This window comes from Oxyura jamaicensis, chromosome 28 (assembly GCF_011077185.1).
Source record: "Oxyura jamaicensis isolate SHBP4307 breed ruddy duck chromosome 28, BPBGC_Ojam_1.0, whole genome shotgun sequence".
Lineage (NCBI taxonomy): Eukaryota > Metazoa > Chordata > Aves > Anseriformes > Anatidae > Oxyura > Oxyura jamaicensis.
Window position 1 is genome coordinate 3559816 of NC_048920.1, and position 139753 is coordinate 3699568.

The 139753-nt window shown below is 44.1% G+C and overlaps 9 protein-coding genes across 15 annotated transcripts in view; 4 read left to right on the forward strand and 5 right to left on the reverse strand.

Moving 5' to 3' along the window:
* LOC118179179 (ceramide synthase 4-like) overlaps positions 1–12841 on the forward strand; it is a 14124-nt gene extending 1283 nt beyond the window's left edge. For all 3 annotated transcript variants that reach the window (XM_035348330.1, XM_035348329.1, XM_035348331.1), the window contains 10 exons: positions 1281–1453; positions 4206–4323; positions 5291–5409; positions 5901–5958; positions 6443–6493; positions 7222–7314; positions 8767–8895; positions 9184–9290; positions 11728–11872; positions 12511–12841. In XM_035348330.1, the coding sequence (XP_035204221.1) occupies positions 1287–1453; positions 4206–4323; positions 5291–5409; positions 5901–5958; positions 6443–6493; positions 7222–7314; positions 8767–8895; positions 9184–9290; positions 11728–11872; positions 12511–12588 (1065 nt within the window). In that variant the 5' untranslated portion in view covers positions 1281–1286 and the 3' untranslated portion in view covers positions 12589–12841. The remainder of the gene's footprint in view (positions 1–1280; positions 1454–4205; positions 4324–5290; positions 5410–5900; positions 5959–6442; positions 6494–7221; positions 7315–8766; positions 8896–9183; positions 9291–11727; positions 11873–12510) is intronic.
* Positions 12842–14475: 1634 nt separating this feature from the next.
* Positions 14476–18527, reverse strand: LOC118179174 (kelch-like protein 24). The gene is made up of 3 exons (XM_035348324.1): positions 17543–18527; positions 16412–16823; positions 14476–15050 (listed from the first exon to the last, which is right to left on the reverse strand). Exons 1-3 carry the CDS (start codon positions 18462–18464, stop codon positions 14738–14740), a joined length of 1647 nt encoding a protein of 548 aa, XP_035204215.1. The 5' UTR covers positions 18465–18527; the 3' UTR covers positions 14476–14737.
* A 1677-nt stretch (positions 18528–20204) lies between these two features.
* Positions 20205–24250, reverse strand: LSM7 (LSM7 homolog, U6 small nuclear RNA and mRNA degradation associated). 2 transcript variants are annotated; one of them, XM_035348336.1, is made up of 5 exons: positions 24090–24196; positions 24012–24057; positions 23796–23886; positions 22303–22374; positions 20205–21257 (listed from the first exon to the last, which is right to left on the reverse strand). In XM_035348336.1, the coding sequence occupies exons 1-5, from the start codon at positions 24179–24181 to the stop codon at positions 21115–21117; spliced, it is 444 nt and encodes a 147-aa protein (XP_035204227.1). In that variant the 5' UTR covers positions 24182–24196; the 3' UTR covers positions 20205–21114. The 2 variants fall into 2 exon arrangements, with proteins under 2 accessions (XP_035204227.1, XP_035204228.1); XM_035348337.1 differs by lacking the exon at positions 24012–24057 and having other exon boundaries at positions 24125–24250.
* Positions 24251–24313: 63 nt separating this feature from the next.
* On the forward strand, positions 24314–50968 carry SPPL2B (signal peptide peptidase like 2B). 2 transcript variants are annotated; one of them, XM_035348315.1, is made up of 15 exons: positions 24314–24405; positions 30923–31042; positions 32118–32300; positions 33519–33608; positions 34314–34453; positions 35055–35197; positions 36002–36098; positions 36253–36369; positions 39064–39145; positions 39961–40035; positions 40167–40229; positions 41516–41615; positions 43362–43439; positions 45277–45437; positions 47069–50968. In XM_035348315.1, exons 1-15 carry the CDS (start codon positions 24349–24351, stop codon positions 47354–47356), a joined length of 1794 nt encoding a protein of 597 aa, XP_035204206.1. In that variant the 5' UTR covers positions 24314–24348; the 3' UTR covers positions 47357–50968. The 2 variants fall into 2 exon arrangements, with proteins under 2 accessions (XP_035204206.1, XP_035204207.1); XM_035348316.1 differs by having other exon boundaries at positions 45277–45505; positions 47069–47208.
* Positions 50969–58087: 7119 nt separating this feature from the next.
* On the forward strand, positions 58088–82819 carry TMPRSS9 (transmembrane serine protease 9). Of its 3 annotated transcripts, none has more exons than XM_035348302.1 (20): positions 58088–58172; positions 67484–67616; positions 68689–68816; positions 69315–69382; positions 69789–69967; positions 71056–71097; positions 71459–71572; positions 72547–72718; positions 72947–73221; positions 73398–73534; positions 74732–75047; positions 75831–76002; positions 77506–77777; positions 78339–78475; positions 78912–79272; positions 79372–79488; positions 80098–80269; positions 80584–80849; positions 81387–81523; positions 82017–82819. In XM_035348302.1, exons 2-20 carry the CDS (start codon positions 67499–67501, stop codon positions 82176–82178), a joined length of 3345 nt encoding a protein of 1114 aa, XP_035204193.1. In that variant the 5' UTR covers positions 58088–58172; positions 67484–67498; the 3' UTR covers positions 82179–82819. The 3 variants fall into 3 exon arrangements, with proteins under 3 accessions (XP_035204193.1, XP_035204194.1, XP_035204195.1); XM_035348303.1 differs by having other exon boundaries at positions 69792–69967; XM_035348304.1 differs by lacking the exons at positions 81387–81523; positions 82017–82819 and having other exon boundaries at positions 80408–80721.
* A 985-nt stretch (positions 82820–83804) lies between these two features.
* On the reverse strand, positions 83805–85279 carry TIMM13 (translocase of inner mitochondrial membrane 13). The gene is made up of 3 exons (XM_035348340.1): positions 85072–85279; positions 84900–84968; positions 83805–84801 (listed from the first exon to the last, which is right to left on the reverse strand). Exons 1-3 carry the CDS (start codon positions 85207–85209, stop codon positions 84703–84705), a joined length of 306 nt encoding a protein of 101 aa, XP_035204231.1. The 5' UTR covers positions 85210–85279; the 3' UTR covers positions 83805–84702.
* A 6527-nt stretch (positions 85280–91806) lies between these two features.
* LMNB2 (lamin B2) lies at positions 91807–114494 on the reverse strand. The gene is made up of 12 exons (XM_035348314.1): positions 114095–114494; positions 105141–105277; positions 100472–100628; positions 99758–99883; positions 98287–98457; positions 97096–97221; positions 96680–96900; positions 95759–96047; positions 95160–95267; positions 94948–95067; positions 93435–93536; positions 91807–92245 (listed from the first exon to the last, which is right to left on the reverse strand). The coding sequence occupies exons 1-12, from the start codon at positions 114293–114295 to the stop codon at positions 92204–92206; spliced, it is 1800 nt and encodes a 599-aa protein (XP_035204205.1). The 5' UTR covers positions 114296–114494; the 3' UTR covers positions 91807–92203.
* A 15236-nt stretch (positions 114495–129730) lies between these two features.
* RPL36 (ribosomal protein L36) lies at positions 129731–132143 on the forward strand. The gene is made up of 4 exons (XM_035348339.1): positions 129731–129808; positions 129892–129986; positions 131391–131525; positions 132013–132143. The coding sequence occupies exons 2-4, from the start codon at positions 129894–129896 to the stop codon at positions 132100–132102; spliced, it is 318 nt and encodes a 105-aa protein (XP_035204230.1). The 5' UTR covers positions 129731–129808; positions 129892–129893; the 3' UTR covers positions 132103–132143.
* A 2454-nt stretch (positions 132144–134597) lies between these two features.
* The window catches only part of LONP1 (lon peptidase 1, mitochondrial), an 18637-nt gene continuing 13481 nt past the window's right edge, over positions 134598–139753 (reverse strand). The window contains exons 13-18 of the mRNA XM_035348313.1: positions 139138–139254; positions 138693–138833; positions 138445–138610; positions 137100–137308; positions 135656–135820; positions 134598–134982 (exon numbers count right to left, since the gene is read on the reverse strand). Of these exons, the coding sequence (XP_035204204.1) occupies positions 134818–134982; positions 135656–135820; positions 137100–137308; positions 138445–138610; positions 138693–138833; positions 139138–139254 (963 nt within the window). The 3' untranslated portion in view covers positions 134598–134817. The remainder of the gene's footprint in view (positions 134983–135655; positions 135821–137099; positions 137309–138444; positions 138611–138692; positions 138834–139137; positions 139255–139753) is intronic.

Consider the following 139753-nt stretch of genomic DNA (forward strand, 5'->3'; position numbering starts at 1 on the left):
CACTTTGAACAGCATTGCTTTTCTCATTTGCACGTGAACAACAGACACAGTGCCTGCAGGTAAGGGCGTCCCTAAGAAATAGCAAGGCATTGTTCAAAAAGCCAAAGTCATGTCTAAACACGGGAAGTGGAAAGGTCCTGTAACTTTGGCAGCTTAATCTCAACATGCAGTAAAGCAGGCCAAGAAATATATTGAGAAACAACTTAAAAGGCAATGGCAATCTTCTCTGAAAAACGCTGAAAAGACTGTAGGAATCATAAGGTTATCAAGGCTGAGACAAGATCAGGCTAGTGAAAAATAAATAAATAAATAATTAAATAAAAAGTGCTGCCTGCGACTTCCCTGCTTAGAAGTAGAGGGGAGCCAACACCAGTTGTCTTCTTGCTGAGGATGTGTCTCTAGAGGATTTGCTCAAGTGTCAAGAGGAAACTTACACAAGAAAATCTTAAACCAGATGTTGTGGAGTGCCATTTTTTTGTTTGTTTGTTTGTTTCAAATCATCTTGTTATCCAAAATTCAGGGAGGTCCCAAGTGGGAATGTGAGGAGTTTCTGACATCTGTAGCTTGACACCTGTACCGGTCAGATTGGTATAAAATATCATGAGTAATTGAATTATAGGAAACATGTATGAATATAACATTGTGGGAAAAAATCCTCATGGTTCGTGTATGAGAAAATCATGTCTTCACTGGAGTTATCCCAAAGTGTCAGTGAACACAGGCACAGGAGAAAACCTGTTGATAGCGCTTGGCTTTGCAAAGGCATTTGGAAAGATCCCTCACCAGTGATTTAATGAAATCCACCCCTGGTTACTGTGAGAAACCAACAGATTTTTTGCAATTACAAATTGTTAGAGAAGCCCCATAAATAGGGAGCTGATTAAAGGTGAGGGCTTTGCAGCCTGGGAAGGAAAAGGTTGGTATGAAGAGGGGGTGAGATAGATGCCCCTGCTGTTATTGTCACTACGAAGTGACTTGAGTTGTCTATGCAATGAAGTGTAATTGAAGATAGCCACCTCCTTGACACCCACTGAATTACTTTCTTGTACTAGGACATCTTACTCCACCTCTAAGCTCATGGGCAGGTCAGAACAAGTGATGCTATTTCAACTGGTTTAAAGTCATACTCATGGATTGGAGTGAAAGGTGTGGAGTATGAGTGACGAGCTGTGGGGCTGGGTGTCCTGGAGCGCTGGAGTCCTGGCTTAGGAGTGAGTTTTACGTCCCAGCTGTATCTGCTTGCTGAGTCCCGGAGCCTCTGCTGTTTTCCCACCATCTAGACCAGGATGGGACTGTTGGAGGAGTTCTGGCACCACAAGTACTGGCTGCCACCTGGAGCTACCTGGGAAGACATGAAGGAGTCTGCTGACATTCACTACCCAAAGCCCCAGGACCTCTTGCTCTGCATCCCTGGTGCCCTGATCCTGATCATTGTCCGATACATCTTTGAAAGGTGAGTGCAGCAAATCCAGCCTCTTCTATGCTGGTTGTCATTGGTGTCTTAAAGGGTTGCTCTGGACTTATCCTTACCCACATCCTAACCACTACAGAGTGCACAGGGGATTCTCCCCAGGAATACTTAATCTCTCTGCTTTTCTGATTTTTGTGGTTTATAGCGTTTGTATGTCAGCAATTTGCTCTGCCATCTCTCATTCCTGTACCCATAACATAACCTGTACTACCGCGTGTGAAATACAAGTCACTCAGCTGCACCTCAGCTGTGTGGGGAAAGTCCCTTTGGAGAGACAGATTTGGGCTCTTGAGAGACCAGTTGGGAGCATGCAGCACAGGGTAAGGAATTTGCTGGGTACATCAGGGCTGGGAGACCCCAGAAGAGCCAGAGTTCAGCCTGGTCTTAGAGGATACTCCCAAAGATGCTGTGTGAGTCCCCACTCTCTGGCAAAACAGGCTGTAGGAAGAGCCAGGGAAACACAAAGCAGTCAGACCCCAAGGAAAGCTCTGTCCTGGGTATTATCAAAACATCTCTCCACTACCTTCAGGCCTGCAATGGCTTTGCAAATCCCATGTATTCGTGGGTCTCAATAAGCTTCAAGTCTGGCCAATGGCCAGCACTGGGCTCCCAGACAGGGTATCCCAGGTTGACTCCATATGGGGAGTGTCTTAAGAGATATAAGTAAAGACAATGAGAGCATAGCAACCCCCTCCCTCCCCCACCTTGGTGTCAAGTCAATAATTACTGTAATTAATTATTGCTTACTATTATTAATTATAGTATTATAGAATCATAGTATCGTAGAATCATAGTATCATAGAATAATTTAGGTTGGAAAAGATCCTGAAGATCATCAAGTCCAACCATCCATCTAACTGCCAAGTCCACCACTAAACCTTGCCCCTAAGTGCCACATCCCCATATGTCTTAAATATGTCCAGCAATGGCAACTCCACCACCTCCATGGGCAGCCAGTTCCAATGCCTAACCACACTTTCTGTAAAGAAATTCTTCCTGATATTCAATCTAAACCTTCCCTGGTGCAACTTTAGACCATTTCCTCATGTCCTTTCACTTGTCACTTGAGAAGAGACTGGCACGCACCTCACAGCAACCTCCTTTCAGGGAGTTGTAGAAAGCCATGAGGTCTCCCCTCAGCCTCCTCTGCTCCAGACTAAGCAACCCCAATTCCCTCAGCTGCTCCTCATATGTCTTGTTTTCTAGTCAGCTTCATTGCTCTTCTCTGAATGCATTTCAGCGACTCAACATCTTGCTGTGAGGGGCCCAAAACCAAACACAGCACTTAAGGTGTGGGATCAGTGCCAAGTACAGGGGGACAATCACTTCCCAAGTCCTGCTGGCCACACTATTTCTGATGCAGGCCATGATGCCCTTGGCCACCTGGGCACACTGCTGGCTCGTGTTGAGCTGGCATCCTTGTCTGCCTGTGGTGGTTTTACCGTGCTAGGCAGTTGAACACCACAACCGCTCTCTCACTCCCCCTCCTCAGATGAGGAGGGGAAGAAGTAAAGGAAAGAACAACTCACGGGTTGAGATAAGGATGATTTAATTAAAGAGGGGGAAAAACAAATATATATATATATATAATTAAGGAAATATTATTATTAATTAAACAATTCAACTAAAGGGAAAAAAAAGGGAAAGGGGAAAAGGGAGGGGGAAAGGGAATAACTAAACAAAACAAGTAAAGGCTGTGTGGAAGTGCAGAGGAAAGAAATTACTCTCTACTTCCCACAAATGAGCGATGCTTGACCACGTCCTTGAAGCAGGGCCTCAACGCACGTAGCCGGTGTTCAGGAGGGGGACAGACGTTTTCACAACAAGAGCCCACCCCTCCCATCTTCTTCCTTTTTCCACCTTTTATTGCTGAGTGTGACATCATATGGTATGGAATATCCCTTTGGTTGGTTTAGGTCAGCTGCCCTGCTGATGTTTCTTTCTCACTTTTTGCCCACCCCCTAGGAGGGTCAGAGAGAGTCCTGATGCCGTGCCAGCACTTCTCAGCAGCAGACACAACACTGGTGTGATATACCACTGCTGTTCTAGCTCCAAGTGCAGAGCACAGCACTGTATGGGCTGCTGCAGGGAAAGTTAACATCCCAGCCAGACCCAGTACACTGCCAAGCACCTTTCCAGCCACTCTTCCCTCAGCCTATATGACTGTGTGGGGTTCTTAAGACCCAAGTGCAACATCCAACATTTAGTCTTGTTGAATGCCATACAATTGGATGTGGCCCATCAATCTAGACTATCCAGACGCCTCTGCAGAGCTTTCCTACCCTCTGGATCAACACTCCCACTCAAGTTGGTTTCATCTGCAAACTTACTGAGGGTGCACTCAATCCCCGCATCAAGATCGTTGATAAAAATATTAAACAAAACTGGCATCAATACAGATTATATTTGTTAATGTTGTCTCCACTGCACATCCAGCATTCCTTAGCATTGCCTTGGTGCCATTGTGTCTCTCTCAAAGAAGAGCATTGACCCAAGAGAGGCACTAGGCTTTGTACATGCCCCTGAAGGGGTGCTGGATCCCTGGGGTTGGGTATGTATGCACCCAGTGGGGCTTTGGACTTCTCTGGCAGAGTGTGTGCAGCCAGAGCAGTGCTGGACCCCTGGGGTCCATGCACAGGATACGGAGCTGGCACAATCTTGCTGTGGGCTGGCCCTAGCTCACAGTGAGGGTGCCCACGTCCTCTCCTGTCTGAACTTTCTTTTCCTCTTCTAGAACCATAGCTCTACCCCTGGGCAGGAGGCTGGGTGTGAGCAACAAGCCGAGGCGCAAAGCTCAGCCCAATGCCACACTGGAAGACTTCTACAATCTGATTGGCAGGACCCCAAAGGAGGTGAGTGTCGCTTGTGTCCCAAGAGCCCAGCTAATCAATACCTTCTCCCCCTACAGATACTCCAACCCAAGCACACCAGCCTCATAGGCATCACAGTTACTGCTAACCACCATGCTAGGGAAGAAGCAGATACTTCTGCACCTTCCAACATGTTGAACAGCTACAATCTCAGCATCACTTGACTGACAGTCTACCAGATAGAGCAGATAGTGTGAGAGGTGCTGGCTTTCCTAACGAGCCATTTACCCACTTTGAGTAGCACCTATAGATAGGACTCCTTTTTAGCAGAACTGCAAGTCCTTCAGATCATTATTCACATTGATGCATGTTCCAGGATTTTTAAAATAATTATTGACTTAAATAGGAATGAAGCTTTGTCAACTTAATTCAAAAATGCTCACAAGCTCATCTCTACATTAATTTTATTCACTGTTTATAAATCATAAGACTAGGTAGTTTTATTTGGACTTTATGTATAAAATAGAGCATGATGGAAATGGTGCTTTTGAGACTGAATACACAGTTGATCAAACAACTCAATGTTTTATCTGACATTATTGAGTGATGCCTTATCACAAACCAAAACTTTTTTTTATCTTCATTTGCCATCTGTAACTGATAATCATGTTAAACCTACATTAAAGATGGGGAGAAAAAAAAAAAAAAAAAAGTATTTAGACTCTTACAGCAGATGTTGAATCCCATTGTGTATAGCTAGCAAAATTTAACCAGGGAGAGACTGTGGTAAATTCTGAACCTGTATTTACATGTTGCTGGATTGGAGTTTTAAAATGTCCAAAATGATTTGGGAGCTCACAACTGCAAATACAGCTGATCTAATTTTTTTCCAAAGCAATGTGGTCTTCAGGGAAACACAAGCCCACAGGACAGAGGTGGCCTCTTCCACCCACATGGGGACAGAAGGCATCAGGAAGTCTAAGTCCTGCTTTCCTGACCTGTTTTCTAGGAGGATTTGATCTCGCTGGCCAAGCAAAATGACCTGCCAGTCAAAAAAGTGGAGACCTGGTTCCGGCACCGGCGGGCCCAGGACCGTCCCAGACTGATGAAGAAGTTCTGTGAGGCAAGGTAGGTGAGCCAGCAGAAGCTTTTGATCATGGAAACCTCCAACAAGGACTGCATGCCATAATGCTGGCAGAGGAAGCTTTAAAACATCCAAATTCCTTCTGACATCAGGAATTTGGGCACAGCATGGACCACAGCAGAGCCTGGGTGGGCTTTAGATACCTCAATGCCTTAACAGCATGTTTGTGCATGTGCAAACAGAGCTGAAGTACTGCAAATCTTTGTCCAAACAAGAGTAGTCTCTCACATGGGCTCTGCAGATGCTGGGAGAGCATCTAGGAAGACATGATATCACATTTATTTGTCTGCACCTCATCCTTCTCCAGCTGTTTCTGGCCTTGCAGCCATTGTGCCTAAATGGACGTGTCAGTTTAGCCACTTCCATGCAGCTGGGTGCTGGATGCAGTGGCCTGGGCACAGTCTAGTGAGCTATCACAATTCTGGAGTAAGTTTTAATTCCCTGTGTTTTGTTTTGTTTTGTTTTTCTATTTTAGCTGGAGATTTATATTCTATTTCACATCATTCTTCTCTGGGCTGGCTCTTCTATATGATGTAAGTATGTCAGCTGGGAGACACTGTGACGTGACACCTTCCAAGAGTTTCTCATTCATGGAAAATAAGTCTGATGGTCCTCGGCCATTTCAAGGAACCCACTGACCATTCGTGGCCATGACTACAGGTTGGACCATAGTTTCAGAGCCAAATAAGGATAAATTTCAGGGATGGGGTACAGAAACATACCCAGTCTGAATCCAGCAGAACAGCCCCCTTATCCAGGCATGGGCCTGGCTAGGTGTCAGTGATGTGACCATGGTTTTCTTCATTGTGTACCACTGTGTACCAACACCCTCCATGGAACATCCTGTACATTCACTAACAACAAATGCATTTTGCCTACCACTTTCACAAAGTTCAAAGGCAGATTGGCTCTACCACAGGCTCACTGACATCATGTGTTTACTTAATAAAGTACTCTTTCATGTTGCCATTATATGTTAAGGCTATGGGTTCTTACTGCTGCCTTCTCTTTACACAGAAGCCTTGGTTTTGGGACCACACCGTGTGCTGGGTGAGCTTTCCACAGCAGGTGAGCTGCACATATGTGGTATAATTCAGATTGGAAGGGGGCTCAGGAGGTTTCTTGTCAGAAAAGTCACAGTCAGCTGTGAGCCCAGACGAGGTTACACAGGTCTTTTCCAGTCCCTGAAAACCTTCAAGGATGGAAACTGCAGAACCTCTCTGGGAAACCTATTCCACTGTGTGACTAGTAATGAAAAAGTTTCTCCTAATATTCACCTCCTGGCTCCAAGTATGCCCACTGTCTCTCATCCTCCCACCATGCACCATGTGAACAGCCTGACTGTCTCCTTGGCCAGCTCCTCATAGGTGGTCCATATGAAGGAGCAGCAGGAGATTCTCTCTGCCCTGAACAGAACCCCCCTTCTCAAAGGGTTTCTCTGTAATACAAGCCTGGCTGGAAGCTGCTCCATGTGTGTGGCCCTGAAAGCGACCTGGCAGTCAGGACATCCCTTGAACTCTTGAACAGGAAGGGAAATGAGAGGAGATGAGAGGAGTCCAACCCACCGTAGAGGGGAGATGTTGACTCCTCTCAATCCCTCTGGGGCTTGTCCTGAGCAGGCTGCCAGCACATCAGCAAATGGTTCAGTCACAAAGGACAGGAAAATTTAGGCATGACCAAGCCCTGCTGACCCAGATGCAGTTTTCATTAATGCATTTTGCCTGGGAAGAGCTTAGCCCTCTCTCACTCCCCATGGCTAAGCAAGGGTGTCACGCTGCCTTTCGTTTGTGTTGCAGCCTCTCCTGCCTGCGCTGGGCTGGTTCTACCTGTTGGAGCTCTCTTTTTACTGCTCACTGGTTGCCACCCTGCCTTTCGATGTGAAGAGGAAGGTGAGTGACAGCGGCACAGCAGCAACCCACTGGCTTGGTCAGCCTCCACCATGAGGCTCCCCCCTCCCGCTGTCAGCACCCCAGGGACTCACGGAGCTCTCCCAAGCCTGTGAATAGGCCAAGGCAGGCAAGACCCCAGGCCACGTACACCCTCTGCAGCTCTTTGTATCCCACCTTTGCATCTCATGCTGGCTCTGCTCTGATAGGGGCTTGTGAGGCTAGAGGAGTGCTGCTGGATGATAGTCCCTGTGCCTGGCCAAAGGGCACCGAGAGACAGTCACTAGGTGGACATGGTAGCATGGCCCTTCCCTGCCTTGCTCCCAAGTGTGGCCTGAACCAGACTACTCTGTCCTGAAGGACAGACCAGGGGCTCTTGTGATGAGGGTCCTGTTGATGCTCACCTTCTAGGCCCCATGGACCCAACACCCACCTGTGCCCTCATCTGTATGCCTTGTTCGGTAGTATAGACTGTGCAGAGCTGTGGCTCAACCTCAGCTTCATCTGATTGATTATTGTTTAATTTGGCGATCATGTCTCACCTCAGTGACTTACTGCTCTGCCCCAGAAATTGATTTTACCCAGCTCTCGCAAAGCATATCCCAGGTCCCAGAAGACCTGGAGACCTATTAAAATTGCCAGCCATACAGTAGTGTTTGCAAATAGGTCAGTTATTGGAAATCTGCTATGCTTCCTAGACGTAGCAGGAAGCCACCATCTGGCAGTGATCCTCCCTGGACCAGAGCCAGATCTTGGCTTCCCAAGACCGTCAGAGAGCACTGTTCATATTTTTGTACCCTAAGGCATTGTCTTTGCACATATAGGCTTGACTATGCAGGCATGAACCACCCTGCAAGGTCCTCTCTTTATATGATGTGTGTGAGAAGGCATATTCCCCATCTGCAAAATCTGCAGCCCACCTCTATCGGTTCCTCTTCATGGGCAGCACTGGGAGGTTGAAGTGCTGCCTCCAGTATGGCTAATGGGTAGGTCCTGCCACAGGATAAGGGCAGTCTACTGTCATCACAAAAACCTCTTCAGTCGTAGAATCATAGAATCACAAAATCATTTAGGTTGGAAAAGACTTCTAAGATCATCTAGTCCAATCTTTAACCTAGCAGATAACCCAGGAGGAATAGACCACAACACAAGGGAGGAGTCCAGGAGGAAAATACAGGATGTTAAGAGAGGAGCTTTGTAAGGAAAATTTGATCCATGGAAAATACAGAAAACCTGTCTTCTAGCACACTTGCACCTATGTGTACCTCACTGGTATTTATCTGCATTTCTGGATATGAAGTTGCTCATTTGCCTTGGCTTTATGCATAACATCAGAGAACCGTAGCACAGTGGGGAGCACTGCTGTTTGCCATGTCCTAGCGAGGCAGCAGCATCTTTGAACAGGTGCTGCCAGGTCAAGGCCAATGACTGAGACAACCTCTCTTCTTGTGCCAGGACTTCAAGGAACAGATCATCCACCACATCGCCACCATCACCCTGATCTTTGTCTCCTACTGTGCCAACCTTATACGGTTTGGGATGATAGTCATGCTGGTCCATGATGCCTCTGATTATATTTTAGAGGTGAGTTACCCTCACATAGAAATGCTCATCTATTCTCTTGTCTGGGAGTAACTGTGCTGACCCTTGCAGATGCAGTCACCTACACAGGTGGGCCGCATGTATACCCTAGTGCCAGTGCATTTAGGAAGTATCAGATTTACTGCTCTTGGGGAAAAGTAAATGAGTACACAGGGCTCAGACAATCTCCAACAAGTCCAGGACATGGGAAATCCCTGAAGCCTCTCAGGAGAGTGGTGATAGAAGAAGAACACAGCCCCATGGTATAAATGGCAATATGTCTCTCTACAGCTGGCCAAGATGCTCCATTACATGAAATGGAAGCGGGTCTGTGAAGCAGTCTTTGTTGTTTTTGCTGTGGTGTTCATCAGTTCCCGGCTTGTCATTTTCCCGATAATGTGAGTTACATTTTAATGTTCTCTAACCATGTGTGTCATGGACTATTTGTACTTCTGGAGAAATGACCCTCCATGGTGAGGGGAGGAAAGGCAGGGAACAGGACACTACAGGTAAGCTCAAAGATGAATCTGGATAGAACTGAGGAACCCCAGAAAAATCCAGGGTTTTTTACCTATAAATTAATCTGGAGTCACAGTCTCTGCCTCTCCATTTCCAGGCTCTCACTGTCTCCTAGGCAGGAACTGTCTCTCATCTGGAGCTGTCTCTCTTGCTGGGATAAGATGTTTACATGCAGCTACAGCAACTGACAATTCATGAGCTATCATAGCATTGGGAATTTTTTATGACTACCTTTCTCCATCCTTGTAAGGTCACTCCCACCACAGTCTGAGGGTAATTCTTCATCTCCTCTAATCCTGCTCAAGACCTGGTGTGACTCTTCCAGCAAGTAGGAAGTGGCCTCCTTCTGTTGCAAACACTGGTTCGTACAAAAGAAGGAAGGTACAAATTATGCTGGTTAGAATTTCCCAAGAATTTCTTTACAGACTAAGAAAGTCCTGCTTAAAGCATTATTAAGATAAAACTAATAAAGGAAAAAAAAAAAAAAAAAAAAAAAAAAAAAAAAAAGTAGGAATTTAAGGTGACCCTGCATCTATTTGAAATAAAGCAGGGAAGTGATGAGTTCAACCTAAGGATCCAGGAGGTTGAACACCTGACATGCTGGGAGCGTAAGAGCAGCAGTATCTCCAGAAGTCAGAGACACCAGTCTTGGAGAATGGTGTGTGCCTATACACATCTGACCACACTCCCAGCCTTTAACTATGCTGACATTGTTCCCCCTTCTTTACCACTTCCAATTTGCCTAAAAAAGCTGATCTCACTTACCTTCCCAAAATTCATTCCACAATACATGCATTATATATAGTCTAAGGTTTTGGTTTTCTTCAAAAACCAAACACTTTTCTTATGCCTAGAAGGAGTGGGACATGTTACACATGCATAAGGACAAGTCTGCATTGCTGTCCTCTGTTCCTGCCCTGGCTCCATACCAGCACCGACTATGCTGAGTTTTGAATGTTGGTCCTGCTTCCCTTTAAGTCTGGATGCCTGTGAAGCTGACTTTGCATAACAAAACCCCGACTCTCTGGCAGTGAAACAGCTCCCTCAAAGGGAAAAGCAATAAAAGTTTGAGGCAACTTTCCTGAGAAAGAAGCTCGAATAACACTGATTTCAGTTGTCTACAAAAAGTCAAACAAGTCCCAGTAGCGTGCTGTATTGTAATGGAAGAACAAAGCAGATGGATGTTCTGGGTCGGACCAAGGGTCCATCAAGGTCAGACCCTGTTTCCAACAGCAGCAAGAAGCAGATGTTTGCGGAGGAACATAAAGGCAGAGCAAACACAGATGTTATATCCACCAAATGTTTCCCAGCTTAAAACATCTTAGATTTCATGTCGTAGATACTTGCAGTGGAGTGCACATGCCAGTGTTTGTTATTTCTCTCCTGCACCAAATTCTGTTCTGTTCTGTCTGATTTCCATTTCCAAACCAGGTATTTATAAACACTGATAAGATCCCTTCTCAGTCTTCTTTTCTCAAGGCTGAACAGACCCAGGTCTCTCAGCCTTTCCTCATAGGGAAGATGCTCCAGGCCCCGTATCATCTTTGTGGCCCTCTGCTGGACTCTTTCCAGGAGATCAATGTCTTTTTTTGTGCCGGGGAGCCCAGAACTGGACACAGTGCTCCAAATATTTTCCTCCCAGTCTCTCTGACTACTACATTCACAGAAAAGCTTTTAAAGCCAGTATTACAATGACAGTAAGGTGCCCTTGGCCTTGCCCCATGATGGAGGCACTGCTTTGACCTCCCAGTGCTGCCCATGAAGAGGGACCAGGCGAAATGGGCTGGAGATTCTGCAGGTGAGGAGCATGACTTCTTGCAGAGAGAGCTTCATGTGAACAGAGGGCCTTGCAGGGTAGTTCGTGTCTGCATGGTCAAGCCTGTATGTGTAAAAGTAATGCCTTGGGGTACAAAAATATGAACCCTGAATGCTCTGTGGAGGTCCTGGGAAGCCAAGTTCTGTCTCTGGCCCAGGGAAGATCGCTGCCAGATGGTGGCTTCCTGCTGCTTCTGGGAAGCATTGCAGATATGCTTTGCAAACAGAGCTATTTGCAAACACTATTGTATGGTTGGCAATTTTAATAGGTCTTCTCCAGGTCTTCTGGGACCTGGGATATGTTTTGTGAAAGATGGGTGGAGTCCATTTCTGGAACAGAGCAAGAAGTCATTGAAGTGAAGCATGATTACGCAGGCCTAGCACAGACTGGTTCTTCCCAGGGAACCCATGAGCCAAGTATTTGCCCAGAAAGTCTCTTGACCCTTGTAATTGTGAAGACATGCAGACTAATTTTTCTCTCCCTCTCTCTCTTTCCCACAGCACATACTATTACTTTTTGACAAAATTTCAGATGTTCCTCCTAAGCTGTCTGATAAATGCTTTCCTGATGATCCTGCAGTTGTTGCACATTTTTTGGTCCTATCTAATCCTCCAGATGGTCTTTGGTGTCGTCCTCCATGGTGCGGTATGAAAAATCTTTTTCTCCTCTGTGCCACCTTTACTCATGAGCAACCCTGAGCTCCAGAGTGATTCCTGCATGCCTGTAGGGAAGGGGTGGGAGAAATGTGGCTACCCAAAAAAACAGCTCAAGAGCTTCTGAAGGCACATGGTGAGAGTTGTATGGATACCTTTGTTTATGGGATGGCTTTAAAATTCAGTTTTCAGTGCACAAGAAGTAGCCATGACTATCTCCTTCCCAAATAACCAACTGCCCTCACCACAAGGCAGCAGTAGACTGAACAAATATATATTAACTTTCAGAGCTTCAACAATAAAAAAATAGACAGGCATATATGCAGAATAACTGTATCGAGAATAAACACTTATTTTCAGAAGGTCACATTACAAGAATATTATAAGGATCACAGAAAAAAAAAAAAAAAAAAAAAAAAGTTCAAAACTCAGGAAAACATATAACAAACTCCTGGTAGCTTAAGTCAATCTCCCAAATGCAGGGACAATTACCACACTGGTTGCAAGGATATGATCTCAGCTATTGTTTTTATTTTACCTCTCAGGTTAACATACCTTCTGAATGAAATACCTTCAATGTAGCAAGACATAGGTTTTGCAGCTCATTTAAATCATCTTTCTCTCCTGCAGAAAAGGAAAGACGCAAGAAGTGACACTGAGGAAAGCGACAGGAGTGAAGCAGAAGATCTGGCAAAGAGCAAAGAGTAACGTGGGTCTCATTGCAAAATACCAAGAGCCAGACAGACTCTTAAAAGTAGGAAGGCTGAACAGGACCACGAGGGGGAGGCCAGACAGGCTCACACAACCCTTCGCAGCCGTATATCTGAGGCATCATCCAACATCTAGATGAAAGAAAATTTCATCGTATAGTTTCCAGGCAATAAGTAACTTTAGAAGATGTTTTCTTCACCTCTCCAGTTGGAAACATCACTTTATTACTACTCTATCCAGGAAAAAAATGGTCTATCAGCCAGTCTCAGTAAAAACAGGGTAAGAGGGGTTAAACAATCTGCTGAAGTTATAACAGTTAACTGTGGTTACCTCAAAACCTTCCCAAAGGTTTACAAAGTAATAAATTACAAGTGCTGAACATTTATCTGAACCACAATTTCAGAATATACTGGCAGTCAGTGCTAGCCACCTCGTGAAAAAAAGTTGCGTGTAAAATACACTTGCTTTAACTGCCAAATAAGCTTCCAGCTGTATTGTCTAAAATTGTCAGGTTTTGGGGCAAGGATATACCATTTCCACACATAGAGCCTGGCCAAGCGAGACAAGCTGTGTTTGCTGTATGAATTATACAAAATAGCTCATGCATCTAAAAGGTTTTGCTAACTGAATGTGTACTTAGAGAAAATGGTCCTAAAATTGAAAGCCACTGAAATTCTTCTGAAGGCACACTTTTCTATTAGTCTAAATGGAAACTTTCCATAGGGATGTAGTGATGTTGTTGAAGTTTCATTTTTAAAATCTGAAAATAAATGTTACAATGCTAACATATTAACGGGATATTTTAAGGGTTTTCTCTGTTTTGGATGACTATTCACTTTGCAATCTATTGTATCTGACGTCATGTTCAGAATTTACAGTATAACATTGGATTTAAAGTATATGTAAAAATGAATTATTACACCTAAACAAGCCCATTTTACCTTGATTTTGCATTATCCAGATTTTTTTATTATCATTTTTTGGAATATCAGTAATATCAGCTCTTGTGTCGATCAGCAGATCTTTGAAACCTGCTGGAGATCTGATATCACTGATAATTCAAATGCTCAAAAACTACAGGGGGCCAATAAATCATCATATACACTTGTCTACAAACAACATATAGAAACCTACAAATGCTGTCTTTAAAGCTGTTTTCTACACAGGCTTTGAATATGCTTCCAAGGGGTCTGATCTATTTTGCGCAAACATTAGGGAAAATTAAACAATTTTAAAGAACTGCAAAGAGGTGGGGAATGAAGGATGGTGTCCCTGGAACACTGTTGTTAAGAACCATGGTCCACCTCCCAGATCTGACCCATCAAAGAAAAATATAAATAACTCAGGACAGATGTGTGAGAGAAAGGCAAAAGGAACTGAAGCCAACATGCCCCTGTCCTGCTGTTTCCTACAGCAGTCCTAAATCCTTAGTCCTGCCCATCAAACCCTCTTCTTCATAAGCAATCTTTAATTAAGGGTATATGCAGGTCATGCTCCTTGCACCCTCCTTTTGGTGCTTTAGGACAGAGATGGTGTTTTTATTTTTTGTCTGTAGAACAAAGGGGACTAAGGAGACTGAAGCAGGACTTTAAGTGCCCCAGTTCACCAGTGGCCAACCTCCTGTGGTGTTCTCTATGCTGGACTAAAGGTAATCTTCACCATACTAATATAACATGGGAAGCTTATTTCAGGCTAAAATGACACTGACACTTAATAAGGCTTGACTTCAGTGATGTTTTTGTTTTTCTTTTAAATCCATCCTGCAGTACTAAGAGCCCATACAGTCTGCTGAAGATTCCTTTGACACACATTTATTACTTTACTCCTACAGGTGTTTTTTTGTTTGTGTTGTATCTGATGTTTTTTTGTATCTGATGTTGTAACATCAACACTGAGGCGTTTGTGTACTCTTAGCAACACTGACCACTGTTTCCAGTAATGACCTGCAAACTACATGTAGTCACAAAAGTTTCACCGGCCCTTGCTTCAAGATATTTGCCAAGTAGAAATCAGAAAAGCTGGGAATTAAACAGATCTATTTTTAAAATTCTTAAAAAATTCACAAATCAAATTTGATACTGTGCAGTTCCCATCATCTGTAAAGCACATGACTTTTTCTTTATGGTTATGTTGGATCTGGTATCACTCATGCCCATGTATCAAACCTTCGCACAGAGACACAGCCACGAATAGGAAGGGGGCAAGGCAGTTTGTTTTCTATGACCTGGCACATATCAACATAGGGATCAAAGAGGACTACAATGGGGAGGGCACTGTTCCCCTTTCTCTGTCCAAGGAGATAAATTTGTCCATTAACAGTGCTGCATCCCATGAAGAACTTCTTGGTCAAGCATTCCTCATCCACATGAGTCCATTCATCTGTTTCCACATCAAATCGAAAAGCTCCCCCTCCTATGGTGTATAGAGCACCATTCAGTGATGTGATGCAGAGGTCATACCTGAGAGGGAATCACAGAATAATTGAAGTTGGAAAAGACCTCCAAGATCATCTGGTCCAACCATCCCCCTACCACCAATGTCACCCACTAAACCATGTCCCTACGCACCCAGTCCAACCTTTCCTTGACACACCCCCAGGGATGGTGACTTGACCACTTCCCTGAGCAACCCGTTCCAATGCCTGACCGCTCTTTCTAAGAAGAAATGTCTCCTAATTGTTTAAATTGTTGAAGAGTAGTGCTCTTTGTTCAGTTCTTTGTTTAATTGTTGAAGAGTAGGGGCATGATGCTTCCATTTTTCCATTCACCAGGGATATTACCCGAATGCCAGGACTTTTCAACTCAGATGGAGAAAGGCTTGGCGACTCCATCAGCCAGTTCCCTCAGGACCCTGAGATTCATGGCATCAGGTCCCATAGACTTGTACCTGCTTAGATTCATCAGGTGGTGTTGAACCTGCTCTTCACTTACAGTGGGTGGGACTTTGATCCCCCAGCCTCCATCTACGGGTGGAGGAGACAAAACCACTCCTGATTGCTTTGTTTCAAGCTGCTAGGACAGAAATAGTTCCATATCCTGCCAATAAATGCCCCCACCAGACTGATAGACAGTGGACAACTCCAGCCGTCTTCCACTAAAATGGAATTACACACACATGCGAAAAAAAGAATGGAAATGGGTGTTGTGGGAAAATCCATCTCCTGTCCCATGTGCTGACGCAGGGGAAGGAGGGACGACAGGGACGGTTTGCTTCCTTGAGATGTAACGGAGAGCTCAGCTCTTACACACTTGTGGCTGCATCAGCCCTTTTCCGTGGATCCCCCAGAGCTCAGGGATGGGAACCGGTCATCTCCTGGCAGCCAAAGCAGTGAAGGATGCCACTGGCTTCAGGAAGCTCTGGCTCAAGCTTTATATATTTCAGATGTGGGTGGCTTTAAGCTGTTTTCCACAGTCTGTGGATTGTTTCTCTTGCTCAAATAATTTAGCTTTAACCTGAGGCTGTGGGCTCAGTCCTTGCTGTGAAAACCCAGTGTGTAGCTTTGCATGCAGCTCCTGCAGGTATAGGGGAATACAGCATGAATCTCTCTGACTCCTTCAAAGTCTAGCAGAGCTGCTTTATGTTTGTAGAAATCGACATAAATAAATCTGACAGGCTTTAGTCTACATTTCTCCAGTATATTCTCTGCACTGGATTTACCATCTTATAACCCTCCAATGACTCCTTTCCAGGTTCTTTGCATCTCTCTTGTACTAGACTCCCAAAACTGGCTGCTGTTCCAGGTGGTCTCATTGGTGCAGAGGGGAACAATAATGCCCGTCTCGCTCGAGCATCTCTCCTCATCAGGTCCCAGATTTCTTACCTTGGAAGCGGGGAAAATGAGATGACATCCCAGCTGTCCGTCTCCGTGTTCAGCCTTTGCACTCCACCGTAGACATGTCCATTTTCATCCAGGCCACAGACCACATAGATCCTGGTCCCCACACTGACCGCATCTCCTCTCTCCACGGGTTGAACCATAGGGCTCATGCTTTCCCACTGTGGGTCCACCAAAGCCATACGCTCCACTGTTGCGATTATCCCTTCATCTGTGCTCCCTCCAAGTACGTACAGGTAGAGCCCCGCTCCTACCGCACAATGGCTGTTGCGAGACTTCTTCATGGCAGGCCCTTCCAGCCAGCTATTACTCAAACAATTGTAGATTAGCACCCAATCCACACTGTACCACACAAACTCATCCCGGAAATATCCTCCTGTCACAAAAAGGAAGTTCCCTGGAAAGACAGCAGAGAAAAGTATCAGTTACACACAACGGCTGAAAATCGGTCCTGAGGGTTCGTTTCCTCTTTTTTTTTTTTTTCCTCTGAGCTGTACCAATAGGCTGCAGGATGAGCAAAGACAGCTCTTTGTATTAGTGAGCAATATTTGATTCCTCATCTGCCCAGATACGCTGGGCCTACAGGATGAAGCAACTCTTTCCAAGTTGGCTCCCACTCTTGAACACATCATGAAAGCACTGGCAGAACAGAACTTCTGGGGATCTCACATCCAGCCTTCCACTTAAAACAGGACTATCACCAACACTAAGTAAGGGAAATCATGTTTTTTGAGCTGTCTTGAAAGTCTCCAAGGATGAAGACATTACAACATTCACAGGTAAATTTTTCTTTATAAATCAGCAGTCAACACCTGTCAAAACCAAGGCCAAAAAACTGCCCACTGCTGAAAGTCATTAGACTCACTCCAGATAAAGCTAATGTGGGGAGTCCAATACCTTATTTTGGTTTTGCTATAAGAAAAAAGCATTTAGCCTTGCCTAACGTTCCTCCAGGGTTATGGAAAACAAGGCCATTATTTGAACATGTGAGATTTTCAGCAATGCTGTTTTACTGCAGCTGAATTTGCTGCATTTGAGTCTCTAAACCTCAGCTTTTCTTTGTGTTTGCTCAGTCCCACTTGTTGGCATCACTTGAGGTACAGGTCTGCAAATTACCTACTGCTGCCACTGCATACTGTGTGAGGTTTCTGCGCTGCAATGGAGAACAAGCCTGCCAGGTCCCTGTTTTAGGTTGAAACAGAAATAATTCTTGCTGTTCGTTGTCATGTTTTCCTCCCAGGACATATAAGGTGTCATAGCTCCGACCAGCATTAGGACACAGCTTCGTATTTTGCCAGCTGGGTGGAGGACAGCTGTCTAACTTCCTTATTAGTCTGGAGAAGGTATCTGACTGTCCATGGCGCTTGCTGCGTTTCACCAAGACATCGAGGAAGGACAAACTCAGAAAAGTGACCCTGACTTGGCCCACCAAATCCAAAAAGTCTTCCTCCCTCGTTGCTGGGTCCTCCATTATCCACCTCATAATACTGTCAAAAACCACATCTTCTCGAGGAACAAATAGCTCATCACTTTTTAGGAAGTGCATCAACATTTCTTTGGGCAGTGCCTTAAATTCTTCCTGACACATCACATCCCCCCAGTGGGTGAGAGCCACATTCATAGCAGATGCATGCAGCTCTACAAAGGCAAATTGCTGTGAGTAGGTCATCAGGCCCAGGCAGTTGGAAACATGCAGCTCTCTCTCCAGAAATTTCTCACACAACAGTTTCACCCTGTCAAACTGAAAAAAATCAGCTGTTTCCAGTAAGCTGATCACATTTTCTTGACCTATAAGTACTTGGGCTGTGCGAGTAAACTCAAGAAGTGCCTGAAAAGGCGCTGCATCGATCCCTCTGATCACTATATGGTGTTCAGTGCTCTCTCTTGCACCCCCAAAAAACATTGCTTCAAAGTAACGGCTGTGTAGTGAAAGTGCCCTTCGGCTGACCTGAAAGAGTCTCTCTCCGACCTCAAGAACTGTGTCTGTAATCATTTCTGCCTGAGGTCCCAGCTCTTCCGCTTCTTGCGTGGACTCCATGTCTGTTGACTGCTGACCAGTTAAATTTAACTCCGTCCTTACTCAGTCTTTACTCATGTGAGGTCTCTGGAAACATTATCCGCCTAGCTCTAGGATAAATACAAGATAAGCCAACCTCGGCCTAAAAATAGAATGTTTTCCACCCTCCTGCTTTGCTTTTTAGCCTCTCCCGCTGCTTTCAGAGTGGCAATAGCAGGAAAGCCGTTTAACAACAAAGTTGTAGATTTAATTGCCACCCACCTTAGCTAGGCAATAAGGAAGTCAATTGGGGGAGCTGTTCTCCAAGCAAAAAGCCTAGACTAGGAAGATAAGAGGTAAAAACCACCAAAACCTTCCCAAGCACTGACTACATCTAATGAAGATATAGATTAACATTGAACCTGCTGGGGAAAAGAAAAAAAAATTACAATACTTTTTCTTTCTGAAAAAGAAAATATTACAAAAGCTTAAGACTTTCCAAGAAAAACAACTTTCCCAAAGGCAGATCCTTCACCAATTTAACTGTGATATCAAATGCCAGATTGCTTGCAGTATTTGTTAAATATTTAGCTGTAAGTTTCAATACGACGTGGGGGGAAGGAATGAGCCCCCATGCAAATACCAAAGGCAGCCACATACCTAGCCAGCCTCAAACTCAATGCACTAAATCAACAGTCAGCATGAGCAACGGATCGCTCACTGATTTCACACTGTGGATTTCCCAAAGCATTTAGACCAAGCTGTTAAGTGGAGGGATTTGCACGGTGACTTTGAACTAGGGTTACTTACCCTAGTGGTTTTCAACAAACAGAAGAGTGTTCCATGGATCTAGTACACCTATTTCTCTCTGCAGGTGAGCAGAGGGAGGTACCGATCTCTCCCCCCTGGTAACCAACGATAGAACAAGGGAAGGGCACAAAGCTGCACCAGGGGAGATTCAGACTGGATCTAAGAAAAATCTTTACTGCAAGGGTGGTCAAACACTGAAATAGGCTTCCTTAGAGAAGCTGGTGATGTCCCATGCCTGTCAGTGTTCAAGAGGCACTTGGACAATGCCCTCAATGTGCTTTAACTTTTGGTTAGCCCTGAATAGGTCAGGCAGTTGGACTAGATGATCTCTGAAGGTCCCTTCCAACAGGACAATTCTAAGTTTTTCAGCATTACAAAAACATGTCGGAAGGAGCATGACTCTACAGACAGCTATGGAAAACACTTGAAGAATTAACCCCTAGGAGCTGAAAATCCAGAAGCACTCATTTACACAGGGTCATATGTCACACAAGACAAATGGTCCCTACTGTCATAGCTCCCTGGACAAGTCTGATACACTGAACTTGAGTCAACTTCCTTCAGGTTCCCAGTCATTTTAGAGTTGACCCAGGAAAAGCCATGAACTTTTGGCAACATGGCAGTTGCCAAAATGAACAGCCAAGACAGCCTGTCCTTGACATGCTTTCTCAGAGATGTCCAGGAACAAGACTGCTGCTGCCACCAAAACCCTTCACTCAGCTCCAACCTCCTTGTAAAGGGTCCTCAGGAAACAGAAGGTAGCAGAAGCATGTTGCCTCCAGGCTACAGTGCAGATGTCCTCTACAAGGGAGTCTAAAACGCCGAACAAATGCAAAAGTATTCAGATAAGGGACCTGATGCTATCAGTCATTTTTCATCGCTTTCCTGCCTTAGTATGGAGCATCCTTCAGGTTTAAAAATGCGGAGAAGCTGCAGTGGCAGATGTAGACCATTTTTTCAAACAGACAGACATTTAGAAACAAGTTAATTTGTTTTTATTCACTCACAAGTCCTCAAATCTTGCTATTTGAAGTATAAAAGAAATAAAGTGTTTACTTACAAATCAAATTATTATAGCCATCCCTCGTGGTTCTGCTTGTTATATAAAAAAAATCAGCAGTATTTCCAGACACTGCCTACAACTGAACATGCTTCCTCTAAAATTCCAACTATCAAACAGACACTTCCATAAGGTTCACATCAATCAGCTGAGACACGATAATCATGTGACAAGTTAGTCCAATCTTCCTGAAAAAGTGTGGGAGCCTTCCAATTACACAGATCACAGCCCAAAAGATCTGCAACAAGTGCTGGAAAAGATCTTCTTCGCCATGTATAGGTGATAAGGTACCATATGATGAAAGCACTTCTCCTGCATGCACTGGAACAAGCAGGAAAGAGACCAAATTCTAAAGAAGAAAGCCTAAAACACAAGATGCTTCCCAGCTGAGTCCTGAAAACTAAGAGGAATAAAAACATGTTCTAATCTATTTAGATTCATTTAGTTTAAAAAACAGTTGTAATGTATTTAAAAATGCACAACATATAAACAATATTTGGGGCATTCTTTACTGATTTTAATGTGGTTGTTTCAAAATTCACAATGTCAAGAGGATTTCTAACAATTCCTAGATATCAGATTCTCTCCTGTCAGCTCTAAACAATGTAGAGCTTCACATTTATTTGAAAAAAAAATAATCAGAACTTTCTTCTTGCACACCACACCCTATCCTGCACTTCTTATGGAAAACCACGAAAATAAAAGCTGTTTTTCACGTAAACACATGTTCAAACTCCTCCCACAAATCAGGGAGCTTCACACACACTGATAGTTTCCTCCATGATTTGTACCCCTGAAGTCTTCAGAGATAGCACAATGCCATTAGCCATCTTGCTGCTGAATGAAAGGGTTTGGAATTGCTTCCATGCCATCCTGCGGACAAATCAGAACCACAGAAGTCCCTCTGCAGACCACAAGTCCCAGCTGACGCGTGTCTTCTGTTAATTTGTATTGATCATCTGGGTCTGAAAAAGAGATCCATAGTTACATGGCAACATAAGGAAGACAAACCAAATTCCATCAACTTCAGGAAGCACACAAGACTAAAGAAATAATGTAGTAACGTCTGACATTTTCAGCACATTATTGTTTTATTAGTTTTCAAAGCAGCAAATTTATCTTTTAACAAATTCAAAGGCCCTTTAATTCACCTAACCAAAAGCACAGATACAAATGATAAAAAAAAAGAAGATCCTGATTGCATTTCAGATGACCTTATAGACAAACACTGAGGGGAGACCTCATGGTGGCCTACAGCTTCCTCATGACAGGGACTGGAGGGGCGCCAGGACCTGAGGAACAGCATAAAGCTGCCTCAGGGGCAGGGGTCAGGTTGGGTATTAGGAAAAGGTTCTTCACTGAGAGGTTGGTCAGGCACTAGAACAGGATCCCTGGAGAAGTGGTCACAGTTTTAAGCCTGCTGGAGTTCAAGAAGGTTTGGACAACGCTCCTAGATATATGGTTTGATTTTTAGGCTGTCCTGTCTAGAGCCAGGAGGTGGATTTGGTGAACCCTGTGGGTCCCTTCCAACTCAGGATATTCTATAACTCCATGAAAAAAATCACAGCTCTATTAGCTCTAAGAAGCTATCGAAGGCTTTAATTCCATGGGAATGCAGAGAGTACATTTACAATACAGTTTATAAGACTGTAAAATACTAATTCTTGCTGAAAAAAATGCTTTTCATGCTTTGTGCAAGACTGGCAACCCTCCAGGTCAAAGGCAATTGCCTATCTGAAGAGGAACTCTTCTTCATTCCAGCTTTAGAGGACAGGAGTACCAAATGAGGTATACAGGAGCTCAAGCAAAGACTAACAAGAATGCTCTGCAACAGAGAATGTGCTTAACCTGTGTTATTTCATCCATTCATGCTTCATTCCTGTCAACAAGTCTCTGTTCATGTGATGTCAACCTGCAATTTCTGGTTATTCACCCACAGAGCTGTAAGTTTTCTGTTAAGCAAATCATTGTCGGGGGGAAGGTGCTTTACAGAGACAGCGTATGACTTACCTCTCATGTATTCAATGGTACCATCAAGCACAAGGTTCAGTAGAGGGTCAAATCCTTTCAAGACACCACTTGCTATTAAAAACCACGCACAAAAGAATGATTAGAGACCAGAATCAGGAATACAGAAACACAGGATTGTGCATAGGACACACAGTTCTCCAGTTACATTCTCTCCTTCAAGCAAGGCAATCAGAAAAGTGATAGAGATATTAAACAGCACACTTAATTAAAATGCAAATGTATGAGAACCCAGCCAGGGTCATGTTCCAGTTTTTTCAACCAATTCCAGTAGTATTAATGCCTTAAAAAACATCTTGAGTTTTCAGCCAATTTCACGAGTGTTTTAAGAATATCTCAGCATAACAAATCAATACAAAGTCGCTACACAAAATAAAGACCCCTTACAGAAGGGTAATGTCAAAAATGAGGCTAAACTTTATATTTTTATTCAGACAATCCATTTTCTAGGGGTCCTTCTGGAATGTAATCTTTCAGCATAAGCACTAGCTTTATAGGAATGCAGTGCAGACAATGGCTCTATTCTAAAACAGAACACAGCTCTTCCAGGCTGGGCACTAAAGAAATTGCAGGACTACACAGAGAGATCTCTCATGTTGAAAAATACTTGGTTACCAACACTACTATCATTGCTACCAACCCAAACCAAGGAACAGACTCCTATATCCGAGATGTTATATAAAGATCATAAAGGTAATGGTATGATTTTTCTGAGAAGAAAATCTAAACCAAGATTCAACAGGATTATAAATTGTTCAAAAACTACCAAAAAATCACCCCCTTCTTAACAGTACTTCCAAAACTCTGTAAGCATCAGGGCCCACTACACTTTTAAATGAGATTTTTAAAAGCAAACAGAGCTCGCTTCGCAAAGCTCATGTCCAGCACCTCCCACACAGCACTTAGTTAGCTTTCAGACAAACAGGGGGCCTGCAGGTGGCACTATCAGCTGCTCGAGGATGGATAGCTGTAAATACGACAGAGGAGCAAGTAATGAAGGAAGCATAACTGCTTTGGAAGTGATGGAGAGACATGGAAATACATTGAAACAGTCTAAGAACTTTAGGCTCGTTTTAGCAAGCTAAGAGATGAGAGGGAAGACAGGTGTATGAATCATAACACCTAAGAACGTTTCTTTACTGCTTTAAGAGCACGCTTGAAGTGTGAAGAATCAGGAAGAAGAAACAAGACAACTAACAGAAGATGAAAAAAGGTGCACAGATGAAATAGAGATAAAACCGCAGCCATGGGATTAACAGGAAGGTTAACGGAGACAAGCTTTGCACCAATAAACAGCGAACTATAATGAATGAAGGCACCCGTTATGCATCGCCTTTTCTTGAAGGAAAGCAGCAAAGAAGACGACGACCCCAGGAGAAAGAGAAGCGCATGCAGGCCGTGAGGAGACGCCAAGGCGCACGGAGGAGCTCACGCTGGGGGCACCCGCGTCTGGACCCAGCCCGGTGCCGGCTCACCTTCTCTCCCACCTTGAAACTTCACCCGGATCGTTTTGTCGATGTACTTGGAGAGATCCAAGATGCTCTCCTTCTTCTTCTTCTCCTTATCCTAAGGGAAAGGAGCGAAGGCGAAGCTGGATTAAAGAGGAGCCTCCCCCAGCCCGCCCACCCTCCCGGCTCCTTAGTTAGACGCTTTTTACACGACCCTCTTTAAAGCACCGCTACGGAAATCACCCCGAGGCAGCTACGGACGAACGCGGAGCGAGGGGACCGGCTGCCCAGCGCGGCCTCAGAGCCCTCCGCCGGGAGCGCGGCGCCCCCCGGGGGCGGCGAAGCCCCCTCCTCACCGCCATCTTGCCCGCGCCGCCACCGCCGCCGCCGCCACCCCCGCCGACGTTCGCCATTTCATTTGCCGCCGCCAGAAGTGACGTCGCCTCCCGGGTAAACACCCATTGGCTTTCCCGTCGCGCGGGGCGGGACTTCCGGTCAGGGTTGCTAGGTAACCGGTGCGGAAGGGGCCCGGCCTGGCCCGGGCGGAAACAAAAGCGGGCGGCGGCGCGGCGGGGCCGGGATGGCGGCGCGGCGGGCCCGGCTCCAGGCCCGGCTTCTCCTTCTCTTTCTGCCTCAGGTGAGCGATCGGTGCCGGCCCTGAGAGCGCCTTGTGCTCTCCCTGTTGCTGGGGGTGCCCTGCTGGTGGGATAGGGGCAGCTGCTGGATAACGGGAAGGGGCCGCGGCCGCAGCCCCCCTCGCCTCCCCGTCTGTGGTGTGTGTTCTTCGTGACCGATCAGCATTTGTGCGTTATTACGTTGTGCCGCGGTTGTCAGCGTGTTCTTTATCGTTCTTAAAGCGTGGTAGCTTTGGTCAGCTGGAGCCTTCTGTAGGCAGCCCCTTGGGAACAGCACGCGGGGCTGCAGGTGGGTTTGGGGCTGGGGTCTCCGCAGCAGGGGTGGCTTTTGGCGTTGGGGCCGTCCCAGCCGGTGCATCTCTGAGAAATCAGCTAGGGTAGAACAAAGGAGGCTTCTGCTGAACCCATAGATTGCTTTGATTCCTGCATTCTTGTTCTGTACTACTACGTTTTGTGGGACAAACTTTCCCAGGTCTTACAAACACGTGTGACAAGTCGTGCAAGTAATTCTGATGCAGGAGAGAATGGGTTTTTGGTATTGTGTTGTGACACAGTACGTAGTTTGTGTATTTTAAGCTCAGCTGTTCTGCATTCTGAAAGTACTAGTAAGATATCTTACCCTCTTACAGGTACTCTGTAGTGCACTATGTTTTCTTGGATCTTACAGGTGCAATATCTTAATATGATGGTTTAATTTTTTCCTCTTCCCTGTCTCCTGACTGTTTCCTTCCAAGTGGTCTTCAGTCACAGAATGAGCTAATTACCAGTTAACATACTTTTTTCTTACCTCTACATAATCCATTCTCTTCCTTGTTTTCCACCTGCCTTGGGCGTTTTGCAGTGTTCTAATAATGCTTCAAATGTATTGGTAGTGCCAACATGAGACCCACAGATTAATAAGAATGGGTTGAGGTCTGGCATGGAGTTCACCATCACCTTTGAAAAAGTGACCCCTGTCACTTACCTACTGTAAGCTACTAATGTTTCAGCAGTCTAAGCTGGCTCATTCAAAAACTATTTAAAGAGCTCTGATTTTTGCAGTGCTTTACATCTTTGTACTTGGCTGTAGGAGTTTTAGCTAGTACCTCGTCCTCAGCTTGAGGCAGAGTGCTGTGATGCATTTGTCCTGACGTGATGCACAAGTGAGTGGACTAAAGTGAGTACAAGTGACTGATGGATGGGGTTATTGCAAGGGGACAAAGCTGACAGCTCCTACAATGAGTTGTGTATTTGCTGTGTGTTAGTTCTACTCATCATATATTTACACAGACCAAGATATAACCGTATATTTATACAGACCAAGGCACTGCCTGTGATGTAACTCTATGAACCAGTGTCCCTAAGGCAAGGACAAGGTAATAACTTGCTGTTCCTGTACCATGGTGTGCCTTGTTCTTTTCTGCTACCATTACTAGATTATGCTAGAAGCTGTATTGTTGGAGTGACAGATTTAATCCTCCAGAAGTTTTGTTTTTCTTAGTTTTGATTATTTCAGTGACCTGACTCAAGCCTAGCTCCTCAGGCTGTCATGCTGGCAGAACTGCGAAGCCTGTGAAATCAGAGGGGGGTCGTGAGTAAGTCCTGCCTTCTCCTCTAGATTCTGCTGTACAAATTTATAGCCCTGTCTTGTAAAACAACCTCTATATGTACATCCAGAGTCGTGTGACCTCCTCATAGTATAATGTGCCTCTTTCAATATTGCCTTAAACTTGCACCATGTAATGTACTCCCTTAAAGTTATACATACGGTATTTTCCTGCTGTGACTCTTTCTTCCTTCTGTGGAAGAACAAAGAGATAAAGGTGTATGGGGTGCCCAGGTGAGTCTGGAGACATGGCAGGGAAGAGCAAACAGTAAGAATGAGCCCGTAGGTTGGCTCAGTTGCTCACGTTGCAGTTTCTTGAGAAACTTGGTGAGCTGAGTTCCTCTTCTCCACCTTCTTCCATTGTTTAACTTAAAGGCCCTGGTGCTCGTCGGCAAGCTGCGTTAGTTCACCGACATGGCAGAAAGTAACTGGGCAAAAACTGGGGAGCGGTCTGCTCTTTTAATGTCTTAAATAGACCACGTAAGGCTCTGAGGTTCAGAGCAAACAAGTGTGCTCTTCTAGTGCCACAAACAAATAGATTGGCTCCACTGCCTCTTAAGCTGTGCCCTCAGACTTGATGCTTCTGCTGTGTGAGAACCTTTACCTCGTTTTGCAGCTTTCTGTTGTTAACTGTCCTGATTGTAGGACAGGCTTCAGAAAGCCACGATTCTAGCAGGTTGCCATCTTTGCAGAAATCTTGCTTGTGTGGCTATCTGGATGTCTGATTGTTCTGTTACCATACAAATATTCTTTATTTATATATGGAAAATGGATAATTCCCTACTTAATCGGGAGGAGTTACTTCTATTTGAGGCTAAGAAGCCTATTGCATTTTAAGCTTGTCATAGTCTTCCAAATCATATGTACTGTATGAAGCAAGAATCATAAAAACAATTTATCATACCAGCTGTTATTTTTTTTTCCTGCAGACTTTGAAAAAGTCTGGGCTTGATAGTCAAACTCTTGGAAGAGAGCCTTTTGGGGTTGTGGGAAGGTTGTGCAGGACCTGCACAGGAGATTGTTTCCTCATAGGTTAATCCAGGATCTAGAGTGATCTCTAGGAACTGTGAACAGTAACAAAGGTTGCTGCTGTCACAGTGCATCAACTTCACTGCTTTGAACTTACTCCGGCAATGTGATGCCTAGTGATAGAAACAAAAACAAAACTGGAAGCATCAAAGCCCTACAGTGCTGGAAAAAAAAAAAAAGAAACTCTCATGCCCATGACTCTCCTTAGTTGGGAGAGAATGAGAACAGGATTGAAGTGGTTGTTAACAGACTTCACAACTATGCTTTGATGCTAAGTGATAATTGCATTGTAAAAATGTTTGTTAATCCCTGTTTATTTCTGTCCTCCATGGACAATCTGTGACTCCTTACACCTTCTGCTTTCAGCCCTGATTGTATTCCATTTAATTCCCCTCATCCTTGATTTTACTTGGTTTTTGGCACACAAGTGCACAGCTTTCTGAAGTGTTTTGAGTGCTTCACAATGGGAACCTTTTACTCTCCTAGTATTTCTTTTAAGAACCATTGAGTTGCTTGCTCAGGAAGCCTAATTGCATATTGCTGTCTTCAGTGTGCCACTTGGGGATTCTTACCAAGTTTCAGTAATGGCCGTATAAATGGAAATGGAGCAACACACCCTATACCTATTCTCTCCTCTTAAAGACGTGTAGTTTCTGTTATAAATGCCAGATCTTTAACTGTACAGGTTGATGGTTGTCCAAATGCATAAAGCCGTCCTGCCGCAGGTAGCTAGCACCTGCACAACTGCCTGAAGCAGTTGGAGGCAGCTGTGTGTGTAATACTCAACACTGAGCTGTCTGGGTTTTGGATGTGATCGTGTAAGCATTGCTCAGCAGTACCTAAAACACTGGTGTGTTATCAGAATTATTCTCATCCTAAATCCAAAGCAAAGCACATACCAGCTGCTAGGAAGAAAAGTAACAAAGTCAAGGACTTTCCAGCTTCTAATGCTGTCCTGGCAGTGAGAGGACTGAAGGTGCACAAGAAGCTGGAAGGGGACACAACCAGGAGAGCTGATCCAGCCTGGCCAGAGGGATATCCTATGCCACATGTCATCAGGCTCAGCAATAAAACTGGGGAGATTTGGCCAGAGGAGGGATGCTGCTGCTCAGGGACTGGCTGGGCATTGGTGAGCAATCATGTTGTGCACCACTTGTTCTTTTTATATATTTTTTTTATTCTTCTTATTACTTAGTATTTTCCCTTCCTTTTCTGTCCTATTAAACTGCCCTTGTCTCAGCCCATGAGTTTTACCTTTTTCTGCTTCACTTTCCCATCCCACGGGGGGGGGGGGGGGGGGGGAACAGCACACGACATGACACAAATGTCTGTGTGGCGTTGAGCTACCTTCTGGGTTAAACCACAGCAGTCCTTTTTAAACCCAGACAGCTTCTGTAACAACAAGAAGGAAGCACTCTTGTTCTGGCCTTCTCTGTATTTATGTTAGGGTCTCTGTGGCACGTTACTCCTGCAAGTCAAGTTCAAGATGACGACGACTGCAGGCCATTATTTAGCAATGTGTCCTTTTGTTGAAATAGAAGTGGTTCAGGTGCTGTGGTTAGATAGCTCAGATATGAGCTCAAGAAGCACACCGTGACAAATAGGTATTTATTTTTCTTGTTGATTTTGCTAAATACATTTTTTTTTTCCCACTACCATTCTGCATGGTGGTATGTCCCTTCCCAAAGCAGCTGTATCTTGAAACTTGCACTTTGGTCAAGGGGCCTTAATCAGCTCTGAAATAAGCAGTGTAGCCCGCTATGCCCAGCACACTTCAGGACAAACCTGGTAGATTTTAGAGAACCAGATGAACGCTAATACCGGAAAACAAAGTTGCTGCGGTTGTCTTTTGTCATTGTGTTTCTCAGCAGCTGGAGAAACAAATGTGTAAGATGTATTTGTACAAGTGTATCATTATCAAACCATTAACCTGTTTAACATATGAATGTTAAAATGAGATGTAACAGGCTCATCTGTCAACACCGTTCTATCTAAAACTGTTAGGCACTAAGCCAGTACAGCAGTGTGGTTAAGGGTTGGTGTGTTGTGTTTCTCTGGTAATCTCAAAATCTTTCAATTCACCCAAGTTTAATAGAGAAGGAGTCTTCCAAATGGCACTTGTGCTTCAGATGGCAAGGCAGGTTTTAGGGTATCTACGTAGGAGAGGAATCCTGTAAATATACAGGCTGCTGGAAGAGCTCTGCTTGTAGAGTGCTGGACAGGAAAAATAGCCAAGGAAGAATAGGAACAGAGGAGCTGGCTCTTTGGGTAGGGGATAGGAGGACATGAAGGCAGTTGGTGGAAAGATTGGCTTTGAGTTGTTCAGCACAGGGCTATAAAAGCACTGCTAAGCTGGATTAAGGGAGAGAGCATCTCTCTAGCTTTCTTCCTTCTGTCATGCTGGCTTTTGGGTTTTGTCTTGCCAGTCATTCTTCCTGCTCTGCATCTGCACTTTACATGAAACCCCTGAGGAGCTGCATTTTAGGTCTGTGATCAGAACAGTGTAGGTGTTAGCTGTTGCTTATCGGCTCTTGCACAGTGTTAAGACCTTTGCTGTTTGTTACCCTCCTGCATCCCTGGCAACTAGGCTGAGGGTGGGCAAGAGGCTCAGAGGGAATGCAGCTGGGACAGCTGAGCCGAGCTGGCTGAAGGGATGTTCCATGCCATACAGCTTCGTGTTTAGCAGTAAAACTTGGGAGAGAGTTTTTTCCAAAGCAGCTGCTGCTCAGGGACTGTCTGGGCTTTGGTCTGCTGGTAGTGAGTGATGAGTGACTGCTTTTGCATCACTTGTCTTTGTTGGTGTTTTTGGTTGTGTTTTTTTCCCCCCTTTTTATCCTCTGCTTATTAAACTGTATTTATCTTGACCTGCCTTTTTTTTTCTCACTTTTCCCCTCATTCTCTCCCCCATGCTGCAGGGGGAAAGTGAACAATCAGTTGGGTAGGGGCTTGGCTGCCAGCTGAGGTCAGCCCACCACCGCTATGTGATAGGAAGTCAACCCCATGCTTTTGCTTCAGGACCATTAAGAGTTTGCCCAAGCAGTGCAGTGTCAACATACGTAATCTTTTTATAATCTTTTTATAGTCTATTACCAGGCAGCACTACTTCACAGTCCTATTGCAGAGAAACTTAAGTGCTTGAAGGTCTGAAGCAGTAGTTAAAAATCAAGACTTTCCATCTTCAAAAAGAGGCATTGATCTGGTCTGGACTTGTGCATTTGAATTAAAAAAAAAAAGTGAATTGTTCAGAAAGCAGGACAAAAAGTCTTTTGAATGTGAACTAAGCATTTAAAGATTTTCTACAGGGACTGCAATCTGCAGTGGTCAGATCTTGGCTAGTCCATAAGCCAAGTCCAAAAGTCCAACTTTTCCTTGAACACCCCCAGTGACAGTGACTCCACCACCTCCCAGGGCAACCGTCCCAATGTTTGACTGCTCTTTCTGAGAAGAAATGTCTCCTAATTTATAACCTATACCTCCCCTGGTGCAACTTGAGGTCATTCCCTCTGGTCCTATCACTAGTTATCTGTGAGAAGAGGCCAACACCCAGCTCCCCACACCTTCCTTTCATTGAAGGTCAGCGTGACATGAAGTGGCACAGAAGGAAGAGGGAGAGGAACAGAACTGGTGGTGGGATTGTTTTTAAAACCATATTCAGTGAGGCTTCATTTGATTCTTTGACCAGTTCCTGTGTAGGAGGGAATCTGCCTTATGTATCTGAATTCTTTGAAGTATGATGGAAACGGTAACGAATTCCACTGTATTCCCTGCACAGACCTGGAAACTTTGTAGAATCTTCTGTTTTTCTTTTAATTAAAAAGCAGACTAGTTGACAGCAAGTTATGCCCATTACTTGTGCTGTTTCTTGCGACCCAAACTTCTTGTATTGAATTTTGTTATATTTTCAGGTGTACTGTGAGTATGGAATGGTACATGTCCTTTCAGAGAAGGGGAGCAGCAAAGGAAAAGACTACTGTATCCTCTTCAACTCGCAGTGGGCCCATTTGCCACATGATCTGGCTAAAGCTGTAAGTACCTAGCTAAGTAATAACAAAAAAGTGTATTCAAAAATGCCGTTTTTTATAGGGGAAACTTCTAATTCCTATCTTGGATTTAGTAGAATCTGAAACACCTGATTTGCTTGCTGTGCTTTGAAAAATATTTTTGATCTGTTAAGATCTCCATAGACAGTGCTGGTGGTACTCCTTTCCAAGCAGCACGCAGAGAGTAACAACTATTTCAGGTTCAAGATGAAAAAAATCTTTCTTTTGCACGTCATGATCAATTAAATTAGAATAGAACTTGCTTGTGGCTGGAAAGAAGTTTTTGTGTCAACGTGATACAAAAGATACTGCATGACCGTCCTGATATCCTGAAAGATGGCTTGTAGTGCTTCCTCAGTAAGTTCATAGTTCTGTTAAGTTTAGGAATAAATAATTCCAAACTGTCACGTGTGTTCTGTGTTATCTGGAGCTGTGTAAGCTGATGGCATGTTTTTTCCCCACTCATTGGTGATAGGTGGCCACCTATCATGACTTCACTCATGAGACCCTCTCTGTTTACAAGCAAAAAATTTGGGAGGGCGCCGTTCCTAGTCAGCTCCTTTAGTACCTGTGCCAAGAAGTTACCATGCACGTGCTTTTCAGGTTTCCTGGATCTGTTGTATCACCTGTGTGGTATTCCCAGTTAACATCTGGCAAGTTGGAGTCCTCCTTAATGACAAAGGCAGTTAGAGACATCCCTTAGTTCCTTATAGAATCATCGGTGTCATCCTGGCAGGCTGGTCTCTAGTAGACTCTCGCAATGACATCTGCTCAGTTTGCTTTTCCCTTAAGCCTTACTAAGAGGCCCTCAGCTGTGTTGCCATCAACTTAGAAGCTCTGTACAATCCTCCCCCTCTGTTACAGAGCCACCCCCCTACCTCGCGTGCTCTGCCTACAGAGAGAACAACACAGTTGCTTCTCTGAGAATACTGTCACTTTATTACTTGTAAATTCCAAATTGTCTTTTAGAAACCCTGTGCTTTTTTGGTCTTGATTTTAAATATCTATATATTTTTACATATAGATACATAAAATTAAAAAGAAATATTTTTCTTCTCAGTCACTCTTGCAGCTGCAGGATCAGACAGCATCTGTTTTGTGTTCTCCTTCTGATGTACCTGATGGGGGATTTAATAATCAAATCCCTATGGTGATGCGAGGGAATTGCACCTTCTATGAGAAAGTGAGGCTCGCTCAGATAAATGGAGCTCGTGGGCTGCTGATTGTTAGCAGAGAGAGGCTGGTGAGTCTATTTCTGTCTTTCTAGATTACTGATGCTCCTCTAGTGTTAGATACTGTCTTATTTTCAGTGCTTATTGCTGGTATTTGATGCTCCTCTTTAAATACACACACGTATATTATTTATGTTTATTTTATGCCTCTTTCTGCCTTGCCTAGCCATGTGTGAAAATAATACAGCTGAAGGAAAATATTAATTAAGAGGATGTACAAATATAAGCGGACAGAATGCTTCATAGAGCCTCTGTAACATGAAGTCAAGGGCTCAGAATTTTCCTCACATCATATGAAATACTGGAATCAAAAAGATGCCAAGCCATTCTATGATTCTTGACTTCTCTGGGTGTCTTTACATACTGAGCCACTAACTTCAGAGAACTGCTAATGATTTCAGGATCTCTTTCTGAGTGGTAACCACCAATTCAGAGTTTAGGAACATACTGGCATAGTTTATATTACTTTTTCCAAGTTGCATTACTTTATACTTGTGCTAAAGTGAATTATTTTTCCACTCATCTTTTTCCACTCATTCAGTTTGGTGAGGTCTTCAGGATTGGTATGGTATTTGACTGCCTGGATTCGTATCATCTGCAGAATTGGAGATTTTACTCCACCTTCCTTTTTCACCCCTAACAATGAAAATGTTGAATAAAAACAGTCTGAGCACCAGTCTCTTCTCCCTGAGATGAGAGGATTAAGTCCTAATCTTTTGCTTCCTGTTTTTTAAATAAAAAATTTTTAGTCTATGGAATGACCTTTCCAACCCAAGAAGTTTCTTAGTAACTTTTTTAGACCTTGGTGTATGCGAGGTTGTTTCTCACTCCTCTGTCTCCCAGCTGCTATTACAAAGCAGTATTTTCCCTTTCTGTGATGTGCTCTCCCAGAGGCACAACCAGCATCACTCATGGCTTGGCTCTGGCCAGCAGTGGGTCCCTTTTGGAGCCAACTGGAACTGGGTCTGATCTGACCTGGGGCAGCTGCTGGGCTCTCAACCAAGCCCTTGACACGTGGACCCAGTACAGCATCTTTATAGTTGGTTTAAGATTTTTGATAAGGTATTAGCAGTATTTTTTTCTGTTTTGTGTCATTTTGGGTTATTTCTTCTGTGGTTTGCCTGTGTTAATTTTCCAAATTAAAAAGAAACAAAACTTTAACCCTTTTGATGTAGTAGAAGTCTTTGCAGAAATGAATATATTCTTGCCTGATCTGAACTGTCTTTCAGGTTCCTCCTGGGGGTAACAGGAGTCAGTATGAAGAGATTGATATTCCTGTTGCTCTGCTGAGCTATTCTGATATGTTAGATATTGGCAAGGTAAGCTCAACACTAAATATTCTATTTCACACCATCTCAAGTGAGTCATTAGTCAACAGTATGTGAAGCTCATCTTAGGAGCTTTGGATCTGTAGAGAGTTATACTCACAAAGACTGTTAGATTATGTTCTATCATGTTACGTTTTATGAAGTGTCCATCCTGTACTTATTTTGGGGAGCCTTGCTTTGTAATAGTCCTAATCTGGTAGTGTACTTTGAATACCTGTTGGCAGCGGGAACACATCATCTTGGTTCACTTCAGCAGGAAGGAATTCAGCCATGTGTGATCAGGAAGCTAACTTCACAAGTATGTTACTGGTGTAAAAGAAAACAGGCGTGTAGATTTTCATATGCTATAAGCTCTTTCACCACTGTAGTATCATTATCTCTGGATCTTCTCTTGAACTGAGGCAGTAGAGAAAGGCCTGATTGTGCCAAGGCAGTTCTGCAGAAGCAGAACTGCAGACGTCTGTAGTACTTCTAGATCACAGAGAAAGATGTCTCATTAAATTGTGTTTATATTTGGAATGTCTGAAGGTGTTCTTTGCATTCCCTTGACATACAGCCTGTATTTTTTTATCTTTTTTAAATACCTTTGCTGGGAAAAAGTAATATCAAAAACAAATTTGGGAGACTTAAAGAACAGGGTGGTTCTGACTGAAGACTGATCACCAAGTTCCTTAGAATTTGTGCTTGCCTCTGCAGAGTTTCGGCAGGTCAGTGAAAGGGGCGATGTATGCACCAAATGAGCCTGTGCTAGACTATAACATGGTGATTATATTTGTCATGGCCGTGGGGACTGTTGCAATTGGAGGCTACTGGGCAGGCAGCAGAGATGTGAAAAAGTGAGTATGGGGAATATAATATGCAAGATTTCTTCTTGTGCTTTTGATGGGGGCGGGACAGAACCATGGTGGTGTTAACCTCTAAAGACAATCTGGTAGCTGTGCAGCTGAGGATTGGAGACTCTGTATAACTGGAGTGAGAAGATGCTAGTGTGATATCTGAGAGCCCTTGAGCCTGGTGTATAATTTTCATGTACAGTATTTGAGTGTTTTTCCTTTTCTCAAGAAGCCAAGCGTTTGAAAAACTTGAAAGGGAAATTGGATTGGAATAGGCTATTTGGGCTTTTATAAGAGTCATCTTTAAAGGTCTTTTATGAAAATTATAGCAATTGATTTCACTAGTATAGTGTAAAACTGATTAGATGGTAAATGAATGAAAAATAGTACTCTCGTTATAATAATTTAGTGATTACTATTACATCAGGCTATCCTGGTGTTCATACATCCATGTAAAATGTTGAATTCCACTGACTTGACTGGAAATCCATGCAGATATTGGTGTAGTGTCATCTCTTTCCAAGCCTATGTAACTCTTACTGAAGTTTCAGTGTCATTTTGTTGCAGAAGTAATGGTCTGATTATAGCCATATTACTCTTTCAGGCGATACATGAAGCACAAACGTGATGATGGGGCAGAGAAACATGATGATGAAACAGTTGATGTGACTCCAATAATGATCTGTGTATTTGTAGTAATGTGCTGCTCAATGCTGGTCCTCCTTTATTTCTTCTATGACCACTTAGGTACTCTTAAGTTGTATTTCTGTTGATACATCTTCAATACTACTAGGCTGTCATTGCTTCAAGAACAATTCTACTGTAGAAGTGATTATGAAACAGCTGTCTTCTGCCATTTTTTCTCATCACTATGTGATTGAAACCCTTTAAGGAAATCCTCTGGGTAGACCTCTGTGCCTACTTTAGTAAGGTTGGATCTGGTATCCATAGCACTTCTTTTAAATATTAAAATCTGTTAAGCAGATAAAAAGGTGTAAGACGCAAAGTCTTTATTTTTATCAAAGGATTTCTCAAACCTATACTCTCTATTATTACTCAAGTTGATTTTTTAGTTTTATAAGTAGGGAAGCTTCTATTGATTACTTCTTTTTATCAAATTAAAGAAAGAACTTGCAGTCTTAACACCCTGAAACTTCCATCTTCATATTTCTGAGGAAGCTGTGAAAGATGCATACCATCTGTATTAATTCATTTTGTTACTGAGTGATTTTAAGCATTCCTTTACGGCATTCACATGTACTAGTAGTGAGAAGATGAACACTTCACTGTAGATGCTTTGGCTTCTGATTAAAAGCTTACTTTAAAAATATTGGCTAGGAGCCTTTGATCTGTTAAAGTAGCTGTTGCATAAAGTACCTGAGTAAAATGACCTGCAATTAGATATTTAAAGAGCATAAATCTAATCAACAATTAATTTGAAGTCTGTGTTTAATTTTCACTGATGAAATTTAAGCCTTATTCAGGCTTTTTCTTTGAAAGAAAGCGTCTCTTACCTTATCCTTTGTGGACTTACTACTTTTTATTTGTCAGTCTATGTTATCATAGGAATATTCTGCCTGGCTGCCTCAATTGGACTTTACAGTTGCCTCTCTCCTTTTGTAAGAAGATTTCCCTTGGGGAAGTGTAGGTATGTGACAACTTCTAAGTTTTTTAATGGGAAAAAATAAAGTTATAATATAGGTTAATTAAGGGATTTACAAGGTGTTTTCATATTTCAAAATGATTATGAAGGAGGAGGGCAACTACATATATAACTGTACCCATTTGTGTTTCATTTTCAGAATCCCAGACAACAACTTGCCTTATTTTCACAAGCGTCCACAGGTCCGGATGTTGCTGTTGGCGGTATTTTGTATCTCTGTCAGTGTAGTCTGGGGAATCTTCAGAAATGAAGATCAGTAAGTGTATATTTTAGTTTCTCTGCAAGGAGATTGTAATATACGTTATACTTTGTTGTTGTCATCTGTAGAAGCTTAAACCTATCCAGAATCTAGGAGTTAGAGGAAATAAATTAGAGACTTAGGCATAAAATTCATAGTTGATCTTGTACTTCATCTTTGTCCGATTGGTTACAGGAAATTGTCTCTCACTAAGCCTGAATTTATTCCATAAAATTCAGGCTTCACTGGGTCTGGAGTCCCAGCCAATATTCTGATCTCACTGGTTTCACACAGCTTTTCAGAAGGGGTATAGAAGTTTCGGTACAAGTTGTCTAACTTATTTCTTTAGGTGATGGTCCACATGTGAATTTGTTCTGAGAGAACAAGATCTATGACAATTGTCAGATCTTTAGAAAATGATTTACTCATACCAGACAGTTGAGGGGAGCTATGTCCAGTGTTGCTGTGGTACCTAACTTTAACATGTTCATTCTTCTTACCGTCGTATTACCACTTCAGTTAAAAGGATTCTATCACAGATTCCATATTAGAACTGAAATGCTGGCTTTAGTTTCTGCTGATAGTACTGAAGGTGTCTTTCTTGTCTTGAACACCTTTTATTGCCTTTGTGGGGTCTGTTTTCTGTACTAAGGCTTTGGATCACTCACTGACAAAACTCAGAAATCCAGAAAGCATCAACTCTGGAACTTCTTTTAGGGGAATAAGGAACCAGTGTCAAACTGAGAAGTGCAGAAATACTATAGTGCCATTCCATCTTGTGATAATTAGGACTGGGAAACCCATAATCTTCTGCCTCAAAGCTGGACTGGACTTGAGTGTCCTGCACAAAGCTTCATCAGCAGGTACTCAGGTATTGATCAGAGGATCACAGAAGCATAATGTCTCATCTGCATCTAGTCCCTAGCAATTGTAGGGAAACACTGGTGTTCTGTATCTCAAATCCTACTTCTGTTTCATCCTAGCTATCAAGAGTAAAACAAAGCTTTAGTTCTTCTAGACTTAACTTCCAAAAACTTGCCCAGGAAAAATTCTTCCCTTCACTGAGATTCCTAGACAGGAGGCTCTCAGCAGTGTTTTATCCAAGGAAAAGACCACTAGTAGCCTCTGAAAGGACTTGTACATTTTTCTTTCTGTGGATGATTCACACTTCATGTGTTTCCTTTGGAGAGTGTGTCAAGTTGAACCAGTTTCTTTTAAGACTGGCTTGTGAAGAGTTATTCCATCAGGAAGTGTGACAAGTAAGGTAATTCTTAATTACTAGTATTAACCAATAATTAATCTTTTTTTCCATCCTGGTCTTTGTTGGTGACTATACCACCTGCAACCATAGCTGCATTTTTTTATGGTTGCTAAAATGAAAGAGCAGTGCGTATTGTAAATGTGAGAGAGAGAAAAATGTTCTTTTAGAACTGTCACAGGTTTTAGTATAGATAGTTTTATTCTCTATTCACTTATTTCTTTAAACAGCCAGGACCACAGCATGTTACTAGTTTATAATAAATGGGCATAAACTCCAGTATTTTTTTCAGCAGCATTATAAATCTAATCATTCATGAAAAAAAATAATTCCAGGTATTGTAAAGGATTATGGACATGGAAAAAGTAGAATTTGAAAAGCAGCTACTGGCAACAAATATGCATAAAAATTTAGTGTGTGAGGTTACTTGCACTCTGAGGTAGATATGTGTTCAAAGACCCTTTGATTGCTCTGAAGAACTTGAAACAAAGAGGATAAAGGCAATTAGCTTGTCGTAAACTAAATTGCTGAGTACGAATTACAACTTGTTTTAAAACCTTAGTCTTGCCCAGAACTGGACACCATACTTAAGGTGGACCTAAGGCTGAGTTAGAGGGGAAGGATTACCTCCCTCAGCCTGCTGGTAACACCCCTCCTAACACAGCCCAGGGTACCATCGTTCACCTTTGCTGTAAGGTCGTATTTCTGATTCATATTCAACTTGGGGTCCTCCAGCAACCCCAGGCTCTTCTCTGCAAAGCTGCTTTCCAGCAGGTCAGCCTCCAGCATGTGCTGGTGCCTGGGGTGGTTCTTCCACAATTGGAGGATTTTGCACTTCAGTTTCTTTTCAGCCTGTTTCTCCAGCCTGTTGAGGTTCTTTTGGATGGCAGTACAACCTTCTGCCATGTCAGCCACTCCTCCCAGCTTTGTCATCTGCAGACATTTTGCCCCATCATCCAGATCATTAATGAAGAAGTTTTACAGGATTGGACCCCATGTGGACCACTGGGGTACGCTGCTGGTTACTGGCCTCCGACAAGACTTTGAGCCGCTAACCACCAACCTCTGGGCCTGGTCTTTCAGCTGGCCTGTACCTCACAGTCTGCTCATCCGGCCTGTGTATCAACACCTTTCTGTGGGGATATTGTGGAAGACACTTTGTAGAAAGCCTTCCTGAAGTCCAGATAAACAGTATCTGCTGCTGATATAACGAAACAGTCATTTACTTGTAGAAAGTTATCAGGTTGGTCAAGTACAACTTGATATTTGTGAATCCATGATGACTACAATGTTGATTTCAAACAAGGGCTTTTAAAAATTTTTAGTTTGGTTTGGTTGTGTTTTTTTTGTTTATTTGTTTTCCAAGCATTTCCAAGCAAATCCTTAATGAAAACAGGGCTTGGTCTGACTGTCCTACTGCTTCCTGCAAAAATGTAAATTTTCTCTTCCTTTAGGTGGGCCTGGGTTCTGCAAGATGCTTTAGGAATTGCTTTCTGTCTTTACATGTTGAAAACAATTCGCCTGCCTACATTTAAGGTACGGATGTTAAAGAGGCATTAAATTCTGATTTACTTTAAAATGGTTTACTTTACTACAGCACTGTGTACCAGTGAACTTCTCTTCCATACAATGATTTCATGTTTTAGATCTTTGATTTAAAAACAAAAAATGCTGAAGTACCATATGACTGAGATTTTACTAAATGTGATTACTTCATAAAGATTTGTTGTTTGTTTGTGGAGATCTGTCAGCTGTGATTTTTTTTTTTTTTTTTCAGTCCTTCTCAATGTCCATTTTGCTGGAAATCAAATATGAGTGGCTTCTACCACTCTGTTTTGTTTTGTTTTTCCCCAAATCTGACATATGATGGATGCAATTTTCTAACTCTTTTCAAATCTTCCAGAACTTAATCAGTATTCTAAAATAAAAACTAGTCATTTAGTTGCTTCTTAGGCATCTCTTCAAACTCTGTTCCAAGTTATCTTCACCCATAAATTTGTTTCCCTGTACAAATTGGCTGATTTAATGTAGATACTGTTTCAAACTATGCCTAGCATCATTCAGAGAAAATGCAGAAATTTTTAGTATCTCCTAACAAATTGAAACATTTTCAGATTTTACAGAATAAAGACTTTGAGGGACTAACATGTAATTTTGTATCTGAGACTTATATTCTTTTACTTGCTGCATGCAAAATGAGATTCTTCCATTTAAAATATTTATGAATAGAGAAAACTTAGGGTGACTTGTTTAGTCCTTGTTAACTTTTTGTTCTGAATACTCTTAAGTTGCTGATTATATGCTTCTGCTAACTAATGGATACACACCAAGTATCTTGTCTCTTCTTCCAGGGTTGTACCTTGCTCCTCCTGGTTCTTTTTGTCTATGATGTATTCTTTGTATTTATCACACCTTTTCTAACAAAGGTAGGTGAAGTATTTCTCTATTGCCTGCTGTTCACAGAGCAAAATGTAATGACCTGTTTCTTTATGTTCCTAAATAATCCCTGGCCTACTGAGTGATGTGCAGATTGACAATTCTGCCATTTTTTCTTTAGACTGGGGAGAGTATAATGGTGGAGGTCGCTGCAGGCCCATCTGATTCTGCCACTCATGAAAAGGTATTGTGCATATTATGAATGTACGGCATTAACTTCCAGCTATTATGCTTTCAACTTCTGTAAAACTCAAAGACTATGGGTCTGAAATGGATATGCCACTCAAAAAAGAATTTTACATGGAAATAAGCACTCCTAAGCTCTCTGGAAATCTACAACAGAAACAAGACCAAGCAGACTTAGTGACTCTTCATGATAGCTTTGGTCTTCCTTTATCTTGCGTTTAAAGAGTTTCAGTAAAAGGAAGCTGGTTAGCTCAGTTTCATAAAAAGTATGTGAGCATATTTGTAAACATAAATAATTTTTAATGAAGCAGATCCATTTTAACTTGAAGAGATTAAATGCATATGATGTCTGTCTCTTTCCTGCCCTTCAGCCCCCCCCAGTTTTGATAATTCTTTTATGAAAAGCTGAGGCTAGGCAAAGGAGAGAAACACAAACTGGAGATAGAAAACAGAAGTCAGAATCTGTACCCTTTGACTACAGCCAGCTGCGTGCACAGAGCTGTACAACATGATGTGACTGAGTTGGGAAGGAAAGTAGGTGAGATATAGAAAATGATGAGTTACAGTGTAGAAAATAAATATGAAGTGAATCTGTAGGAAAACCGTTTTTTAATTACTTTTTTTGCTCACCCTTTAGTTCAAGTTTTACATGCAGAATTAATTGTACAGAAGAATAATTATAAGTAGATACAATGATTTTAACACTAGCATAAGCAAAATAAATTTTCTTTAATTTCTGTTAATATAGAAATCTTGTTTGCACTGAACCTTGTGATACTGTGCCTCAACACTGCAAGTTACGTAATAAACAGAAATGTTAGAATACACACACAACAAAAAACAAGTCTCAGAGATTGGAAGAATTACTTTTTAAACCGTTTCCAAAGTCTTCACTCTTTTGATACATTCATTGCAATCAGTAGAACCAAATACAAAGCTGTTTCTTATGCATGTGGCAGCTTGCCTAATTTTTTTAGGTTTCTACAGTTAAACCAGAGTTGATATCCTACTGCATGTGAGAACTTTGAAATTAATGTAGAGTATTTTAAGATGTGCATCACAGTAAAAGTTGTCTTGGCTATTTGTTTTTAAAAGTACTTCTTCACTCCCATCTTAAGTGTATTTTGTTTGTTGTCAGTAATGTTAATAGAAGATGTATAATGTATAAATATATATATATATATATTTTGCTCTATCTATAGCTTTTAGTTCTAGTACAACAGGAACAAGTTCTGGTGTCAATATGTAGAGAAGAAAGGCTTATGTCTTATGTCTCTTTCTAAGCTCCCAATGGTCCTGAAGGTTCCACGACTGAACTCCTCACCACTGGCTCTGTGTGACAGGCCTTTTTCTCTCCTAGGATTTGGAGACATCTTAGTTCCAGGTATTTCTTGTTTAGTGTGTTCAGAATTGTACTTGCTGCACTGTCATATTAGTTTATTCTTCTGCTTCCACTTCAAGTGGAAAGTTTGTTTTGACATGTATAAACCTGATACATTTGTAAGTATCTTTTCTGTTTTTTTTCTGTACTATTTACTCTTTCAATAAGAAATTAAATGCCTGCTAATTTTATGCTTGAGTTTCACATGTAGTCAAGTCAAGAAATGTAGAGAAAACTGAAGAGTTAATTCAGCAACTAATAGTACAATATAAACGTTTTTAATAGTGTGATCATAGAGGAAATGACTTGCTCATTTGCTTGTGATTTGAGTGCACATATACTTCACCACTCAAAACTTCATTGTTTTGTTATTCACACAACAAATGTCCATTGTTACTACCTCACTTTCTCTACTTATCTGTATCTCCAGCATCAAAATTGTCTGTTTGAAGACAGCTTTAGTTCTTATTGGTTATATTCTTAAAATGAAGCTTCCAGTTTGTCAGGTTGATCTAGTAAGCCGCTTGCAACCATCCCATTCATAGGCTGCCAAAATGTGAAACTGTGATAAGAGCAATTAGTAGAACGTTGGCTTGGAGCCATTTCTTGTCATGTGGTCAGTCATCAGAGAGCTGTCTCCATCTTTAGTGTGCATTATGTACCACTATGAGTGCTCTGTCCATGTTTGTTCCTGTTACTGTGACATTACAAAAGCATCTGAATATGCTATGGCACTTGGCAGAGTAGATTTGCAGTTGCTATTGGTTTGAAAAGCTCCAGAACTCATCTCCAAGTACATGTGGATGTTAGAAACAATTCACCTGAAAATAAAAAGAGAAATTCACCAGTAATTGGAGTTCAGGATGTGCTTCCTGTTTGCACTGTGACCTCCCTTCTGCCTGCTTTCTAATTCTGTCTCCCTGGGATCATTTATTTCCAAGCTTCAAATTTAAGAGTGAACTAAATCTTACACAAGGGTGGGTGAAGCATTAAGGAACTTGGATAATCTGAGATTAAATGAATTATTCACATTCTAGTGGCGAAACATACACAGTGTGGACAATTCATCTAGCAGCATTCTCTTTCTGTGAATAACTTATTTTTCACTAGCTGCATAATCTTCTGCAGTACAATTGTTAACTTTTGCTGCATTTGGTTTGCCAGAGCAATTACTTTTTCTGCTTTGTTGTTGTTTAGTTGGTTGTTTTGGTTTTGTTCTTTTGTTTTCTTTAAAATACATGAACAAACAAGTTCATGTGCATTGCTTTGAAACTTACTTTTTTTGATCTTAATCCAGAACTCTTAAAAAGAAAAAGGGGGGGGGGGGGGCAACCACACAAAAAGTACTGTGCGTTTAGCCTTTATTTCTACAGAACCAAAGCTTTTGCAATCCCTGATTGCAAAAAATTCAGTAGCAGAATCTTAGATAATTAAATTCCTACAAGTTTCATGGAAAAAAAAAAAAACTATTTAAATTGGACGGGGTGGAGAGGGATCCTTCCCACAGGAGGGAAAAGCAGAAGCATATTAACAAAAAGAGAATTAAGATAAGGGTAACGTTATTAACCATGTAACTATTCTGTAAGCTGTGTGGCTTACTGAATGATGCTGTCATAGTTCTTAAACAGTGGAGTACCAAAGTATTAAAAAAAAAAAAAAATTAAGTTTATAGATAATTTGATATGTGTTTTCATTTATCTCAGTGCATGAATGGGTTGAAAATGTTGTAATTGTTCTTTCCTTTCCTAGGTTTACTGGTAGCCTACTGTCATAGATTTGATATTCAGGTCCAGTCATCCAGAGTCTATTTTGTAGCCTGCACAATAGGTATGTTTAACATTTAAACACAATATCTAGAGGAGTCACTCCCTTCAAAAGCATACTATTGATCTCATACTATCTTGTTTGTTTGATTATTCTGTTCCATTCATTATTAAACAGAAATAATGAAGCAAATAAAACTCTGTAGTACTTCAAAGGCTGGACCTTCTATCGCTGAGTTATGTGATGTCATTTTTTTTTTGAGCTGCCTTTTCTGACATAAATAAAGTGAACTACTTCTGACTGTGATTCTTCTTACTGTAACCCCTACATGTATTATTACATGTGCTTAGCTACTCATTCTGGCTTCTTGATTAATGATTTTTTGAGTTTGTTGCATATGAAAATCCAGGTTCAAGGGTATTGACTTTGTTCTTTTTGTGTGTTCTAAAAATCTGTGACTTATGATGTAATGAATTACTTTGTAATGGTTGTAATACCTCCAAATTAGTTCCAAATTGGTTTCAAACTTTAATTTGTAGAATCCAGAGTTACACACCATGGACTTCAAGGTGACCGACAAATGCTATCTATAACTTTTAACACAGCCAACAGAAACCTGTATTTATGCTAGCAAAGACTTAAAACATTTACAGTTGATGTTATAAACTTAGAGGAAACTGCTTTAGAAATTCTTGTAAAAATAGCTAGATTCTTAGAGGCTTAAAACAGGATTAGAGTAGCTAATTTTAAGTAATTTGCTCTCACAGGTTCTGAAGGTAACCCGTTGTCTTGCCTGGTACTTTCAGAACATCCTGACAACATTTTCCTATCAAGTTCTGTATCTGTGAAGAGTCAGCAGTGTTATTGCAGCAGTGAAAACTAACTACCTGCTGCACTGAATTAGCAAAATTAGAGTCAGCAGGATGAGAGAAGTGATTATTCCCTCTGTTTGGCACTTAAGACTGAATCTGGAATACTGTATCTAGGGGGACTGGGGATCCTCAGTGCAAAAGAGACACTGACATGCTGGGGTAAATCCAATGCAGGCCATCAAGGTGGTTGGGTGCTGAAGCACATGATGGTCAAAGAAGAGAATGCAAAGGGGAAATTCTTTAGCTGTCCAAAGCTACCTATTGTAAGGATGCAGAGAAGACATAGCTAGAATTCTCTTGCGAGTGTGCAGGGCTAATATGTGAGGCAATGGACTTAGGTCACAAAGAAGTATTTCAATTAAACATAAAGAACTGTCAGTAATTTAAATTTTTTAAAAAATCTGAAAAACTGGATAAAACTATGGAGTATTCCAATCATCTGACTACTGAACAAAAGTCAATTAGTTCTAGCTTCCTTCTTCTGAAAATGTAATTGAAAATAATTACAATATAAAATCCTAAATGCTTCTGTTCTGCTTTTCTGCAGAATACAAGCAGTAATTAAAGACAAAATATTAAATTATACAGCTGTTTTTTAGATATCTTACCATGTAGTAAGAAGCAGTCAAAGCCAAACCAAACAAGAAGTATGTAATATAATGGTCAAAATAATTGTCTGTATCTGAATCCATAAATATAATAGGAGAAAGAAAGTATTTGTTTATTTTGCTACACTAAAACTGTTTAAGATATTGATTTAATTGTACAGCATGGACTAGGTCAATCACACTACTTTCACAACGTCATACTATCAATAGAAAGACTGCAGTACCTCAAAGTAGTAGTCCAAGTTTATAGTGTATGTATAATGCGTATGTTTAGAAGCCAGAAAAAGTTTCGGAGAAGTTGCTTTACATATTTCTTTGAAAAAAGTTCCTGTTAGAATGCTTATTTAGCTTATTATTTGGTTGTTCCTAAGCAGAGCTGTATGTGAGTATTTTTTTTTTCCTGTTTTTGTTTCCTTCCAGCGTATGGCATAGGCCTTCTTGTGACCTTTGTCGCCTTGGCATTGATGCAGATGGGCCAGCCAGCTCTCCTCTACTTGGTGCCCTGCACTCTAATCACAAGCTTCGCTGTGGCTCTTTGGAGAAAGGAGCTTGCAATGTTCTGGACGGGCAGCGGCTTTGCGGTGAATACCAGTTTGATATGAGTGTCTTCAAGAAATACTGTTATTATAAAAACCTAACTAGAATTAAAGTTGAGTAAAATATTGTAGTATTATCCACCAAAACCAAAGATTTTTGTTTTGCTTGATTGTTTCTTTTTTACACACTTTTTTGCCTCGGTAATGTTTTCATTTTCTTTCTTTAATATTAATGGCCACGTAAACTAGCTAGTGAAAAGTAAAGTAGACCCTGTCTATCCTTCTTCATTCTGACGCAATTTTTACTGGTTTGATCTTTGTTGAAAGTATTATTAATGTTGTGGTAAGTAACTCCTTAAAAATATTTATCTTCCTATCTTTTCATAGCCTACAGCTTATGAAGATAGAGTTCTAGATCAGTTCATTATAGATTGCTTATAGTCCCTTAAGTTTTACAGAAGGTAGTGCTTCTCTGTTCACGGTCCTTCAGTAAGAACATAGAATTTGATGGGACTGGTTGAGTCAGCAAATACTGTTTCTTGCTACAGGAAGCCAAGTAGCATGCAGTTAGCTGACTTGGGATTGCAGTCCTTTGTATGCCTCACACAGGTCATGTTTCTGGACAACCATCACAATTGATAAATCAAGAAATAGGGACTAAAACCACTACTACTACGTCACAGAAAGGTTGCTATCAAAGAAATGAAAGTCTCTTATAGAAAGTCTCTTATCTCTTGTCAGTCTCTTACAGACGTTATAGCAAGAGACCCAGGAAGATCTTAGCAAATAAAAGTTCTTCCAAAAGTTCTTCCTCTAAGAGAAACACTTAAAAATAACAATTCAGAAATTCCTGCATCTCTGATTTAGAGAAATAGTATTTCCTGGTTACAAATCCTGTAGGCTTGTCACTACTGTTCTGTGTTAGGAACCTAGCACAAAGACACTTTAATAGTATGAAGGGTACCACTACATTGTAGTCACATATCTGAATTTGGAGCTTATGAAAAGGGGGTGGGGGGAAAAAATAATCTATTGCAGGTGACTAACTAGAGCTTTAACATACCAGGTTACCATAAATACAGTGCAGTTTTATAGCATAACAAGCAGCTACCTTTTACCATTCTTGGAAATATCCCCCCCCCCCCCCAAAAAAAAAAAAAACTCTTCTGGAAGTTCTTGTTTTTTATTTCCATAGGACCATCTCGTCTAATAATACCTTCCTGTCCTTAGCCTTAACAAAATTCTATCTTAAAAGCCTAGACTAGAAATCATGAATTCAAACAGCAGTTTAAAACAAAACTTTTTTTAGAAGATTAGTTTTTTTTTTTTTTGTGTAGATGTGAAACTCTCTGCCAAAGTTGTTGTGAACAAGAGAAGCTTACGGGGTTTTTAAAAATTATTAGACAAGTTCCTGGAAGAAAAAACTCTTGTGCGCTTTAAAATGCAAAAATAGGCTAACATCATGCATGTGTCCACTGCTGGAGAACAGTAAGAGATGATGCGCCTTTTATCTTCACCTTGTGTGACCATTTGATCTGACCATTTCACCTGATAACTGGATGCAGTTGAATACGTTTTTTTTGTAAATTCTAGTGTGTCTCTATATACAGTTAATACTGCTCTTGACAGCAGTAATAATTCCTGATTTTCTTCATTCTGTGATCTTCCATTTGCAGAAAGACCTACCTCAGCCTCCCTTGGTGATAGCTCCTGTCAACTGCCCTGAGCTTCCCAAAGATAGCAATGTACCAGCCTCTCAACAAGAGACAGAGCAAATGACCAATCCCACCCTCCATGTGAAGGAGCTGCATGGCCCCAGCTTGACTGCGGAGGAGCTGGCTGATAATGACACAAAGACGGAACAGTCAGAAATTTCTATCACGCAGAGTGAGGAACCAGCTGGGCGTAACAAGGACGACCTTGAAAGCAAATGCCTAAACCTAGAGCAAAAACAGCTGGAATAAACAGTGTGCTAGGAACTCCGTATTTTCCTTCACAAACATCCATGTAAAGCCAGTATGTATTTAGACTGGTTCAGTAGTATTCACGTTCATTGAGGAACCTCATTGGGAGTCTGATCATCAAACACAACGCAGAATGTTCTGCCTCCAGCTTCGGTACAGCTATACACTTCAAATATATTTCTGAAATATGGTGCTCTACAAGGGTTCTGATGTATGGATTTCAGTGATCATTTTATTAGTGAATGCCTTTGCATTTTCATTATACCGGGGTAGTATTAAGAGTCTTTATTTACACTGTACTGTGCTTGTGTGGCTATTTTTGCTGCTTTAGCATAGTGTAGGTAAACATGGAGGAAAAGCATTGAACAAGTCTGCTACAATGCTTAGTTGAGAGAAACATGATAGGTTTTTAGCACTTTCCCTATTGTCACCTTTTACTTTTCTTATTTGTCAAAGCCATTGATGCAAGGGAATGCTTTAGTATAAGCTGACATTCAGGAAATGCAGAGAATGGTTAAATTACCAGCCTCTGAAAGGATTTATACTACCGTGGTGCATTAAATGCATCTCTTAAACTTTTTTGTCTTTGTTTTTACTTCCAGGTTACCTGTGTTGGCTACTAGTCTAGTTTAAAAGGCAGGATGAATGGAGCTACAGGAAGCTCTCTAAGCACTCCTATGAACTCCAGGGGCTGTCTCTGTAAAGTGTTTGTCACAGAATAAGTGTATTAAGAATGTTTGCTTTAGAAATAAAATACAAGCCAGATAAATAAGAAAATAGGTAATAGCATTATACTAAGCTTAATAGGCAGTACTTTCATTGGGAAAAATGTTAAAGTAAAACAGCAAAAGTAATCAGTAAAAGCTCAAATCCAAACTGCTGAACTTTAAGGAATATGGTTGTGATTATTAATTCTGAAGAAAATGGTGTTTTCATTCCCAAGGGAACACATAATGGTGCTATAGTCACTTGCGATTTAGAGCTACTTGCTGCTCAGTAACTAATCAGCTGCTTCAAATAATGTTTAGTTTTGTCCCAAGAGTAGCTAAGTGTGGCCTGTCAGGTTCTGGAATGAGGCTGTGATCTAGCCTATTATTTTGCCCCTCTTGCTAAATGACATTGTGAAAGGCTAAATTGAATTTGCAACTATTTGAGGTGCAGATGGTCTTAATTTATATTCCTGAAATTGTGCATTTTCTTATGTAACATGGTTGAACCTTTTATGCATCAGCTTTGGTACATGCAGAGAGATGATGAGATTTGCATATCATTCATACAATTTAAGAACACTTGGCTTCATCGAAGGTGTCTGTGTTCTAGACCTAAATTGCAGTTCCCTAAAATTTCAAACTTCAAATACTTTACATAAAAGCTGAAAAAGGAAATATGATTTGAATATCATGTCAAGAATATGATTCCAAATTGCATGGAAGAAATGCTTTTCAGAGTATTTTGAGAGCCTAAAATGTCATTTACAAAAGCATCATCGTGTCATGATCTGAGACAATGCTTTTAAATTAAGAGTCTCCAGTTGGCCTGTTGAATTGAATGCTGAAAGGCTTTCCTTTTAATGTCTGTTAAACTTCAGCCATTATCTCATTGGCTAGGTCTTCCAAAAGTTTGCCTTGTATTTTTTGGATGTTTAACCTCTTTTTATCTGTTTTGCATTGGGTGGACAATATTCTTTCTCTAGAATGTGAAAGGCTCTCTGTAAAACCACACCATGAGTTCAGGATTTTACCAGCTTCTGCCTAAAGCTTCAAGCCCTGTCTGATAGATTGATTTTTAGCGGTGAGTTTCTTGAACGGTCTTGAAAGGCTTACTGAGTCCTAAGGCCTGCACCACATTAATTTATGAATGACCCAAATGGATTAGATAGTAGGATTAGAGAGATCTGGGTTATTTTTGTCTTTTGTTTTATCTCTTCTTTAATGGACTATGTTACTTTGGCCAGCAGTAATCTGAACCAATTATTACTGATAAAAAGCAACAGACATTTTATTGAAAATATCAGCCAGCTGGATTATGCCTTAATTTAAACCATTGTATAAGTATGTATATTAAGAAAACAACCCTGTGTTTAAATAATGAACTTGACAAATAGTGATAAAACAAATTTGGAGACTGACTCAAAGTTCTATGGTTTTTTGCCTTGATTGTCTTTCAGTCATAATATTTTTGGGAGTAGTTTTTATACGCTTAAGTCAGTAGTTTTTTGATGATGAAGCATTAAGGTTTATCACCTTCTTGAAAATGTATTCTAACATTTGTTCTCATGCAGTGTGGGTTAGGTAAGAGTTAATTTCTCAAGTTGTTTATAACTCAATTAAAATTGAATAATTTATAACACTGATTAACTTTTAGACCTTTAATAGTTGCTTTGTTCATATTTCATTCTAGATGGGTCTGCCTGGAGCACATGCTTCACTTTTTTTTGATGGTTTTCCATCCAAGTAACTTTTTTTCAAACTACAGAGATCAGTGTGGAAAAAAATAGTGCAATAATTCCAGTTAAAGTATGAGTTATATACTTTGACTGCTCTAGTACTGTACAATTCAGGTGACCCAGGTGCACCAGTCTGGCTGTGACTGTTTAGAGCCTGATCCTGCATAGTTCAATCACCTCCATCAGAAACCAAGGCTCTGCTTTTCTGTCTTTCAAAAATCCCCCCTAAGCAGCTTAATGTAAAATACAATGTTTTATAGGAAAATGTCATGATATATTCAATGTAGTTGATTCTGGTTTTATTTCATGATTGCAGATGCACATTCTCCACCACCTTGAGTTAAAAGCTGCTTTTTAAGTAATGTTGAAGTGCTTCTTGTTCAACACAAAAGCGACCAAAAATCTTTCTTTGGATGACCGCAGTAGTGAGTGTCAGGTTCTTTCCTGGGTCTGAAGTTACTAAATATGAGTCAGTGCATTGGACCAAGTGTTTGGTTTTGATTTGTGTCCTGAAGTGTTACACAAATGCAGCTGAAGGTAGAATGCAACCTGAAAGACCTTCGTGAGAGCGACAAATAAGGGAGAAGTACCCCAAATGCTCTGTTAATTTGTGTGAATCTTCTTTTTCACTTGTCACAAATTAAGAGCATTGAAAATGAAATAGAAAAATGTTTTTAACAGTAGCAGCTAAAAAAAAGGCAAAGTCCACATATGGAAGAATTATACTGGTATGTTTAATGATTTGATGTTATCTCTAAACTTGGGCAAAAAAAAAAAAAAAAAAAAAAAACTACACATAGCACAGCATTTTTCCTAACAGATTTATTAACATGGCATTTAGAAAATTCCTCTTTTCATTTTGTTTCTTTTTTTATTAACCATATCAAATTTCTTGATTTGTTTCTTTACCTGATATCTTGATCTCAGTCAAGCCTTTCCTGCAGAAGCTCCTTTTTGCTTAGAGTAGCTATCAGTCTGTCTTTTCTTAAGAATGCCTTGCAAGTCCTAACAGTGTTTTTCAGACATGTCCATTTCCATGTTTCAGATTTGGTTTTCGCATCTGTGATGCGTTGCTCACTGAGAACATATGACCATGATGATAGTGCCTGTAGACTTCTAAGTATGCTGGAAAAATAGCACTGACGCTGGAGCCAGAAAAAAAAAAATGAAAAAGAAAAAAATATAATAAACAGAACTGAAATAATACAATTTCAAGTTCGGAAGGTGACTGCATTCATCAGTCAATTAGTATGGTATTGGGGAAGATATGTATTTGCTTGCAGATCTTATTTTTTTTTTTGGGGGGGGGGTCTGATGGACAACGGAATGGTTAATTTCTTTTTTTGGAGGAAACCAAAGTTTTGTTTCAGAACAAAATCCTTGTGACACCATGTAAGTTCAATGCCTCTGCATATATCGCACTCCAGTTTGTAGAACTTTTCCTGACTTAGGAAGTTTCTCAGTTGCCTGCTTAACTGCTCTGCTTCCTATTAGATGCCTTTGGCCTTGAGGGGTCCCTTTTGTTTCATTTAACTGTTTTTATACCTTCCCAGGCTAGCCAAATAAAAACAAAGAATGAAATGACTCCTATACTGGGTGTTGGTAAAAACAGTGTTGCCTTGAAGTAAATGCCTACATACAGGTCTTTTATTGTAAGATACTGCAGTTTTCGCTTGTGGTTTTGTTCCTTTCTCCCTTTTATTTAGCCCCATGGTTGTGTAGTGAATATATTTCTGACTTATTTCACTATACTGGATGTTTAGGATGTAAAGCCCAGTAATATTACTTATTAGTGGCAGCTTCATTGATAATCAGTTAACAAAATTGATTTTTTTTAATATATATGCTTTCATCATTTGCCACATTATTTGTAGTATATTCGTACGTGTACATTAGCTAGCTAAGCCATAATGCACAGCTAGTGTATAGCAATACCTGGCACGCATTACTTGGCACAAGCCAAAGTAACGTGTGCCAGATGTGCTGGCAGATCCAAACATTTGTCCATAGCCTGCTGGGGTGGTGCTTTTTTTTTTTTTTTTTTTTATTGACAAATGCGGTCTGTGATGTTTTAAAATAAAATCTGTGTAAGGGCTGCACCTTGAGAAAAATTAGGACAGTTAGGAAAGCGTTGTGATTGGCAATTCGGAATATAGAATCATAGAATAGGATGGAATTGGATTGAATCATAGAATCTAGAATCATAGAATAGGAGGGGATTGGATGGGCCCCTGGGATTGGAAGGGGCCTTAGGGACCACCTAGTTCCAACCCCCTGCCATGGGCAGGAATGCCACCCACTAGATCAGGTTGCTCAGGGCTGCATCCAGTCTGGCTTTGAACACCTCCAGGGCTGGGGCATCCACAACCTCTCTGGGCAACCTGTTCCAGTGCCTCACCATACTCCACAGCATTAATTTCCTCCAAACATCTAATCTAAATCTACCAGTTTAAAACTATTCCCCCTTGTTCTACTATTGTCCGCCCTAGCAAAAAGTTGTTCTCCATCTTTTTAAAAGCACCATTTGTATAAAGAAAGGCTGCAATGAGGTCACCCTGGAGGCTTTCTCTTCTCCTGACGGAACATCCCCAGCTCTCTCAGCCTTCCTTCATAGGAGAGGTGCTCCAGCCACTTGATCATCTTCATAGCCCTCCTCAGGACCCACTCTTAACAGCCCCACGTCCTTCTTGTGCTGGGGGCCCCAGACCTGGATGCAGCACTGCAGGTGGGGCCTCACAAGGGCAGAGTAGAGGGGGACAATCCCCTCCATCTCCTGCTGCCCACTCCTCTGTTGATGCAGCCCAGGATGCAGTTGGCCTTCTGGGCTCCAGGCACCCACTGCTGGCTCATGCTGAGCTTTTCATCCCCCCAAACCCCCAAGTCCTTCTCTGCAGGGCTGCTCTCAATGAGTTCTTCTCCCAGTCTGTGCTCATGTCTGGGATTGCCCCAACCCAGGTGCAGCACCTTGCACTTGGACTTGTTGAGCCTCATTAGGTTCACATGAGCCCTCTTTTCTATCTTGTCCAGGTCCCTTTGGATGTCATCTCTTCCTTCTGTTATATTGACTGACCATACTACTCAGCTTGGTGTCATTTGTAAACCTGCTGAGGGTGCACTCGATCCCATTATGTCATTGTTAAACAGCACTGGTCCCAAGATACACCTCTTACAAAGAATGCTTTGGTTTTGTTTTACTAATTTAAAAATCATGAATTCTATGGACAGAAACCATAGCAAAGCACTTGTTAAATAGATGCAATGCCCTTTTACTGAGAGATAAGAAATCATATCTTTTGATTTTGTACATTTAAGTAATGAGCATGAGACCAAGTCTATGGTGGGAGGTAACCATATTTCTCTCAAACTGGTAGTTAATGACAATGCTGTGCATGTGCTAGTGCAAATAGCTATTGCCTATTTGTCTTCAACTCATGCTTTGTCACTGACCTCTCAAGATTGGAATAGACTAGTTCAGTTTGAAAGGACCTTCAAAGAACACCTAGTCCAACTGCCTGACCTCTTCAGGGCTAACAGAAAGCTAAAACATATTGAGGGCGTTATCCAAACACCTCCTGAACGCTGGCAGGCATGGGGCATCAGCCACCTCGTGGGGAAGTCCCTGGTTTCATAGTGCACTCGTAGCACTCTCTGCACTACGCCATTAACATTATCTGACACCGTATCTTACCCATCAGATACCATCGCCCACCCTGACTCCTGCATTACGTGCTGCATTCGTTGTGTGGGACTGTCTCATTCCAGCATTTCCAATGAATCTTTTCAATCCTAGAAGTCGCTGACGGTGCGTGCAAGCTCCAATACATTCAGTTTGGCAACATAAGAAAGCAAAACCACTTTTTTTTTTTTTTAAAGAAAGATGCAGATTTACAACCCTGACTATGGATAATCTACTTTTTTATTTCACTTTTTCAAATAGTGCAGTGCTGGAGGAACTGAAGATCTATTAACGTGCTAGCAATGTTTGAACAATGTTAGCGTTAATTTATTAGAAGTGAATTACCAGTGCTTTGTATGTGGATCAGATGGGAGACTGCAGGCAAAAAGAGCAGTATAAAGAGAGAATTTATGAGATAAGACTAGAGAGGAAGATGCACATTTGTTTAACGCCAGTTTAATGGGTGCTTGTTAGTAGCTTGTTTTAGGGAGCAGGAGGTAATGTAGAATAGTTTAAAATGTCTAATGTCTTTGTGAAAGGTCTTTGTAATAATGTTCAACTAATTGTGTATAGGCTAGCGTTATGAAGACTGCGAACTCAAACGGTTATTAATTTTAGTGCTTGCAAATGCATACCTTTATAGTCATGAGGAATAAACTTTTATGCTCTTGTTTCATGAGGTGCTGAAGGAAGCTTTTGTGTTTGAAAAGCTGATACATTTTTGTTATTGAAAATCTTCTTTGCTATTGGCCCCTTAAAAAAAAAATAAAAAATAAAAATAAAAAAATAAAGAAAAGAAAGAAAGAAAAAACATAAAAAATAAAATTCCAGCTAAGAAATTTTGCCAGGGTAGGAAGATTGTGGCATGAAAGCTCCATTCAAATATTTCCCCTGCACAGTGGCTAGGAATGCCCCATGCACTGAAGCTGTCAAAATGCAGATGGGACCTAAAGAACAAGGAATTTAGTTCCCTGTAAAGATGTAGTCAGTCATCAACCATTGCATCAGGTTTGGTGATAAAATGAATATCCTTCCCTGATTTTATCTTGGATCTCATTTAACTTGACAGATAGGCAGTCACATACAGTATGCGTATTAGTTCCATGGTTTTAATTCACTTGATTACTGAACTGTAGACAGCCTGGTGTGGTTTGTAATTCTCTCCCTTCAAACAAACTGTAGCAGGCATGGTGTTTGCTAGATGATTTGCAAAATCGGTGCATGGTATCTAGAAGGATAGAGAAATTGGTAACTGTGTGACTTGTATCTACGATATGAGTATCTTGTATCTATGGTACAAGTAAGATTTTAGTTGTTGTTGTTATTGTTTGCAAACGATAATAAAGAACTGAACATGTCATGTTACTACTGTCTTCCTCTGCTGACAGTAGAATAGAGCCATTGCAAAGCCCAAGAGGAAAAAGGAGCATCCAAGTAGTAAAAGACACTTTTGGTGAATGTTTCTGTTTTTCTGACATTGTAGATCTTACTGTAATACTTGCATCAGATCTTCCATTCAGTCTGGGTGGGTTCTTTCACGTATAACTATAGAGCTCATCATGCTTTTGATATCATCCCCTCCATCTGAATGATTTAGTCATGTAGCCAATTGCACAGCATATCATAATATATAATTTTATATATGTAAATACATCGGAAGACACAGCATCTCCAGTGATCAATGTAGATTTGTTTCTTCCCTATGAGATGTAACATGGGCGAAAATCCTATTTCATAATTAACAGTGGGAGGAACAAAATCTGACAACAAGAGATCAGAAATATCCCAAGGGTTTCTGCAGAGTGATTTTTTTTTGTTTTGTATTTCATGGAGTAATTTAGCCTATTTCAGGCATACATATATATGGTAAAAGAAAAACCTAAAAAAAAAAAATCCTAAAAAAAATAAAATTGGTTCAACTGAAATTGCAGTGTTTTTTTTTTTTTTTCTTCTTCTGTTTTGCTTTTTAAGAACATTGGAATTTACCTTAGCCTGTTTTAGTTTAAAAATGTAAACATTTTCTAAAACTGTAAAATAAAGTTACTTACCTTTTGAACTGAATTTTGCTATTTTTTGTCATTGTTGTGTTTGAAATCCAGTTTACTTTCTATTATTTGCACTAAAATGTGATAAAACGTCTTTTGTAATTTAAAAGACCTCAAAAGCTGCTCACAGCTTGTCTTGAAATGGATTCCATGCAAAATTCTTGTCCGTGGTCTTTCAAGTCTTGCCCATTGCATTTCAAAGTCTCTTGCTCACATGCAAGACTCAGAACACATCACTGTCTCGATGAGTAATCAAGCTTTCTTTCTGCCTGATTCTACCCCTGATGGAATTATTGTACAGATACAACCAATGAGTTGCCCGTTGTGCTATTGCTTGGAAAGGAAGGTGGGTACTTACAGGCCCTCTGAAAAAATAGTAAGTCTCTAATAAATTAGATTGCAAGTCATCAAGGTATCTGAAAGGTGCAAATTGGAAACAGGTGCATTTCAACTCTGGTTTTTAGTATGTCCTGCATTTTCCTTTTACATGTGCAATATAGCTGAAAAGACAAAAATTAATAAATTTCTTGTGTCGCCTACCTTGAAAGAAGAAAGACAAGGAAGGAAGGAAGCATTGCAGCTAAACAGCCTTTCTCTTTGGACTGTTGCTGCGGAATGACGGAACAGCTACTTCTGTTCAGACAAAGAGGGCTCAAAACCAGAAAGACTGGTTTTGTGTTAAATAAAGGATAATAAATATTAAGATTCAGTCTGGCTACAAAATTCATCCTAAGATGCTGACAGGCAGTATTTTCTTGGAACAAAACATAGTTATCACGTCAATACCTTGACCATTAAGTCACTTTTTTTTAATCCCTCACTTATAACCTCACTTACTCAACAAACAATTGTAGCACATAAACCTCTGCAAATACTAAGCTAGTAGTGCCATCACCATTTTTCTTGTTGCTATTAAGCAAAGAAAAAGTCACATTTATTTTGTAGTAGCACATCCTGTATTAGTTGAAATTGTAATTTAGATTTAGATATACATCTGCATATTAGAACAGAAATAGAATAAGGAAAAAGTTGTGTGGCTTTTTTCATTCCTGTATCTGTTGCATAAATATGGACGGAGCATTTATTTAAAAAATAAATAAATTATTGGTATTTTGGCACAGGGTAATGTTCTAATGGGGAGTCAAATCACTCAGAAGGAATGTCTAGGAAGAGACTCTGAGCTGCTGTTCTGCTGAGTTCCTACAGTACAGCTGGTCTGTGGCTCTATGACCAATCCTACACATGCATGTTCTATCACTTTTGATTATTTTAATTACATTTAAAACATCTCCAAACTATGCACTGCATAGTTTCTGCATCTTCAGGCACAGTTTCTGTTGACTATTTACAAGCATCTTATCTACTTACATCTTGCTCAGTTTTGCAGCAAGAACCACCCAGGGGGATCTCTGGAAGGAAGGGCCAAATTTTCCACCCAGTGCCAGCTCCTTTGAGCACAGGAGCGAGTCTCTGCACAGGTGCTGCCCGAAGGTTGACCTCAGGGCAGTGTAAGATTCCTTCCCAAAGAGCCCCTGCACTAATTGCTCAAATACTTTTTAGTGAGGATCTTCTTGATTGCCCAGTTTCAAGTCAATTCATTGACCGAAACCACTCCATTATCTCATCTGTGCATGTGACTAAGCCAGGAGTTTCGGGACCACCAAAGGCCTCGATGACTTAATGGCATGGGATGTACAGGCAGGGACAGCCTTGATCATCAGCTATGCCACAGCTAGAACTAGAAGACAAACCTGAGTTTCATATTGATAGCTCATTGTAGCCTAAATTCTGTAGCTCTTGCCACATATCCAAAATTAGATGATCTGTGTTTCTTTTGTTTTGTTTTGTTTTGGTGTGGTGGTGCTTTGTTTTGTTTGTGTATGTTTTCCTGTTTTAGAAGGGAATACAGATTGCGTATCACACGTAAATAGGAGCTTTTTGCTCACCACAACGAACTGCAGAGGTCCCATCTTCACAAGCCCAATGCTGTTGTTTAGTACGGGTAGGACGAAAGTTACTTGAATAGAAAAATAATGATGATGAATGAAAATACAAAGCTTTGAAATTCTTTAGCCTTTTCAGGCTGAAGCAAAATCAATTCTGAGTTTTTCATGTGTTTTTCGTCTTTCAAGAGGTGTTGGCAAGTGGCTCAAATGTTAGCTTCAACACAAGGAAATCCCTGCCCGGTTTTGGCCTCTGCTGCAAATGTGTGTGATGCTGGGTAAGCCCTGCCTGTCCCCGTGCAGCAGGTACGGCATTTTCCTCACAGGGATTGTTATGATGATAAATAAAGCGTGCACTGTGAGCGGTATGGATGCCTGGCTGAGGGGGGTGAGGGATTTCGTACAAGTGCTCCCCTTCAGTGATTTCCACGTGCACGGACTGTGCTTGGTTTCACTGTGTGGGACTGACAAATTCTGGCTACTGGGGCGAATTCAGCCTTGCCAGCGCGAACCCCCATCACTTCAGGAGCCAGCTCCCGAGGGCGAGGCCCCGGCTCCTCCCTGCGCCTTTAACGGCCCGGCCAGGCCCGGCCCGGCCCGGCCCGGCCGCCCCCCGCCCCTCGCCCCTCCCGGCGGGGCGGCCGCGCTGGGCGGGAGGCGAGGCCCGGGGCCGGACGGCGCCGCGACAGGAGGAGAAGCGGAGCAGGTGAGTTCCCGCTCGGGAGGCAGCGCCTTGCCGATTTCGGTGCTTTCTGACGCTAAAATGACGGTGCTGAGGTTGGGGGCGCTTCGCACGAGTGACACGGGGATGCTGGAGGGGACCCGGTCTGCTCGTCGGCGCAAAGGAGCCAAAACTCTCCACAGGAATGTGCTCATCATTGAAGCTGCACAAGTTGGGTGCGTTTCTGCCGGGTGTCCCCAGAATATTACATTTTTGTAGGATGTTTCATCGTGTGGCTATTGGCCGGTGTGTGTCCACCGACACCAAACGTGTGGGCTGATGGTTGAGTCTTGATTTCACTGGAAAATGGTCTCTGGAACCTCCTCTCTGAAAGTACTGGGTGAGGAGAAATGCTTAATTTCATTAGTACTGTGGAAAACAGATGCAGAGCGTGGTTTACGGTATTTAATAGCTACAAGGAATTATGTTTCAGAAAGTTCAGGTTACTTCATGGGAAATAAAAAGTGCAGGCTTAGCAATGATGCAGAGGTAAGTGCTGAAATAGGCACCGTTGTCGCTATATGAAGCACGTTGGTGAGACAACCACGGATGTGAACGGTTTTGACCTTGGCATGGGACAAATCCTGTAGCCACATCTGCGGGTTCCAGTGCTGGGACAGCACTACCATTCCAGCTAAAGGAAATGTACCTGCAGTGTTCCTGGATGGTGCTCCGTCCCCACGGCTGGAGGAAAGGGCCTGGGAGTGCTGTCGTGCTGCTTTGCACCCAACCTGTCTTCCAGCCACCAGGCTGCCCTGCAGACAGCTCTGAGCAGCCCATGTGCGCCAGTGTCCTGCAGCCTGTGCTTGGGGACGGTCCCCTCAGGCAGGAGGGCTGACCCAGGCTGGTCACACGCCCCCAGTGCCAGAGTTTAGTAGAAGGCACTATCCCGCACCACTAAGTCTGGAGTCTCGTTCTGCGGCCTCCCAAGACAGTGGCCAAAATCCCATCACCTCAGGCACTGCAGGTTCCCGGCTTGAATGCTCCTCAGTCATCCCTAGCTGGTTTCTCTACACGCATTCTGTCTTTGAGGGAACCGTGCACTACAGATGGCTGTTTTCAGGGTAGCACAAGGGTTTTATGCACATGAATATCAATGCCTATCCGCCAAGCTGTAATAAGGGCTGAACCAAAAAAACATGATTTACACCTTGCTTTAAATCTATGCAAGCTGGTAAGAAAATACAAAATGTGGTTACGTGGAAAATGAAAGCATCTAGTTTAGCCCCCTGCTGCTCCTCCAGGATGCTGTGGTCCCAGTATCTTCACCAGTATTTTCACCAGGTGCAGCTGATAACAGCCCTTCACTTGCTGCTGCCTCTGAAGCCAATGTAGGGCAGCACGTGTAGGGGGTTGTGACCAAATGAAATGCCGTGAGTTAAGCATGTGAGCTTTCCTTGGCCATTCGTGCGCTGAAAAGTATCAAATTATATAGTTCTCCTGTTGTAAAAAGTAATTGGACAAAAATGGCACTTCTTGCTTACTGGATACTCCCAGTGTGTATTCGGTATTTACTATTTGTACCATGTGGTCAAGGGAACACAGTCAAGGGGGAGGAAGGCAGCCTTCATTTTGCTCTCTAACACGTAGTTGAAGTTGAAAACCCAACTGCAGGTACAGATCTGCCCAGCGCTCTCTCAGCAAGGGGAGAGCTCAGGGGCTGAGTGTCTCCACAGTGGAAATGATGTTAGAGCCTTTGTTGCCGTGATAATGCGAGCACTGGGCAGCTCAGCCTGTCATGTTGCAGCTGAGGCTGCAGAGCTGGCAGGCAGGAAGAGGATCTTCTTACCTGTAAATTGAGAGACATTTGAAGTCCAAAACAGACAATAAACAAGGCCCGTACAGTGTCACTGGGCTTGCTGAGAGAAGGATGACAGCTGAACCAGATGCACCTCCAAAAAGGATGCTGCAAGTGAGCAGGTATTCAGGATCATCTCTAAACCCGCATCATTTGAGTCGGAATCGCTGGAGCTGGTACCACCCAGAGCAGGCTTGTTCACTTGCAAGATGCTCGCAGTCCGCAGGCAGACAGCGCTGGCGGCGTTTTCCTAACTTACCTGAATAGAAAAAGAGGTGTCCTCAGCCCAGGGCTTAGCGTTTGGTGGTAGTGTTTCGTTCTGTGTGGCAGTAGGGTGTGGACTTTGGGATGCAGCACAACCCTACTAAAGGTTAACCCACAGAGAAGCGGGGGACATACACAGGTCTACATGCGCCAGCTACAGAGGTTGGAGATGCATTGAAGCAAAAGGATTAAATTTGGTGTTAGGTGGTTCAAGGAACCACTCTGGTGGCAGGAGATGCTCATGCCACGTGAAACAAAAAGGCCAGGTTAGCCAAACTTGGCTTGCCTGTCTGTCTGCTATGCGTGGACGCTTTGACTTTGCTCATGAAGGTACTGTCCACTCCAGCTGGAGTGACACCGAGGAGCTCCATCATTTCTTTGTGTTCTACCAGCTGGAGCTGTTTCTTCATGTACTGTTTTCATGGCATATCATCATCTAATGAGGAGAATTGAGACATTGTACACATCGTAATGCAAAGGTTTTATTCCAGCACTCCTTCCCCTCTCTGGAGCCCCACTTCTGGTGCAGCCTTGGGGTGTCCTTGAGCCATAAAGGGGGCTGACGGTTGTTGGCCTCTCCAGACTGACATGTCCTTGCACTGTACCACCAGCCAACCTCTGGCTACTGCTGGGGAAATATTCTACCTTCTGTCAGTGACTGCTGCTACAAGATGCTCTATAACAATTATGCTCTATACAATTAAATTACCAGCTGCAAGGAGAAAATCACAATGCTTAACCCTGTTTTCTTGCAGTTGGATTAAATGATCTTTGAAGGTCCCTTTCAAGTGAACTGTTCCATTCCATTCCTCGTTCACTGAGAATTTTCGGGTTTCATTGTTCTCACCACTGGGCTGTGCTAGCAGGCCTGTTTGCTACCCCACATCTCTCTCTCTTCTGGTCATGTTTGTTTTCACTTACCACAAATGACTCTTTCCTCTCTTCTGCTCAAGCTCATGGTTTGCTGGCACAGATGTGATTCGTTGTTCTGACATGTTTGATCTTGAATGATGGTGAGTGAGGCACATTGGAGTTTAATTTTTCATTTTGTGCTTTTTTCTTTGGAGAAAGATGCTTCTGCTATATTCCTCCTCTGAAGCACCACAAGTCTTAACGGCAGTGATTAACTCACTAGTCCTTCACTCACCCTTGACCAAGTGCTCTTACTTCCTGACAGTGCAGGTAGATTTGCTGCTGATCTTGTCTGCCTCGAGCAAGTCACATAGTTCTCATACCGACACCATCATTTGACAAAAGCCCTGTTTGGGGGAGGCATGGCTTTAGACTACGAGACGGTTTTACAACCCTGATGTCTGAAGACTCAGCAGACTGTGGTACTGAGTGTTACTCTGCTGAGAGCCAGACTACCCTGTAACAGTCCCAAGCTAATGCAGAATAAAGGCAACAAGGTTTTTTTAACACTTGGTTCTTCACATGGCTGCAGTAAATTGGCTTTTTATAATTGTAGTGTTAGAATAAAACATCCAAACACAGCGGAATATAGAAAGGCAGCACAAAGACTCCAGAGCAGTCTGAAAGCTGCCCTCAGGGGTCATTGGGGATTTCTAGTAATCTTTATCTGTTGCAGACTAAATTCAATTGACCTTTGAAGACACATTTACCACCGTTTCTTTTCTGTGCTTCTTTCCTTGTTTTTCTTCCTCTGGTCGAGACTCATAAAATCATAGAAGGTTACAGATAGGTTGACTTGGATTGGAAGGGACCTTATCATCTAATTCCACCACCCCCCTGCCATGGGCAGGGACACCTCCCACTAAATCAGGTTGCCCAAAGCCCCATCCAGCCTGGAACACCTCCAGGGATGGGGCAGCCACAGCTTCTTTGGGCAACCTGTGCCAGTGCCTCACCACCCTGAGGTGAGTAAAGAATTTCTTTCTTATATCTGATCTAAATCTACTCTTTTTAGTTTAATCCATTACTCCTTGTCCTGACAGAGTCCCTCTCCTGCTTTCGTGAGACTTGATTCGTGTCCTCATGGTGGAGGGCTGCTGCCGAGGGTAGAAAGGGAACAGAAAAAGCTGAAGAAAAGCAGGAGGGAGCCTGGGGCAAAGCAAGGTGAGATAGGGGAGCGAGCATTCCTGTTCTAAAGGGGGGGGGGACTAAGGGTGCAGAGCTGGAGAGGGCAGGGAGGGCTGGAGGAAAGACAAAGAAAGAGAAATAACGACAAAGAAGCAGGGGAATGGGGAGGTGAAGGAAGAAAAAGCAAGCCCCGTTGGTGGTTAGACTTCAGCACTGTGCTGGAAAATCACCATTGTATTTCCACCTGAGGTGCTACCCCATTTTGCAAGGGGCCAATTTCTACCTAAAAACCGGCACTGTCACAGTTTGTGCTGAGCAGTTGTGTGTCCTGGGCCAGTCTTACAGCTCCATGTGCCCTGAAACGGAGATGTGGCATCTGTCACCTGTGCCCAAGGCATTCGGAGACATCCAGGAAGGCCATTCCTTGCTCCTGTCCTTGCTCATGGATGTAACGTGCTCCTGACCCTCTGCACAAGCGCACACCCATGCTTGCACACAGCATTGCTCCTGTCTTGTCCTCCTTGATGAAAAGAACTGGTGTTAGTGCCAGTTAGGCTAATTAGAAGAAATACCAGGGATGAATGAGATCCACTTTACATTTTAAATTTTCCCTTTCTCAATCAGTTAAGGAAAAAAAATCAAGATCCTATGAAATGACTCAAGGTGCCCAGGTGCCCTAGAGCAAAATCCAAACTGAGGAAGAAACAAAGCCAGAGCTGCAAGAGGCAGAAGAGCAGGGGTGGTGGCTATCTGCCAGGGATCTTTGCAGATCTTTAGGGACAGACACAGATTATTTTCACTGGGCAGTTCTTGTTGGCTTTCTCTGTAGCACATCTTACACACATTCTCCACTAAATTGGAGCAGTGAGAAGAAAGCCTAGTAATATGGGACTGGAAGACACAGATCACTTACTTTCCCCCTGCTATCAGGGGCTTTATGTTTTATAACCACTCACAATTTTTACTCTGAGAAAAATCCATAAATGTGCTTTTTTTTCTTAATATTCTTACTGGAAACTCATGTTTCTCTGGCAGTTTGCACTCTTCTGATTTCTGCCCACACCAAAATAAATCACTTTTTGCTCATCTGTTTTTAATGGAAAGATGTTTTCAACATATATAGCTTCTTGCTACTCATCGCCTTTCTGTTGGTCTGTATCTGCTGGCATAAAACAAATTTTCCACCCTCTGTTATGCTCTTGCAAGATGGACTTCTGATTTACATGTCATCAAAATCATCTTTTTGTTTCTTCTGGCTTAAATTGTTGATATGGAATGTAGGTGATTAGAACTGAATATCGTACCAGAGCCCACTTCACCTTTGTTCCTTGGTGCTTTCCTGTTTGTTAATTCCTGTTTCTTGGTGAATGAGTCTCTTAGCAGACTTCGCTGTTCAGATTACTTTGTCCTCTAGGAAATGGTCCTGAAGGAGAGGAGGTACTTCTTGCACCTGGAGTTCCCAGGGAATAACTGTGGTGTGAATTGATCTGCTCCTTAGTTCACCCAGTAATGTCTTTCCTCGTGTGCTGTGCCAGCCACACTTTCAGATACGGTATTACCTACTGCAGTACCACAGGCTACATCGCTTCTCTCCCCGTAAACCTTCCAAAGTATCAATGATGACTGGCTAAATCATGCAAAGATTTGGGACAGGGATATTGAATGACTACCGCAAAATCAGACAAACATGGAATCAGCTGGGGCTCCTAACAAAAGAGAAGCATTGGCTTTTTACAGTAAAGTTTTGTTTGTTTGTTTGTTTTGTTTGTTGTTGTTGTTGTTTTGTGTTTTTTTTTTTTTAAACCAAGGGGGTTTGAAAGCCCCTTGAGACCCACCATGAGAACTGTTGATGCTGATTCCTGCTGTCGTCTCCTTTCTGACCCAGCAGCAGCTTCTGAAAATCCTCAAGAAGTTTCATTTCAGCCAGAGGAAAAACTGACAAGTTGAACTTTCCCCTGAACATCCACCAGAAACCCTCTTGCTAGCCAGACGGGTTTTATCTTTATCCTAGAAAACTGTGTAAGGGCAAGGACAAGGGCACAGTGGTGCTATAGTCCAGCACGTCATCTTCAAATACACCACCTCAACCTTCCTTTGGGGTTCAAAGAATCTCTTCCCCATCATCAGAGGCGATGGAGATGCATCAGGTTCTTGACACGGGTCTGAGTGTCCACTGATTTCTTCAGGCAGCACAACTGAAAAGGATACAAGACAATTCCTTCATGGAGAGGATGGTCGAGCACTGGAATGGGCTGCCCAGGGAAGTGGTGGATCCCCATCCCTGGAGGTGTGGACATGGCACTGAGGGACATGATACAGTGATGGGACTTAGTAGGTCGGTTGATGGCTGGACTTAATGATCCTGAAGGTCTTTTCCAGCCTAGCTGATTCTATGATTCTAAGGCAGAAGGCCAAAGCAGACATTTGGTGTCATTGACTAAACCCAAATTCCAATTAGGGGATCTCTGGGAGACAACAAGGGAGCAGAGTACGGCCAGCATAGCTGTTGACACCCTAGAGTGAAATGAGGTGGGTCATTCACCCAAATGAACGTGAAATGAGGTGGAAATTCATTGTTGCTGAGTTCTCACCTGAAATACCAGCCGAGAGGGTACAGTCAGAATAAAGCTACAGCCAGGTGGGTTTGTTCTCCTCCATCATCTGCCCCTGCTCCCTCACCTCTGTTGGACGTTATTTGGTTTCTCTGATTTGCAGCACAGCACTGGGCTTCCTGGTAATTCACAGCCCCTGTGAGAGAGTCTGAGACCGAAGGTAGGAAGGAAGGGTGTAAATTCCTTTGCTTTTTCATTTCACGTGTAATTCTCTTCTAACTCGCACCACTTGCTCAAAAGAAAATAAGTTTTCTTTATGCTAAAAGGAGAGCAAAGAAGATGAATTTTGATTGCTTTGCTAAGTAGGCTTCCGTCTCTTTCTTTTTTCCGTCTTCTTCCGTCGACTTTCTTTTTCCAGTTAAAATGCCAGTGCAATCAGTAATATGGACTTCTTGCTAGGGTTCTAAGAATCTTTTATCATAGTATAACATTTTATTTGCTGCCAAAATTAGTTCAATCTAAACTGTACTGTCAAATTAAAAGCAGCCATAGCCAATGTTGCCTGTGATGTTATTTTCTTTCTTCCCATGCCATTGTCCTACCTTTAAAGTCCACTGGTAGTAAGACCACCCTGGCACTGATCAGCATGTCTGGATTAGATTTTTGAGCTCCCACATGCGAGACAGCCGGTGACCCCAAAACCTATTAAAAGAGTGGAGAAGGGATCGCTCATCTGTATGCATTTAGGTCACAGGGACCACTGGAAAAAAAAAATGTTTCTTACCCGTCTCCTCTTAGCAAGAGCTGAATTGTCAAATGGAGATATTGTTAACCAAACACAGGGGCCCAAAGTGCCTATCTCTGCCAGGCTCAGTTACAACTGAAAAAGAAGATATGGAGGTTTGTTAGAAAAAAAAAAATGCATCCTGGATGGACTCCCTTCCTCTCCCCCTTCTCTGTTTCTTGCCTCACAAAGAAGTGACCTTTTAAAATCTCTTATCTAGAAGCTTCAGTTTAAAGAGCCGCTGATGCCTCTTGGAAAACATTGAAAAGCTCTTCAGAAGCAGTTCTGCTGCTCCCTATGTCCTGAGCGCCTTTCTTCTCTCTTTTTCTTTCATTGCTAGATAGATTTGCATTAGAAAAGGCTGTTCCTTTGCAGCTTCCCTGTTTGCTAAAGTCTCAGCCTGATTTATAGCATCAGTAAACTGGTGTTTGGGCCCAACCACGCACTGCATCTTCTGGATCAGGAGAAAATTGCTGATGCAGAAGAGACTGGATGAGATTTCCCTTGGCGCACCCGGTCAGCACGGGTTCATGAAAAGCAAGTCCTGCCTGGCCAACCTCAGCTCTTCTGTGGGCATGCTTCAGCACCTCCACATCCTTCTTGTAGTGAGGGGCCCCAAACTAAACACAGTGTTTGATGTGTGGCCTCACCAAAGCCAAGTACAGAGGGACAATCACCTCCCTGGTCCTGCTGGCCACACTCTTTCTGATACAAGCCAGGATACTATTGGCCTTCTTAGCCACCTGAGCACACTGCTGGCTCATATTCAGCCGACGATCGACCAATACCTCCAGTCCCTTTCCTCCAAGCAGCTTTCCAGCCACTCCTCCCCCAGCCTGCAGCGTTGCATGTCGTTGTTGTGCCCCAGGTGCAGGACCCAGCACTTGGCCTTGTTGAACTTCATACAGTTGGCCTTGGCTCATCGATCCAGGCTATCCAGATCTCTCTGCAGAGTCCTCCTACCCTTGAGCCGATCAACACCCGTGTCTAACTTGGTATTGTCTGCAAACTCACCAAGGATGCACTCGACCCCCTTGTCCAGATCATTGATAAAGATATTGAAGAGAACTGGCCCCATGTTGTGTTGAGCCAGCTGGGGATGAACATTTGTGTGCAGGTTAGGGATGGGAGAGAAGAGGAATATTGTCCATTAGTAGTGAGGTCATGATGGTTGATAACGTACTGGATGTGATGATGTTACTGGCAGGGATCAGCAGTTACTAACCAAGAACAGGTCTCTCCCCATAACTCTCTATTCAGTCTGCAGTTTCATCGTTAAGGATGTGACTACAGTCTAGTCCTGTTATTTGCAAGCCTGCAAGATTACTCTGAGATAAATGTTGGATTTCCAACTTAACTATTCCACCTAGTGCTGCAAATCTGTGATTCCTGAGTAGCACCAAAGGATATTAGTGACACTAGTTAGTTTTAGGATCTTCGTTAGGGGTGATGGCCTTAGGCAGAAAGACCAAGCCAAGATCCTAAGCCCAGTCCATGGTAGTGCAATCCTGGCTGAACCCCAAGCAGGGCCTTGCGCTGCTATAACTCCAGTTCAGCTCTCACCCAGCCCTTGTGTCACCAAAAGCTCTGTGCACAGCACGGAGATGGAGGCATCAGGCTGGCTCATGATCACACCACCAGGCAGGGATAGGCCACTGTGGTTGATGCGTTCAGGTCCTACAGACTGGATGTATCAAAAATTTCCTGACTGCAGCCTAAGGCATGCCAGGGGATGCAGTGCATTTCCAGTCCTTTTACTTCCTCTGATAATGTCCTGGTTGGAGCTCCTGAGGTAACCTTAGCTGGTATTTCTCATTTCATCCCAGACAAGTCCTTTTCCTCTTCTTTTTACTCACAGAGGTGCTCAGAAGGCATGGACCAAGTAAAGCCAGTGCCAGGCAGAAAGGGACGGAAGGCCAGCTGCTGGAAGTTAACCATTGTGGCCGCGGTAGTGGGCAGCGTGATGGCCCTCTACGTGGGGATCCTGCTGGGTGAGTGCACAGCTGGGGGTGTTCTTTCGGTTTATCATCTGCTCCAAAAGAGTAATGGTCTGCACAGCTTACAGCAATAGTTCTCATGCCAAAAATTCTCAAAAGCCTTTATCTGAGGACAAGACCTGGTCAGTTCTCCCCATGTAAACAGCCAAAATGCAGAGGCTGTAGTCGCCTCATATTTTGAATGACATCTGACTAAAGCACTTCATCCTTAATGCTGCATGTGATTTATTCCTCTCTGATCTCTCCCAGTGACCCCTAAATCTCTTGTCACTTCCTCAGCCATCTCCTATCTCATCTCCTTGCATCCACTGACCGTTGCTTGTCCGACTGTCCCTCTCCAGAGTGTGACCACCATCTCCTTGTCTCTCGCACATCCTTCCTGCTGCCTCTGGTGCCCTATGGCCAGATGTCACCTCAGGCTGGGATGCTGGTATGGAGCCCAGCCTGACATGACTGCCAGATCCCACCAGCACATCTCTGCTGTGTGGCACGACTTTCTAAGCTGGCTTTGGACACATTTCACAGAATCACAGAATTGTAGGGGTTGGAAGGGACCTCCAGAGGTCATCGGGTCCAACCCCCCTGCCAAATCAGGTTCCCTAGAGCAGGTTGCCCAGGAAGGCATCCAGACAGGCCTTGAATATCTCCAGAGGAGACCCCACAACCTCCCTGGGCAGCCTGTTCCAGTGCTCTGTCACCAAATCATTTCCTCAGCCTGTTCCTGCAAGGACAGGGTCAGTCTGAGATTGCCCTAGGAAGCTGTACCCATTTGATTCTGATCTGTTTTCTCAGGCTCAATAAAAATCTACAGTGTTAGTATTCAAATTAGCTACAAGTTCAAAATGTTCCTCCTGCATATGTGCGGGGTAGCCCAGCGCAGCCATGTGGCACCCACAAAGCACCTCAGAGATGGTCAAGGACAGTCAAGCTGCTGAAACCTGGGGCTCTTAAGGACATGGAGAGACCAATGCTCCAAATGAGACAGCCAGGAAAGCTGGGTCCAGCCATGGCCCTAGACCTCCGTGTGCCCTCTGTGCCTCTGACAGACACCTTTCCTCTCTGGCAGCCTGCCATCCCGTGGGAGAGACCAGCTTTGAGCACACAGTGGAGCTGCAAGGAATCATATTCAACAGCAGCTTACAGAGGGAGAACTCGGACTACTACAGGGTGCTGACACCCGCCCTCGAGAGGCTGGTAAGTTGAGCTGGGCTTACCATGCACACTGCAGCTCTGCACCCCTTGCTTGGCACAGGGCAGAGCCAGGAGGCTGCTGGGTGGCCTGGGCCCCATCCCTGCTGTGGTCCCTGCCTGTGTGGTTCCCCAGGGCCCAGCTTGGCTGTCCTCATTCAGGGGCTTCTTAAACGTCAGCAAGCAACACTGCAGGGCTGAGTTGCACTTTGACAGGTCCCATCAAGGCCCTGAGAGAGACTTGTGGGTTGGGAACTGTGTGCTCAGGTCTGCTCCTTGCAAAAAAAAAAAGTGGTGGGAAGAGGTTAACTTCGTGCCCTGAACCAGAGTGGGAACAAGGTTACATGTGCTCTGATGAACTGGACTCAGGTGCTCCAGCCACCTGTGGAGACAAGAAGATCTTCCAGTTAGCTCCAGCTCCCTGGAAAATACTAGGCACCAACTAGACCCATCTCACAGGGGTTTTCTGCCCAGTGTGCATGACCATTGTCCTTTGCCTTGCAGTTTCTGTCCAGTTTCCAGGACTCCCAGCTGGACTGGAGCTGCATTGGTTGCACCATCCTGGGCTACAGGTGAGTGTAGGCAGCTTTCTCTGCAGGTTGTGCAGCTCATGTTTTCAGGACAAGCTCCACCAAAAAGGCGAGCTCACACCTGTGTTCTTGTTCAAAGCTAGCAAAACGAGAAACTGATTTTAAGTTGAGGCTGGATTTTTTTATGGGATTGCACCAGTGTTCCGGTTTCTTTAATTTGGAAATGTAGTCAGAAAGGCAGAGGAAAATGGCCTTGTTCAACCAAAGGCGAGCTTTGGGCCAAAGAAAATGCCAATGACTGTTCATCCCAGACCACACCTCCAGAGACACTTGAGCCTTAAATCATTAAGAATTAGTTTTGTTTCCTTCAAGTTCCCTGTAGGCAGTTAGCACAAGAGACTGTCCCTTCTAATGGATCCAAAGTGTTCAGTAATTCTCTGTCTTCCAGCAGGAACGGGAACTCAAGCGTACTTGTCCGTTTCCGCCTCCGCTTCAGCCCCCAGGATTCCCATCCCCTGAGCTCTGCCACGGAGGAGGAAGCTCTCAGACACGGCCTGGCAGCTGCCCTGCACGAGCAGGGTCTCTCCCTGGCTGCCTATGGGACAATATCCTCAGCTTCTCTTACAGGTGTGCTCCTCCCATAACTGCTGGGCAACCAGAGCAAGGCAGCCTGTGCTGGTGCTGCTAGCAACACGGGTCATACCAGCAAAACTGTGTCTCGAGTAGCCATAGTGCCTTGGGGCTTTAGCTTTGGATGTCCAGTCAAGGCTTTGTGCCCAGCAGCAATTTTAGAAATGGAGCTGCTGCCAGGCACCCAAGCAAACCTCCAAAAGATGCTCTGGTGCTTCACAAGACAGAAGCAGAAACATGCTTAGCTCCTGGCAGTTGCAGAACAGCTGGAAGCTTCATGGGAAGTCCCCAGATCCCCCTACAATGCTAGCATTGTCCTGCTGCTCTCTGCACTGCAAGAGTTGTTTCACGAGTCTGTGGCAACAACAGAGCCTAAAGCACAAACTGCAGCCTGAGGAACCAAACCTCAACAGGTTAATTGCTGGGTTGCCTCTACTAACTGTGAGCAGTCCTTAAGCAGTCCTCAGAGTTGCAGAAATAATTCCTGCTAGGGTAGATATTTCTCGTATGTAAATTTTTCTCTGAAACCACCTGGAATTCACTTTTCCCTCAATAACTGTGCAGTTGCACATGATCGTAGGCCTTTCAAAAGAAATATGGCTAGAAAACATGAAGCTGTGGGCTCCCCACACTCCCTGCAAGGATGAGCAGAGTCCCAGGCCTTTGAAAGCCTTGTGCGCCCCAAATGGAGTGTGCACCTTGGCTATGGGCAACAGCCCAGTGTCGCTTCCACCTTGGAGCCTGCTCCTGGGCTGCCGATCACTGCCACAGCTCTTGAGAACTGGTCCCTGCATCTGGGATCACCCCAAAAGCCTGCAGGGCTATAGATAGCTGCTCACCTGCTGCACCCTGTGCCTGTGGTGGAGAAAAGTGGAGAAGGGCTCCAGGAAGCGAACTGTGCCAGGAGCTCATCACAGGGACTCCCACTGGCCATGGGATGGGGAAAGCAATTGCCAGGCAGGCAGGAAAAGGTGAAGCAAAGCCTCTGCCAGTCCTGGCCGGGAGCAGCATTCATGAGAGCACACAGCTCCTGTGCACCCCAACTAGGATGCTCTTGCTGATCCCCATCCTTCCATTTGTTACAGGTCCCAGTGAGGTTTCTCCATACAGACCAGGACTGAAATCAGGTAAGAGCCAGGAAGCAGGAAGAGCTCTGTGCCTTTCTAAGCATTGCCAGGGCAAAGATCGGCCCCAGTTCCCCAGGTTGCATGCTGCAGCCTGACCTCTAGCCTCCTCCTCACCAGATACAAAAGGTGTTTGCATCCCATCTTGTTCATAACCTGGTGAACCAGTGCTCTGCTCCCCTGTTCCCCCTGGAAGCTCAACAAGAGCTGCAGCTCAGCTGCCGGCTGCATCCCATGGGGACACTGGCAGTGCCGGGAAGCAGGGTGAGCACAGACACAGTGGTGGTTGCCCCTGGGGGAGCCAGGGGGCAGCTGCTGGGAGGTCTGCAGAAGACACAAGTGACTGAAGCCTTGTTGTCCCCAGGGAGCTGCCCCGGAGACTTGTTCACTTGCCGCAACAAGCAGTGCGTGTCGAAAGAAAACCCAGAATGTGATGGCCAAAAGGACTGCTCTGATGCCTCTGATGAAAAGGGCTGCGGTGAGTCCCTTGCAGCAGGTCTCCTGGGCTTTGGAGACAGGCCCCAAGTCACCCCTTGCAGCTGTAACACCACTAGTCTTCTGGGCACTGGGCTGCAAGGACAGCATAACTTCTTAGGCCAATAGTAGATGCTAACATCAGGACAAGGGGAATTATACCTGAGAAACATGCTGGTTCCATTGCCAACAGCAAAGGGGTAACATGATGTTGGGATAGAGCAGCACATTCCCATAAGCCAGTGAATCCCATGTGCCCAAGCTGCAGACATTCAGTGGATGCAGGCAAGTGCCCACTGGCATTGCCCCAGAAGCCTGGCCACAAGGGCATGCCCAGCCACCTATCAACACCCCCAGCAGTGTGGAGCTTGAGCTATCTTTGGGCCTTGATGAGCATACTTGAGATACGGTTTGGTTACAGACTTGGTTGCTCAGAAGGACAAGGGTAGAGGCAGAGTACAAGGAGACCCAGGCACCCTGCAGGCATCTCCCACGATCACTGCTGAAGATAGGGAGCCTCTCACATTCCCCTTGTAATGCTACCACTCCCCTGTACATACCCAGTCTGACCCTGCACATACCCAGTCTGACCCTGTAGAGGTGGTATAGGTCCAAGGACCTGCCCATCCCCTCCTGCTGTGCTGGAGGCAATCCCTGCGTGCCCATGGGCTGCTGGAAGCAGCTCAGCAGTGGCTGAGCTTGTGAAACTAGCAGAGCTATTTCTGTCCAGACTTTCTTGCCTTAAGGAGTTTCAGAGAGGACCCTGTGATGGGTCACTGCTTTGCAGTGCCTTTTTTTTCCCCAAATTGCAGGTTAAAATCTGGTCCCTTGTGACATCCCTAGCAGCGTACTGGTACTTGAGCAGGTGCTGGGAGCATGCACAAAGCTGAAGCAGATTTTTCCCACCTGCCCCAGAAAGCACATTGCCAAGGCACAGGTGGCAGGATCCCAATGCCCTGGCTCTCTCCTCCCTTTCAGACTGCGGGAGCCGCCCTGCCATGCAGACTGCCACCAGGATAGTTGGAGGCTCAGAAGCATCCAGAGGAGAGTTCCCATGGCAAGTCAGCCTGCGAGAGAACAACGAACATTTCTGTGGTGCTGCAATCCTCACAGAGAAGTGGCTGGTGTCTGCTGCTCACTGCTTTACTGAGTAAGCCCTAGCTATCTTGCACCATTTCCAAAAGCTGCTGTATCTTCTGGCCCAAGTTCCCAAAGTACCAGACTGCCTTGTCGAGCCTGGTTTCCTTTCCCTGCCAGACATGGGGAGCTGATGTCCCAGAGCTGATAACAGGATGGACGAGAGGTGGCACCACTTGCATAGCTCTGGTTTGCAGGGTGGCACTGCAGGCCTGCAAAGCCCCAGCTGTTTCTCTTCCAGGTTTCAGGACCCAGCCATGTGGGCAGCGTACACGGGGACCACCTCCATTAGCGGTATGGACAAAGGCACAGTAAAAATGGGCATCGCACGGATCATCCCGCATCCCTCCTACAACACAGACACAGCTGACTACGATGTGGCTGTGCTGGAGCTGAAGAGACCCGTGACCTTTACTAAGTACATCCAGCCTGTGTGCCTGCCAGATGCTGGGCATCACTTCCCCACCAGCAAGAAGTGCCTTATCTCTGGCTGGGGCTACCTGAAGGAGGATTTCTGTAAGCAAAGTGTGGCAGGCGGCAGAGGAGGCATGGTGGGGTGTGAGTGGTGCAGGAATGCACCAGGGAAGGGCACTCAAGCCATGCTCTGGCCAGCCAGGATGGCTGCAACACAAGGAGCTGGTCCCACACAACGCTTCCTACAGGGAGCTAACAGTTGCATCTCTCCCATTTAGTGGTAAAACCCGAGTTCCTGCAGAAAGCAACAGTGGAGCTGCTGGACCAGACGCTGTGCTCCAGCCTCTACAGCCATGCCCTCACAGACAGGATGTTGTGTGCTGGCTACCTGGAGGGGAAAATAGATTCCTGCCAGGTAAGCATTGTCCAGGGAAGCTGGCACACCTCCCAGCATGAGTCTTTTCCTCCCCTGTATGCACCAAGTAGTACTTTGGGAAGCAGGATCTGACACCATGGGTGCATCCCACCAAGGTTTGAGGCCACACCTTGGATCCAAGCATGGATCAGGGACTGCAAAAGAGAAAAATGAAGATATATTCTGTAGTGCTTAGAGCAGGGCACTGCTGTTCATGGGGCTTTTTTTGCTATATAACTATTTTTCTCTCTTTGCTGACCTGTAATCAGATCTGGTGTTACTGAACTACCTGGCAGCTCCTCAGATCAAAATCCCACTGGCAAAGGGCAGCAGTAGAAACTAAAACATATACAACAGATCGTGGTGAGGGACTTGATGGTTTTCCTAGGTAGCCTTTATTCAGTCTGGAAGTGCAAGTGATAAGCTGGAGAAAACCCTGCCTTTCACAATGGGTGGGGAGAACACACTGTGCTGCGAGAGGGGGACAGTAATTTCCATGGCTGTTCCTGTGGTTTGTCAGGGCCCTTCACAGGTGCAGCCACTAGCTGAGCAAAACTGCTCTTCTGTGGTGGTAGTACTTCATATTTCTGCAAACACTCGAGCACCACATGTAGCACAAACACTGGAGAGGGAGACAAGAATGGAAGATTTGAGGTTGGATGATGAACTTTACTTACCCAATTATTATCCACATAGAACAATCCCAACATCCAGCTGGGACTGCCAGCTTCACAGACACCAACTATGTGCCCTACAGCAATGACATACAGCCCCACTGTACCAAAGAATTGACTAGGGACTGTAGGCCAAATCAATAAAACATCACGCAAAGATTAGCATGGCCACCTTGTATCATGCAATGATCGCCTGTAATCTGGCTGTTGAGGGACTGTGGACTTAACCTTTAAGGGCAGCAGTTAACAACTCATTAAACCAGTAGCAATGCTTGCACTAGAGTTTATGAAGGACACCCTTGTACTCTTCTGGCACATCAAAGGCACAAGTCTACCATTTAATAGTAGGACAGTGTGCCTACATAGAGGAGCACCCAAAGGTCACAGGATAGAGCAAATCAGCAGGGGTGAGTGGGCCTATGCAGGGACAGAGAAACACAGACTTGCAGAGGTATGTTCAAGGTGGCTGTGGCAAGCTTGGAGCATCCCCAGGAATAGTTCACCATCTGGGCTTCCCTTGCAGGGTGACTCTGGTGGGCCCCTGGTCTGTGAAGAACCATCTGGCAAGTTCTTCCTGGCAGGAATCGTGAGCTGGGGAATTGGATGTGCTGAAGCCAGACGGCCTGGGGTTTACACACGTGTTACCAAACTGAGAGACTGGATCTTGGATGCTATTTCTCCCTTTCCCAACTCCATAACGCGTACTGTCCCACTAATACACTCCAGTACTAACAGTAACGTGGTCACCACTGAAGAGCTCAACACCACCACCAGAGCAATCCCCACCACCTCACCAGCCCCAGCTGCCAGCAAGCCAGCACCTGCATCCAGACCACAAGGTAAGAGACCACAGGGTGGCTACAACTTTTGCAAGAGGAGTAGCTGGTACAGGTCCAATTGCAAGATTTGTTGTTCCACTGAGCTGAAATTACCTTTGGTAGGGTGACCCACACAACTGTTGCTTAAGTGCCAAGGGCACAAGTGACACTATCTGGTTGCCCTGGCTTAGTCCAGAGCAGCCTGGCAAAGTCACTAAGTTCCAGCACAGATGAGTGTCCAAAACAGGACCTAAGGGACCAGGGACTATGACATAGCAGTGCCTGACACTGCTTAACTTGTTGATCACTCACTTTTGTTTGCCAGCCATGTACTTCCCAGAAGTTCAAAGCTGCTAGCTGTAACCTAACAGCAGCCATGCACCTTCTCACTGAAGTTCCCCTCAGGAAGGTTGGTGTCTACAGAATGATTGTCAGATCCAAGGAGTCTTCCCAGCAGCTCTGCAAGGAGATATAGATGTTAGAAAGTTAATTCTAATTTTAGAAAAATACCTATCTGGAATAGCAGGGCTAAGAGGCACAAACCTGCTGGTTACTCTGTCTTCAAGAAAGGCATAGACCTAAGGACTTGCTAAGAGCAAGCTGCAGACCAGCAGTTAGGATGAAAGCCCATGTATGGCTGTACACAAACACCATCAGGGAACCCCATGATCTGCAAGCAGGGCTCGCGCAGACTTAAGCCCTGACTTGTCCCTGCTTGGACTTACTGGTTAGAGAGAGCAGAAGCCTCTTCCCACTTGTCTTCTGCTCACAGTACTCACAAATCATGCTTTGGCTTTTGTTCAGAGTGTGGAGGACGACCTGGGCTCTCTAAACCCAGCAAGATTGTGGGAGGAACAGATGCTTCCAGAGGAGAGATCCCCTGGCAAGTCAGCCTGAAAGAAGACTCGATGCATTTCTGTGGAGCCACCATAATTGGGGACCGCTGGCTGCTGTCAGCAGCTCACTGCTTCAATGAGTAAGAGTCCATCCCTGCTGGCATTGCTATTCCAGCTTGCCAGCCCACTGGCATAGAGCTGCACAGCTCTACGCGGCCATGGAGCCAAATCCACAGCTATGGCACTGGAGTTGCTGGTGAAAAGCAAGGACATGCACTGAACATTCATTTTTGTTATCGGTAGAGGTCAATAGTAAAAGCAGTTTTGCGGGGACACTGGGATGAGGCAGGGAAACACTAAAAACACCCAGACATGGAGCGGGGACAACACATTTGATAGGGGTGGAAAAGGGCAAATGCCATAAGACAGTTTCTTTGAGAAATTTAACTTCACGAGGAAAGGCCTGTTATACAGATTAAAAAAAAAAATAGCTGTAATAATAGGAAATAAACACATAATCAGTTGTTATGGGGCAGGGGGTCAGTTCAGGCCTGCACAGTTCTGTTAAACAGCAAGAGCCCAAATGGATTTATAAATGACCTAGAACAGGAAATGAGTAGCAAGAAGATAATGTTTGCCAAGAATAAAAATTCCTGAAAGCAGAAGTAATGGGGGCTCAACTATGACGAGTTTCAAGATGATCTTAAATAGCTGGGCAATAAAACAGCAAGTGAAATCCAAGGTAGGCAAGTGTGAAGTGAGGCAAAGAGCAACAAACCAGTGCTATCTATCTGCAGATGATAATGGGTTTCCATCAGGTTTTACCATTTAGAAAAGGAGGTCAGAAATAAGTGCCACGGAACAGCAGCTCTCTGGGCAGTGGCAATTAAAGAGCAAATGAATGTTAGTAATTATTAGAAAAACAACTGAGATTGCCAGTCTGTTGGTACTTAGATCCACAGCAACTCACTTCTCACTGCACGCAGTGCTAGGGTAATATAAAGAATAACACAATAGACAATGTGGAACAGCGTCCAAAACAAGCATGACATACACCAGACTAGAGATGGGAAAAGAGAACTGGGTGGGAAGGGAGTGTGCCATGGGATCTATGCAATTATGAAAGGTACAAAGTGTTCAGGGAATGCCTTTTTACTGTTTCTACATGATGTTAAATTAAACCATCGAGAGCAGATGGAAAACAATAAAAAGGAAGCAGTTCTTCATAAATGATACTAAACTGTGAAGCTTTTCACTATGAGAAGTGATGAATGTTTCAAGTCCACATGGGGATAAAAGATTAAAAAACAACTCTAGAAAGAAAACTTGTAATAAAAACATCTGTCAAAGTATTTTGAATATAGAGGCATTATTTGCATGCCAGAACACTCCTGAAATCAAAAGTTTATGGAGACAAGGAGAGGATTACTACATGTTTACCTGCTCTTGACATCCAACATGTGCCGCTGATGGAAACAGAGTTCTTGGGGTGTGACTCAGCCCTTGCATATGCTGGGTTCTGCTTTGGTAAAGTCAGGTTTCAACACTAATCATTTAAAGTTCAGCTTAAATAGTCTAGCAGCTCAGCATGTAAACTAGGTGCATGTGTGTGTGCATACATATTTAGGATTATGTATTTACAGGACAGATCCAGAAGAGATTGAAGCCTACATGGGAACGACATCACTAAATGGAACAGACAGGAACACAGTGAAAGCCAACGTAACAAGAGTCATCCAGCATCCTCTCTTCAATCCTATCCTTCTGGACTTCGATGTGGCTGTACTTGAGTTGGCAGAACCCCTCGTCTTCAGCAAATACATCCAGCCTATCTGCCTCCCACTTACGGTGCAGAAGTTTCCTGTTGGCAAGAAATGCATCATTTCTGGGTGGGGAAACCTCCAAGAAGGGAATTGTAAGTAGTGGTGCCTTATCAGTTGATTTTCTCTGGAACAGTGACAGATTCAGCAGCAAAGCCTGTACCACAGTGACCCAGACAGTCCTGGGTGCATACAGGACAGTCAGGAACTGACAGAAACACAAGAGTAAACAAGCGGGGTATGCCTTGGCAGCCTGCTGTAGCTCAGGCAAGATAGCATTCAATGACCAGGGTCAGTCACAAAGATGTTCCAAGCTGTTAGAAAGAGCAAGGCTCCCATTGTAGGAAGGCCTGAGGGTGGCAGATGTGCTACCAAAGAAGCTCTACTGCCCTTCTAACTGATGGCAAGGAGCACACGAACTGTGACAACAACAGGAACTTGCTGCCTGTGCCTGGTAGCCTGTAGACAGGCATAAAACTGCATCCTGGGGTGAAGCAGGAGCTGTGGGGGCTTCCTAAATGAGAGTAGCTCATACAGGATTCAGCTCTCATCTGAGATTAGAGCCTGATTTTCAGAAGCATGTGTTGGATCACCCTAAAAGCCATTAGGTCTCACTTCTGCCTGCTGCACTCACTAATCCCATGGTTTCCATGCAGTCACCAAGCCTGAGAGCCTGCAGAAAGCTTCTGTGGGCATCATAGACCAGAAGACCTGCAACTTCCTCTACAACTTCTCCCTCACCGACCGAATGATCTGCGCTGGCTTCCTGGAAGGGAAGATAGACTCATGCCAGGTAAGAGTCTAGGATTTCTCCACTCCTCTGCAGATTGCTCCAGAAAACCAGGCTAACTCACAAGTTATGGCTTTGTGAAATATTTACAGAGTTTCTGCAACTAGGCTGAAACCCACGTGTACCTTAGCTCAAAAGAACACCTTACTGCCCCAGGGCTTTAAAAAAAGTGAACAAAGGTTCATCAAATTAAGCATTCAGATATTAACTTTCATAACAAATGCCAGGGTGACTGCAGCCAGGCTGTGCCATTGGCCCTAGTTTCAGCCTCTGCACACTCGTGTTTTGCACAAACTGTGTGGGAGCAGAATGTCCCTCAGAGTTCCCTCAGAGAAATTTGAGGTTAGCTAACTCCTCCTAGTGTGGCTGAGGAGCAACTCCATGCAGATGTGTCTTGGGGAGAGTGGGCTGAGCAGCCACTGCCTTGCTTCTTCTTCAGGGAGATTCAGGTGGGCCCTTGGCCTGCGAGGTCACCCCAGGCGTGTTTTATCTGGCTGGCATCGTGAGCTGGGGAATTGGCTGTGCCCAAGCTAAGAAACCTGGCGTCTACTCCAGAATCACCAAATTCTACGACTGGATCCTGGATACCATCTCACAGTATGCCAGTCCTGGCACAAGCACTCCTTCCAGTTCGGCCATCACCAGCACTTCTACGGCAGCCATCCTCACACGCCACGCCAGTACAACAGCTACAATAGCCATCAACAGAACCACCCTGAGCACGAAAACCACCACACCCACGAAAGAAACCTCCACAGCTCTGGGAACCACTGAGCCTGCCAGGCCCACCCAAACCCCAGGTAAAAGTCCATCGGTAGCAAATTTACTGACATGCTGCTGGGAGACCTCCAGCCCCAGCATGGCGGGCACTAAGCAGGCCGTGGGTTATTGCCTTCCAGTGGTGCCTTGTACCAGCTTCACCTTCCGGTGTTCCAGCAATGTCTGTATTGGAAAAGAAAATCCTGAATGTGATGGAGTTGTTGACTGCAGCAATGGCTTTGATGAAAGCAATTGCGGTGAGTACTGTTTTGCAGCCTGTGATTGCTACCCAGCCTTGTTCCACGATACTCAGACTCCCCAGTGCAACCCGTTAACTTCACATGGGCTGTCTGGGGCCAGCTCCTTGTGGCCCTGGCCTTACATGATGTTTGAGAGACTACAGGATAAACCTGGATGAACAGTGTCCACATTTTCTACCAGGGAACGTGGCCTATTCTACACTATAAACATTGGACACATTTCCCAGCACGCAGGCCTTCTGCCAGTGTGCTAGAACAAGCTGGCACGACAACTCTGCACAGCATTACAGCCCAGATCTTTTGCTATCTTGGGACTTTTCCTAGGACTGCACATCCCTTGCTGTGTGACAGCTCGGCCAGTGCATCCAAATTTGCCATCCTCACATAGCACATCCCCGGAAGGCGTGGAGTGTGATAACAGGGAAGTGTTTCCAACCTGTATCACGTCTGCCAAGCCTTGCCTCAGATGCATGAATGAAATTCATCACATCCTACTACTGCCTTGTGCGTGTCTCCCCAGAACGCTGTCCCACGGTAGGGGCTGTGGAAGGACAGATAACCCTTTCCCTTAGTTACTTAGAACCACGGTGCCTTTTTCTGTTCCAGACTGTGGCTCAACCACTGCTCTGGCCTTCAGCAAGATCGTGGGTGGGAGCGCTGCAGCTCGAGGAGAATGGCCCTGGCAAGTCAGCCTCTGGCTTCGGCAGAAGGAGCACAAGTGTGGGGCTGTCCTCATCGCTGACAGGTGGCTGCTCTCTGCAGCTCACTGCTTTGATATGTAAGTATGGGCAGGTGAAGCCGGCGAGCCCCTGGCCACACTGCCATCAGCCCACCTTCCCCTTCCTCGCGGTCCAACACCACGGCTGGGATGCTGTGGTGGAAGCACACACTGCCTGTTACAGGTGTGCCCCTACAGGTAAGCAGGAAGAAGACTGGAAGGAGCAAAGCCTGGGTATATCTGCGCCACAGTGTGATGGAGACAGGGGCCCTGGCCTCACGTGTGGCCACAGTGCATCCCAGCCACACAAGCAGAGGAACGGCACTCCTTGCTAAGCCATGGTCCTAACAGCCAGGTTTGCTGTCTTTCTGCAGTTACAGTGACCCCAAAATGTGGGTGGCCTTTCTAGGAACACCCTTCCTGAGTGGCATCGATGGCAAAATGGAGAAAATATTCCGTATCTACAAGCACCCTTTTTACAACGTCTACAGCCTGGACTACGATGTGGCGCTGCTAGAGCTGAACGTGCCCGTCAGGTTCAGCAGCACCATCAAACCTATATGTCTCCCAGCCAGTTCACACATCTTCCACGAAGGAGCCAGATGCTTCATCACAGGCTGGGGTTCCACGAAGGAAGGAGGTACTGGCTGAGAGGGCTCCCTCCCGTCTGTGCTGGCCATGTTAAGTGCCAGCTACCCTGCAAGTCCACACATCCCCATCCCCGCTCCACTGCCCCATGCACTACCCCTGACAGACCATACCCTGCAGGGGTTACCAGCCTCGGCAAAGCCTTGTGCCACCATGATCTCCTCTCCAGCAACCACGCACTGTACCCATCCCTTTGGTTACACCTCTGCCCTCCTGCAGCCTTTCCAAGCTTTCTCCATGCCAGCCATCGCACTCCCCATCCCTCTAACAGCTGCTTCAGCTGTGCTCCTGCAGTATGAGGACCTCCCCGATACCATTTCTATCTGCTCAGCTGCACTGCCTGACAAACTATACACAAAAGGGCCCTTCCTGGGCTTGCTCTGCTGAGGAGCAACCAGGCCTGATACACTTGGTTGAAGTACAGGTCTCTCCCTTCGGCACACAAGCAAGGCCGCAGTCCCCACTCTTACACATGCTGCTGTTACTTAGGTGCCCTGCACCAAGTTAACAGCGATACTTGCCTCCTCAGGTCTCATGTCAAAGCATCTGCAAAAAGCAGCAGTGAACGTGATTGGAGACCAGGCCTGCAAAAAGTTCTACCCTGTCCAGATCAGCAGCAGGATGGTGTGTGCCGGTTTCCCACACGGTACCGTCGACAGTTGTTCAGTGAGTGCGAGAGCAGCAAATGCTGCTGTGGGGACAGCAAACTCGTGCAGAGTCCCCGTGCTGTATCATCCAGGACAGCCTTGCCCTGCCTCCCCAGCTTAGATATCTGTCCACCCATCTCCCCTGCCTGTTGCCACCCTTGGAATCCACCCTGAACGTGCCTCGTTCTGCTTGTCCCACCAACCTGTGACAGGTCAGGGAAACATGCAGAGAGATAACGCCAAGGAAGATATCACAGGGATACCATGAAGCCCATTTCACATCCCTGCTGCATCTCTGGAAATGCTCTTCCATGTCCCAAAGTCCTAATTTCAGTGCATGCAAGTACATCAGCTAGCAGCCCTCCAGGTTGGAAATGGGCTCCCGGGGAGGTGGGCAACAGGACAGCGAACGCTCCCATGTCCCAGAGAGCAACATCTCACAGCTGGGGGGCTGGGCTGGGCTGGCTTGACTCTTTTTGCCTTGATACAGGACCCTTTTCCTCTCTCTGCAGGGTGATGCTGGTGGACCTCTGGCATGTCAAGAACCCTCAGGAAGGTGGTTTCTAGCAGGAATCACAAGCTGGGGCTACGGCTGTGCCAGGCCGTACTTTCCTGGTGTCTACACTAAAGTAACAGCTGTCCAAGGCTGGATTGCGCAGAACCTCAAGCTCTGAAGCTGCATTTTACTACTCAGGGAAGGCAACGAATGAGAGGAGTAATTGGCAGAGGATGCACTAACCCCGCACCTACTGTACGGTTTTGGATACTGTGAAGGGGTAACGATGACTGGCAGGTATTAACCAAACGAGTCTGTTGTGAACCACTGCAGTCATGACACCAGGGTATTTGGTAACTGCTTTGCATAGAGAGGTACAGTTCTAGACATGTTTTCTATAAATAAATGAGGCCTGTCCCATCTTCAGACCTGGCCAAACATCCTACGCATCAAAACCTGGCCTTTCAAGTTGGAGCGGTGCCAGAAACATCTGCCAGAGATTCACATAGCGTGCTTTAGCTCTGTCTGTGCACTGTCCTCCCAAGGTCAACCCAAGAGATGAGAGGACCTTGTCCCAGCCCTGAGCTATGCCCTTGCTGAAGCCTCAAGATCTCGCTGCCTGGATGGAGCTGTTATAATGTGCAATGGCTTTTGGAAAGGGCATGCTACCACTTCAAATCAATGCTTGGTACTAGTCCCTGTAAGCTCCACGGCTTACCGTTTGATCACAAGAGAAGCTTAGGATTAAGACACTCGGACTTCAGACTGCCCAGGGCCTCATCCATATTAAAGAATCAGTACAGGCTTCTCACCCCTGCCTCAGCTCCCTTTGTGTAAGGGAACAGCTGATTCAGCTGAGGACCAAGGCACAGCAGCCACACAGACCACTGTTCTGGTTAAGCCTGGTGGGAAGAACTCAACCTGCTGAGAGGGGCCCAAGCATCCAATTCATCCAGGGGGAAGCCCAGTCCCATTAGCTAGCTAAGGCACACAATTGGGCTTGCTCTTAAAAAAATGCTGCAAAGCTCGTGTGTAAAGCTTTAGACCTGGACATCTCTTTATAGGCTTGACCATCAAAATAGAGCAGTGGTTACGTTCAGTTAGCTCCCCAACCCCATTCCTAGGCTTATTGCAGGTAAGCTGTGCATCTGGGTACAGCAATGGGTTTCTTCTTTCCCAGCCTACAGAATCATAGAATGATCTAGGTTGGAAAAGACCTTCCAGATCAAGTCTAGCCATCAATCTGACCCACCGAGTCCCATCTCTAAATCACATCCCTTAGTGCCACGTTCATCTGGCAGTGAGGCCCACAACTCTTCCAGCTAGAGCACAGCAAGGGGGGAGACCTGGTTTCCAGGCTCAGCTCGAGTGGGTTCAGTTCCAGAGCTGGAACACTTGTGGGATGCTTACTCTGCTGAAACAAGACTGCTGTACAGCCAGGACCACAAAACTCAAAGAGCAGAAAGAAAAGTAAAAAGACCCCTATGAGAACGTAGCTGGAAGCACTTGTATTTTCAAGTAACCTTTCTGCCCGGTTTGGATGGGAAACTCCAATTTAGTTTCAGTTATTCCAAACATCCAGATATCTTAGTACATTATCTTGTGAGAGCACTTTATTCCCTGTATTGAAGCCACCACACTGGAAGATAAAATGAAATCCAATTTCCCACTTATTCCTTTGAACATCCTAGCAGGTTAAGGAGAGGTCAGTCCCTTCCAGTCTGTCTCTCTGCCCCAGCCCATATTGGAGTATTTTATAAAATATGGAAGTGCTTCAACAGAAGGAATTCCAAAAACATCATTGCAGGGGTACAGGCATTTTTAATACCCAACACACTACTCTTCCAGCTGCTGGGCATACTGCAGACCACACAACACTTATCGACCATTCCAGGAGTGGTGTACCAGCTAAGCACAATACTGAGCGTACCTGCAAAGAAGTACCCTGTTAAGGATGTGCTCCTTCCCAAAGGGACAAAACCTGAAAGGTAGGCTCCAAGATGGAATGCTCGTGTCAGCACCAAAGCAGAAGTTACAGAAAATCACAGCCACACATTTATTTTTTTCCTTTGAAGAAATCAACCTGTGTAGTTCCTAACCCATTTCATACACGGTCTATCGCTCCGAAGGCGTGCCTGTACAACTATTTGCAAGGCTGTGCTGTGAGCTCAGTAAGTACGCCCTTGGCTCCCAATGCACTGCTTGAGCTAAAGCTTCATTTCAGCCCCACAAACAGCTCTATAAACACAAGGGAGGAAAGAGCCAGCTGTGGCGTGGGGAGCATCTCATTGCAGCTTTTCGACTGATGAAAAGGGACTAGGTAACTACCTGATGGCTGGGTCCAGGCTTGCTTCCTGGGCAAGGGGACTCTGTTGCTGGCTTGCCCCCCCCTTTTCCACAGAAGGCTCCTTGCCTTGCACAGCCGGGATTTATCGGCCGCTATATGCCTTGGCCAGTCGGGACCGTTGGGAAGGGCACGAGGCAAAACAAGCAGCTCACGGTGGCTCTCGAGGCTGGAAAATTCACTCGCTCCTGGGTTTTGGTGCTAATAAAAGCCAAAGGATGCAAACGGTTCAGCGAGGGTTTATTGCTCTGCCACGGCAGGGGCTGGGGAGGCTGCGGGACCTCGCCCCCAACCACCTGGACTGGCCGCATGTCCCTTCCCCGCATGGTCCCTCCCTCGGCCAGGAGCCGGGGACGCTTCACATGTTGGCTCTCTCCCGCTGCAGCCGCGAGTTGTAGGCTCGGGAAACCGTGTTCCAGGAGTCCATGTAGCGGTCCATACACATGGCGATGCACTTCTGCGGGGGAAAAAAAAAAAAAAAAAAAAAAAAAAAGTCCTGAGCTGGGGAGCGCCGGGGTCACCCCCTGCTCCTCGCCTTGCCCCGACGGCGCTCACCTGCTCCGAGTTGTCCAGCGAGCCGCCCGGCTTCCCGATGCACTTCCGAAAGCATTTGTCCGTCATGCGCTGCGGAGAGAGGCCGTGAGAGGCGGCCGTGAGAGGCGGCCGCGGACCCCGGGCCGGAGGTACCGGGCTGGGGGCACCGGGCCGGGCCCGCCGCCCCCCTCACCTGTAAGAGCTCCTGCGCGTTGGCCACGGCGATCTGCACCTTCACCTGCTCCATGATGAGCCCCGGGTCCAGCTTCCCTCCCCCGCCGCCCCCGGAGCCGAAGTCGGAGCCGAAGTCGGAGCCGAAGCCGCTCTCCATGCCGCAAAGTCACCGCGGGCAGCGGCCCGCACGCTGCCGCCGAAATGGCCGCCGGCCGGAACTACAGCTCCCAGCGTGCACCGCGACAGGCCCGTGGCTGGAACTACAACTCCCAGCACGCCCCGCGCCGCGCTCCCTCAGCTTGGGGGGGCTCCTCCCGTTCCCTGCCGCCCGCCTGAGGCGCTCCCCGCCAGGCGCGGGGCCGAGGCCGGGAGCCGTCCCCCGGGGGCAGGGCGACCTCCGGTGCCACCGCCGGCTGAGGCGGAGTCGGCCAGGGGAGGGCGCTGGATCTGGGGAGTTGGGGGGGTCTCTGCTGTGGTGGCGGTCCTGTCACAGAGGAGCCTTGGGCTCTAGGAGACAAAGCGCAGCCGGAGACGCCGGTAGCCTCAGGCTGCGGCTTTGCTCCCCCGGGACCGCTGCCACCGGAGTGCTCGCACCGTGGGATCCATTCCCAGGCTACCAAATAACTCCCCCGTTTCCAGCTGGCTGGGCTGTAAGCGCCAGACCAGTGACATTTTGCAGGTTAAATACGGCACAGAGCTTGAGTATCAGGTTTAAACCAGAGCCTCGCACACTGTGGCAGCAGGAAGGGACCTAAGCCAGCTTTACCGCAGAGAAAAACGCTAAAAACCATCCTCAAGTGCCCCTTCCCAAACATTATGATGAGCGTTAAGATTTGGGTACCCTTCAGAGAAGTTCCCCGGTGAACCTTCTTGTTAGGGGACTGAGCCACGTTCCCTCTAGCTTCGATACCTGGCTCAGCAAAGAGGCTCATACCCGAACACCCGCACCATGGCACATCCTCCAGAATGCCGGGGGAGTTCACAGAATCAAACGGAGGATGACAACGTGTTAGGTAGCTCTTTTTCAGGTAGGAGATGTGACACACTAAAGATGCTACTGTTGCTCTCTGAGCATTACAGTAGAGCTGAAGCCAAACCTGGTCTCAGCTTCAGTATTGCAAAACCACATCATCCCCCCCTGTGGGGCCATCCACTTGAAAAAAAATAAAATCCAAAACAGTTCCTGCACCTCACAAAATTCTAATCAGCTAATACTAAAGTGCCCTGGGTGGTTGCCCAGGGTAGAATTTTATGAATACAGGCAGGTGAAAAGAGGTGGACTGTGAATCCGGAAGATTGCATTGCTGTTAATCCAAAATCTGGGTATTGCTTCTTCAACTGTGAAAAAATGGGATTGTTTGGGCAGGAGGAGCCTGGCCAGCACACTCAGAAAGGCAAAACAGTTCATTGGAAATTGAGGTAGGGCAGCTGATGAACATAGCTAATCACAGCAATGGTTCAGCCCATTTCTCAGTTCCTAAGAATAAGTCTCTCAGAATCTGCTTTTACTCTCAAGTCAGGATCAAATTCCCTAAATGGAAACAATCCCTGCAGTGGAAGGGCTCCACAGGGACAGCAGGAAATGGAAGTTGATTTGCTCCTGATACTCAAGTTCTTCCTGTTGCTTTAGTTGGAAGCAGTACCACTGATGAGAAGGGAGAGCAGTTTCCCCATAGCACTGCCTGCAGAAAATTTAAAGGAAAGGGCTTATTTGTTTCTGGACACACCACTTGATTCAACTGATCTCTTTTAGGAGCATGGACAATTCGCTGACCCATCTCACTACACCCAGGAAGCTCTCCTGGGATAAAGTATCTCAAAACGGCCGAGGTTACCTCTGCGTTGGTTTAAATGAAAGACAAACAAATAAAATGCAAAACATTTATTCGAGTGTGTTGTACAAAAAGTTTCCAGTCATAAAATGTATATTACAAATCATTGAAAAAGACAAGACATTTGGCATGCATATTCTAAAAAGAAACAAAACAAAAAAACACTTTGAAATGGTAAAGTCTAGATCATTATGTAGTTTACATGAGCTCCATGTAAACTTATCATCCTTTTGCTTGTATTTCAGTTTGTAACCTTTCTCACAATTCGTCATTTTAAAAGCCTGAACCTTCCAAAAACTAGTTTTCAGCAGCTGACTGAAGATGGTCAGTTAAACTGGCCAGCGATCAGAGCTATCTAAATAGTCTGTGCTAAAAAAATAAAAAAATTAAATCACAATTCAAGTCACAAGGCATCACTGTTATGAAAATAGAGTTCAACCCAGAAGGTACTATTGTGCCCAAATGTAAAGCATTTTTGCTTAACCTTGTTTAAAACAGCTTATTGCTTGTACTTTTAGTGTAATGGTGATCTGGGTAGCTGGAATAGAGTAACATCCACCTTATGGACAGAATTGTCACTTCATTAAAAGCTAACAAGACAATTTAGAAGTTCAATAAGACACTTTTTTCATCCTGAACTCTAAGTCAATTCACTGCTAGTGCTATTTTAAACAGAGTCTTTCAACATTAAGCAACCTCTTCACACTCTAGACCTTAGCATTTCAAGAAAGGCATTATGCTTACAAATAATAATTGTATGTAAATATGGTCTTCTATAAAAACAAAAACAACACTTAAATTATTTTAAAGTGGTTTAAAGCTAAGCACATTGAAGGGCAAATAAAAATTCTGTTTCCCAGGCCATTTAAACATTTGACAAATGAAATTTTTAATTTGTCTTGACATTCAGCTAAAACAATGCTCTCAAAAATGCAATCACTATCTCACCTTCCACTCACTGGTTTACAACAAGGCTTTGTCTCCTGATAATGTAGGATGTGGGGTTTGGACCCAACAGTGGCAGTAAAATCCAGTATCAAATATGGATATGCCTTTGTTTAGAGATAAGACTTTCAAAACAAGATACAGAAAGAAGAGACTGAAAAGCTTAACAGTGAGGAAATTAGAGAAATGGCTACAAGACATAGAAAACAGATCATGGATGTTTGCATACAGCATCAAAATCTTCTTGGTACACACAAAAGAAAAATATTCTCAAATGTTCTGGTGTGTAGAGAGGATTTCTATGAGCCTCTTCTAACCAACCCCTGTTCAGGTCGCAGTTAAAAGGCCTTCCTACAGGATGAGCATTAACAAGAAGGAAAAAGGTATATAAAAAAAATCCCTGAACTGAACATGAGGTGTCCTGTTGCTCAAGGATAAACACAAACATAAACGTGAATCTCCTTTCACAGTAAGGTCTGCTTCGCACTGCAATATGACTGTGACTAACGCAAGCTGCAGACAAACTCGTCTGGCTTTTACATTACAGCCCATGGGAAGCAGATGTTTATTTTCTTCCTGAGACTTTTGGCTCCTGCTACAAACACAAACTATGCCAGCTAACTCCCATCTAATGGCCAAACAGTGCTGAAGACAAGTGATCAATGCATCAGTGTAAACTACTGTTTTTGTCAGGGCAAATCCAGAGTCCTAAACTAGCCTAAGAACAGACTGTGAAATAAAGGTGTGCAGCAACGAAGCAATCATAGCCACTCCATTACTTGGAATAATCATTGCAATACAACAGCTTAAGTAACAAATATACAAGTGTGGTGAAAGAAGTGCCATGAAACGCCAGAGGCTGTGTAATCGTATCTCACTGCGCAGGACTCCATGTTACCCATGGTTCTGCAGATGGCTGGATTTGTTCAAACACAACCATTTTCACATAGTACGAACTCAGGAGCAGGTATGCATTTACCAGTATTTTATGTGATTCTCTGTGATCTACACAACGAAAAGATCAGCTTAACTACTTTTCTGTAGTTATGCTGTTCTTATTCCTTCCCCCTCACCCCTGGTGCAAATTATTCAGGAATAATTTTTATTATTTCATCCAGAATAAAATTGTTTGCTTGTTTTCCTGGAATGAACATCCAGACAGGCAGTTACACTCCAATACCTACTCTGAGATAAGCCACACTGGTTAATTTCTCTAATCAGAGAAGCCTTAAAATCATTTTTCCTGATAAGTCAAATATGTTCCTCCTTCAAAGTACTACACCTGGTATCAGACAATGGAGCGAGTCTAAGCGTGGACTATCATTTAAACTCCTCAAGAGTGGTGAGTGGTTCACCTACACAACCAAATAGGAAAGGGGGCACTGCTTTTATTTGAACAAAAAGCTTCAATTACCCTGAAAATTTAAAAAAATCTTTTGAAGAGAGAAACTGAAGAATTGATGCTTTTCGCTTTGTAAAGCCAAAAAAAATAAACACCAATCTCCCAGTATGGAGCACCAACTTTAGACTGATAGTACAGAAAGTGACAGTAGCTATACTGAAGCTCAGTATCAAAAGCAAGAGGCAAGGATAGTGTCTAAAGAAAACAGACACAAAAAGATAAGAAGTGGAATACAGTAGTTTTTCTGTGTCTTTTAGTTTACAGCTTGGAATTATTTCTTGAATTGTAAGTAGCCGTTTAGAAAGCACTGTGGTGATAGAATCGCACATTTAAACTGCTGTATTAAGCTTCTCCCCCAGTATCAATCATTGCTTTCCGTGAACACCTACATATGCCTAAACATGGTACTTAAGAAAAGGAAGCGTTTCCGAAGTTACAAGAACAGCTTCAAATCTAAGGACAAATTCTGCAGACTGTTACTGAAGGGCACAGTGCTCACCACAAAACACCTGCAAGCACTGATCCTTAAGGCTACAAGAAGACACGTTTCCCATACAGTAGCTGTTAAAAAAATATGGCTCAGGTAGCAAGAGGTTCTTCCTCATTCCAGCTGCCTTTCTAGCCCATTCTTTACAGAAAAAAAAAAATCACAGAAAAAATGCAAATGAACTGCACATTCATTGCTTAGTATGTAAGATCACAGAACAATCTTATATTTACAGGACAATCTTAAAGGAGAATAAGAAATCTGAAAACTGGCCAATGTAAAAAAATAAATATAGATCTTAAGAAAAAATGCAAAAAAACCCTCAAACACTATGTAAGGATATTACAGAAGCTGTGGGTCAGAAAGGGAAATAACGTCCAGTGGTTGGAAGGTGCGTTGCAAAAATATTTTTACACTGATTGCATTCATTTGTGTAACAGCAATTTAGAAAAGGTAATTGGTAACAGTATGTCTGAGAAACATAATTTCATTAGATACGTTTTACAGAGAGAAAGAAAGAGAAAGACATGACTTACTACGTATTTAACCTTCTACTCAAGCAGAGTGGGAAAATTACATTAGAAAAATGGCCAATGTCAATAAATTGATCCCATTAGCCCAAACAGCCAAATCTTCCTACTGCTTTTTTGTAATGAATCTCCTGATAACAAGCATAATTCTGATTTTGCACTAGTTTAACTTCAGTAATTCAATATCCCACCCAAAGAGAGAAAAGTAGCGTCTTGAATTTATTTTTAGATGGCAAAATACATCCAGAAAAGCTACTTCTGTTCCCACCCTGCTTGCATTGCAAAGCCTTCAGTCAGAGCCACTAAAACTGACCTTCTAGGTTATATCTGTCAGTCATAATATTGTTCAGAGAACATACATCCAAAAGCCACCGAAAACATCCAAACCTTGTAGCTTGTTTGGTGAGTCTAAACTATTTGAATGACAAGATCAGAGTTCAAGAGTGCAGGTAAAAACAGGATTCTATGCTGGCATCAAATGGTATCCAAACTACTAACTAGTGGAAAAAAATATTTGCTTGTACAGTAGCCAATACATTCTTTGTAACAGTCAATTATTTTCCCCTAGTGCTTAAAGATGCACTGCTATCTGAGTATTAACCTTACGGGAGTCAGTAACCTCCACAGAAATGCAGCACAGGAAACCTGAAGCTAAAGGGACACTGTCAGAGACAAAATGCATCGCACTGAAATAAAAATCATCTGCTACTAATACAAAGCATTCTTTATAAAAAGGATTATTCACTTCACTCACTGTTACTTTACTTTGAGGATCTGAATACTGCAAAGCAATACTTATGTCCAAACCAACAGCAGTTCCTTTTAACTTTAAAAAAGGTCATTAAACTATTTCTGTGCTATTTTGCAAATAGTGCTTAATATATCTGACAACGCTCCTCGGAACATACGACAAGTATGAACACGCTGCATCTAGGTCTGACTAAAAAACTCAACATTTACACAGGATAACCTTTAAAACCCCAAATAGTTATCATTGCCAGAAGTAAAAATATTTTCAACGTTAAAATCTTACGCATTCCGATCAATGCTGGGTATGTCAGAATTATTAAATCAAGATGCTTAACATCATAAATACTCTACATCACAACTTGCATTCACCATTTAACAAGATCTCATTTGTGACAATGTCAAAATCCCTAGAAAACACAACAATTAAAACTCTGTTTTGACACTTCCATACATTAAGATGCTGTCTACCTGAAGAAGGCAGAAGCCATCACTCTCCATCTTCTGAAGTAACGATACGAAGCTATGGTGCTGACAGGATTTATACGCTTGTACTAGGCTGATCAAATCCTGGAGCAGGACAAAATGCCATGGTCCTAAACCAAGACGGACAGAAAATGCAGCTACCCTTTGTTACTCCCACTGGTGGAGTAGCGTTTCTAATGAACGTGGTATGTAATTTTCTTAAGCTGGGCACTGCTGAGGACACCAGCAACTTACTAGCATTTCTTAAAGAGCAGAGGAAACTATCATGAATCAATCCTGAGGCCCTGCATTTGAACATGTTTTCTTAAAATTCCCTCTCTTTTAAAATATATAAGTTATCCTGGGTATATATGCACCAACTATAGATTTACCATACACTCAAGAAGTCTCGTCCCATTTTAGCTAAAAAAAATCTCTTCTGCTGCAGGTTTGTACATAAGACTTTAAACTCTGTATGGGGAAAAAGTATTTCAGTGCAGTGATTCAACAAGAGGGAGAAATAAGGAAATCTATTAAAAATTCTGGCAGTTTTGTTCAGTAAAGGTTTTTTTTTTTTGATTTTTTTTATAAAAATGTACCAAGGAGTAAACTTCAAAGAAATCAGATGATACGTATAAAAATAGTTTTCAGTGGCTCTGGAAGGAAAAAAATAGCAAAAATAAAAGGAAATAAATGGAAAAAATAGCAAATAATAATTTCTTTTTTTTTTTTTTTTTCTTTCTTCACATCACTGAGCATCCTCTAGAGGTTGTTCTGGGATCCCCCTAAAATAAGAAAGACAGTGTTAACTACATTCTTACTAGCTCTTGATATTTTAAGACTAGATTCTGGTCATCATCTCAGCTGTTAAAAGCACCTTTTTCCTAGTTTAGTTAGGTTCAGGAACATTGCAACTACAGATAAAACATTACAGACCACAGTCTGTGGCCAGCATGAAGACACCGATACTTTGGTTGTTGCAGTTTCCTCTAACAGGTTGAGAGGTTGATCTCCGCAGTTCCAGCATGGACAGAGATGGCAAATGAAAATCATAACGTCACTGGACTTAGAACAGGAAGTTCTTTCCTTTATTTCAAATGTTGTTTCAATTTGAGATTTATGCTGCATAGCTGCTTCTTTGGGTGGAAAAACGTTTTTGTTTCAGTTGCTTTACACTATGACTCGTGTTCAATCTCCTTGAAACAAAAAAAGCTTTCAGAACTCAGCTTCGAACCTGCACAGAATTAGTTCTCCATGAAAGAGCTGTTAATGGCCACTGATCAAATTAACCAAGCGTTTGAGATTGAAATAAGTGTAGAATATTTTCTAGAATCACACGTACAAAGCATCTTTCTCCTTTTCACTCTGCTGACTGCTGGTTAGTTATTGTACAACAGTTAACTAAGAGTTATGAAAACAAAGAGGTGCTTTACATAAATCAAGTTTATTTCAAATATAGCAGGTATATACTAAAAATAAAGGAGCACTCCTCCTTTCCTCTTCTTAGTGATTATATTTCCCAAATTATATTCTGCTTACAGCAAGAATGCCACTTCTTTTTATTTGGAGAAGCAAATACTGGAATGGGAGATACTGGCCCAGCGAATACTGTCTGCTAAACAAATATTACCAACCCTAAATATAGTTTAAGTCATAGCAGCACTGTAAATCTGTGATGTGCAGCATACTTCCACTGACATCCCAGCATCCCAATCTGACACTAAACTTCACTTGAGCTGTACAGTTATTGACTCAAGTAGCAGTTCCTGGAGGAACTGCTCACATTGTATTCTCTCTGCACATGGTAGTGATGCTGCAGAGCTGCAAGCTGTTTTGATATTGTCCTCTGCAAGCATCCGCTGGAAAAAGGGACCAGAAACTCAGAACTAGTGAAAACTTGAAGGGACCCCCATAATCTCATTGCAGATTAATCTAACCAAGCACAAATTAAAGACCTGGTCTGCATCTTATTACCTGTTGGTTGAAAATGTCCTCCTCTCCAAACTCTGCTTCATCCTCTTCCTCTTCGTTCTCTCGCACGACTACCGATTTAGTAACAGTTCTCACTGCAACTTCCTACACAAAAGGAAAGACAAAGAGATAGCCCATCGTTTTTGTTATACCATCAATATAACACCCTGCTTAAAGTTACGAGGATTTAAAGCAATTTGCCCCAGATTCAAAGTTAGCTGTGCAACCAAATACCTGTAACACCCTGAAAAGCACAAAACCATTCCTGCTTCTAACTACCAAAAGACAAGTAATGTAATTTAGCTTCAGGAGTTTCCTTTTATTACCTAGGTATTTGCGAAGTAGCAGCCATCTTCCAGGTGGCCATTACTCCATTTTACACAAGCTCATAGCAGACTCAGCTACGAGCTGTCAGAGATATTGTAATGTCAGAAACTAAAGTTTCTTACTATGATTACACAGCATTAAGAACATTAATTATTTCTATTAAATATTTTATATCTATTGCATGTGAATTATCAGGACAGTCTTCCAAACCAGGCACTAAAAAGAATTTTAAAACATCAGGGAACTTCCTTTACTACTGAACTACTTTTGAACACTTATTGGCAGTAAGAAATTCTTTTGTAAGCCTTGCAGCCTTGAAACTGTAGGAGAAAGTTTATATTTGTGGAGAAAAGTCACCCTGAACATACTGGTAAGCAGGGATACTACAGGTAACCACAGCCGGTAAGGACATGGACTTTAAGTATTTCCAGACACTATTTTAACCACTTTTTCTGTCTGAATACTAAGCCAGAGCTTTCTATCTATACAAATGATCCTCCCTCCTACCTTGTCCTGTGCTGCTGTTCCTGCACAAAGTGCTTCCACAGAATTGCCAGCAAGAGAGGCAGCATGAAAACTGATACAACTGAGGTCTGTTTCAGTTTCCTATTTCTATCGGACCACTGGGATAATGGCACGTTTATGAACAACAGCCAAAGCACCATCTTCCCTTGCAGTAGGAGTCTTCTGCAGGGATAGTTTTAAAAAAAACAGTGGTGGGCAGATGTAGGACAATGAAGAACACAGAGAAACCAGTGCCAAATGAAAGCTTCTTACATACTTCCAACATTGAAAAAGCAACCATCTTTCCACATTAATAATGACACTGTATCCCAAAAGATGGTGGGTCCTACACACTGTAACTTTGAATAGCAATATTTATTTTCTCTGCCTCTTTGACTGAAAACACAGTTAAATGCCAAACAAATCCACTACTAGCAGGGAGTTTTTCTAAATATTAGAAAAAAATAGTCTACAGATATAATAAGGAGATAATGATCACAGTTTTCTAAAGTTTCCAAAAATCACAAAGACTCACATAGATACTTAATTACTTCAATGTTGTGACTTGTACTATATTAGAAGACAAAGGGGGAAATCTTTTGGTTTTGTTTTGTTTACCCCAGAACAATTTAAAGAGTTTGGGAGATAACCCAGCCCACATTCTTATTTAACAGAAAGAGCCTACCTCTCCATCAGAGTTTACGAGGTATGTGCGGATATTTCCTCCGGTGCCCCAGCTGCCTTGATTCTTCCACACGAGAACAGAAGGAGGGCTATGAGATACACCTGCATCTGCACCCCAAATCTAGTGAGAAAGACATTCTGTAATCAGCTGTTTGTGTACATTTTTTAATATCCAAAAACTTCTAACTTTGACATCCTCAAAGTATGACTTACTGTTACAGTCTGCCCAGCCCTGAGGACATACTTCGGAGTAAATTTATAAGCGATTTCCTCTCCGTCTCCGATTTGTCTTTTCAGTCTCCAGTTACCCAAAGACTGATCCTAATGAGAAAAGTCAGAGTTATTTAGGATGAGCAAAACAGAGGAAACAGGCATCAGAACTTTCTCTAGATCTTTTTCAATTACATTTATTGACATGGTTGTTAGACACCTGCATTCTAACCTGAAAATATTTTCTATACCCAAAAACAGTGTTAATTGTAAATCCTACAAGGTCATTCAGCAACAGTTTAAGAGACTTTTCACACAAAACAGTTCTGTTAGAGCCAGCAAGGCTGTTTTCAACAAGCTAGGTGCCAGCACGTGTTTAGACAGTCAGGGCACAAACCACATTCTCTTCCTGCACCAAACATGACACTCATGCTAGCGCGGTGTAATATTCACCTTTCAAATGCCACTGTTAATTACTGCAGGATGACAGACCTTGAGAGATGCATATTCTCTCAAACGACTTTATCTACATGCGCGGATTAGGCTGTGCAACATTTCAGTTTAGCTCCTCCTCGTTTCCTAGCAGTTCAGCTGGCACTCACCTTCTCCGAGTTGTTCTTCAGTTGAACATATTTGCCTTCCAGGTCTATCTCTTCTATGCTGATACTTCCAGTAGCTGAAGCTTGCTGGGACATTTGGAAGCTACTGCTACTGCTGCCACTAATACTTCCAGTGCCAATTCCACTTGTTCCACTGCCTGAAAGCTCCTCTGCTTCAATACGTTTTCTCTTGCCTCGGGAAGAGCGAACAAGTGAAGTGCTGCTACTGCTGCTGCTGGAGGTAGCCCGAGAGACTGTAACACGGGAGGAGGGACTTGGAGAGAGCTTCAACCTTAACACAATCAAGCAAGCATTTTAATTAAATGGAAGAAAACTAAGTGAAGATTTTTTCCTAGCTCATTCAGGGAACTACATACAAAACAATACAATACAATATACTCAGTAACCAGATTGTAATATGCCCTGAAGCTGATAGCAGCCTCACTGTGTCTTGCCAGCAGGACTGCATATGAAGGAAGAGGGGAGCTATCCAGTCCTCAGAAATTTTCTGGTAACATGACTATACAAGGTGAAAGACAGTGCTAGTGAGAGCAACACAAATCACGTCCTCCCCTACAGTATTTCTATTGCTAAACAAACTATTCTTGGCCTAACAATTTAAAAAAAGGAAAACACAGAAGTATAAGCACTTGAATAAAAAGAGGAGATGAATAAAAGAGGAGATGAATGTCAATTGCACTGCACTTTGAGATCCTTATGAAAAACAAAACAATGTTCTTATCTGAACACCTCTCCTTACAGCTGCAAGTGTTCCATGTAACGCACCGCAGCGCAAAGCCAACGTGACTTTATGGAATCGCAATATGGTCACTTCTGCTAAAATGGTACAAAAAATAAAAGAAATGAAAATAACACCTGCTAGTCCCAAGATAAGCACATTAAGCACATGCAATCTGTACTTACCTTTCCTCTTCTCCTTCCAGGAGTTTTCGGTAAGCACTGATCTCCATGTCTAGTGCTAATTTCACATCAAGCAGTTCCTGGTATTCTGTAAGCTGCTGCTGCATCTGGTCCCTCATTTCTGTCATCTCCTTCTCCTTGGCATCTAGCATCTTCCTAAACTTATCCCGTTCACCAGCCATCATTTCCTCCAATTCATGAATACGATCTTCTGCTGCACTAGCCTAGGGAGACAGTACAACAGAAAACCCAGTTGGCATCCATGTGGGTGCAACAAAAAAAGCTTACCACCCTCCCAAACATTTCTCTCCATAAGCTTCAGAAAATATGGAGGGACAGAAATTTGAATATATGCAGACATTACAGTGCTTTATATTAAAAACGAGAGCAAAGTTTGTCCCTTTTTCCCCCTTTTATACCTGTTTCTGAAGGCCAGAAAGCTGGTAGCTGAGAGATTCTATCCTCATGCGAGCCTCCTTCAACTCCTCCCGAGCTGCACCAGCAGCTTTGTCATTTTGGTCAGAAGCCAGTTTGGCATTCTCCAGCTGGAAGACAAGTTTTATACAAGTCAGTTGCATTGAGATAGATATCCTGAAAATACCCTTTCGGTAGGAAATGAAAGACATTCAAGCTTAAATAATTTTAAATGGAAATCTTGTAAGCTTATGACCAGAATTGCATAATAAGAAGTGGCTACAATTATTGCTAAGTATTTTCATTAACCAGAAATTTGTCAGTTACTTTATTCCTTCAGGTAGAGTAATGAATATAAAAATATATACTTGTAGCCAGCAATTGCGCCAGTACCAAAGCTGCTACTCCCCTCACACCTGCAGCACTGTATGAACTGCAACTTGCTAACTCAATATTCGCTCATGCAAATAAAACAAAATAGAATCATAAAAGTTGGAAGAGACCTTCCTGATCCTCAGGTCCAACCAACCCCCCAAGCACCACATCCAACCTTTCCTTAAACACCCCTAGGGATGCTGACGCCACCACCTCCCTGGGCAACCCGTTCCAATGCCTGACATTTACAATATCAGGGCTAGTAAGAGCATTGCAAAGGCCACAGTAAGAGAAAAGTGACTATGCAACCTTCTAATGTTCCTCTCAATATGGCCATAATTAGATGGCAAGCTTGATCGGGCAAAGGTTTGTCCTGAAGTGCACCCCTTCCCAAGCTCTCTGACCCATCCCTTCTGGTAGTGGGCAGCAGTTCTTGGAGCCAACTCACTTCACCTCCATTTTGGAGGAAGAATCAGATCTACTGATATTTTTTAAAAATCCACCTTATAGCAGAAGACACTGTCCAATAAGGTTTGTGACACCCCTCTGTCTCACTCCGTCCTCCTCAGTGACCAGAAGTTCCAAGTGTTCTCTCTCAAAGTGGCCTTTCTCAGCTAACACTATTCCTAGCTGTTACCTTGGGCTATAACCTCAGTGGAAGCGTATCTGCCCACAGCACAGGAGGAAACATTTGGGCACCAGAACAAAGCTTGTTTAAATTATAATTACTTGTCTCCTTAAAAGCAGTAGGACTGATGGAAATGGTTTTATCTCCCTGACAGGAGTTCCTGTCAGACAGCACTGTGGATAGCAGTCGTTACCTTAGCCTGATAGGTCTGCTCCAGCTCTAGTTTGTACAGTTTGACTTGCTCATCATGCTGATTTCGCAGATCCTCTAGGGCCTGAGCCATTTTGGATTCATACTCCTGTTGGCGACTAGTGTCCACCTCGACCAAACGATGTTCATGACGTTTTCTTGTCTCTCTTATCTCCTGCATAAAAAAAAAGGTAAAAAGATTAAGCTCCTGCTGCTTGGTGGGTTTACTCTGCTGTGCAGCTGAACTTCACCACAGCCGCTCTCATTCTCCCTCCTTTAAGGAAAAGGGGGAGAAAAAACAATGGAAACAGCTCAAGGGTCGAGAAAAGGACAGGGAGATAACTCAACAATTATCACGGTCAAAACAGACTCAGCACAGGTAGATTAGTGTAATGTATGGCCTATCACTAGCAGGCTAGAACGCTGAGAAACTAAAAGCAAACTAAAACACATTCTGCCCCCATCCACCCTCTTCTACCTCCTCCTCCCAGGCAGCAGCCAGACACATGGTCTGATTTTTTGGGTGGACCCCAGTTTGGGGACCCAGGAGTTGGACTCAGTAATCCTGGCGGGTCCCTTCTAACTTGGATATTCTATGATTCTATACTCCAGCGCCTGTCCTTAGCCACACAGCCTTGCCTAGTCCCTTAATTCAGTTTGAGCACTCACTTGATTCCATGGTAAAACATAACTCAGCCACTAAACTGGCAAACATTAAACTCAACAAAAAGAACCAAAAGTATTGCCTAGTTAATCAGACCGAAATGGTTTGGTGCATGGTCAGCCAAACATCACATCTAGCTTGGGTGAGATGACGGGTGGAGCACATGGCAACTGCACAGAGCACTAATTAAATGAGCTCGGGCTGCTGAAGAATCAAAGGTCAGAGCTGGTTTTCACAGGATGGAATAAACTGACCTAATAAGTTTACTACTGGTGCACAAAGGTGGTCTTGCTTCCCTTTCTCATTCCCCCCAAGTCCCCACATGTGCATTCTCACTACTTATTTTACAGAAGCTCTAATCCTCCTTAGAATCCCTATGAGCCAGTTCAACCCACTAAACAGGTAGAAAATTACCCCAGCAAAAAGCAGGGCAATTGTATACTGTTCTCATCAATGAATACAGGTTCCAGTCAGGTCTAACAATCACTGAAGCTGGTTAAAATAAGGGGAAGGGCCATGCAGCCAGGTGTAGAGAAGGGGAATAAGACTTACCCTTTCACACAGCAAGCAGTTATATTAGCTCAGCGGCCCAAGGAACGGTAATACCCTTGTCACTTGGCTCTTAGGCCTGCTCAACCACTGATTTACCATGCAACTCTTGCAAAACCTTTAACTGATTTATTACTCCACCAATTCATAGCAAGGATAATACTGATTTTCTCTACCTGGACTAGCTAGTAATAGTTTATAGGCAGTCTGAGCAAGATCTACATAAAAACTTTAGAATATGAGGTTACTAGGTTGATAATACCTCCTCAAACACATTCTTCCTGAAATCCAGATCCTCTTGCAAGCTCTGGCACCGATTTTCCAGGTCCACACGCATGAGTGTCTCCTTCTCCAATTGCTTCTTAGCCACAGCATGACCATCTTCAGCCTGGTAGGGAATTTGGAAGACAATGATTTGACTGGATCCCTTTTTTCCATCCGCAATCCCTTTATGGTCTTCAATTGACATTTCTGGACCAATAAACCGTAACAATAAATCTAATCTCAAGTCACTAATTAAAAAAATGAAAAGCGAGAACGTGTGTATGAGCATTTAGAAAAGCTTTCATGTTTATACAGCACCTGTTTAAACCACCGGATTATTTCAGTGCAGACAGGTATAAAGCCAAGGATATTAATTTCTCAAGCAAATATTTCATGTTCTTTTTCTTGCCAGCACAGTCCCACTGGATACTTCTGCCCAAGTTTAAAATTATCCAGGATGTTACAAAGGACAAAATTTAAACATTTACCAAGTATTTTTAAATATTTTTTTCACTATCAAAATTTTGAATATACCATGTTACTTTGGTTGTTTCACAAACATTTCTTAAAATTTATTTTTATATCCAAGAGGAGAAGGTAAAAATTAAGCATAAGTGAACTGAAGCAGTAACATTCAAATATAAACTAACAGAAAAACGAATTTTACAAGGAACCACCTTTCTTGTGCTGAAGGAAACATTCACTGCCATACCTTAGCAAGTTGGGCACGCAAATCAGCCACCTCTGCTTCCAGAGTGCGTTTCTCATTCAGGACAGTATTGAGTTCTGCTTCGCTTCTGTGGAACAGCACTTCAAGATCCTTAATGCGACCTTGAGCCACAGACAAATCTGCATCTTTCTTTTTGTAGCTGAAACAAACAAAAGTTACCTATAGTTACACATGGGTGCACACACACCTTGAGAATACCTTGGTTGCAATTACAGATGTTTCATTACTATAAACTTTTACAACTGTTGTGCCACTAGGTGGCTCCCAAAGTAACCTCCAACTGCAGCTAATTAAAATAATCACAAACCTGTCCTAGAACTCAGCTTGTGCCAATATACTGGAAATGTATTGCCTAGCAAATAGGAACACATCACTGGCAGGCAAAAAAAGCCTACTAAAAATTCTATCTACTAGTCTTCATTGCAAAACAGCTCTCCCAAGAAGTGAGAATTCCTCTCTCATCATTTGTTTCTTCACTTTCACTTGAAACCTCACCATTGACTTGACAGCTTATCAAAGAACATTGTAAAGGACAATGACATCGAAGATGGGTATTGTGAACAAAAACACCTAAATGAAATATAACTGTTCTCTGAAGCTTTTTAAGCACCATATAATAAATAAGATACCTTACTAAATTCCATATAGAAATACTACCATGTTTCTACTTCCACACTGCAGTGGCTATTCCACTCCGAGGAACAAACTGACGGAGACCACGCACCCACGCAAGGGCTTCCCTGGGAAAAAACATGACGACAACAAACCTCTTCCCTTCCACGATGGAGAGATTTGGCATTCCGAGTCTAGTGGCATTACTTTATATGGCTCTCTTTACATATCTCATCTTTGCCACATGCTGACACAGGGAAGCTCCTGAGTCCTAGAGTAGTAGTTAACAAGATGTCCCGGCACCTCCCAAAGCTTGGGAACTCCCGACTCATCCTACTGGCCTTATATCTCATTTTTCTTTCCATATTGCTCTCACCCCCAAGTTGGATGAAAAATTATGGTACAATTCTAAACACGTAGAAAGTACTACTCCTTCTTCAACCTGGCTATAAGACAATGAAGACCTTATGTTCTATCCATACCCCAAAGCCTTCTGGAGCTGATTTTTTGGTTTCTTGTTTCATTTGAAAAATTGTACAGCTCACAAAAATATAATTCAAAAGATGGGCAGTTTTGTTACAACAATGTAGACAATGAAAAATGAAAGCATTTTCTGAAAAGACTTCCCTCAAAGGAAACCCTTTGAAGTTTAGTTAAGACAGGATTTCAATGCTTTGACATAGGAAGCCCTGGGATACCTGCAACATCCAGGTTGTGCTGGCATTTATGACATAGAAAGGATGTGTGGGAGGTTCATACCTTGTCTGCAGTGCAAGAGATTGATGTTCAGGCATCTGAATACCAATTGTGCTGTCCAGAAACCCTATTTCACGTTACTTACTAGAAAATTCAATTGAAATGTGTATAGATGCTAACATATTAACCAATGGCTCCCTTCTGTCTTCTGCAGATGAATCTGTAATTTGGAACCCAAACTAATTTCACTTGACTTCTCTAAAGAAAGAGATGAACATCAACCAGCAGGGCACAGAAGCAAAGGTGGCTAAAGGCATCTGTAGCTGTTTTAATAGGACACGCCTGGTAAATCGTGACAGTGATTATCCTCCTCTGCTCAGCACTCAGTAAGATCACACCTGTGTCCAATACTGCACCCAGTTACAGACTCTCAGTCCAAGAAAACGTCAGTAAACTGGAGCAAGTTCAGTACTGGGCCACCAAGATGTCCCAAGAGTTGAAGTACAGGCCCTCAGAGCAGGGGCTGAGGGAACTGAGCCTGACCAGCCTGGAGATGAAGCACCTGTGGAAGGACCTGACCAGAATGACAAGATGTTAAAGAAAGGAAAATGAAAAAAATATTTTTAAAAATTTATTTATTTGGAGAAATCCAGGCCCTGATATTTGTATGGGTGAAATTAGACAAAGGTATCAATGAAGAGTGGTGGGTGTATGCATAAGCACAGATGAATTTGAAGAGTCAGAGTGAATTTAGCTTTTGTAAAGGGAAGATAAGCTTCCCAAGAAGTCAGTAAAGAAGCATTTGGAAAAGAAAGATCAACCTAAGCCAGCCCACTTGGACTCCCAAGGTTTCAACAACATCCCTTGCTAAAGATGGTCCAATCCAATATGATCGGCTCTAGGAAAAAAAAAAAGCTTGGGATGCTTCTTCTTGTTCAATTATCCCAAGTACTAAAACCCAGAACATGTTAGAACACCAGCATGCTACATGGTAAATACGTTAATAAATAAAACAAATAATCAAAAGTATCTGCCAGGGCATCCAAAACCCCTAGAGATGAATCTGTACTCACTCAGAATACCAGGTTGATAACATTTGTCACTAGCTGAACAAGCTGCCTGAGTACATGGCAGGAAGACATCAGCATGAATGCTTGCACTGACAGAACATGTTCTCTCCTAGACCATAAGCCCTGTCATAAATCCTCCTGTAGCAACCAAGGGTCTTAGAGCACACCAAGTGTGCTGGTGTTGTGCAAGCAGACAGCCTCAGGAAGAAGCCAAGAGCAGAGTAAGCCTCGGGCTCCCTCGTGTGCATGAGCTGGGCCTGATGTCACCACACCCAGCCACACCCCATGGCCTCCCTGGAGCATCCTCAACGCTTCCAGGAAAGGGTTTTTCATGCTAACAAATGCAGGCTTTAGCAGAGAAAGACAGGGAGAAATGCAGCTTTTGAAGATGTTAGCTGTATGTTGAAGGCATCTCTTGAAGGCTAGCTATATTGGGATCTGGTAGCTAGAAAAGTCCTACAAGCTTGTAGCTCTGCAACTAAAATTCACTTCAGCTTAATCTTTAGGAAAAACTTCCCAGTACCCTTTCCAGCCATTGCTTTCTCCTACTGTGACTCTCCCAACTACCCATTTTCTTCTCTCTCTCACAAGTGAGACCAAAGGAAAGATGCCCCAAGACAGAAGCCTGCTGTCTCCTTTCCCAGGAACACAATCAAGGGAGTAGCAATGCCTGGGATCCCTCCTGGCATCTCTAAGCCTGCTGCAAGCATGAAAGAGACACTGAGGTAATTGTAAGCAACCATAAATTACATACTGACCTACTCTTCCATTATACACAAAGCACTGACCTAAGCTTGGCATGTGAGCAGAAGCATCTGTCAGCCTCAGCAGGGAGAATTTTGGTTATCAGCTGGCTGTCAAGAGGACACCCTGCAAACAGATTTTTCAAAGCTGTGTTTGCAAGAATCCTATCTGAGATCTAGCCACATGTCACGAGCATAACCTTCCCCATGTCCCCAGACAGACACAGCAAGAATACTCCAAGTACCTTACAAGCATCTTAAAGGACTGGAAGCAACCTGGTAGAAGAAAATTCCAAGTCAAGGAAGAATTCAATTCTACTCCTATAAACTAAGAACAGACAAAAAAAGTGTGTATTTTCCTCATATTTAGCCTATGAGCAGAATTACCCTGGCAAGTCAGTGAAGTGACAGATAATGGTACTCAACTCAATTGTCCAAGTGCAAGGGAGCTAACTCGAGGGAAAGCACCATCACCACCACTTCAAGTGCACAACATTCTACAAGATATTTGCAAAGTCTCTTAGTGCTGTCAAAAGCCTAAAGAACAGGAGACAGCTTGCAGTGATTCACATTAGCTGCAAAGATAAGATAGTTTCGACAAAAATACCTTAATCAAAGCGTAGAAATACACATCTTGCAGAACAGGATACACGAACCAAATTCCTGGAGATACTGGGGCTGTTCGCTTCTGGAGCTTGCATTAAAACCCAAGCAAGCATAATATTTGCTGTCACCAGGACAACCCTGATGTCCATCTAACTCTGACTGCCACGCAAAACATAATATCTGAAATCAACATTAGGACTGCTGGCCTACGGCTTCTAAGAGGGAAGTTAGTCCCAGCAAGAGGAACATGGAAGTAGGGCTGGGTGGTATTCGTCTCACTTAACTTCAGATGCCTGCACACACCACAAGGTCTTTTTATGGTTAACAAAGGCCTCAACAAGAGCCAGTAAATATTAAAGCACAATTCTTCCAACCGCATGCAGGCAAATTTTCTGATATGAAGCATGCACCAAGTTGAATAGGCTTTATGGTGACTTATTCAAATAGAGATGTTTACACTACAGATATTTCATATTTGGCCATTTCATTTAGGAGCAAAGTCCACAAAGTCTCTCTGATGGCTGACTTTAACAAGAGGGTCCAGCAGAGAAAATGAAGATCATGATATAGGACAGATTACAGAGAAAACAATAAAAATGCTCCATCATAAATAAATTAGTCAGAAAAAAAGAATATTTCATTATTTGTATAACCAGTTAGATGCAAATGAAGAAGGAAGATGGGAGACTTATGGTAGGCTTGTACCAGCATTGCCAGACTAAGAGCAATTTTATGTCCAACAGTGTTCACAGACATACTGACTTGCTCAGGAGCAATCTTTACATCCCAAATCTTACCTACTAGAACAGGTACCAAAATTCAATAGAAGCAAAAAGCATCAGTAGCATCAGTCATGCTGCAAATATTGCCCATTATCATATTTTTAAAAAAACTAAATAATAGATCACACAAGGCTTTCCTTACCTTTTATTGAACTCCTCAAGTTCTGCTCTCAGTTTTCCTATTTCAATCTGTAATCTAGCTCTCTCTTTGGCGGTTTCATCCAGAACTCTTCGAGCATCAGCCAGTTCAGACTCATAGAGGCTCTTGATTCCACTCACCTGAAGTAACAGAAGAGTATTCAGATATGAGAACATCCCAAAGACTAAGCATCAAAGAACTGAAATGGTTCAATAGGTTTCACTTAGCTTTCCTTGAAAAAGAGCGTATGATATGACTTCTGTTGTTTAAGAACATTCTATATTGAACATTTCCAATTAATATGCACCTCCAGTTAGCTGTGATCTAGTCCCAAAGACAGTATTTCAGATTTATTCCCAGCGCAACGTAAAACATACCAAGTTTGAAGTGTGCAAGTCTTCCAAAGAGATAAACTGAAGTGAACTGGCACACCCTACAGACAGATCTTAAATTATTCACACTCGTTTCCACGATCGGTGCTTTGGGTGTTTTTTTTTTTGAAGCAGTAATATTTAAAAACAAACTATGACAAACTTATTTTCTGGAATACGGACTGAGGTCCAATCCGGCTCTACTGTTCTTATACTATGAAGCAAAAAAGAAACTGAAATGAGATGAACTCCAAAAATATGAACTGTTCCAAGACAAGCTCCCACTCCTGTTCTCTACCTCAGAGGATAAAGATCTACAGACCTCTCCCTGTCCCAGCTTGAAAAAAAAAATCTATCATCAGCCATTCAGACTGCAACAAGGCACGTCAAAGCCTTCAACACCTGTATTTTTTTAAACATGTGATCGTTTGAAAGGTGTATCAGATAGCAAAAACTTCAAGATTAGATTGCTGGTATTGCTTCTATCAAAGGGTGCCAGAACAGCTATCATTGATGTAAATTCAGAAACAGAGCAACAAGGGAGTGGGATGAGCCAAAAGCAGAACATACCAACTTTAGGAAGAGAAATTTCATAAAGCATAAAATGTAGAGACAAGAAAGACAACTGTGTTATTCCTAGGAGCGCCTATTTCAACATCAGAGTGGCACCAATGACAGACTCAACCAACTGGTCTTCAAAAAGACTGATTAAAAGCAGTCAGGATATAATTCAGGTCTTGATAGAGTGTATTTCACAAACCTTCTGAAATTAACTAAGATATGACAGTCTGAGGGCTGAAAAGCCATAGCTTGCAAGCACTCTGCATACCAGAAACAACTTGGTTGGCAATCTGTGCAATCTTACACCTTTTTTTAAAGGAATTGATTCTTCCAAGCCTTATTCAACTTAAGTCTTGTTATTTTTCCCTGTTTTTTTCATAGCTGATAGACAGAAATTGTGACACAAGGCAATACAACTCTGCATGAGTTACAAAACTCAGGAGGTTCTACAAAGACGGGTACCCTGGCTGTGCTAAGATCCTTCACACAGCACTCCATTACACCCAGAAGAAAACGGAGATTTTAAGGCTGTAAAGCCTTTCACTATGGACAACCCTTCCATGAAAATACAGCACTTGCAAATAGTACAAAATGCAATTGTTCAAAGGCCAAGCGCTGATTCTGCACCGTCAGGTACTACACCCACAATGCTCCTTCCCTAATGCTGGCCATCTCCAGACCATCACCCCTACAACTTTTATTTACGTTTCCTAAAATACTTGCACTAGGATGTCCTCTGGGAGCTTGGGTCTATGTTGCTGTAGGTTCAGAGAGAACGCAGAATCACAGCGAAGGGCACAAGCACAAAACTCTTCCCAATCCTCCAAGGCATACACCGGAATCGCATGTACAAAGGAAGCCTCTTATCCCAGATTTTTGTGAATGCTGCCACAAAAAGGTAGTGTAAGGATCAGAGCAGCAACAGGCAGTGAACGATTTATGCTTTACATTCAGGGCACTCCAAATACCACCACCAAAAGAACAATGCTCTGAACTGTGAATAAATGCTTAATGCAATCCCTGTCCTGAAAAAAAGATAGCAAGAATGAACTAAAAATGGTAAGATGCAAGCCATTTCAGAACCTACAGGTAAAAAGAGAACCAGAGACCATGGTTCTTAATTAAAAAGGACTGACTCACACTGCATAACCAGTTGTAGTAGCTTAGTATGTTTTTTTTTCCTGCTATAGCATGTTAAACTCTACTCTGCTCCTGTTCCATTAATAAAGACAAGAAGGAAACACATAGCTCCAATTCACAGTCTGAAATGTTAGCAAGAAAGCCACTTTCAGTAGCATTTTAAGCTAATCAACAGACAGAAATAACTGAGAAATCTAACCTGGCCTTGAACACATCCAGGGATGGGGCATTCACAGCCTCTCTGGGCAGCCTGTGCCAGTGCCTCACCACCCTCAGAGTAAAGAATTTCCTCCTAGCCTCTAACCTAAATCTCCCCTCTTAGTTTAAAACCATTCCCCCTTGTCATTATCTGACTGAGCAAGGAGTTGCTCTCCGTCTTGTTCCACTAGTGATAGGACAAGAGGGAATGGCCTCAAGTTGCACCAGGGGATGCTTAGCTTGGAAGTTAGGAGACGTTTCTTCTCAGAAAGAGCAGTCAGGCATCGGAATGGGTTTCCCAGGGAGGTGGTAGAGTCACCGTCCCTGGAGGCGTTTAAGGGAAAGGTGAATGTAGTATCTAAGGACATGGTTTAGGGGGTGATATTGGTGGTTGGACCAGATGGTTGGTATTGATGGTTGGACCAGATGATCCTGGAGGTCTTTTCCAACCTTAATGATTCTATGACAATCCCCTGCCTCCACCTGCTGCCCACTCCTCTGTGGATGCAGCCCAGGATGCAGTTGGCTTTCTGGGCTCCAGGCACCCACTGCTGGCTCACGTTGAGCTTTTCATCCCCCAGGACCCCCAAGTCCTTCTCTGCAGGGCTGCTCTCAATGAGTACTTCTCCCAGTCTGTACTCATGTCTGGGATTGCCCTGACCCAGGTGCAGCACCTTGCACCTGGACTTGTTGAACCTCAGTAGGTTCACATGAACCCACTTCTTAACTTGTGCTTGCTAACACTTCTAGCCCATGCTAGAACTATTCTACTTCATCTCCATCACTCCAGTGAGGCTGCAGTGACCCCAATGCCCTGCTCCTCCTGGTTGTTCCCCACGCTGCACACATTAGCATCCAGACTTTTCAGAGAAACACCATGATGATTCCCCAGGAAGAGCCCGAGAGCTTACCCCACAAGGCTGTCCCACAGGCCCTTTCTTCTTTACTTGCCTATGTTGTGGACGATTCCATCTCATCCTTGTTTTGTTAATTACTGGCTCCTCTGTTCACATAACCCCAGGCTCTTTGCCTACCTACTGCTTCCTCACCTGATCTTAGAGGAACCTCTCTCTCCCTCATTATTCCTAGTCTGAAGTTCTTATCAGGCTGACCAGTCTGTTGACACAGAAACCTCTGCCCTACTTAGGTGGAACCTCTCTCTAAGCAGTTGTCAATCCTGAAAGACAGCTCCGTGGTTCTAGAAACTAAAATCCTGTTGTCAACAGCAGTGCTGCAGTCAACTGTTGCTCCGCAGGATCTGTCCTGTCACCCTCAAGCTCCACCTGCTCAGCAAACCATCCAAGCCTCCATCGCATGAACAGTCACCCACAGAGACTTGGAATCAAACTCGGTACTTTCCAGATCACCCCTGCCAGCATCACTGGTGCCTCCACGGAAGAGCAGTGTTAACAAACAGATGGCCCAAATGAGTCTCAGGAGCTCCTCCACAACAACCTGAATGCCCTGGTCAGCAGCAAACCTCCCGGATCAGGTCAGGAGATGGGGCCTCTGTTTTGAAAATGTAGGCACCATCTGAAGATGAGGGGAAAAAAGGAAGAGAGCACGTGAAGTAGCAATATTTGCACAGAACACTTTGAAAGGCAGAACTGCTGGATGCTGTTAAGCCTACTTTAACCTACCTACTTTAACCCAACTGTGCTGAGAGCACTCAAGAAAGCTCTGTGCAGAGGCTGAAGGACAAACATGAACACAAGCGGTCCTACATCAATCACTTGAAAAAACTGCAAGACATCACTCGGTGAAGACACAGGAGGCACACCAAGGCAACAAGTCCACAAGCTAAGTAAGAAGCATGCCCCATCCCACAGGTGAACCTGGACAAATTGGGTGAGGAAGCGTTAATCACATTAATACACATCAATGTGCAAGAGGTACGTGCATTCCCACCAGCTGTGGCTCCACATGCTCTTGTTCACCTGTTTTGGGCTGATGAGGGCCTACCAGACTCACCAAGAACACCTGTTAAGACCATGGGTACTCTTTCTTCTGATGTGATCCCACCCATCCAGGCAACTGAAATGCCTGCTCAGGACCAGGCACTCATCAGCATCAACACCACTGACAAAGGTAGAGCATTCACATTTTGTTGGTTGTGTCACACCCGTTCAAGGAAATCCGTTCATAGGGTTGAGAGCCAGCTTCTTCAGAGATACAGTCAGTACCATGGCACAATCTGAGTGAAACTCAGCACATGAGGTCACAGGTCTTGGAGGAACAGGGTTACCTTTGCCCAAAGACTTCAGTAGGATAGCTTACGTAAGCATTTTCCCTTCTTTTCCATCCAGGCATGGCAGTTCAGCAGGTGTGAAACTACTGCAGCGAGCTGCATACAATCACCACCCTACAGGTGATGTCTGCAGTGGCAGAAGACCATTTAAGCTTTTGTCTTGGAGGCTACAACTCCAAAAGGACCCACCACTCACAGAAGCATCTGAACACGTATTTCACAGGTGGCAACGAGGCAGCACCAGAGCCACACATCACAGCCCTGAGTAGCTGTTTGCTACACACGGTGCACACGGAGGGCACAGTAGCTGCAGCACTGACAGGTAAGCGATAAACCAGGTGAGACCGCAGCAAAACTTTTGGTGGCTCTGACATACAAGGCTACAGCCACCTTCAGTGACACCCACAGAGGTGGGAAAACACAAGCGAACAGGGAAGCCTGGAGACACTGCTTCTGCCACAAGCGTAATTGGTGTCAGTGTGAGGTCTCCCAGGGATCTTCACTTCCCCTACTCATCCCACTCCTCTTCCTGAGGGTGAGAACAGTGGGATGTGCTCAGAACAGCGTAGTAATCCCTGCCAGGACTACAAAAATGCCTTTTCTGGAGGTATGCAATCATAAGCACTTCAGGGGGAGGGAGGGTATTAGGAGTTCTAGCCACAAAGCCCAAACCCCAGAAGGCAAGCACAGAGGCTGGGAGACTGAAGAACCCCTCACAGTAGAAGATCAAGTTTGCAGCCATCTGAGGAACCTAAAGGTGGACAAATCCATATACTTGAAGAGATGCCTCCAAGGGTCCTGAGGGAACTGGCAGATGAAGTTGCCAAGCCACTATCCATCATAGCTGAGTTGTGGCAGTCCAGTGAAGCTCCCACTGACTGCAAGAGGGGAAATAAAACTCCCCATTTTAAAAAGGAACAAAATGAAGACCCAGGGAACTACAGGCCAGTCAGTCTCACCTCTGTGCCTGGCAAGATCATGGGACAGATCCTCTGGAGCCTCTGCTAAGGGACAGGGAAAATAAGGAGGTGATTGGTGACAGCCAACATGGCCTCACTAAGGGCAGATCGTGCCTGACAAATCTGGTGGCCTTCTATAAGGGGGTTGCAGCTTTGGTGGATGGGGGAAAAGCAGCAGACATCATCTACCTGGGCTGTGCAAAGCATTTGACACTGTCCCCCACGATATCCTTGTCTCTAAATTGGAGAGACGTGGGTCTGACAGAGGGACCACTCTGTGGGTGAGGAACTGGCTGGATGGTCAAATGAGCAATGGACAACCACCACTCTACCGACACCATGCCTTTTCCTACTGCTTTTCCTAACAACCTTAAACCTCCCATGTGCCTTTGATCATAGACATGTCACCTGCTCTCGAGGCAGAAGCTTCAGGTATTAACGCAGAGCCCAGTGGGTGAGCAGTCACTCCTGCTTGCAATCCCATGGCATGCACCATTTGGATACTGAGGTTCTTCTGAAAACCTTCAGCCATTACTAGATTAAACTATCCCAAATAGTTCAACATGTGCAGCAAGCTGTCTCCTACTGACTATGTGTACATGGTAAAAAAGGCTCTGGAACAAAAGCTAACAAAAAATTAACCAGGCCTGCTCCCTGGTGTAAAAAAAATCATTATCTTTGATTCAATAAATATTGAAGTGGATAATCAGGATATGGAAGCGTCTCAGTTTCTACAAAGCGTTGAACTTTTATTCATACCAAAATACCATCCTTCTTTTTGTGGGAAGGGAACAAGCACTCAGACTTACTCAACATTACACGATCACAACCAGCAGGTTTTCGGAAGCAGTTTGCCTATACATCATAGGCTTAAAGAAGTCAGATAAGCCCTTTTAAACAACGTATTTATTTGTAAGAAGAAAGAGGAGCAGATCTAACACATACTGAAATTAAAGTCTGGGAGTGGAGAAAGAAAATCTGTAAAAGGTCAAAATGGTTATTAAATGTGGTAAATATAACAAGAATATCAGGAGGGAAAATGCAGATAACCACAGATAAGCTGGAGATATTCGAATATTTAGCTAAAAAAAATAAACAAAGGAGCCAAAATTTGAATACAGTGCAGGTTAACCAAGGAGATTTTTCACCATGAATACCCTGAAAAAAGAAAATAGTATATTTTAAACATGCAGGACAACATAAATATATAACGATGTACCCAAACAGTGTGCCAGTATCACTGGACTACACTTAATAGTGCTTCTGAATAGAAGTTAGGTTTGTTTTTTTTTGCTGTTGGTCTTTTTTTTTTTTTTAAATGACTACCTTATTTCATGCTAAGTCTGATTACTTTAGGAACACAAATTCTAACAGTGTTACAAGAAAATTGAATTATCAGCACAAAATCCAGTTGACCAGTTTGGTGCTGAAAGGATGGGATTCTGCCATCCCAAGAAACCCAAAAACTGACAGCCACTTGAAGTTTTACTGCTCACACAGTCCTGAACCACTGTCCACAATCCTGAATCAAAGCAGTGATAAGATGGCCAAGTCTCATTCTAGACACATATAAAGAAAAAAATAAGCTGTCCTAAAAAGAAAGGGGAAGCATTTAACAGATAGTCCAGGAACCAAGTGAAGTATCTTACAGGCACTGGCTCTAACATAACACAGAAGGGCTTGAGGAATCCTAGAACATGCCTAAGAATTAAGACTTAAAAAAAAAAAGTCTGGAATAAGAATAAAGAAAGGAAAGCTCAAGGGTAAAGTAAGCAAATTATTTATATAAAAATCTTCATGCTTATTTTCCTTAATGACTGCATCTGAGTATTTTTCCAGAATTGGTAACACAGAACTGCTATTAGAAGGTAGTTTAATTTATACTAGATGTAAGATTATTTCTGTGTGTTGTGCTTGCCCTGTTCTTACTCTCATCCCATATGTTCTCGTTAATGGAATTATATTCTGCCTCCTATATTTAAAGCACACAGTCCCTGTTTTTATCTCCAGCCTCCAGCAATCTACAACTCACAAGCTCCCTGAACCAGACATGGTTTATAGCATGATTTCACATAGAACAAGTGACACAGGCAACTTTTTATGTTTCACAATATCTAGTTATCTCAAAAGCAGTCACTGAAGTTATATTACAACGTTAAGTGATACACATGCATTTCAAGGTACTTTGGTGTACACTGATTGCAGGTAGGCTGACCACTCCCAAAACAAGCCCCAGCCACATTTGGCCTATTTAAACTGAATTACATGAATGTAAACACTTCTCCCACTACCTTCACCAAAACAGACCCCTTAAAAAATAAAAGAGCCTACAGTAGTGCCTCAACAATCCTTCACATCACTCAAGTTACAATGCTGCTATCTGCCAGCTTTCCATGGAAGTTCAACTTAATTAAGTTTAATTTGGGACGTGGGACACCTTACCTTGCAGACTGCCTCCAAGAGATGGAGGAGGGTTTGAGCTGGTACAGGATGGGTGGGACTGCCCCCAGCTGCACCCCTGACTACACCCTTCCTCCATATGGGAAGGAGAGTCCTGGGGGAAAACAGATTCAAGAGAGGAGGGAAAAGCAAAACATTGCTTAGAGAAAAAGGACCAGCCAGTCTGCCTCCAGGATCACAGGGAACGGACCAGATCACCTTCCACACTGACAGATTTGATCCATGGCATTTGAAGGGGCTAAAAGAGATTTTCTCTAGTAATAACCAAAGTTAGCATCAACCCTTTCAATTTTTTCACCTCATCACAACAGCCACAGGGCAGAGACAAAAAAAAAAAAAAAAAAAACCTGACGCTCGGTTTGCTACAACTCACACAACACAGGGGTCCGAGCGCTCAGCCTTCACCGGTTTACCTGTGACAGGGGAACGGGCTACGAACTACAGCGAAGAACCAGCCCACAGCCGATAAGACCTGCCTGAACATTTTGATACCCAAGAGAACCGCATTTCGTGCCGCAAGCCCTACCTGGCCGAAAGGAGAAGGGCAGCGGGCAGCTTCAGCCCCGGGGCCCGCCCCAGGCTCCTTCCCGCCTCACGAGTTTCCACTCGCTGACGAGACCGGCCTGAGCCGAGCTCAGCGCGCCGCCAGCAGCCTCTCAGCCCGACATCGCGGCCCCTCACGGCTCTCCGAGGGGCCATACAGAAACAGGCTGGCATTTCTACAAACCCCCCCCCCCCCCGGCCCGCACGGCTCTCAGCCCGGAGCAGGACGGCCGGGGGCTGCGACCGAGCCAGGGCCGCGCCGCCGAGCCTCGCTTTCGCCCCGGGGCCGCGCGGAGCCTCCATAGCGCGGCCCGCGCCGGGCGCGAACGCGGAGGAGCCGCGGGGAAGGGGTTGGGAGAGCCCCAGGGCCGCGGACTCCCCCCTCCATCGGAGGGAGCGGGGAAAACGCCTCCAGCGAGCCGCCGTCGCTCGCCCTCCCGCCCCAAGAGGGGGCCTGCAGGCCGCCCAGGGCCGTACCTCCCGAGTAGTGACCTCCTCCTTCTCGGAGATCTTCACCAGCAAGCGGTCATTCTCCAGCTCCAGCGCCCGCACACGGTCGATGTAGACGGCCAGGCGGTCATTGAGCTGCTGCAGCTCCTCCTTCTCCTGCAGGCGGGAGATGCGAGTCGGTGACAGCAGGGTCCCGCCGGGGGTGCCGCGGCTCGGGGTGCCTGACATGGCGCTCGATTCGCGGGCAGGCGGGCAGCGGGCTCATTCAATCCAGCCGCACCGGGGGAGGAGGGAGCGGTAAGATGGCGGACATCGCCTCCCCCGCCGCCGCGCCGCCTGGGAAATGAAGTCTCGGCGCCAAGATGGCCGCGCTGCGCCGCAGGGCGCGCCGGGAGGCGCAGTCCGCGGCGCCCTCCATTTTGTGGGCTGCGGGCGACTGAGGGTCGTGTGTGCTCCTCGTCTGGAACTGTAGTTTGTAGCTTTAAAGGCAGGGTTAGGCTGTCGTGACTATGAGTAAAGCACAATACGAAGTCGAACAATCCTGAAAGTGTGGTTTTTCTTTTCTTTTTTCTTTAAAATAAATAAATAAATAAATAAATAACACTACAAACATGAGGGACCAGAGCTATGGATCAGGGCTACTCCTCAAGCGTTCATCAGTGCTTGGATCTCAGCAGCAGATCCTAGCGTGTTGTGCCGAGCGAGAACAGGCACTGCTCCTGCTTCCCCCTCCTCACCCGCTGGCGCCCAGGTCCCCACAGTGCTCCTGCTGAGGTGCTGCAAGCTGCCAGGGACGCACAGCAGCTGCTACTTGCTGTGATCTGCCTCTGCTTTTTGTTAACAAAGCCCTATGCCCACCAAAAATGACTTTGTACGAACAGACCTCTACAGTCAGCTGCCTTCCATATCCTACAAGGGAAGCATTGATTTGAAGTGATGCTGTGCTCCTAATTCTCACAATTTCACTGCATTCAGGTCTGGGGCCCCCAGCACAAGAAGGACAGGGACATAATAGAACAAGTCCAGAGGAGGGCCTCCAAGATGATCAAGGGGCTGGAATAGCTCTGCTATGAGGACAGGCTGAGGGAGTTGGGGGTGTTCAGCCTGGAGAACAGAAGGCTCTGGGGAGAACTTACAGCAGCTTTCCAGTACCTAAAGGGGCTGCAGGAAAGCTGGGCAGGGACTCCTTGTTAGAGAGTGTAGTGATAAGACAAGGAGTAATGGCTTTAAACTAAAAGTGGGTAGATTTACATTTGGTATAAGGAAGAAATTATTTATTCAGATGAGTGGTGAGGCACTGGCACAGGTTGCCCAGAGAAGCTGTGGATGCCCCATCCCTGGAGGTGTTCGAGGCCAGGCTGGATGCGACTTTGAGCAACCTGGTCTGGTGGGAGGTGTCCCTGCCCATGGCAGGGGGGTTAGAATTAGATGATCTTTAAGATCTCTCCAACCCAAACCATTCCATAATTCTATGATTTTACTGAAAGTTTTAATATTTATCTTATAGGATCTATTTTCACATTAGATATCTAAAACTTTGTTGTATCGGCCTGTTTTGAAGTGCGTATGAATTTGCTGTAATTCCTGTCTGCACTGAAATCCTGTGGGCCAGGGACCTGCTGTTTGTTTATAATGGGGGTAGAGAGTTTCAAAATGAATACCAATTAGCTATTTCCAGGAAGGAATTTTCAGGAGTGCTGTTTTGTAGGTGTCAGAAACTTCCCCAGTCTTACTGAGAAGTTATAATGCTTCCTAGCATCAGGCTGTTCAAGAAGGAAGTTATCCTGTGATCCTCTTGCCATCCCAGGGAATGCAGCCAAATTTGTAAAAAGCCACTTAGAAGTTTTCACTTCCTAAATGTTGGAAGTATTATTTTCCCCAAAACATATTTTTACTGAGCATACACCATTTTCTGTCAGTTCTTACACATTAAGCACTATATATTGTATTGCCATTGTCATAAGCTAGTTTCTAATGTCACAAAACTTCCGAGGCTGAAAAGCACTTACTGCAGTTTTGCCTTTTGGCTACCAGAGAGGCTTAGAGAAGGACAATTTTCTTCCTGAGAAGAGGGAAAACTAGATACAAAGTCAGTGGTATGTGAACAGCAAATAAAAACAAACAAACAAACAAAATAGTAATTGTGTAATGTAAACAGAAAGAAAGTGAGAAACTACTGCATGCAATATATGAAAACAAACTCATGGAGGCAGGCTGAACAAATAAGCACAAGAGTGTTTATCTTTAACATATAAGCTAGATGATTCTCATGTTAGAGGATCTGGGGTCCTAAGATAAAATACACCTTGATCTGGAAAAACCTCAGTACATCAATACTCCGTTGTTGGTGAATAGGTTTAAGTCCCTATTGCAATTACTGCACATCATTAGCAGTTGACCCATATAAGCAGTAGGTTTTAATCTAAGTATATTTGTTTAAAAAATATGTATCCAATATGAAAGAGTTGTCTTGCCTTCCTCTCTTGAAAACAGAGCATGCCCTCCTGACTGCAGGTGATCCCACCTGGCCTTGTGTGTCCTCTCTCCTAGGAGAGGGTTGGTTGCTTCTTCACCTCTGTCTCCTTCAGGGATTTCCACACTGAGCCTGTGAAGCCGTGGATGTCAGCAAGTTACTTGGAGGGAGTTTATGATATATGACAATAAGTATCTATCACTATGCATGTCATTTCTGTAGGCATTTATGCAATGTTGGTATTTTACCATTACTGTTACCAGAGTTTCTGTGTCAGTGAGATCTGATAATACATGATATATGATTACTGAGTTGTAACTCAGTGTGAAACAGCTTTCTGCCTGAACTCATAGTTGTCTTTGTCCTGAAATGGATCCAGAAAAATGACAAAGAAACGACAGACTACAAATCCCAGAGTGCTGTGGCCTCTTTGCTCAGCAGGGAGGTCCGATCCACCATCTGCCCGCTCAGGGCAGGGAGCCACACCAAGGACAGCCCAGGAGGCTCTGAAGCCACCTCCTTCCTCATTGTTTTAATCTGCGTCTCTGGATTTGAAGTACAGTGCGTTTTTTGAATTTCGGCGCCACTTGCAAACTGTAAACCAACTGCTGCTGGATCGGTTCCAGACCCCAGCCTTGCAGGAGCTGCCTGTGTGAGTCTGTGTCATTTCAAACGTAGCTGCCTTCCCCTGAGCGAAGCAAAGAAAAATGCTCGTGAGCCTCAAACCGTGCACTTAGAATGAACTTTTTCTCTCCCAGCATACAGTTCCCCACACCAGGAAATCATGGAAGACCTCTAATAAAATCTGGTTATATTAAACTAGAAAAAAAAAAAATAAAAAAAAATAAAAAATGCAATGCTGAAAGCCTCTGAATAAGCTAACTCATTTCTTCTGTTACTTGATGTGACACCCTGCACACCTGTCATATTTTGGAAATATCTTTAAGCCTTTTCCCTCATTTTGTTTGATAATATAATCCACATATAATTCCCCTTTGTTCAAAAGGTTTAGCCCAAACTCCCCCCGTTATTTTTTTTGTCAGATTTATAAATGATGTCTTACTAACTTTGCATGTTTCAAGTTTGTTTGTTTTGCCTTATAATATTGCCAGTTATTTTTATAGTGCTGATATCATGTCACAGTAAAATAATCTTTTTTTACACATTTCTTAAAATATCACTTAAGAGATGTGTGGATGTGGCGCGTAGGGACATGGTTTAATGGTGGACTTGGTATTGTTAGGTGGATGGTTGGGCTTGATGATCTTAAAGGTCTTTTCCAACCTAAAGGATTCTATGATTCTGTGATTTAATATTTTCTACACTTTTTAGAAGGTGCCTTTCTTAAGCAGTAACCGGAACATTTGCAGACTTCCATCTTAGGCACTCGTCTTCCCTCCCTGTTTGCTGAATGTGTATGTTCACTTTTCATACTTCTGCTAAAGAGAACAAAACAGTTTGAGAGTGGGATGGGGAAGAGGGAAAAAAAAAAAAGCAGGAGGGAAGTGCAAAAGCCAATAGCCAGTAGCTGACTGTGTTTCACATGGAGTACTGCATGCTTTACTGGTAGAATTAGCATCTGTTCAAGTACTGGTCATTTTGTATCACTGTGATGACAAAGGTTAGTATTGAACCAGGGTCAGTTTGTCATTTGTCCCTCAATACGTAGCAGTTAGTTTACCATTAAGGACCATGCGTTCAGTGGTACACAAAATAATACTAAAACTCCCTGTCTGCTTTCAGAAGGTAGAACTGATGTGCTAGACAAGGGCACAATCATTTATTTTGTTGTCCCACAACAAAGGGACAATCTAAGGACGTGTCAGCGTTACCCGCCTGGGGTGGCAGAGGGCCATGGCAATCAGTGGGGCTGTGTTCCGTGGCTTTTCACATTGCAAACTTGTTTGGAGCACATGAAGGCTGCTGTCTCACCAACTCCACCAGGTTTACTTTTCATGTAAAGCTGAGCACAGGCTGGTGCACATACAGCTTTCATTCTGATATAAAGTCAGGAACTTGGAATTGGTCTAGGCTCTGTTTTGCAGCCCTATATCAAAGATACTTGCTACATCTGACTGTTTGGGTAGTTTAAGAATAAATTCTTGGGATGTCAGAGAGCACAGACAGCAGTGACAGGCTCTGCCTAGCACTGGAGTGCTTCTTCCCATTGGATAAATGAAAATATTACTTACAGTGGGTAATAAAGACAAAGGAAAACCTCACATATCCTTTGATGCAAAGCACGTTCTCTGTCACTGGCCAGTTTCCTGTACATTTTGATGTAAAGAGTTTTCTGATGCTGTCTTGGATTCTGACATTTTGACAAATCTGGGGACACGGGTTCTCCATTCCTGTTTCTTACCTCAACTGCTTTACTTTCTCATCAGCTGCTGTCACGTCCTCTACTTTCTCATCCTACCCTTTGTTGTTCATATGTCTTTAATAGCAAGATTGTGTCTGCCTTTCCTCTGGTCATCTAACTTCCCCTCTGCCTCGTGTTCTTTATTTCACTCTGAACTGCCTATGTTTAGTTGATAGTCTCTGATATTTTCATTAATTTTAGGAAGGGACATGGATTCAACATATAGCACTAAACGTTTTCCTAGCAGTCCACATTCAACCCAGCTCAATGGTAATTTAAGAATTGCTAGCAATGACTTAAAGTCTGGAAGAAGTATTCATACTACACCACAGATTTCTGCTCCTGAATTCCAGCTTCCACTAAATAAAATTGCTTCCAGCAGAGAGATCTTCCTTGCCTGCTTATGAGAAAGTTTGCTAAGAGACACGTAAAGAAGAGCAAAGAGGAACACAGTGCACAGTTGTGGGATTAAAGCAAACAGACAGCGGACTGTATGTAGAACAAGGATTTTTTTTCAGAACAAGACACCCTCTAATGTGTAGCAGATGTATTTATTTCTAATTTCCAGGCAAATAATATTTGGCAGGACCCTTGGACAATAACATCTTTCTGCTACACCATTTACCTCCTCACTGAGGCAGAATTCAACTTGTATCATGCTGGGAAATGCATTAACCAAGCCTAGGGAAGAGAATTCAGGTCTGTGCTTCAAATTGTTCACTCCTTTGTAGCAGAAAGGCAAGTGACTTTCAATGGCAGGAGGGCCTGGGCGTTTCTTTAGACTCTAGTACTGAAACCAGATCCTAGTCTCATGTGACCAGAAAGAACTGGGAATTTTATTTAAAAAAATAAAAATAAAAATCATTTTTTCCCATCTCAACAAAAAAAAAGAAAAAAAAAGAAAGAAAAAAAAAAGAAAAAAGAAAAAAAAAAAAGGAAGAAGCTAGGGTCTTAGGACTCCTCAGTTTAAAACAATCCTACCTCGTCACTTCTCCATGCAGTGATTTATCATCCCGCCTGCCAAAAAGCCACTTCCGTAACATGAGAGCAGTGGAGAGGTTTTCTTCAATAGAGCCTTTATCGGGCAAAGGAAGTGTACCATTAGGTTCTGAGTTTTCCCTTAACTGGCTCCCCATAGCTCAGGAATTCTTCCAAAGTAATAGGAAGACAGACTTCTTGGCAATAAAGTCCTGTGAAAATACCACTGAAAACAAATGAGGTGGCCAGGTGGGAACAATACTACCATTTCCTCGTGGTCTGGCTGCAGGCAGCCCTAGAGCCTGTGGAGGTCAAGTCTTCATGCATATATCTAGCTGCTATTTGTGCAGGTGAATAGCAAACTTAATCTAAACTCAAGGATGGAGTTATTCTTATCACCTTTAATGAAATATTATGCCAATAATCTTGGACATTGTGAGTTTTGATTTTCACATGCTGAGCTGAATCTTACTCTAGTTGATAAAGAACATTTATAGCATTCCATGGATTTCAGGTTCCCTCAAAATGAGCAAATTCCTAATATTTTAGCTATTTGGTAACTTGGAGAGCCTAGTGCAGGAGGGTGGGAACTGGCTCTGAAATATGGTTCCTCTGAGTTCACAAAGCTTGCTTTATCAGCCAGAAGCAATCCCAGCTCTGCCTGCCCCTAGGATCACTTAGATCATCGCCACTCCAGCAAAGCTGTGGGAGGGGAGCATGTAGTGCTCACACCCCCACGCAGTTATATAAAACCCTGGCACTGATCTCAAATGCTAGTGAAAACAAACCCAGTGTTTTTTTCAAAACAACCATTTGGCGCCTTATTTTCAAATCCTCAGACCAACTGCTGCTGGCTCTGTGCCCATCACCATAGAGCTACTTACATATTTTCCTCCAGCAGCTGTAATAACCTGCTACGTACCTCACGTCTGGCCAGGCAGGCTCAGCCTCTGTTGTGGTCTTGCTGGAGATAAGCAAAGATTTTATTCTGTTCAACAAACAGACCAAAACCCGCAGTGTTAGGAACTCAGTTTTTAGCAAATCAAGGTGAAAGTGGAAATCTTTGGTTTCCCTTTGAAAGATAATTCAGCCTGTCATGCACAGTAACATGAGAAATGCTGTGTACACGTGGGATTCTTTGAGACAGCCTCTGTCACAGGTACAGTTTACAGAGTAAACATAATATGTGAGCGGGGAGAAGACAACATCTGTGGAGATAAAGAGGCATGTGCTTAGGATCAATCTCTGTTGTGTATATTGTATGATTAATACAGGAGATGGGAAGAATGCGTTCTGCAATTCCAAAGTGCACACTCTGCCCCAAGACCTCAGCGTGTTTTACAAAGGATAATATATCAAGCACTATAATGGTCTTGCAACAAAATTCACGTGACTGTGAAATTTACACAGTTAATATTTGTAAAGTGTCTTGAGCTTCATGGAATAGCTCGGTGGACATGGCTGTCAGGTCCTGTCAATGCACCTGTTTCACTGGAAATCATTTTTCTAGTCCACAGCTGGTAACAACACTGAGGTGCACAGGCTCAGTTAGCACTTACATTTGGAGCTTGTCCTTATGCATGTCCTTAACACAAGGGACCTCGCAGACTAACCATGAAGCTCCAACAGGAAGCCTGTTGCTGGCTTGAATTTGGTTCCTGGCTGTATAAACCAAGAGAGACCTTGCCCTGTCCTGCTCTCCTGCAGCCTATGCCATGCAGACTGCTCCTGAAGAAAAGCAACATCTGCTTTCTACAGAACTCTTCTGAAGGACTGCACCCCGTGGTATGGACCCATGTTGGAGCAGTTCTTGAAGAGCTGCTGCCTGTGGGAAGCCCCCACAGGATCAGTTTGGGAAAGACCCCACATGGAGCAGGGGCAGAGAGGGACTGTGAAGGGAGCAGTGGAGACAAAGTGTTAGGGACTGACTGCAGCCCCCATTCCCTTGTACTCAGGAAGAAGATGTAGAAGAGGGTGGATGAGAGGAAGGTGATTTTAGTTTGCTTTTAATTCTTGTTGCTCTAGTCAGTTAGCAATAGGCAATAAATCACAATCTCACTCTGTTGAGTCTGTTTTGTCCATGACAGTAACGGCTGAGCAGTCTCCCTGTCCTTATCTCAACCGTTGAGTCTTTTTTCATCTTATCTTGAGGAGGGGAAGTGAGAGAGCAGTGTGGTGGAGTTTAGCTGCCCAGCAGTGTGAAACCATCACAGTGACAGAGTGGCCATATTGACCATTGGAAAGATGAAGACATCACGCAGTGGGAATGGGAGGCACGAATGCCATTGCTCAGTGGGCGATATGCCCAGGTGCAAGCAATTTCGCAGCTGGGCCTGCTCGGATTGAATCCTTGAGCTCCCTCAAGTGCAAAAGATTATAACTCTGTGGAATCCAGAGAAACAACCTGTATGTTTGAAGTACTGAGCTCCCCAGTCTGCCAAGAGATAATAACTGACATGCATTTGCTAGTTGACAGTTCTTCTTCCCAAGAGAACAGACCAGTTCTCCCTTGGCATGCCAGAAAATGCATCGGGAAAAGATTGCTTCAGTTTACCAGCACCATGACCACTACCTGAGACACTAAGCTCAGGCGTAGCCCTCCCCAGCCACAGTGTTACAGCCCAGTGCAGATGTGCACAACCCCTGTGGCACGTGTGGACGTGTTCTTGATGCCTGCTCAGCGTCTAGCACTCCTTTGCTGGTGGTCTGCAAGAGCGGTCTACCTGTAAGCACCCATCAGATGTGTGAGACCTGGTCTCTGCCTGCCCAGTTTAAAACAGGGAGGTTAAGCTGATGTATGCTGGATAATAAAGAAGCAGCTGATACCCTTCGTTATGCAAGTGTTGCTGGCTTTGCATTTCTGTAGCCTTTGTAGCGGGATGCCGAGGAGTGCAAACTGCTAACTGGCTGCAGGTGGTGAGGGACACAGGGTTTGGTGTCAGATTATGATTAGGTGAGGCCATTGACAGCTAATACCTACAATTTAATTTAAAAAGCAGTCAATAGCGAAGTCTGTAACCCCACTGTCACCTCCAGTGCACAGCTGGCATCACATAGATGAACTGCTACTTGTAGGAGCCTGGCTGCCTGCCCACAAGTCGGTGTGTGGACGGCTCCACTAGCATCCTCATTCACACACCTGGATCATGCTGGTCTGAACAGGACTGCAGGGGCAAAGGCTCTGATCTCTACAAGCCTGCAAAGCATTTGTGTGCTGCAGAGTATAAATCCCTGCCTACTCTACCCCTCCCACTAAGCAAATACATTTTGTGTGAAATGTCACCCAGTGGTTCTGGTTCAGCAGCCACCCCACCCCGTTTCCCAGTGGCCGGGGTTGGGTCTGCAGGACTGGCCTGAGGCCAGAGGGGAGACCACCTCCACCCTGCATCTGGCAAGGAGCTGGAACGTCTTCCAGGGTAGCAAGTGGGTGCTTGGAGAGACACCTCAGGACATCTTTGGCTGAATGACCAGAAAGCAGGACTCCCACAAGGAGAAAATCCTGTGTGAAAGGCCTACATTACATGGGCCACTTAGGGGCACTGTGACTTTACCTATTTGCCTTTTCTGTCTTTGCACAGATCTCTTGAATTCAGTTTACTTTTTTTTCATTCCAAGTTTTCTCCACCCTGCACATTTCTCCTTTGATGTTGAAAACTAGCAGCACCCTGGCCATACCAACCAACTCATGACCAACTTTCCTGTTCATTCTTGTCAAAATGCCTTCTTACAAAAAATCAATAGCAACATTTGCTTTCCACAGGGCTCTCCCGTTGGTGTGTGAACAAGGAAGGATCAACACCTCCCTGGGAGGTGGATACCCCCATTACTCTACTTTCTTCTACTCTGGACACAATCTTGCAGAGTTGTCCTTGCAATCCTTGGCCTTTCAGGTGGGTCTTTTCCTGTAAAAACTCACTTTGGGAAGGACCTCCTCTTTGCAGCCCCCATTTTACCCAACCCTTGCATCATTCTTGCTGCTCTCCTGTCTTTTTTTGACCTGAGGACAGGTGGGAAGCTGTATGGCACTGTCACTGTTGCCTCTGAGGCAGAACAGCATCTCTCCCCTCCCTTCTCCTTGCCGTCTCACTTTTACAGCTAGCATTTAGTGTTGCTTCCCTGCTTTTTATCCATCTTTTCCTCACTCCACCTTTCCTGCCTCCATGACCGGTGGCTGCTTCCTGCCCAGCAGGTGGTCACAACTATGTCCTGTCCTCCTCAGATGTCCCCAGCCAGCAGCAATGAAGTGTGGGCAGGTAATCCATTCATGCAAGCGAGAAATGGGAAAAGTTCAGAGTTTATAGCTGCCTGATGGTGTACAGTGTGAGCAGACAGCACAGCTTTCTGCAGGCCCACCTGCAGCTGATCCTCTGGGGCAGTGTCCCTGGAGACATAAAGGGCTGAGCTGGGGAGCCTTTCTTGTCTCCACCAGGGCTTGCTGGTCTCAGGGTGGGTGGGAGACTTGCTAGTGGGAGCCGGTCTGAGCAGGCAGTGCCAAACCACAGATAACACCATTTCAGACAAATGCTGCGGGAGAGCCCATGCCAGAGGGATGAGGGAGCCCTTCACACAGACACCACACAGCCTGGGATGTGCACACATCCACCTGCACAGAGTACAGCAGCTTGTAGTAATCGTCCTCGTCCTGTTCCTGTTCCAGGCTGCTGTGCCCAGGTAAAGGAAAACAAGAAGCAAGGGCCTTGTTTCTTGAACCTTGGTGTCGTCACAGGCCCCACTGAGACATCATAGCCCTCAAACCTGGGCTTCTGCCTGCACCTCCTGCCTCCAGGAAGCTCCTCGTGGCTGGGACAGCCCAAGCCCATCTGGCACAGACTGATCATTGAGCTGAGGTCATTTGGTATCCTGGGGCTGCCCAAAGGGGCAATGCACCCTTGCTGCCCTGGGCACACTGTCCTTTCTTCTTCCTTGTGCCTGCAGTGATACTCAACAAGCCCTGCAACGAACTGGGGGTGTGGGCTCATCCCCATGGAAGCCATTCGTATTTATATGGCACTTAGCCATTACAAAACGTTGGACATCTTGTAAAAAGGAACAATAACACAAATGGTGGTTGCATTCTGGCCAAAATGACAAATTCTAAGGGAAATCTGCAGGGCTGGAAATGGCCTTTCCTACCTGATGCAGGTGAAACCTTTCCATCCTCAGCAGCAGCAGCAAATAGGAAGGTAAGTCACTGCTGAAAGGTGTGCTGGCAGAAGGGAGAAGCAGTATATGATACACCAGTACAGCAGCTGCAGGGGAAACCAAAGTCCTCCTCTTTGCAATACCCTACATAAAGAAAGGAGATTTCCTTCTCCAAGCAATATCCTTTTACCCAAGCACAGCCTTTTTACTTGGAAGCGATGAGCAACTTGGAAGGAAGACCAAAGCTCAGGCATATGCAATTGCAGAAGTGGATCAAAAATTAAGACATTCTCTTGCATGGCAGCAGAGTTTAAGCACAGTAGCCCAGACTGTACAAACCAACCTTCACAGCCCTAGAAGGGTTAAATTATTTCCTGCAATAGAAGCAGCCCTCCTGAAATGGCAGCTGCAGACAGTTCCTCTGCTCAGACAGAGGAGGCATTGGCCTGGCCAGGTGGATGACAGCCATCGTTCAGCAGCAGCCCTGAGGAACAGGCAGGGGCTGTCGTCCAGTTTTTCCTGGAGCAGGTGGGCTCAGGAACAGATGCCGGTCTGGGACAGCTTGGGTGATGGCTTTAGCACTGTGCCTGTGCTATAAAAGGCTACAAAAGAAGCCTGTGCACGAAGCATAACGCTAGAAACACACGTAGCTTTCTCTGTTCGGTGGTGTGAACAGAGGGGAACTGTCATCTGCCTTTCCCCTCTCAGGAGTGCTGTTTGCACGGCTTCTCTGTGTGTGTCTGTATGTCCACGCACTTGCACTGCTTCAGAGGGCAGATCTTGGTTCAAGTGGAGCAGCTGGTGCCCTTGTATTGGGGTCACATGGGAGAAGGATTTAGCTTACTGTTTTCTCTCCTGTTTTTTTTTTTTTGGTTTTTGGTATTTTGGTTTTTGGTTTGTTTATTTTTTTATTTTCAGGACAGAGGCTACTGGTTTCTGATTTTGCTCTGGGAAGTCTTGCAAGATACCAGATATTTCTGGGGGATATTTTCTCAGCCCCAGTTTACTTACCAAGTCCAGAGTTTTCTTTAAATTCAGTTCAAACGGCTTCAGCTGCCAGAATCAAAGACCAACGTAAAAATTGCCCTACGATGTGCAAAGCAGTGTTTTGTATAAAATGTGCTTAAACTTAACTAACAAACCACCATCCAAGAGAGTGTTTTGAGTCTCTAACTGCCTCAGAGCAGGGCAAAACTTTGTGATGGAGATGGTGAACAATGCGGTAACTGTCCAGAAGAAGCCAGCCAGAGGTCAGCCTGGCTGGGCTGAGACTGATGCAGCACGTTCCTGTGTGCTGAGGCTTGCGTAGCAAACGCTGTGTAGGAGATAGACAAAGCTGACAAAGACAGTGGAGTCATTCCCGCACAGGAGGGCTATTTTTATTAAAATATAGAATGGTTGCTTGGGCAAGGAAGGGCCAGCTTGATTTGGCTCTGATCACTCCCTGGACAGCCCCATTGCACATCAAGGATCCTCTCCACCTTCAGCATCTCACCAAGAGAAGCTGTGTGGACCCATTCCCTAGCTCTCTCCTGTCCCCTAAAAGAACACAGTGGATCAATGGTGGCAACTATGACAAAGTGCCCAAGCTGTGCCAACATAGCGTGGCGTGTCTGTGAGAGGGACACACTCAGAATCTCAAATTTCTGGGTCTGACAGCCACAGTCACTTCTTAGATGGCAGAGAGATGTTATCACTGCTTCTGTCCCCACATCCTCTTTTCAGAGCCCTGTTCTAGCTGTTCCTGTTCTTGGTGCGTTCTTGGTGCATGGGGGTATTTCCATCCCTAACTGTGATGATCTCAGTTGCAGAAATTCTGCATATGATGAATCCTGTGATGGTTACATTCGTGAGTAATTGTTTCCTGGAAGACAGTGCAGCTCCATCGCTTGGGGAAACACCCTGCATGAACAAACGAAGCTGAGCTGATAAAACACGGTAGCACGTGAGAGCAGACCTCAGTGCAGATCCAAACTGCCCAGGGTGGCCCATGCTGCTTTCTAGAAGACATCCAACAGAAAAGTATGGCTGGATCCAGGCAAATGCAAATGCCTACAACATGCGAGGCCTTGGTCGAGAACAGGTAAGGCAGGAAGGTGGACCATGGCTAGACAGCAGCAGGCTACAGCTTCCTGACTGCTCTCACTTCTGTGGAGGCAATTAGGTAGATGCATGGAACTACTTTTTGAAGACTGGTGCAATGTTGTGCTTTCTCAGTGATCATCAGTGATTTCCACGAGCTTTCAAAGATTAGACAGCAGTCTTACATTGATATCAGCCAGGTGTCTTTGCACCACTGGCTGCATCTCATTTGGTCCTGTGCAGATGTAAGTATTTTCTCAAGAAATCTCTGTCTGTAGGCTCAGAAGTCTGGGAGAACCTGTTTGTGAAGACCAAGGGAAAAAAGGCACTGATTCAGCCTTGGCCACATTAACCCCATTTGGTGGTGAAAGTACATTTTCCTTGCTTGTTCTCCGAAATGGCTGAGTCACATAAAATATGCCTTGAAGAGCGTAACAGTCATTGTGTACAAGTGAAGGAATTAGTCATCCTAGAGTCACCAGTTCTAAAAGGGAGATTCAGAAGAATCTGACTTGAAAAGGCCCACAAACTTCCCTGCAGCCAACTATTTTACAACTTGGATTTTAAATACCTGTGTTCTTATATGCCTGCTGAATCATCCAGTCTGGAGACCAGCTCAGGTTCATCCCCACCTGGGAATGTCTATGAGCCCTTTTTGCCCGACCTAGCTGACCTCTCCAGCTTTGGGCGAAAGAATTAGTTACTCATCTGGGAACAGCCTCCATCCTTCCTGTACTTGGGCCCTCCAAAACCTCCACGCTCCCCTGATGGAGACTTTGCTCATAACAGCTCTGAGAAATTAATAAGGGAAAAGAGCACGGAGACTTAATGTGGAATTAATTAAAGGGGGAAATTCTGCTGAGATGCAAACCACTTGCAAATGCTGGAAATGTGGGAGAAGGCATTTACCTCTGATGGAATGTGGCAGAGGCTTTTGGGAACTGCAAGACTGGATTTTCAAGTAGGTGATAAGGGACGTGTAAAAGCAATGACAGGAGGCACATGGTATAAAAGGATGGGGGAAAGGTGTTTTTACTTGGGGTTTTTAGTGAAGAATAGGAAGGCAAAATGAGGAGAAACCCAAGGAGAGTTTGGTAGCAGTACGTCTATGTGTCTGCACATTGAGAGGGAAAGAAGAAAGCATCATGAGTGGAATATTCCAGTAGCCAGGTGAGTGGAGGAAAACACCCATCCTGCAGCACATCCTGGTTCAATCGTGCTCACAGAACCAGGCAGCAGAAGGCAGTGGCCTCTTCCTCCTTCAGGCAAGTGCTTGTTTCAGAGCCACCTTGCTGGCTGGTGGCCATAGGGACCAAGCGAGTGCATGTTCCCCTTCTGCACACCCAGAGCTGATGCAGGCAGCCACCAAAATAGCCCCAGGCAGGGGACGTGCCATCTTGTCCCGCTAAAGGCGTGCAACATCGCCTGAGGGAAAACAAGGGCTTGTGGATGGATGGAGCTTTATTTGCCTTGTATGATAGTTCTCTTTAGTAAAGATTATACCAAATCTGGACTGATTTTAGAGGTGCGTGTAACAAATTTGGCATTCCTAATGTTGCTTTCATGACTTTCAGAAATGTTAGAAAGAAGCAGAGTCCGGTTTTCTTTTGTCTGTGTAGGACAGTCACTTCCCCGCTGCACAGGTCCGTCAATGTTCTGCCCTCCTGTGGAGAAAAAAGTTACAGCTGGACCTGTTCCAGGATGTAAGGGATGAATATTCCTCAGCTCTTGAATTTGTGCCATGAGCTGGGTGACAGGGAATCCAAACAGGATTCGCGTGTTGGTTGGAGCTACCCTAGTACAGCAGGAGCGAGTCTCGCATCCAGCCTAGTTCTATACTGTGTCTAATGGCGAGATGTAATAACTTCTAAATTATATTCTATAATTTGCTTAAAAGTGAAATATTTTCAATTTTATATTTTCAATTCAATATATTCAGTTAAAAAACAGTATTTGCCTTTGAAAGTAGAAAACTGCTCATTGGGTTGAACAATGTGTTGCTCCTCCTTTCTCAGAGGTAAGGATTTGTTTAGGCAGGCAAATCTAAGCTCTTTTCATTTCAGAACAAAATCTGTTTAAGCTGTTTCATTTGATTTGTCTATCAAACTTAAATATATATTCGTAAAACTATCAGTGGGAAATCAAATGGCCTGCTCCAGTAGCTTGGTTTGCCCTTCAGAATTTAGCGGAAACCTGCTCTGAGTTCTTTTACTGCTACAGGGTCTGAAAAGTCTGGAAGTGCGCACAAACCCTCACATCCTGTTGAACTTTAATGCTGCCTGCTAGCAAGGCCTGGTGCCAAGGAGCTTTGGGCTTGCACGTGGTGGAGTCGGAGCTGAGGAAGCAGCAAGAGAAAAAGGCAAAACCCTTCCCCAGGAGCTCCTGGAAGAGCAGCTGCTCTTCCCCGGAGCCTCAAGCACTGCAGCATTTCAAACATGAGCTAGACAGAAACTAAAGGAGCTCTGGCACAGAGAAAGGCGCAGATGCTATTCCCGATTAAAGACCATTTGCGCCCAGGGCAGGCGCTCTCCGGTGCCCGCGTTCAGTCCCCTCCTCGGGCCGTTTGCCGGTCCGCCGCCTCTATGGTCCTGGCGGGGGATAGAGCGGCCGCCGGGCGGTGTGAAGGGCGGGCTGCCGGAAGTGCCGCCCCAGAGCCCCGCGCGCGTTCTTTCCTTCCGGTGCGGCGCCATCGGGGGAGCTGCAGGTGAGGGCCGGGCCGGGATCCGCGTCCATCCGCATCCATCCGCGGCGGGCCGGGGCTCAGCGCTGACCGCTCTCTCCCCGCAGACATGGCGATCCGCTACCCGATGGCCGTGGGCCTTAACAAAGGCTACAAAGTGACGAAGAACGTGTCCAAGCCGCGCCAGTGCCGCCGCCGCGGGGTGAGTACGGGGCGGGGGCGGGGGGAGCGCGCACGGCCCCTGAGGTACCGGGGGTGGGGGCGGGGGCCGCTGGCAGCGGAGCTCGGAATTGGACGCGCGGCCCCGGTGCCAGGCGCGGAGCCGCAGCGGCCCCGGTCACCGGAGGGTCTGGGAAAGGGGGCCCCGGGGTAGGGGGGGGGGGTCGGGAGAGATCCTCACGGGGAGGGGGCTTCGGGTCCGGCAGGTTCCGAGGATGGGGAGGGGGGTGTGGGGTGAGAGGTGGTACGGGAGAGGTAGCGGGGGAGCAGTGTGCAGTGGAAGAATAAAGTAGGTGGACAGCAAGGTGGAAGAATACGGTAGGGGCATGTAAGCACAGATTAAGTTGAATTGGTAGCGAAATAGAAAATGGGCTGGCTGGCTTCTGAAGGCCTTTCTAGGCTGCTTGTTTTGGTAACAGCAGCAGGTCATCGGTCTCCACGTCACTGACAGCTAATGACAGATACCGTGATCTGTGAAACAATGTTCAGTGTGTGTGACACAAATTCAGTTTGCATCTTTTATCACACTTTGGTTAAGTGGAGTGTTCAGAGGTGGCGTTTGAGGCGCGTAGCACTGCACACCTTGGATTCCTTACGGCCCCATCTTTTCTAAAAATGCTGGTGCATGGAGATATGCGCAAGAAAAGGTGTTACGGCTAAAGTGAACAGAGACAAACGCATCTCTGAGAGCACCATGCTGCTTACAACCTACAAGGGGGCTTCTGAGATGTGCTAATAGTACAGTGGGTTTGGGGCCTTAGCCTAGGGTTTGACGCAGCCCTTTGCAGTTCAAGGAAGACAAGTCCCACCCAACCATGCTACTACGTACTTTGTTTTGAATTCCTTATTTGCATTTTGGTACCTTCATAGTAGTGCAGAAGCAGTTTGCCTGCATTCTTTGCACAGTTGCTTGTGTGGTGTTGGATTTGTTTCTGTATGTGAAACGTTGCTGAAGACTACACCCAAACTCCTCAGTTTGCTGATGAAATTATTTTCCTGAAAGCTCGGATGAGTGATTCTGATCAGTGTCCCAGGCTGAGTGAGTGCAGGTGACTGATGTGCAGCTGGAGGCTGCTTGGTGTAGATCACTCAGGTCTTCCAGCAGGGTGTGTCCCTGCTCTCTTGGAGGTGTTTTGGGATAGCAAAGCCTGCTTCCTATCCAGCTGTGCCAGAAGTGCAGGCAAGCAGCCAGGGTAGTTCAGAACCTTTCAGGATATGTTAAAGGGCTGCAGTGATCCTGGCACTTGACAAGTGGCTTTTGCATGCTGCTGAATCGAGCTTCAAAACAGAAGTTATTTTATAGTGACTGCTTTGATGGAAATACTGATGCTGGCTGTGTTAGTCCTTGTGTTCACTGTGACTTGTATTTTTTTTCCCCTTCCTGCAGCGCCTGACCAAACACACCAAGTTTGTGCGAGACATGATCAGGGAGGTCTGTGGCTTTGCACCCTATGAGAGACGTGCTATGGAACTGCTGAAAGTTTCCAAAGATAAACGCGCTCTGAAGTTCATAAAGAAACGGGTAGGTCAATCTGATGCCATAATGAGAACATCAAACTTTTTTTGTTTAACTTTGTTTTCTGCCCTTTCCTAGGGAAACTTTGCTTTTTATTTATTTCTTCAGCTGTTAGGGCAGTTAACAGTCAAGGGACAGTGGGAGAGATGGAGCTGGACTTGATACTTTGCTGACAAGGCCCCGAGTTACAGCAATCCAGACTTTCTTTGCTGTTCTTTTATTACTTGCAAATGTGGTGCTGGGAACAGGAGAGCAGTACTGATGGAGGCTGGGTACCATTAACCAGGTGACTTGAGAGTTTGTTGAAAGCAGCTCCGATAGTTGAGAGCATCATCTGCCTTGCCCCCCAAAAATCTAGAGTAGAAACACTACTGAGATGTGACATTAAGTAGTTCCTGGCTCGTCAGTTGAGGTTGATGGGGTTGAAGTCTGACAAGGTTTTCTCTGTTCTTTGCTGGGATGAATGCTGACTGTACTGCTCTCTTCTCTGCAGGTTGGCACTCACATTCGGGCCAAGCGAAAGCGGGAGGAACTCAGTAACGTCCTGGCAGCCATGAGGAAAGCTGCTGCAAAGAAGGATTGAGTTGTACAGTCTGTAACTCAATAAAGTCCTTTCTCCCAAAAGCGGTGTAGCAGCTGTTAATGGCCTGTCTGCTCCGGTCTGTAGGGACTGGGGTAGGTCCTGGGGATGCAGAATGCCTAAGATAGAGGAAGCTGGAAAAACTGCTTTATTTCTGCTGTAGATGGTGATGCCATTATTCCCTTATTCTTCCACCCCCTCTTGCAACATGCATCTTCTACCTTCCTTAATGCGGATGAACTCCTTTTAAAATCCCTTTCGTGCCTGTTGCATTAGCAGGGCAGTTCATCATCATTCTCAAAACAGGCACTAGGGGAAAGGAAAATGCAGGAAAAACATCCAGAGCACAGAAAAAGCCCTGCAGGGACTGCAGGCAACTTTGCCACTGTTTTCTGTATGTGCAGAGCCACAGCTTCTGCTCCTCCAGACCAAAAATGGTTCACAGCCTTCTCACGCTGTCTACTGAGAAAAGGCCTGTCATTTCAAAGAGCCTTTAATTACATAAAGAGACAGTGCAAAAAGCTAAATCCTGTTTGCAGACAGCCTGCACAGGGCTTCTGAGGCTGAGTGCCCCATCCTGCCCCGCAGCCTGCCACAATGAGCACCTGACTGTAACCAATCCATTCTTCCTTTCTGTGAACTCGTACCTTTTTTCCGTTCTTCTGGTGCGTCTACCTTTTGGCTCCCTGTGGTTGCAGAAGTCTCCAGTACAGCATCAAGGAGGAGTTGCATCCCACAGAATTCCTGTCCTAGATTAGATGGCAGCTGGACAGAGGATGTCAACAGGTAAGGGTGCTGTGATGTTCTCCCTGGAACTCCTTGAGTCAAGGCAGGTTCCTGAACGTGTGTAACCATCCTACGCCATTTCAACATGCTTCAGGCAGCTGGGACCAGCCTCAGCGCAGGTTAGGGAGCGTGTAGTGATCTGTCCCACCTGCTGTAAGTAAAGAGTTGCTTCCCTTACACCTTTGAGCATCCCACCTTTTAGGTATGTGGGCCTGGCTGTTCCACTGAACTGCAAGTAAATCAATAGAAGGAAAACGGGGAGAGGAAATGACTGCCAAGAGGTGGTGAGGTCTGCCTGTCCTGACAATCCTGCTCCTCAGTGATCACGGCAGAAAGAGACTAATTCATGCCCTGCCCTTTGGGGGATGTAGACAGAAGTTGCTGCAGAATCCAGTACCTGTTTTCTAGTGAAGCACAGCACCCCAGATCTGGAGTTAGTGCAAGAAATACATACAAAAAATGTAAAGACGGTGATAATAGAGAGCTATGTTTTACCACTTCAGGTGGTTGTCAGAGCCTATGACCCAGCAGGCTTGGATCTGTCTTTCATTTGTATCCTGCAGGCTGGCCAGGGAATTCAACTGTTCTGGGACATCCTTAGCTCAAACCTTCCGTGTCCAGGCTTGCGCTGTCGCAAGCTTGGAGTTGTCCCTGAAGCCGTCCTGTTGCTATATTCCGGGGGAGAAATATTTCTGGTCCCACTGAACTGGACTTCCTTGGGATACAGATGGGCTCTGCAACAGCCCAGTCTGTGAAGGCTGCAGTGGCAGGGAGATCCCTTCTCAGCCTCTCCTACCAATATGCAGGTACAGAGGCAGAGGTCAACGGGCAAGAATTGCTACTGAACATACTAACACCTTTGCACTCCTCCCCCTTGATACTTCAATATGTTCCTTGTGCAGTTGCTACTGGGCTTGCATTTCTCCCTTTGCAGCCTCTACTCACGCACTAATTTCAGCACGTTTTCAAATCATTAAAGAACTAGAGTCAGTTGCCTGAAGTTCAGCAGGATAATTCCTTATTCTCCACTGAGAGACAGGACAGCTGCTGTTCTTCCAGCAGAAGGAAATACAGTTCAAATGCTTCATGGAGCTTCTCTTCAGCTCTTTAATGAATCCTATTTAAGTTCAGTTTTTCTGGTGTCTGCTGTAAGATGAAGTACTCAAATTCTCTAGACCAAGCCTGTGTTTATTGATGTACAACTAGTCTTGATGTACAATTAGTCTTGATGTACAACTAGTCACACTAACACATTTAATTCATTTTTTTTTCTTTTCCTCAGTGAACATAATACAACTGCTATAGTGACAAAGACAGCCTAGAGTGGGGTGCAGTACTGACTACTGACACTGAGCAGTTTTCTCTTTTGTCCCACTTCGCCCTCTTTCAGCTTGGAACTGTTACTGATGGTACATGATTTATTCTGTAAGAGAACTATTTTCCTCTGCAGCTGAATTTGCCAGATCTGCTGCAGTGTCCAAGGAGAATTTCAGTTTTCCTTCTAGCTTAGTGTGGGCTTTTAAGCCAAGACAGGGAGAAGTTTCTGTGAGCTACTCAACCACCAGTACATGAGGACCACTTTATGTGTTCTAGTTAAATATTTCCTTAAGCAGATACTTGGATTTACAGTGAAATAACTGAAAACATTAGTCTCTTCCATACTTAAAGAAAAACAAGCTCCACTGCTGCTGGCTGATACGATGCACATTCTCTAGGTAAAATTTCACAGCTTTATTTTTATTGGAAATACTTAAGTTGAATCATAATTCAATATGAAAGAGTGAGAAATACTTTATTCTACCAAAGCTCTAATTCATTTCAGCAGCTGCGCAGCAGCAATAGCTCCATGTCCCGCTTCAGGACTGCCCCATTTCTGAGCTGAGGCAGAGCATTAAGGTACAAACCACCTTGCAGTCATCAGGTTGTTGAACATCATCCTCCAGCCGAATCCAGTTTTGAAAACGCTATATCAAATACCTCATTGTAGTGCTCAACAAAATGCACTTCTAGTCCTTCTGTAATGAATCCAGCAAGGTCGTAATAATCCTTTTTATTCTCTGATGGCAAAATGATACAGGTAACACCTGCTCTCTTTGCCTATGGGGAAAAAGAAAATTATGCAGTCTGGGTGTTTAGTCCTAGAAATCCAACAGTCTACTAAAACCAGATTATTTCCCATTTCAGAAAGCAAGAACAAGCCCAGTTATTAAGGAACACGATCTGGCTTTACTCTTCTTCAGAGAGCAGCAAGGACATTACTTACAGAAGCTGTCACTAGGACAGATCATGTTTCAAGATCTCAAGCCCCCAAAACACTTCCCAGTAGTTGCATGGACAGATGAAGTGGGAGGTATTTTAGTAGGACTATGAGAGCACACCTGGGGAGCGTTATACTAATTCATAACGGTCTACTGAGTTTTAGAAGCCTGCTTCCACTTGTCTGAAGATAAACCTTAAATTCAAACGAAGAGTAGTTTATCAGACCAACCCACCACATCACAACCCATAGCACCATTCTACTGAGCCTTTCAATACAGACAGATGCATCAGAAACAGCATGTTAAGTGAAACCCACTCATCAGCTGGCAGGTTTTCACCCACTCTGGGTGATCTTGCACTTATCTCTGGGGGCCATTCACACTCCTGCAAGCACAGCTACTCATCAGACATGCGGACATCCCTATTATGTTATTCCTTCTGTAATTAATATCATAAACCAAAATACTCCTTAGACAAATCCATGATGCATGGAGACAGAGAGAGCTCTTACCGCAATAGTCTTCTCCTTGATTCCACCAACAGGAAGAATTTTTCCAGTCAGTGACACCTCTCCGGTCATGGCCACGTTCTGCCTCACTGGACAATTCATGGCCAGCGATAGCAAAGCTGTTACTATAGTACACCCTGCACTTGGTCCGTCCTTTGGTGTTGCTCCCTGTTTAAAAAACAAAACAAAACACAATAAGCATAAAACCCCTTGTCTTTACCTCATTCAAAGAGTAGCAAAACCAGACAATACCTGTGCTATTGCTGTTTTAACAATGGCACCAATTTCAGGAGGTGAAAATCCACTACACAAAGCTTTTTGTGAAGTTGTCACTGACGGAATTCTTGAATTGGCCCATCTAATAGGAACTATCACTCCTTATCATTCCTCATCTTATTCATGTGGAATAAACCAATTGAGTTTAAAATTTGGTTTCTGGACTGATGCTACCATGATACTCATCAGGCTCAGGACCTGAGCAACTTGCAGTTAGCATCCTGAGCAAAAATGAGCATGAATGCATTAAAGCTTTTTGTTGAACTAAGCCAGCCATGGATGCAAGTAACAGAGGTCAGTATCACAAGGGAAGAGAGCATCAAGACTCACAAAATAATGGAGAACAATACTAAAAATCATTCAAGGCAGAAAATACTGTTCTGTTTAGAAACCTGCCCAAAACAGGTCTAAGCTAGTGACAGCCTGGATTTATCTGAGATCAAACAGATCTTTGAGGTGAAAGCCAAGAAAACAAGTGTTTGAGGGAGCAGAGGAAGAGGAAGCACCTGCTTCTTTCTAATCCTCCAGGAAACCAATACTCAGGTAACAAGCAAGTTTCTATTGCAGAGAAAGCTGCAATAAGGAGATCGTGAGCTATGTGAAATCATGCTTTAGCAGAAGCAAATCTTGGGTACAGTGGTAGGACAAACAAAGCACCTGCCCAAAGCCTGTTAACTTATTATATGAGCACTCCTAAGGAGTGTGCGCATTTATTCTCTATTCCAAACACTGGAGAAATGCAATCACTGACTAGGAACCACAGCACAGAGAAGCATTTTCAGAAAGGTGAAAATGACCAGAAGCCTTTATGAATGACTGGTAACACGAAGACAAAAACTTTAGCTTAGCTTTTACCGGATTACTTATCTCTGTGCCATGGTTCCACCGCCTGCACAACAGGGCCAACAGCTACAACGGAAGCCTGAGATTGCTTGCAGTATTATCAGATCCCCTGTATTCTTGCCACGTTTGCCACAGAAACGAAAGGACACATGGCTCATAAGAATGTTTTCACAGGATCCTGAGGAAAGTGTCTTCTTTTCTAGGTTTTACTGCTAAAAGACTGCATTCTGCACAATACATGGACAAATTAAGTGTTTTCCAACTTCATGTCAGAGGTAGCAAGTAAGCCTAGCTGCTTTGCACCTCTCTGAATTCTGTATCAGATTACCTCTGGCACATGCAAGTGGATATGGGAGGACATGAGGAAGTCATTGCTGGGTTCCTTCTGCATCAGAAATGCTCTCGCAAATGTGTAAGCTATTTTGGCACTCTCTTTCATTACATCTCCCAGTTGTCCTGTTACTTCAAGGGACCCATCCTTGTTCTCCTTGTCTTTGGGTCGCTTCAGGGATGTTTCAACGAACAGAGTAGAACCTCCTAAGGAAAAAAAAAAAAAAAAAAAGAAAGAAAAATGACATTCTGAGAAAAGTTAGAGGAAAATTCAAGCAGAAGGCTTTGGTGATGGAGAAGCGATGTCAGATTTGAGTCTGTGGCCCTCTGATCAGAGGATAGCTCTTGGGTAAAGAGCAATTGAAACCTGCTCTCCAGATCCCTTCAGAAAGCTTAGCTAGAATTCTCAGCAGACCTGCATTGACAGTCTCCATTTATTGCTTTAGACTTTATACTCCACCAACCCATATTTAGTGGAAACAAGCAGTTCTTGTAAAGGTTTCAGGCACTTTTTGGCTACAGAGTAAGACAAGCTCTTACCATAACACGCTTCTGGCCAGTTCTGGTTTCCATTGTCAGACATCTCTTCACCTTCTCCACTATACTGATTATCTCCCTCCTAACTACTTCCAGGATTTCAATTCTATCAAAAGTCAATTAGAATACCCAGGAGGCATATCTAGATGCCTTATCCTTTAATATGTATTATATTTCCTCTCAGTGGTATTCATAAGCCTCCAAGTTACTATGGGGAGTAATCCAATGACCTATGTAACCAGCCACTTCCACCCACCCCAACGGAGTGCTAGAATACCTGCATCTGCCCTTGACATCGAAAGCCAAGTCAGTGGTGAGACATCATTGAAGAGATACAGCATGCCTCAGCTGTGCCGTAAGCACCTCCTGCTTTTAAGGAAGTAAGACAAGGTTTTGTCCTTGCTTTTAGCAAGTATTATGCATTCCTAACGGATGCAGTTCATACAGGATATGGAGCATGAAGAGAAAACATTCTGGCCTGAAGTCAAAATTAGCCTGGGCTTATAAAAAAGAGTCCTTTCTTTAGGGAAGAAGGGGTCAGAATCTAAAAAGCAACAGAAGTTAACATTACCAATGCCAGTAGAACTTCTGTGGACTTGGTAGGGAGAATTCAGTTGGACTTCCTCACTCAATTTTTGAAAATTGTATGGAAATGTAGACACACAGTTCAGTTTTCCAGCTGGTACTTACCTCTCAGAACCTGCAGCCTCACCTCAGTTCAGGATAAGAGGAATCCTTTCTCCTGGAAATGCACATTTACCCAAAAGCCACTGTTTAACTGCACATTGTCTACCTGCACAACTTACCCATAGCTGTCCAGGCCAGACCCATCACCACTCCTGGAGGAGTGGTTTCATACATTCGATCCACAGTGAAGATGGGCTTTCCTACAAAGTCCTGCAGGTTTTCAGGTGTTACTTGGACCGTCTCTGCTTCTCCACTCACAATTTTATAGGCTGATTTTCTCAGTACCTGAGTGAGACAAGAATGTTCTGTAGGAAAAGCTGAGAATGCTGAAGCAAAGGGATAACGGTTACACGTAATTTTCCTTTACCTTTTCTACTTGTTTCTGCAGATTCCTCACCCCACTCTCTCTGCAGTACTGCTTGATGAGAACAGTCAAGACATCTGATGTGATTTTGGCTTTGTTTTCATCCAAGCCACACAGAACTCGTGCTTGAGGGACCAAGTACCTCTGAAAGAGATCATCCAGCACATTCTTTTGTTAGTATTTGTGGGGGAAAAAAAAAAAGGCCTGGTAGTTCCAATTTACTTAACTTCAGTCTGCCATTAGCTGAATGACATTTTCAGGAGTCCACAGGCTGTTATAGAATGCTGGAATTATTTTAAGTGGGTATTCAAATCAGGGGTACACTGTCCACACCACCATGTGCCTAATACTTGTTGATATAGTTGGATGTAAATATGCAAGCCTGAAGCTGCCAAAAACATTTTATTAGATGTAATTCACAGTGCATCGCTGAAGAAGTTTCTCTTACCTCTGCAATTGCAAGTTTCTCTTCTGCTACATATCCTGACACATTGATCACTTCCATTCTATCCCTCAGTGGCTCTGGAATGGTTTCTGTTACATTGGCAGTACAAATAAAAAGTACCTGAAAGCATAACAAGATCCTTTTAGGCATTTTCATTAAGCTGCTACTTTATTCCAAGCAGTACATCCTCACTGTGTTTCTGTCTGAAGAGCTGGAGCAAGATCTGAAGGGATGGAATGAGATCGTGCTCTCTATGGAGCCTGTTTTTTTATTACAGATAGTGCTTTGGATTCTAGAACTATGTAATAGGACGTTCCCTACTGAAGCGTTACTGGACCTGGTGCTCACCAATGCAGACAAACTCATTGAAGAGGTTAAGATCAGTGCCAGTCTGGGGTGCAGTGTCCACGCCCCGGTGGAGATTGTGATCTCGAGGAATACCGGCCTGGCAAAGAGCAAAGTCAGGACCCTGAACTTCCAAAGAGTGAAATTCCAGCTATTTAAAGACCTAGTGGAAGAGATCCCCCGGAACATTGTTGTTAGGAACAAAGGAGCTGAACAGAGCTGGCAACTCTTTAAGGATGTTTTTCAGAGCACAAGAACTCTCCAACCCCCTGGG

Bases quoted from the DNA above. Each gene is read 5' to 3' on its own strand.
- TIMM13 (XM_035348340.1), bottom strand. From the start codon at position 85,209: ATGGAGAGCGGCTTCGGCTCCGACTTCGGCTCCGACTTCGGCTCCGGG. The intron at 84,969-85,071 runs GTGAGGGGGGCG...CTCTCTCCGCAG, and splicing joins ACGCGCAGGAGCTCTTACAG to CGCATGACGGACAAATGCTT. The intron at 84,802-84,899 runs GTGAGCGCCGTC...TTTCCCCCGCAG, and splicing joins CGCTGGACAACTCGGAGCAG to AAGTGCATCGCCATGTGTAT.
- LSM7 (XM_035348336.1), bottom strand. From the start codon at position 24,181: ATGGCGAACGTCGGCGGGGGTGGCGGCGGCGGCGGTGGCGGCGCGGGC. The intron at 22,375-23,795 runs GTGAGCCGGCAC...GGTTTTTAATAG, and splicing joins GTTTCAAGGTGGGAGAGAAG to CAAGTGGTGTCTTGAAAGGA. The intron at 21,258-22,302 runs GTAAGTCATACG...TCTCTTTTTCAG, and splicing joins TACCATTGAATACATGAGAG to ACCCAGATGATCAATACAAA.
- LMNB2 (XM_035348314.1), bottom strand. From the start codon at position 114,295: ATGTCAGGCACCCCGAGCCGCGGCACCCCCGGCGGGACCCTGCTGTCA. The intron at 97,222-98,286 runs GTAACGACTGCT...CTTGTCTTCCAG, and splicing joins AGCAGACCTATCAGGCTAAG to CTGGAGAATGCCAAACTGGC. The intron at 96,048-96,679 runs GTAAGTACAGAT...GATTGTGTTAAG, and splicing joins CTGGAAGGAGAAGAGGAAAG to GTTGAAGCTCTCTCCAAGTC.
- SPPL2B (XM_035348315.1), top strand. From the start codon at position 24,349: ATGGCGGCGCGGCGGGCCCGGCTCCAGGCCCGGCTTCTCCTTCTCTTT. The intron at 31,043-32,117 runs GTAAGTACCTAG...TTTTCTTCTCAG, and splicing joins CACATGATCTGGCTAAAGCT to TCACTCTTGCAGCTGCAGGA. The intron at 39,146-39,960 runs GTACGGATGTTA...CTCTTCTTCCAG, and splicing joins TTCGCCTGCCTACATTTAAG to GGTTGTACCTTGCTCCTCCT.
- LOC118179174 (XM_035348324.1), bottom strand. From the start codon at position 18,464: ATGGAGTCCACGCAAGAAGCGGAAGAGCTGGGACCTCAGGCAGAAATG. The intron at 16,824-17,542 runs GTAATTTGCAGA...CTGTCTTTCCAG, and splicing joins GTATGCAGTGGCAGCAGTAG to GGAACTTCCTTTTTGTGACA. The intron at 15,051-16,411 runs GTAAGAAATCTG...ATTCCCTCTCAG, and splicing joins TCATTTTCCCCGCTTCCAAG to GTATGACCTCTGCATCACAT.
- TMPRSS9 (XM_035348302.1), top strand. From the start codon at position 67,499: ATGGACCAAGTAAAGCCAGTGCCAGGCAGAAAGGGACGGAAGGCCAGC. The intron at 77,778-78,338 runs GTAAGTAGTGGT...GTTTCCATGCAG, and splicing joins AAACCTCCAAGAAGGGAATT to TCACCAAGCCTGAGAGCCTG. The intron at 79,273-79,371 runs GTAAAAGTCCAT...ATTGCCTTCCAG, and splicing joins CAGGCCCACCCAAACCCCAG to TGGTGCCTTGTACCAGCTTC.
- RPL36 (XM_035348339.1), top strand. From the start codon at position 129,894: ATGGCGATCCGCTACCCGATGGCCGTGGGCCTTAACAAAGGCTACAAA. The intron at 129,987-131,390 runs GTGAGTACGGGG...CCCTTCCTGCAG, and splicing joins GCCAGTGCCGCCGCCGCGGG to CGCCTGACCAAACACACCAA. The intron at 131,526-132,012 runs GTAGGTCAATCT...TCTTCTCTGCAG, and splicing joins TGAAGTTCATAAAGAAACGG to GTTGGCACTCACATTCGGGC.